The sequence below is a fragment of the Caretta caretta genome, chromosome 20 (assembly GCF_965140235.1).
Source record: "Caretta caretta isolate rCarCar2 chromosome 20, rCarCar1.hap1, whole genome shotgun sequence".
NCBI classification, from domain to species: domain Eukaryota; kingdom Metazoa; phylum Chordata; order Testudines; family Cheloniidae; genus Caretta; species Caretta caretta.
Genome location: NC_134225.1, coordinates 1,199,506 through 1,334,260, shown reverse-complemented (window position 1 = coordinate 1,334,260; position 134,755 = coordinate 1,199,506). Strand labels below are relative to the sequence as shown.

At 64.3% G+C, this 134,755-nt stretch overlaps 4 protein-coding genes across 14 annotated transcripts; 2 read left to right on the top strand and 2 right to left on the bottom strand.

The window, feature by feature from the left end:
* Positions 1-4,234: 4,234 nt before the first annotated feature.
* Positions 4,235-23,945, top strand: NCKAP5L (NCK associated protein 5 like). Of its 4 annotated transcripts, none has more exons than XM_075121465.1 (13): positions 4,235-4,288; positions 11,943-12,013; positions 12,463-12,570; positions 13,179-13,247; positions 13,375-13,413; positions 14,280-14,399; positions 15,183-15,296; positions 16,661-19,299; positions 19,786-19,945; positions 20,055-20,133; positions 20,798-21,109; positions 21,557-21,699; positions 22,124-23,945. In XM_075121465.1, the coding sequence occupies exons 3-13, from the start codon at positions 12,469-12,471 to the stop codon at positions 22,361-22,363; spliced, it is 4,017 nt and encodes a 1,338-aa protein (XP_074977566.1). In that variant the 5' UTR covers positions 4,235-4,288; positions 11,943-12,013; positions 12,463-12,468; the 3' UTR covers positions 22,364-23,945. The 4 variants fall into 4 exon arrangements, with proteins under 4 accessions (XP_074977566.1, XP_074977568.1, XP_074977567.1 ...); XM_075121466.1 differs by lacking the exon at positions 4,235-4,288 and adding an exon at positions 4,300-4,578; XM_048831518.2 differs by lacking the exon at positions 4,235-4,288 and adding an exon at positions 9,420-9,600.
* A 4,788-nt stretch (positions 23,946-28,733) lies between these two features.
* On the bottom strand, positions 28,734-38,982 carry TMBIM6 (transmembrane BAX inhibitor motif containing 6). Of its 2 annotated transcripts, XM_048831596.2 has the most exons (11): positions 38,893-38,982; positions 33,113-33,219; positions 32,655-32,763; positions 32,087-32,207; positions 31,643-31,691; positions 31,463-31,560; positions 31,310-31,389; positions 30,519-30,619; positions 30,344-30,416; positions 29,932-29,966; positions 28,734-28,861 (listed from the first exon to the last, which is right to left on the bottom strand). In XM_048831596.2, exons 2-10 carry the CDS (start codon positions 33,166-33,168, stop codon positions 29,943-29,945), a joined length of 711 nt encoding a protein of 236 aa, XP_048687553.1. In that variant the 5' UTR covers positions 33,169-33,219; positions 38,893-38,982; the 3' UTR covers positions 28,734-28,861; positions 29,932-29,942. The 2 variants fall into 2 exon arrangements, with proteins under 2 accessions (XP_048687553.1, XP_048687551.1); XM_048831594.2 differs by having other exon boundaries at positions 28,734-29,966.
* A 4,785-nt stretch (positions 38,983-43,767) lies between these two features.
* FMNL3 (formin like 3) lies at positions 43,768-93,939 on the top strand. Of its 5 annotated transcripts, XM_075121593.1 has the most exons (27): positions 43,768-43,968; positions 62,890-62,973; positions 63,323-63,403; positions 65,017-65,093; positions 69,955-70,038; positions 71,248-71,400; positions 79,081-79,189; positions 79,748-79,824; positions 80,330-80,423; positions 80,789-80,863; positions 81,130-81,240; positions 81,787-81,936; positions 82,436-82,537; positions 82,951-83,203; positions 83,287-83,355; positions 84,627-84,751; positions 85,589-85,791; positions 86,073-86,307; positions 86,805-86,873; positions 87,947-88,027; positions 88,266-88,395; positions 88,816-88,976; positions 89,830-89,931; positions 91,126-91,215; positions 91,745-91,856; positions 92,169-92,287; positions 93,624-93,736. In XM_075121593.1, exons 1-26 carry the CDS (start codon positions 43,825-43,827, stop codon positions 92,258-92,260), a joined length of 3,063 nt encoding a protein of 1,020 aa, XP_074977694.1. In that variant the 5' UTR covers positions 43,768-43,824; the 3' UTR covers positions 92,261-92,287; positions 93,624-93,736. The 5 variants fall into 5 exon arrangements, with proteins under 5 accessions (XP_074977694.1, XP_048687486.2, XP_074977695.1 ...); XM_048831529.2 differs by lacking the exon at positions 92,169-92,287 and having other exon boundaries at positions 93,624-93,939; XM_075121594.1 differs by lacking the exons at positions 71,248-71,400; positions 92,169-92,287 and having other exon boundaries at positions 93,624-93,939.
* A 2,930-nt stretch (positions 93,940-96,869) lies between these two features.
* PRPF40B (pre-mRNA processing factor 40B) lies at positions 96,870-124,173 on the bottom strand. Of its 3 annotated transcripts, none has more exons than XM_048831530.2 (27): positions 124,118-124,173; positions 122,108-122,188; positions 121,232-121,375; positions 120,511-120,585; positions 120,030-120,057; positions 119,706-119,731; positions 119,388-119,465; positions 118,671-118,781; positions 118,228-118,348; positions 117,353-117,377; positions 116,725-116,889; positions 116,049-116,163; positions 115,688-115,752; positions 115,249-115,413; positions 114,294-114,402; positions 105,017-105,167; positions 103,960-104,093; positions 101,218-101,356; positions 100,398-100,489; positions 99,750-99,866; positions 99,530-99,667; positions 98,918-99,013; positions 98,517-98,597; positions 98,113-98,215; positions 97,919-97,980; positions 97,707-97,811; positions 96,870-97,081 (listed from the first exon to the last, which is right to left on the bottom strand). In XM_048831530.2, the coding sequence occupies exons 1-27, from the start codon at positions 124,118-124,120 to the stop codon at positions 96,989-96,991; spliced, it is 2,622 nt and encodes an 873-aa protein (XP_048687487.2). In that variant the 5' UTR covers positions 124,121-124,173; the 3' UTR covers positions 96,870-96,988. The 3 variants fall into 3 exon arrangements, with proteins under 3 accessions (XP_048687487.2, XP_048687488.2, XP_048687489.1); XM_048831531.2 differs by having other exon boundaries at positions 101,218-101,332; XM_048831532.2 differs by lacking the exons at positions 120,030-120,057; positions 121,232-121,375; positions 122,108-122,188; positions 124,118-124,173 and having other exon boundaries at positions 120,511-120,570.
* Positions 124,174-134,755: the final 10,582 nt, after the last annotated feature.

Genomic DNA, 134,755 nt, shown 5'->3' with positions numbered 1-134,755 from the left:
AGGGCGATCAGCTTAGTACAGGCCCCAGGGCTGTCTTGCGGTTGTGCCCGTGTTGGGTGGTTTGGGTCTTCCGTGTGTCACTGGGGCCAAGCGCTCTGCGGCTCTGGGGGTGTCTCTGGGCTGCAGGGTGTCAGTGTTGTGTTTTGGAGCATGTGGGGGTGGTTTCTGTGTACCCTCCCTGCCCCCCTCCCTGCCGCCTTAGCTCTCAGAGCGCGGCTGTGTGGAATTCGCTGGAGGGAGCTGGCTCCCTGCCCCGCTGCGGCTGCAGGTTGGCACTTGCTGCCCCTTCCCCTCATCCTGCCCTGACGAGGCCTCACCGCCCACTTTGGGCGGAGGGAATAGGGTGTTTTGGGGGCTCAGCTGTTGCTCCTGCTGTGGGCCTCGCACCAGGGGCCAAGCCAGCCCGTCAGTGGGGCTCTATAGTGCCCTGGCATCCTGGGGCTGGACCATTAGCAGGGCTTGCCCCCAGGCTGTTCCCTGCCAGCTCTTCAGACAAGCCCCAGCAGCCAGGCGACTGGGGCTCATTGCACCCGGAGCAGAGTGCAGGCCGTGGTGTGCGCTGTGGAGCATGAGCCTCTGGGTCCTCCCCCAGGATGTGGGGAGCAGGGAGCCAGTCCCCCTACTCCCACCTTGCTACGACCCCGAGCCCCAGCCCTGTGGTGAAGGAGTTTGGAGCTGCTGGCTCCACAGAAGCAAATCTCTGCTCTGTCTCCTGCAGGTGAACCCTGGCCCTTTTGCTCAGCCCACGTCAGGCACTCCCAGGGTACCGAGATGGGTGGATCCGTGGGGCAGCAGCCCTGGGTCGTAGCAGCAACAGGCCTGCAGCCAGGCCTGCTAACACGAAGATGGGACTGCAACGTGTCAGCTGGGGCAAAGCCTAATCTCCCAGCCCAGGGCCCCGTGCCAGCAGGCTCCCAAAGAGGGGGACCAAGGTGTGTCCACACAGCTGCCCGGGGCCAGCACTCTGAGCCACCATCACAACCAGGCCTGCCCCAGGCCGTGTCCTCTCCAGCGACTGGCGGGGCCCCAGGGAGCCCTCGTGAAATGCTCGCTTGTCAAATGCGGGTCCAGCCCCTGGTGCCCCCAGAGCCGGGCTCGTCTCACCTGCTGAACCTGCATTCACGGGGGGCGAGGGCCACTGCAGTGTGTCAAAGGGAGAAGTGAGGTGGGGACTGGCGGGTGCAGCGCGGAGCCTGGGAGCCAGGTTCTGTCTCTGGGAGTGGAGTGGACACCGGGGCTCATGTTGTCAGGTTTCGTCCCCATCCCCCTTCTACCAAGTCCCGGGCGTCAGTGCGAAAAGCCCTGACCTCGCCCGGGCTCTGAGATCTGTCAGAAGCTGAGCTGGCTCTGCCCAGCCCCTGGCTGGGTGACTGTGGAGGAGCCGTGGGGCTGGAAGCCACCCTGTGGCATTGCCAGCCGCTCGTCCTTCCCCGGGAGGGGCGCGTTCTCCTTTGGGAAATGGGTGCAGCTCCCCGCAGCCCCCCAGCTCTCACCCTGCAGGAGCAAAGGCAGCCAGGCTGGGGTCGCCTCTGGGGTGGGGCTGGGCAGCGCCCCCTGTAGGAATATTGCTGGAAGAGTGCGCCCACTGCTGCAGCTCACCGTTCCAGATGGGTGTGGAGACACCGGTGAGGGTTCAGAGAAGAGCTTCGGGAACAATGGAAGGATTAGGAATGTGGCTGGCCGCACTAGGTCAATGTATCGTGCTTCACAGGGGGGACCGGGGAGCAAAGATTTGATCAGGGGCTCCTCAGTCGAGCAGAGGAAGGTCGAACCCGAACCAGTGGCTGGAAGTCGAAGCGAGACACACTGGAAATAAGGTGTGAATGTCTGACATTGAGGGCAATTAACCACTGGGACGATTCACCAGGGGTCGCGGTGGATTCTCCCTCACGGGCGACTTTTAAATCCATGTTGGATGTTTTTCTTCAGGATCTGCTCTAGGACAGGTCTGGCCTGTGCCCTGCACGGGGCCGGGGGGGCTGGTCGATCACAGTGCTCCCTTCTGGCCTTGGGATCTAGGAAGCCTGGGGGCCTGCAGCATCCTGGCGAGCGAGGCCAGCGAAAGGGGGTGCTTTGGAAACAGCTGCACGGCTCCCTAGGGCGCAGCTCAGGTGCTGAGCCCCTTACACAGACGGGGAAGCTGAGGCTCAACAGGGCAACTATATGAGCTCAAGGTCGTGTGCTGAGTCAGCGACGGAGCCGGAAATGGAACCCAGGAGTCCTGGCTCCCAGCCCCTGCTCTAACCCCTGGACCCCCTCCCCACATTGACTGCCCTAGGGGGTTGCCACAGCGCAGTTGCATAGCCCTAGAGAAGCCCTGACCCGGCGTGCCCAGGTCTCTGCCTCTGGCCCCACGGCCCCTCCCTGCCTGCCCCCCGCAAAGCTGGGGGCAGCCTGGGCTCTGCTGATCCCTTTGAGCGGCCGGAAAGGCTCCCGGAGACTCCTCGGCCCTGCTGTTGCTCGCCCGCCCTGGCGTCCGCAGTCCGACCGGCCTCGCGCCTGGAAGGCGGCTGGGGCTGGAAGCGGTTCCCACCTCGCAGCCCCCGAGCGCTTGTGGGGAGTGAGGGGCTCTGGGGTGGGCCTGTGTCGCCCATCTGGCAGGATCACTCAGACCCTCCCCTGCCCTCCATTCTCCGGTCGGGGCCCCTGGGGCTGGCATTGTTCTGTGCGCGGGGGGCAGGCAAGAGCTTGGCTGGGCCTTCCCCTCCAGACAGCACCTCACTTCCCCTCCAGGACCAGCTTTCCGCCCCTGTTTCCTGGGGCTGGGGGAGGGGGCTGGAGGGATCAGGGAGCTCAAGCCAGGCTCCGTCCCCTCTTGCTCCGGGACCCCCACCCCCGGGTGGCCAGGGGCGCTGGGCTCCAGCAGGGATGTCACTGAGCTCTGTGGAGCTCCACCCACGTAACCCGGAGCGGAGCAGGGCCTGGGAGCGCAGTCAGGCTCTCTGAGGGGCCCCAGGGCCATGCCTGGCAGGTCCCAGATACGGGGGTCTGTCCTGACCCGCTCACACGCAACACACGTGGGATTGGTCACTCAGTGCACTGCATGCTGGGAAGAGTAGTCTCTGCAGGCTGCATCTCTCTATTTAAGATGCGGGCAGCTGCATCGTCCATCCCCAGGGGCCCTGCCCCTGCCATACACCTCCCAGTGGGCCTTGCCAGCCTGGGTCCCTCTGGGCTGCTCTCCTCCCCAGCAGCGTGTAGGAGTGACTTGTGCTGGGGGGCGGGGTGTCGCACCAGTTATATAGACAGGGAAACCGAGGCACAGTGTGGGAGCGTGACATGGCCACGGTCACACAGGGAATCAGTGACAGGGTCCGGAATAGAACCCAGGAGTCCTGGCTCCCAGTGCCCAGAGTGATTTCAGCACTGGACGTCCAAGGAAACAGGGCAGCTAAAAGCACCAGGGTAGAGAGTGGGGAGAGCTGGGTAAGGGTCTGTAATGGCAAACCGCCCCTTCCCCTGGGCATTTCTGGGCAGCAAGGAGGGGGCTGCGGGGCAGGGGGAGTGTGGCCCAGTTCTGCCCTTGTGGCAGAAAAAAACCCCTCTGGGAGGGGTCCCTGGATCCCTCTCCTCAGATCTGCTCTGTGGAGACCTGAACCAGGTCCAGCCCCAGCCAAGCCTGAGGCTCCCTCTGGAGCACCCACCTGCCGCGTTGGCCACTGGGTCGCTCCGCAACCCCCTGCCCTCCTGGGGTGAAGGAAGGCCCAGGCCCCCCCTTTCCAGATGTGCTCCCCCTGCCCTCCGGGACGGTGTGTCCTGGTGAGGGGCACAGCATTGGGAGAGGCTCTCCCCATGTTGGGATCGAGCCCCTGGGGGGTGGAGGGGTATTTCGTGGAGCAGCCAGCTCCCGCCTGCACTGTCCCCAGCTTGGCTGCGTGTCCGCGCTGCAGCGAGCCAGCTATAAATAACCCTCAACTTCCCCGGCCCCGACTCCTGGACTATTTTTGCTGCTATTCTTGTGTCTGGTCCTGGCTCCGCTCGGGGAAGGGGGCGGCAGGGTTTGCTTTTGGTTCATCTCCCATCCTGGTGCAGCCTCCAGCAGTTTGATCTCTGCACTCCTTGTCCCCTTCCAGACGCGGTGAGGTGTAGAGCAGAGAAACCTCCCCCAGAACTGTCCTGCCCTCGGCACATCCGGGGCGGGCAGGGCAACATCCACTCCTGCCCCTGGCACTTCTGTGTGGAGCCTCGTTGGACACCAGCGTTCTGCAGCTTCTGCGCTCCAGGGAGGCGTCCGGTCAAGGTCCTGGGTGCTCAGCGCTGGTGACGGTCCTGTGGCACTCTTGGACTGGTAAGAGGAGTCACTGTTTCTTGCTCAGATTCCCTCTTGGGCAGTTCAGTTTGCTTCACAATCAGCTGCATGATTCTTCTTCATTTCCTGTCCTGGTAAATGGCTGCTGTGTTCTGGCCCAGAGGTGGCTGCATTTCACTGGTGGGTGACACAATCCCTGCATCGTTTCTGTACCCAAGCCTGATCCCTGGGGGTGCTGAGCCTCTGCAGTCCCCCTTTCTCCAAGGCAAGTTGTGGGTGGCCAGCGTGAGGAGGAGTGCACGTGTCCTGGGTCACAACTCTGCCTGAGGGTGAGTGTGATGGGGGTGAAAATCCCAGTGAGTGTGCATGAGAAGCCGTCGTGTGAATGTGTGAGAAATGTAACATCACTGTGTGAGCCGTGCGTGGCCTATAGACAGACCAAATTCCTGTTTGTAAAACCTCTGTCCCTGTGAAAACGTCTTGTATAATGGGACGTGTCGGAGCAGACCCGGGCTCCCCTCCGCTCGCACCCCGGGTGTGGCCGCACTTTGGGATTCTGGCTATTGCCATAGGATGAAGGCGGGGGGCTTCAGGGACAGGACAGGGCGCCTGGGTTCTGCTGACTTAATAAGGGACAAGTCACTTCACCGCTCTGAGCCCTGGGATGATGGCCCCCAGTCTAGACAGAAATGAAGTGGCATGGCGATTGGTGGGAGGTCAGATGCACTGGGGGGGGCCAATCTCCTTTGAGCTGTGATGGGAATCTCGGCTCTTGGGCTGCAGTTCCGCCTTGTCTCTGTGCAGCCTCCTCTTCCTCAGGCCTGCTGCTGATAGATCAGCCTGTTATCGGCCCCTGGGGATTTGCCAGGCCTCCCTGCTCGTGGCTGGAGCACATCCATGGCTGGTGTCTGTCACGGCGTCCCTGGGCGATGCTCTGGAGCTGCTCCCTACAAAGCCAGGCAGGACTCTGGGAAAGTCACCTCTCTGGGAGCAGCCTGTCTGCAGGACACACAGCTCACCCGGCTCCACCTTCCTGGGTCTGACCTCGTAGCATTCAGCCTCCTCTGCCCCTCCGTGCGCTTCCCCCAGCGAGTCCGCCCAGGCGGGGTTCTGGGGCAGCCAGAGGGTCCTGCCCCCCAACTCCGCAGTCAGACGGGACTCTCAGCCAGCCAGTAACACAGAAGGTTTATTAGACGACAGGAACATGGTCTAACACAGAGCTTGCAGGTGCAGAGAACAGGACCCCTCAGCTGGGTCCATTTTGGGGGGGCAGTGAGCCAGACAACCCCATCTGCCCTTCACTCCATGTCCCAGCCAGCCCCAAACTGAAACTCCCTCCAGCCCCCCGACCCCGCTTTGTCCCTTTCCCGGGCCAGGAGGTCACCTGATTCCTTTGTTCTCCAACCCTTTAGCTCTCACCTTGCAGGGGGGAAGGGCCAGGCCATCAGTTGCCAGGAAACAGGGTGTCACCATTTATGTATCCTGGCCCTTTGCTCTGCAACAATTACACCACCTGCCTTATCCCACCACCTAGAGACTTAGGAAATGCCTAGGGGAAACTGAGGCACCCCTACAGTGTTCAGAGGAAACATCAAGAACAGTCCCGCTTCGTCACAGTGTCCACCACATCCTGTGGGCCACCTGATGGGTGGAGGAGGCAGCTTCGGGTCACAGGCCAAGCAGGCGTTGGCGGCCGGCAGGAATCCCCAGAGCGCGGCAGGGGCGCGAGGCCTTCCCAGTGGTTAGCCCCAAGGGAGGGGCCATCCTACCCCTTTCAGGATCCAGGGGCTCGGAGCCAAAGGCTGGCAAGGGAGCTGTGGGCAGAGGGAGCTGGGGCAGGAGGTGCCAGCAGGGAACTCTCACCCCTTCTAGCCTGGCAGCTGTTGTTGGATGTGTCTGTGTGCTGGTGCCGGGACAGGGACGGAGGGGAGGCAGCTAGGGGCTGCGGGGGTTGGTGCGACACCCTCCTGCCCCCGGTACAGGTCACGCCCCTGCTGCAACAGCCCCAGTGCTGTACATCACCGTGCTGCTCGGTGCCTCGGTTTCCCCACTTCTCTGGGGGGCTCGGGGAGGTTTGTGACGTCTGTGAGATCATGGGGTGAGCGCGCTGCAGAGGAGAAAAGGCTATAATTGTACACAAAACCGTGAGCTCGCCTGGGTCCAATGAGCCACCGACTCCTTCTGCGGCTCACTCTCCTCGTCCCATGTGAGTGGCTGAGGCTGGCCAAGAGGCACACCCCAGCCGCTCGCTGGAGCCACTTTCTGGGTATGGGAGAGCTGGGGGTGCTGCGGGGGCCCCGAATCAGGCCCTCGCTCACCAGGAGCCTGGCTCTTTCTCTTCCCCGTGCGGGAATCTGGCCTGCCGTGGGGGGTAGGAATATCCTCATCTTAAAGCGGTGACGCAGATCTTACAATAAACCCCGGCTAGAGCGTTCTCGTGGCTCTGCACTGACTGCAGGTACCTAAGCGGGGGGCCGCGGCCCAGGAGGGGCCTGGGTCTCCTGCACCCTGCCCAGCCATTTACATCAGTGCCAGGAGTGACTGAATCGCACTGCAAACTGGACCGGGGCTGTTTGCATAGGACCCCTGGAGACTGCTCTGTTAAAGGGACACCTCTGCTGAGAACAAACCACGTTGTTTCCCTTTGTTTCTAACGACACTGAGCCTAGAGCACAACCAGGGAAGGGGGAAATCCAGATTTCTTGTCCCCATCTGTGCGCTCTGTTCATGCTCTGCATTTCGCCCAGCCTGGAGCATGGAGCCCGTTTCGCTCGGCCTTGGAGTGCATTTCACTGCTGCGCTTTGGGGGGAAGTTGCCGGCTGTAGAAATGATCCCTTCTCGGCTTTCCTTGAACCTCCTTGCGAAAAAATGTTAAATCCAGGGTTCAGTGTGCCGCTCCCCCCGTCCCCCGGTGATCTGCCCTGTTAGCTCGGCATGGGCACACGCAGACATGTCAGCCCAGGTGTGCGGGTTTCGTGTTCCAAGAGACAAGGGACTACTGTTAGGTCGAAGCCGGTGTCTTTCGTTCCTGCCTGGTTCCAAGCCGCGCAGGCCGGGGCTGGGTGGACACGGGAGAAGACGCTGAAGGGTTTCTGGTGTCCACATCTAACACTGCGAGTCATCCTGAAATCTGGGGTCTGAGTCAGATTCTGTCCTCGCTTCCATCTCCAGGGAGGCTGCTCCCGGGCCTGGCGCTGGGATGCTTCTCTCCTTGCCCTTCAGCGGCGTGACCGAGCCTTTCCCATCCGTCCTCCTGCCTTGGTTCCTTCTGACCAGCACCGCGATGCCCTCCCACCTGGGCAAAGCTCCCAGGCAAAGGCTGTAAAGCTGCTGCCTTGGTCTCCGTCAGTCTCAGGCCTGGAAGCTGCCATCTGCTGCTGGCTGGCCAGGGAGTGAGTCGCGCGGTGATGGCTGACATGGGACATCTCCAGCAACATGCGTCAGTCTGTGTGTGTAAGCTCAGGAGCCCGTGTCCATGAGCAGGGCTGTAACAGACCCACATCTCCTGTGGACTGGGGGCACGTGAGGCATGCTGCTCCGTGGGTTACCGGTACCACTACCCGTTGGCCAAGGGCTGTGCATGCCCCTAGTTCACCGGACTGCAGCTGCCCCACTGCCAATGTCCTTAATGCAGACAGGCCTGAGAGTGTAAAGTCCTGGGTGCAGGGCCTCTCACTCACCCTGTGGCTATGGCATGCCCAGCGCAACGGACCCACCTGGCTCTAGGCACTGTGGCAGGGGCGGCCAAACCGTGGCTGGCGAGCTGCACGTGGCTCTTACAGTTAAAGTGTGGCTCGCAGAGCCCCCCTCATTCTCCACCCACCAGATGGGCGGGGGAGCGGGGGAGCTCCAGGTTTCTGCCCTGCGGGAGTCCCAGACCCACACGCAGCTGGCATCTGTCAGGGCCCAGGGCGCGATGCCAGGGCGGAGATTCTGCAGCAGTCTTGTCTCTGGAGCCGCACAAGACATTTGGCCAGGCCAAGCTGAGGGCGTCCCAGCCATGGGCTGGCGCCCTGAGGGGGCAGCTGCGCTGCCCTGTGGCCGCTATCCCACACCCACACAGGGGCTGCTCTTCCTCTCCGTGCCCCGGACACCAGCTCAGTGCTGAAAAGGCCTGGGCACGTGGGACTGTCCCGTAAAAGCCGGGCTGGGCATCAGGCCTAGCCGCGGGGCTCTTTGTCCCCACGCTGGGCCCGGCCAGGGCGCTTCAGCCAGCGAGGCAGGGCACACCACCCGCTGAGGAAGCTGTGGGGGGACCGTGTTGGTCTGGGGCAGAGATCTGCTCCAGGGCTTCATTCTTTCCTCCAGCCGGGGCCCTGCCCCAGCGCTGCCCCGGACTCCCTCCTCCCGCAGCCCCGTGGTGGCACCGCACAGAGCTGCTCTCCGGCTCCTCGTGGCACGCCGGGGCCTGGCAGGTTTCCATTGTCCCATCAGCTTCCGCTCGTGCTGGGCCTGGGGCTCTGCTGGCCCAGCCCAGCCCCCGTGCAGGGGCCTGGGGGGCCTCAGCCCTGGCAGGACATCAGGCCCCTCTGAGGGGTCACGAGCTGGGCACCTGCAATCACTCGACCTGGTGGGAAGTATCGGCCTCCTTTGGGCCCGCACAGCCCCTGGGGAGGTGGGGGGAAGGCTCTGGAGTGTGCCCCGGCCAGGGGGGCAGCTCCTGTCCTCTGCCTCCCCATCTGAGAGCACTTGGCCCTAGGGGGCAGTTTGTGAGGGTCCCCCTTTCTCTGATGATCCAAGAGGGGGCCCTTGGGGAGGTCCCTCCCTGCCATGATCTGTGGGGGTTGGGTGGTGGGGGCAGTTTGTGAGGGTCCCCTCCCCCATGTGCTGGAGGCAGGTCCTGGTTTGTGGGGGTCCCCCTTCCTCCCTGGTGTGAGGAGTTGGTTGGGGGCAGGTGTGTGTCCAGCTTCCTGATGGTCCAAGGATGCTGGGCTGGGGGAGCTTGTTTGGGAGGCTCTTCCCCCCCTCCCCTGGTCCTAGTTGGAGGGTTCCCCTTTCCCCGTGCTCTGGGGGGCGTTCCAGTTTGGGGGTTCCCCTTCCCCCCATGCTCGAGGGCCCCAGTTCTCCTTCCCGCCCAGGCTTGGGGGTCCCCTCCCCAGGCTCGGGGCGGGCGGGGGCCGGGCTCCTCCCCGGTAGCGGCGGGGAAGGCGGAGCCGCAGGCCCGGGGGAGCAGCCGAGGCTGGAGCCGCCTCTTCCCCAACAATAGCGGGGCCGGCCCGGGAGCCGCCGCAGCGGGAGCAGCCGGGGTCGCGGCCGGGGGAGGATGCTGGGGAGCCGGCCCCGCCGCGCTGCGGGGCCCCTCACGGAGCAGCGGCCGCCGGGGGCCGACCCACAGCCCGTCCCGGCCTGGGTGCGTGGGGGGCGGCGGGGCCGGGGGACCGAGGGTGGGGGGTGCCGGGGTGTGTGTGTGTCGCGGGGAGGTTTGGGGAAGATGGGGGGCCTGCCGGGGTGTGGTTTGGGGGAAATGGGGTGTCTGGGGGGACTGTCAGGGTCTCTGGGTTGGGGTGAGGTTTGGGGAAGATGGGGGGGCTGCTGGTGGTGTGTGTTGGGGTGAGATTTGGGGAAGATGGGGGGCTGCTGGGGGTGAGTGTGGTCGGGGTAAGTTTCAGGTGTTGGGGGGAGGTTTGAGGGAGATGGGGGGGCTCCCGGGGTGTGTGTGTTGGGGGAGGTTTTGGGGAGATGGGGAGGCTGCCGGGGTGTGTGTGTGTCGGGGTGAGGTTTGGGGGAGTTGGGGTGTCTGGGGGGCTGCCGGGGTACGTGTATCAGGGTGAGGTTTGGGGAAGATGGGGGGCTGCTGGTGGTGTGTGTTGGGGTGAGGTTTGGGGGAGTTGGGGTGTCTGGGGGGCTGCCGGGGTGTGTGTATCAGGGTGAGGTTTGGGGAAGATGGGGGGCTGCTGGTGGTGTGTGTTGGGGTGAGGTTTGGGGATGTCTGGTTTGTGGCGCCCACTGTTGTAAGCTCTGTGGGTGGGGGAACCTCGTGTTTACATGTTGTGCCCTGCCGAGGCCGGCTGTGGGGGTGACGGGGTTGGGGGCAGCTGGCTTTGGGGGGTTTGCTAGGGTCCCTGGGAGGAGGGGCGCCGTGCCGTGGGGGGTCTGGGGGTCTGGGTGGAAGGGACATTACGGCTGTGTCTAGATGCGGGGGGGATGTCACCCCCCAGGGGAACATCTTTGCTGACGCTTGAAGCCAATGATTCTGCCTTGCACGGGGGCCCCTCGCATGGGGGCCCCTCGCCCTGGTTCTGTGGCCGGGCCCCTCCACTGGGGGGCTGGATTCGTAGCAAGATTGAATTCCCGTTCCAAGCCCCTGCTGCTTTGCTCTCACCCCGAGCCATCGGTGCCACCTGGCCACTTCCCTGCCCGCTCCGGGATGGGGGAGGCAGCCCCAGGCAGCCCTTGTCCCGGGGAGGCTCTAACTGGGCTGGGCCCAGAGCCCGCTGGGCAAACTGGCACCGAAGCCGAGATGCGACCATGCCGCTCTTGGCACAGGCCTGTCCTCAGAGCCTGGAGAGCGGTGACGGGCCGTGTGTGTGCGAGATGGGTCAGCCAATGAAACTGGGGCAACTCCAGGGGCCTTTAGGAGAGGGTGGGGCAGGGGAACAGAGAGGGGCTCTGCAAGACAAGCAGGACCTGTCCCTCCAAGAGCTAGCCCTGCTCTGGAGCCTTTCCTTTGAGATCCTCCAGTCCCTGAACCAGGCCTCGCAACCTCCTGGGAACGAGGCTGCAGTGGGAGGCAGGCAGCTGTTATTAGACACACTGTACACATGGGGAAACTGAGGCACAGTGACGTGACTTACACAGGCGCGTCTGGCAGTGTTGGGAATGGAACGCAGGTATCCTGGCTCCTGTTCCCCCCATGGCTAGATCACCCTGCCTCTGTGACTAGCACGGAAGGCTCTCTGAGGAGGGTTCGCTCCCAGCTCTGTGTGGGCAAGGACCCTTAAAGTGGCTCGGGGAGGCGCTGCCCCTGGCAGGGTGCAGAGGACGGGGTTGGGCGGCAGGGGGAAGGGTAAATGCTACTCAGGTGCCTTCTGCTGCCTGCTCTTGGAGGGGCATTTGGGGGCCTGGCTCTGTGCGGTGTCAGGTCCTGGGGCTGGAGGAGGATGCGGACGGTGGGTCTGGTCCCTTGGCCAGGGGGCTGTTTTCAGGCCGGCCAGGGGGAAAGGCCGTTTGATTGGGGTAAAGGTGCGAGCGCCTCCCCCCAGTGGTGGGATCTCCCCCAGCACCTCACTTTTCCCTGAGTGATCGTTTCCTGGGGTTCTGTCCAGCTCAGGAACTGGGGGGGGGGGGCAGCTGGCCTTGTTTCCAGGCAGCCCAGATACATTTCCCATGGGGAGGGGATAGGTGGACCCTAGCTGCAGGAGGCTATGGGAGCCTCTTGGTCAAGGGTGCTGAGCAGCAGCCCACTCTGGGGTGGAGAGGGCATCGGCTAATGGGTCCTGGCTCCAGAGGCCCTTCAAGGTCCAGTTGGATCTGCAAGGACGTTACTTTGTCAGAGTTTCTTCCCTTGCAGCCTGCCCAGGGCTGGTGTTCTCTCCCACCTTGGGATTTGGGGAGCCTGGGGGGGTTTCCCCACAGCTGCCCCTCCCTGAGTTCCAGGCTCTTTGGTCCGGCCCCGTCGCCCGTCTCGGTGTGGGGTTCTGGAGAGGCAGAGTTGAGGGACCAGTCTGATTGCTGGGTTTTATCCCCTTGCAGGCGAGCAGGCAGAGGTGACAAGGGAAGGCTGGAAGGTGCTGCTGGGTCTGGGGTCGGGCCCCTGGAACGAGGTAAGAAGAGAGAGAACTCCCCCCTCCTTTGCACACGTGTGTGTACACCCTCCTTTGCAGGTGCATGTGTACATACACTCCTTTGCACATGCACACCTGTGCACTCCCTCCTTTGCACGTGTGTGTGTATGCACCCTCCTTTGCCCGCCTGTGCATTCGTTTATCATCCTTTGCAGGAGGCCCCGTGTTCTGGAGAGAATCCTCCAGGCTCCCGCAGCCCAGACTCCCTTCTGGCCTGGGCCAGATGCTGTTCAGGGGAGTCGGCTGGGGTTGGTCCCAGAGGCGAGCCTGGTGCAGGTGCCTGCAGGAGGCTGCACTGAGCAGGCCCATCCTGGGTGCTGAGAGGAGGAGCCGGCAGTGAGGGGGCTGCCCTGCAGTTCCCCCGAAGGGGCCACACCCCTGGGGGGTGCCTGGCCCGACACTCACTGGCCTCTCGCTTTGTGGTGCAGGGCTCCATGTCGGAAGCTGTGGCCGGCCGGGGAGACATGAAGCCAGAAGAGGGTGGCAGTGAGCCGGGAACGAGCCAGGAGCTGCTGCAGAGACTGCGGGAGCTGGAGGTGCGGAGCCCCACCGGGCTGTGTCTCTGGGGCCAGGCATGATCCCTGGGTAGATGCCTGGGGCCGGATGGAGGGTCGCTGCCCCCCCAGGAGCCCTGCATTGCGTCTGGGGATGCCCACCCCAGCAGCGCCCTGCTCCCCAGCACTGGGGAGGGGTGCCCCGGCTGTGAAGGCTGGGTCAGTGCGAGCCGTGTGGCCACCAGGGGGGCAGCAAACGGGAACAGTCAGGGGCTCCCTCCTGCAGGCTCTGAATCCATGTTGCTCAGGGGTTTGTTCCAAGGACAGCGCCCCCCTTCCACTCACAGCCGTGGTCCAAGGCAGCTTCCCAGGCGCTCCCAGAGCCCCACAGCAGAGTGAGCTGGGGCAGAGAGGGGCTAGGGACTTGCCCAACGTCATACAGTGAATCTGTGGCAGAGGAAAAGACCCAGGAGTCCTGGCTCCCAGCCCCCCCTGCTCTAACCCACCAGACCGCACTCCCCGCCCAGAGCAGGGCACAGAACCCAGGAGTCCTGGCACCCAGCTCTGGGGTGGAGTTTCCCCCGCATGGAGTTTCGGGTGGGCGGAGGAGCTGGGCCCCTGACCTGCTGCTCTTTCCTTCTCTGCGCCAGGCGGAGAACTCGGCCCTGGCTCAGGCCAACGAGAACCAGAGGGAGACCTACGAGCGCTGCCTGGACGAGGTAACTTGCCTGCCCTGGAGCCCCCCGCACTGGGCTGCTCGGGGACCCGGGGCAGTGTCTGGGGGTGGGAGAATCATTTGCTGCTCCTGCCCCCCACCTCCTGTCATGTGACTGCTTTGCTTTCCAGGTTGCCAACCACGTGGTCCAGGCTCTGCTCAACCAGAAGGTGAGTGAGTACCGGGGCCCCCCTGCCTGGGGATCAGAGCCCCCCCGGGGCAGCACAGCCAACCTTCTCCCCCCCAGGGTGGGACCTGAGCAGCGGTGGGCGATGGGTGTGGTGCCCTTGTCCAGGGGCCCAGCGCTCTGCCCGCTGCGTGGCCTTGTGTGTTGTACAGGCTGACGCTTCCCTAGCACAATGAACAGCAGCGAGGACAGAACCCAGGAGTCCTGACCCTCCCCCCCCAACCCAACCACTGCACAGCACAGCACTCCCCTCCAGAGCTGGCACTGGAAGCCCAGAGTCCTGACCCCCTCCCCTCCCCTCCAGAGCTGGGACTGGAAGCCCAGAGTCCTGACCCCCTCCCCTCCCCTCCAGAGCTGGCACTGGAAGCCCAGAGTCCTGACCCCCTCCCCTCCCCTCCAGAGCTGGGACTGGAAGCCCGGAGTCCACACTTCAAGCGCGGGGATGCAGCCTAGTTGGCGCTGGAGGCCTCCCCGCCCGTTGCCCACTCTGTGGCGTGTGGGTGACACGGGGCTGCGGGTGGGGACTGGTGACTTGGGAGCCGTTGGCATGCCCTGGGATCCTTGAGCCAGCCCCGCCTGGCATGTGGCCGAGCCCTGGGGTGGGTTGTGAGCCCAGGCCCTTTGCCGTGGCAGGGCTGGGACCCAGGGCCAGCATCGCAGGGTCACGTGGGCAGAGGGAGAGGGCTAGAGGGCGGTTCTGGGGGACCCTGGCAGCCCCCTGCCTGGCTGTGTGGGTGAGGGCTGCACCGAGTGGGGAGGGGAGCCCAGTGCCTGGCTCTGAGTGCAGGCCCGAGCCCCACCCCCTGGGGGCGCTGGCTCAGATGCTCTGCTTTGCCCCGGGGCCGGCAGGACCTGCGCCAGGAGTGCCTCAAGCTGAAGAAGAGGGTCTTTGACCTGGAGCGGCAGAACCAGACCCTGAGCGACCTCTTCCAGCAAAAGCTGCAGCTGACGACCGGCTCGCTGCCCCAGGTCCAGCCTCAGCCCCCCCACCCCCGCCACCCAGTCCAGTCTCGTCCACCCCCATCCCTCCCTGCCAACTGGTCCAGTCTCGCCCCCCTTCTTCCCTGCCACCCGGTCCAGCCTCGTCCACCCCCATCCCTCCCTGCCAACTGGTCCAGTCTCGCCCCCCTCCTTCCCTGCCACCCGGTCCAGCCTCGTCCACCCCCATCCCTCCCTGCCAACTGGTCCAGTCTCGCCCCCCTCCTTCCCTGCCACCCGATCCAACCTTGTCCACCCTCATCCCTCCCTGCCAACTGGTCCAGCCTCAGCCCCCTCGCCTCCCCCCCGCCACCCGGTCCAGCCTCATCCGACCCCCTCCCTCCCTGCCACCTGGTCCAGCCTCATACGACCCCCTCCCTCCCCACCAACTGGTCCAGTCTCGCCCCCATCCTTCCCTGCCACCCAGTCCAGCCTCATCCTCCCCCATCCCTCCCTGCCAACTGGTCCAGTCTCGCCCCGCTCCTTCCCTGCCACCCGGTCCAGCCTTGTCCACCCTCATCCCTCCCTGCCAACTGGTCCAGCCTCAGCCCCCTCGCCTCCCCCCCGCCACCCGGTCCAGCCTCGTCTGCCCCCCTCCCTCCCCGCCACCCAGTCCAGCCTCAGCCCCCCACCCGCCACCTGGTCCAGCCTCAGTCCCCCCCCCCCCCCGGTCCAGCCTCGTACCCCACCCCTTAGGTCTGGGGTCCCCGACTCCCTGCCCTTCTCCTTCCCCTGCGGCGTCTCCGCCCCTCACTGCCTTGCTTTCGTTCCCAGCTGGCCCTGCACCCGGTGCCTGTGCTGTGCAGCCCCCCGGCCAGTCTCCAGTTGGGCTCGGTGGAGAAGCTGGCCCCCTCGCTGCCCCTGGGACGCTGCGCCCTGCCGAGGGAGGTATGTCCCGCGCCCCCTTGGCTCCCCGTCCAGCCAAGCTCCCGGCTGCTCTCAGCCCATAGACCAGGGAGAGGGGCACTGGGGGGCAGCTGCTGTCCTCGCCGGGCCCGAGCCCCCCGGGCAGGGACGTGGGTTCCGTTGCAGGACACTGAGATCAGTGGGGAGCTGCAGGGAGGGCTGCCAGGGGAACGGGCTCCAGCCACGAGCTTGGGTTAGTGGCAGGACGGGCACTGCCTGGGCAGGGCGAGTGGGGCCCCAGACCTAGAGCCCCCTGCAGGAGCAGCCGAGCCCCCCCCTTTTGTTTCCCAGGAGCTGGGCCCAAGCCCAGCAGGGCCCTCGGAGCCAGGACTCCTGTGCCAGACTTTGCCACAGATAACGCTGGGGGATCTCAGGCGGGTCACGCCCCCCTCAGGGCCTCGATTTCCTCACCTGTGCACTGAGGGAGGAGGTGATCCTGGCTGGGCTGCTGAGCTGGGGCCGGGCTGTGGGGGGCCCGTCGGATTGGGGGCTGCTCAAGCCCAGCTTCTGACAGCTCAGTCAGGCCCCTTGTGCCCTGGCGTTAGCAGAAATGGCGGGGGGGTCTCCTGCCCGCCCATGGCCCCGGGAAGATGCAGAGACGGCGGCTTCCCAGGGCAGCGCTTTGGGATGCTCAGTGGCAGCTCCTCCGGATCAGGGACAGGGGTCTGTCTTTGGGTCCCCAATGCCCAGCCCCTCGCCACAGGTGCAGGCTCTCCCCTGCTGCCCCCCACGCCCTGAGAGCAGAACCGGGGCTGGGCGCCCCCACTGCATCGGGCCTGACAGAGCAGCTCTGACTCCCTCGGGGAAGGGTCTCGGAGCGGGGGCTGCTGAGGATGTGGGGAGGGGTGGTCCCATTAACAGGGGAGGGAGCTGGGCATATCGCCCCCTCCCCCGGCAGCATTGCCACGGTACCTGCCATGCTCCTAACCCAGCAGTGCCCAGGCTGCCCCCTGCCAAGTGGGGAAGGGGGGCTGGCCTATGTGGGTCACCCCTGTGAGGATCAAGCTCCCTCCCTGGCTGGCCATCCCCCTTCCCCGACAGCCCAGCCTGCGGGAGGGCGAGCTGGCCCCCTGATCAAAGGGGCTCCCCACCCCCAACAACCTGGGCTCCCACTAGCCACCCTGTCCCCACTGTCTGGCTGAGCCTTGGGACCGAGGGGGGCCCCAGAACCCCATGTTCTAGGCCTGGGCCTGCCCGTTTGCCCCAGGAAGCAGCGAACGGCCACGGTGCCACGTGCTCTGGCCGCACTGCTGTCCGGGCTGGGGGTCTGGATTATCGGGGAGTCCTTGGCATAGCTGGGAGCCAGGCTCTGGACGTCTCACGGCCTCTCCGGCCCCTCTCCCCAGGTGGGGTACGGAGGGCTGCGGACCGGCAGCCCCGGCTTCCAGTCCATGGAGGCGCTGTCTCCGTTCTTCAAGAAGAAAGCCCAGATCCTGGAGGTGCTGCGGAAGCTGGAGGAGACAGACCCCCTGCTGTGCCCCCCACCCTGCCAGCTGGCTCCCTGGAGGGACCCCAGCCACTCCCCTCCCGAGCCCGGCTCCCCCAAATTCCAGCGGGTCCCAGCAGACAGCCGGAGCCAGCCGGAGTCACCGGTGAATGGGGAAGGCCCCCCGGCCGAGCCCCTGGCCACCGCCCACGAGCTGTGGCCGTCCTGCCTGCTGCGAGCACAGCATGGCCTGGAGGAGGCGCTGAAGTGGAAGAGTGAGGAGGGGGGGGGCCTGGAGGCCGAGGGGGGGCGCCCCCAGCTGCTCCCCCCGCTGTGCTGCCGGCAGAAGAGCGAGGGCAGCTCCTCCTCCTCCTCCGACGAGCTGGGGGAGCTGGGGGAGCTGGGCCCCGTGGAGAAGGGCCCCCCGGGTGAGGCCCCGCTGAGCACCCTGGCCGAAACGAAGCTGGACCTAGGCCTGCTGCTGGAGGAGACGGAGTGCTACCTTCAGCACTTCCTGACCGGGGGCTGCCCGCTCAACGGGGAGCCAGCCGCTGCCTACCAGCTGGAGGGGTCCCCAGGGGCGCTGGGCCCCAAGCCGGGGGCGCTGGGCAAGGCCCTGAGCCGGGACATGCTCACCAGCCTCTCGGTCTTGGGCAAGTACGAGCCCATGAAGCCGGCGTCGGGCCTGGCCCAGGGCAGCGCAGACAAGCCAGCTGTCGGCACAGCCGCCGGCAGCCAGGACCTGGGGCCCTTCCCGGAGCCGGCCCTGGGGCACCAGGCCTACATCAGCATCTGCCTCTCCGGAGACGAGCCCCCCGAGAAGAGTGCCAAGGGCTTTGCCCAGGTCTCAGCTCAGGGCAAGCCCAAGCTGCAGCCGGGCCCCCCGTCGCCGGGTGGTGGGGCACTTCCCCTGCCCTCCCCCTCCAAGATGCTGAAGTTCCTGAAGATGCCCGCGCCCGGGGAGAAGCCCCAGGGCCCCAACCCTCTGCGCCTGAGCCCCCAGCTCACCCGCAGCTCCAAGATCCCCTGCCGCAGCAACAACTACGAGGCGTGCCCCTCGCCCGTGCTCAGCCGCAGGGCCTCCCCCGAGGGGCCCGCGGCGCCTGCCTGCCCCCTGCCCCCTGGGGCCAGCGGTCAGGCCTCCCCCAAGGCTGGCAGGCGCCTGGCCCCCGGGACGGCTGAGGCCGCCGTGCACTCCCCGGAGCCCTTCGGCCATGGCTCCCCGAAGGCCCATGACTACGAGAATGTCTCGGAGCTGTCGGTGGGCGGCCTGGCCTCCCTGCTGGAGCGGCCCAAGGGCTCCCGCTCCACCCCGTTGCGAGGCGCCAGGCCAGACGTCCCCCACTGCCCGCCTGAGCTGTGCCCCTACGCCCCTGCCAAGGAGGGCCGGGAGCAGGGCTCTGAGTCCCCGCCGCCTGCCCGCAGGAATGCCGGGGGCGCCGCCGGGCCCAAGAGGCCTGGGAACAGCACTGGGAAGAAGCAGCCGGAGCTGGGACACCTGCCCTTTAAGGAGCGTCTGTCGGCGCTGGGGAAGCTGAAGGGTGCCAAGGCCGGGGAGCGGAAGGAGGCGCCGGGCCCAGAGAAGAACGGCTGCCCCGGGAAGGCCAGGGCACCAGGCCGGCCCTGCGAGGAGGCGCTGGAGATGAGGGCACAGCCCCAGCCAGGCACGGGCGGCAGCCTCAAACTCCAGGAGCAGTGCCATGGTGGGGAGCCCGCCGGGCGGTGCTACTCCTCTGGCTCGGTGGGCTCCCGGCTGGAGGCTGAGACCTGTTCCTCGAAGCACTACGCTGCCAAAGCCCGCCAGCCGGGGGTGCTGTGCCCAGTGGGGACCCCCCTGGGCCCCAGGAACTCCCCCAAAGTTGCTCCGGTGCCCCCCGCCAAGGGCACCAAGAGCCCCCATGGGAGCCCCACCAAGCTGCCCTCCAAATCGCCCACCAAGGCATCGGCCAAGGCTGGGGCTCCCCGCCCGCCTGCCGAAGAGCCAAAGCCCGGTGGCCCCAAGCCGCCCCCCACACCGCCGCCTGGCGCGGGCCGCAAGCCCCCCGACTGTGCCAAGGCTCCGCCCCTGCCTGGCCGAGCTCTGCCCGCGGTCAGCCCCGGGCTGCACTCGGCCATCGAGGAGAAGGTGATGAAGGGCATCGAGGAGAATGTGCTGCGCCGGCGGGGCCAGGACAAGGGGCTGGCGGGCGAGGGGAAGCCGAAGAACTCCAGCGGCATCGCCAGCTGGTTTGGGCTGCGCCGGAGCAAGCTGCCCGCCCTGAGCCGGCGGCCCGAGGGGCTCCCAGCCAAGGGGGAGCGGAAGCAGTGGGGCGGGGGCGGCGAGAGGAAGGTGGCGGCCGGCAAGCTGGAGGCAGAGAGCCTCAACATCTCCAAGCTGATGGAGAAGGCGGAGGACCTGCGCAAGGCGCTGGAGGCGGAGAAGGCCTACATCAACGGGCTGGCGCTGGAGAAGGGCCGGCCCCACGCCTGCGGCATCCTCATGGAGCAGACGCAGAACGAGCTCCAGGTCATGTACCAGGAGGTGACGGCCGAAAACTTCATGCAGCAGCTGCTGAACAGGTACGGTGGGGGGCTCTGCGAGGTAGGGGCAGGGGGAGAGGGAGATGCCAGCAGGCGTGGAAGCAGAAGTTTGTGTGCCCAGGCAGTGGGCTGGGGGCCAGGACTCCTGGGTTCTGTCCCTGGCTCTGGGAGGGGAGTGGGGGTGCAGTGGTTAGAGCAGGGGAGAGTGGGGGTCGTTCCTGGGTCCTGTTCCCATCTCTGGGAGGGGAGTGGGGTCTATTGGGTTAGGGCCGGGGGAGGGGGGATTCCTAGCCTTGGCAGAGACTCCCTGAGGCCTTTCTGTGCCTCTGTGAATGGGGATCACGCCGCAAGCTCAGACGTGCTGAGAGTGAGGGAGGGGAGGGTTTTCATCCGGGGCAGTCGTCCTGAGCCCAGACCAGGGAGAGCTGTGTCCAGCCCATAGGGAGGGGCTCTGCCCCACTGGCTCTGGGGGTCCATCTGTCTGTCCTGTCAGCTCCCCGGCAGCTCACACCCTCATCTCTGCAGGGTGGACGGGAAGGAAGCCTACGAGAACCGGCTGGAGCAGAAGAGGGAGCTCCGGGATTTCCAGAGGGTCTCGCACGACATCAAAGACCCCAGGCTCTTCCGGCCCCCACGGAACGGCATCGTCGGCGATCTGCGGAGCTGCGAGGAGACCCCCAAGAAGGTGGGGAGCGCCCCCAGACCTGGCTATGGCCGGGCTCTGTGCCAGGCAGAGGGGAAGGTAACCCCGGGCGCCGTGTTTATCCGTCTCTCTCATCTCCTTTCCTTTGAAGAGCCCAGACTCGAAGCTCCGGGAGGAAATCCCATCGGACGACAGCCTGGCCGAGTCCGTGAACTCCCAGCACTTCACAGGTGGCCCCACAGGAGGCTCAGTGGCACAAACCCTGGGTTGGGCCTGGCTCGTTATCGGTGCAGACTGTGGCCGAGTGGGTGGTTCGGGAGGCAGGGGGTCTGGTGATTGGGAGTTTGGGGGTCTGGACTCCTGGGTGACGTTCCCAGCCCTGGGTGGGGGTTTGACGTGCCAGTGGTGGGCGGGGCTTGGAGTCAGGTGGCGGCATGGCAGTGGGGGGTGGGAGGGGCTAGGGTCAGGACTCAGTCTGAGACCCTCCTGACCTTGGGTAATTTGCCATGTGTTCCGTGGGGGTGTGGCCTGCCAGTGGTGGGCGGAGCTTGGAACCAGGAGGGGGCGTGGCATGGGGGCAGTGGAGGTTTGGGGGGCAGGAGGGTGTGTGGTAGTGGAGGGTTAGGGCTGGGGCAGAACTCAGCCAGGGACACCCAGCACCACCTTGGGTAACTTGCCGTGTTTTCTGTGGGGGTGTGGCCTGCTGGTGGTGGGTGGGGCTTGGAGTGGAGGGTGGGTGGGGCTAGAGACGGGACTCAGCCTGGGACCTGGGGGGGTGACCTTGGGTAATTTGCCACGTGTTCCGTGGGGGGTGAAGTGCTCTGAGATGGGCTGCGGGGAGGGGCTCCAGGAGGCCCATCTGGGCTGACTCCACCCTGGCCTTGTTGCTCGCAGCGTGTGGCTCCCTGACACGGACCCTGGACAGCGGCATCGGCACCTTCCCTCCCCCCGACTACTGCAGTGGGGCTCCCAGTAAAAACCTCCCCAAGCTGAAACCCAGCCTGGACCCGCTGCCCAGCCTGGCCCCGGGGCAGCCCCCTGGCGGCACCAGAGTCCCCCGCAAGGCCCGCACGCTGGAGAGGGAGGTGCCCAGCGTGGAGGACGTTCTGGTGCCTGGCAAGCACCAAAGCATGCCCGCCTTCCACGGTGTGCTGGCCAGCGCCGAGCCGCCCCCGAGCCTCCGCAGCCACAGAGTCTGCCCCCAAGGTCTGTACCCAGGCGAGCCGCCAGGGCGGGGAGGGGGCTTACGCTGGGCCCAGTGAGAAGGTGGGGAGCACCCCCCATCTTGGCCATGGTGGAGTCCTTGGGGGGCTGGGCTTTGTGCCAGGTGGCAGGGCAGGTAACCTCCCTGTCCGTGTGTCTCCCGTGCCACCTGGGCCGGACACTGTCCATTTTCCCCCTCTACCAGAGGGCTTAATCCCCCTCCCCGCCCTGTGCTGAGCTGCCCGCCAGGGGCCGGGGCACTGGAAGGTGGGTGCTAGGACAGGACTGCAGCGACCCCAACCCTCACCCCAGTCCCTGCTGCCCACGTTTGCAGCCACTGAGCCCTTCGCCTGGGGCTGGGTTGCATCCCAGCTTGACCCCGTGGGGAATGGGGGGTCGCCCTCCAGGGAGCTGTCTGCTAATTCCCCCCCGCCTTCCTCCTGGTGCCAGACCCCTGCATGGAAACCGGCCGAGCGCGGCGAGTCCAGCCGAGCAAGAACTGGACCTTCCCCAACTCCAAGGCTTGCAGCGGCTCCGCGGACCCCTTCCTGTGCACGGCCCAGGACTTGGAGGGGCTGCATGGGCTGGCCGGGGTAAGGAGCCCCCCCGGGGACGGGGCTGGGGTGGGGCCCTGGGAGCGAGCTGCCAATAGCCCAAGGGTTGGTCTGCGTGGGCAGCGCGGTCCTGCCCGTTGGATCCACGGCCTAGCCCCAGGGACACTCTGGTCCCTGCTGCCCGAAACATCGCCACACTGGGGGCTGGTGGTGCTGAGACCCGGCTGCTCTTGGGATGCAGGCGGGCCATGCCGACACGCAGGGACCCCCCAGCCGGCCGGGTGTTCTGCTCCCCATCCCTGAGCGGCGTCTGCCTGGGGGTGGGCACTCATCAGGAAGGTGACAGTTCAGGGATCCCCTCGCCGATTTCAGCTCGCTCCCCCGCCCCCCCCACGCACAGGGCTCAGACCCCTGCCGCACGGATCCCCCCACCCCGCTCTCACGCCCGTGTCTGTCCCTGCAGAACTCTGCACACAGCACCGCCGAGAGGAAAAGAGCCTCCTCGGACGTGCCCCGCCTGCCGCCCCCCTCCTCACAGGGGTTCAGCGCCAGCCGGACGCCCAGTGCCTCTGACGTGGGCGAGGAAGGCAGCACGGAGCTGAGGTCCAGGGACACGGGGCAGGGCCAGGCGGGCCTGGAGAACTCGGAGTCGCTCAGTGACTCTCTGTACGACAGCCTCTCCTCCTGTGGGAGCCAAGGTTAAAGGGGGGCTGATCTCAGGGTGCCCCTGGAGCCCCCCTTCGTGGGGGCGGGATCATCTGGTGCTGGAGCAGGAAGGTGCTGCCTGGGGGCCCCCCTGTGCTTCCCCCGACCCCTCAGGAGCCCGGGGCGCTTGGCACTGGGGCCCTTCAGAGCCCATTGCTGGCACCGGGAGCCGCAGAATCCTGCCACTGTCTCAAACCAAGTCCTCCTCCCCCTCAACAAGGGCCACCACCACATCTTCCACCCCGGACCCCTTTCCAAGCAGGCTGGAGCAGCCACCTCGCCCTGGACGCAGCCCCCAGCCATTGGGCTGCTGGGAGGGGCCGGGCAACAAACAAATCCGCTGGGCCTGGCGCTGCCTGCTGCCTGCCCCAGGCTTATCCCCAGAGGCTGGTGCAGGCGCCTGGCGTCGCAGGGCCGGTCTGCGCTGTCATCTCGGCTCCAGGGACGTCTGCATGGAGCCAGGCTCCCGTGCCGCTGTCCCCACCTCCAAACCCCCTCCCCACGCGGGTCAGGAGTGGGTTCCCTGGGGCGCATGGGGATCGCCTGCCTGGATTGGACCGGGGCCCCTCTAGTACAGTCTTCACCAGGCCCCGGAACCAGCCGCTGCCGAGGAAGGTGTAAGGTGCCCTGCGGTGGGCGATTCTGGAGTACGTTGCCAGTGGGGCGGGGAGGGGTCTCTCCTGTTGGCTAGGGCCTGACCAGTCTGTACAGCAGGGGGTACAGACCCCCTCTCAGGTAGCTGGGTGGTCTCTTGTTCTTAGCTGCATTGAATGTCCAGTCCCCTTTTCACACCTACTTTGCGCCACACCGCAATCTCTTGTGGCAGAGAGTTCCCCAGGCTCGCTATGGGGGAGGGGGAGGTTTGCTTTCCTCTGATGCACCAGCTATGGGCCTGTGCTGGAGGGAAGGTGGGCGCAGCTGAGCGGAGTGAGTTGATGCTGTAGAAACCAGGAGTCCTAAGCCCCTGCAACCCCCTGCCCCCCGCCCCCCGGCTGTAAAGTGGGCTGTGAGTGGCTGGATCGCAGGGGTTTTTAGCTGTCCCGAGTCACGAAGTGGAACCATGTCCCCCTCTCTCAGCAGCTCCCCTGGTTGTGCTCCCCGACCCCTCTGTCGCCTCAGCACCAGGCTGGGGTGCAGGGGGCTCCTTGCAGTGGTTCCCCCCCCCACCTACTAGCCAGCGCTCTTAGCCCAGCCCTGCCTACTCCCCGGCGGAGCCACTCCTCTCTCCACTGGTGCTGGGGGGCAGACCCACGAGCTGACCCCAGCTGGGTCCTGGAGCTGCCGTGGGGCCAGGCCGGGTGCTCCCGCCCCTTGTCTTTTGTGTGTAGGTCAGGGTTGCCCTTGGCTCCTGGTCCCGCTGCCTCCCCTGGCCGCGTGCCCCTCGCCTGGCTCTCTCCATGGTGCTATTGCCATGTACAGACCCCCCCCAGCCCCACTTCCCGTTCTCGCCTTCCAGTCGGGTTTTTTATTCAATGACGCCACCCTCCCACTTTGTTTTATTTATATAAGTTATTGTGAATCCAGCTGTTTATTGTCTGCCTTGGTCTCCCTTCAAACAGCCAATAAAAGGTTAAGAGCTGGCCTGGATTAATGCGTGGTTTCCCATCCCCACCCTACCCACCCGCCAGCGGCTGCGGGGTCAGGAACAGAGCCGCTGGGCAGGAGTCGGTGCCCAGGGCACGGTGCCCACATGCGGTCTCCACAGCCACGTGCCCTCCCGGGTTTCACAAGCCCCGGAGTGGCCCAGGGACACGGGGAGGTCAGTCCCTCCAGACCCCCAGGCCTGCACTCAACCCGGCACCTCGAAGGGTGCAGCCAGCCCAGGCCCGAATGGCAGAGGAGCCTGCTGGGGGCGGGTTTGTCGTCGGTGCACGTGGGGCGCGATGGACTCGGTGTGACTCTTACGGGTCCCCTCTGCCCGCTCCAGACTAGCACCCATGGGGCTGTTGGGAGTCAGGCTGGGTCCTTCCTCTTCAGAGCCGTGGGTGGGTGCCACGGACGCTGACTGGCCACCAGGGGCTGCCCCCCACGCGCAGGGCAGGCTGGAAAGGGGGCGTTGGGCCCCCCTCCTGGGAATCCCAGTCCCTGCCATGCAGACATCGAAGGGATGCTGCCGCGTCAGCGATTCCAACCATGGTACCAGAGCACAGGAAAGAGACGCCTCGAAGGGAGAGGATCTGTCGCCAGCCCAGAGCAAACTGATCGACAGCTGTATGGGGGCACTGCACACCCAGCACTGAAAGGCAGCCACCTCTGAGCGGGGTGCAGCGGCTGTTTGGCAGTGGAGCCAGGTCAGATGCCAGCCAGGCTGCGATGACGGTTGAGTGTGAAAGGGGAGAGCAGGCGTGAGCGGACACCGCTGAGTTGGGTGAAGGATGGAGCCGGTGTGGGCAGGGCAGGCATGCAGAGGGCAGGGGCACAGGGCAGGGCTGGCATGCAGAGGGGCATGCAGCAGAGCTGGCAGGCAGGGGTGCAGGGCAGGGCTGGCATGCAGGGGGCAGGGGTGCAGGGCAGGAGTGCAGGGCAGGTCTGGCATGTGGGGGGCAAGGATGTGGGGCAGGGGTGCAGGGCAGGGCTGGCATGTGGGGGGCAAGGGTGTGGGGCAGGGGTGCAGGGCAGGAGTGCAGGGCAGGGCTGGCATGCAGAGGGCAGGGGCACAGGGCAGGGCTGGCCTGCAGAGGGGCATGGGGCAGGGCAGGCGGGCAGGAGTGCAGGCCAGGGCTGGCATGTGGGGGGCAAGGGTGCGGGGCAGGGGTGCAGGGCAGGAGTTCAGGGCAGGGCTGGCGTGTAGAGGGCAGGGGCACAGGGCAGGGCTGGCATGCAGAGGGGCATTCGGCAGAGCTGGCAGGCAGGGGTGCAGGGCAGGGCTGGCATGTGGGGGGCAGGGGTGCGGGGCAGGGGTGCAGGGCAGGAGTGCAGGGCAGGGCTGGCATGTGGGGGGCAAGGGTGCGGGGCAGGGGTGCAGGGCAGGAGTGCAGAGGGGCATGGGGCAGAGCTGGCAGGCAGGGGGGCAGGGCAGGCATGCGGGGGGCAAGGGTGCAGGGCAGAGGTGCAGGGCAGGGCAGGCATGCAGAGGGCAGGGGCACAGGGCAGGGCTGGTATGCAGAGGGGCATGGGACAGAGCTGGCAGGCAGGGGTGCAGGGCAGGGCTGGCAGGGGGGCGGGGCAGGGGTGCAGGGCAGGGTGCAGGGCAGGGCTGGCATGCAGAGGGCAGGGGCTCAGGGCAGGGCTGGTATGCAGAGGGGCATGGGACAGAGCTGGCAGGCAGGGGTGCAGGGCAGGGCTGGCAGGGGTGCAGGGCAGGGTGCAGGGCAGGGCTGGCATGCAGAGGGCAGGGGCTCAGGGCAGGGCTGGCATGCAGAGGGGCATGGGGCTGGGCTGGCGGGCAGGGGTGCAGGGCAGGGCTGGCATGCGGGGGGCAGGGGCAGGACATGGGCTGGTAGCAGTGGGAGGGCAGAACACTGGTGTCTTTTCCCGAATCAATGGGCCTCTGAGGGGCGCGATTATATAGGGTGTCCTGCAATCTCTAGTTGTCATGGTGACCCTCCAGGTTGCCCTGCCTCACGCTGGCCAGGCCCCTTGCTGCTTGGCTCCCTGGCAGCCTCGAGTGGGGCCGACCCGGCCGCAGGCAGCTCTCGGGGTGTCGGGAGGGAGATGGGGCCCCTCTGCTGCCTCGCAAGATCTGGTCCCCGTCGTGATGTCCCAGCCTGGCGGGACAGCACCCGGCCTCTGCCGGGGGGGGGGGTGCAGGCTGGGTGTGGGGTTTGCAGCAGCAGCAGGTACTCGTGGGGTTTGGGGGCCAGGCAGGGGTGGGGGGGCAGTGCGGGATCTGGGGGGGCAGCCCGCCGTGCAGACGAGGGGGACGGGGCTGGCCGTCACTGCAGCTCACTAGCGTGTGCGTGGGCCGGTGCCCAGAGCCATGAGCCCAGTCCGTGCTTGTGGGGCTTGGCTCCCCCGCTGAGGCAGAGCGGGGAGGGGGGGTTGGATCGGGAGGGGGGCTCGTGCCTGCACCCCGGCCAGGCTCTGTATTCGCGTGGCACCAGGCATAGACCGGGCCCCCCTGCGCTAGGCCCTGAGCAGCCTTTGCCCTAGACCCTGCGTCTGCCCTCTGCCCCACAGCAGCGCACCCTCCCCGGCAGTCACTGGCGTCCCGGGTGAAGACTGGGACTGGGGGGGCCGGGGGGGGCTGTCATGTTATATCCCAGGGAGCTGCTGGCTCAGGGGGGCCGTGGGGCTGGATGGACGGACAGACAGCGCCCCCCCAGCTCAGCCACCCCCGCACTAGGGCTGTGGCGATGGGGTGCTGGGCAAGGGGTTGGGGGGGTGAGGGTCCCAGTGGCCCCCCCCCAGCATCACTGTGGCTCCAGGCACCAACCTGCGGTGCCCCCTTGTGGCCAGCCGCGGGCCAGCGGCGCTGGTTGCAGGGCAGTTGCATCACTCCCCTCCCAGGGCCCCTCCCACCCTGGGGAGGGGGGGGAATTTCTGATGCCCCCCCGCCCCCAAATCCTGATGCGCCCTTGTGGCCTCTCCCCCCAGTCAACTGGAGATGCCCCTTTTCCCCTCTGGAGTCTGTCTCGCAGGGGCAGCTCTGAAGAGCCCCCCTCCCCCCGTGTGGTGGTGGGGGTCTCCCCAGAGGTGGTGGAGCAGGATGGGGGCCCCCACTCGGGGCTGGCTCCCCTCCGGCAGCCAGGCCGGGCTGTGGGCCGCGATGGGGAGGACATGCTTCCCCGAGGGAGGGCTGCCCCCAGCAGCCCCTCGGGCAGTTCCCAGCCTGTGTTGAGGGGACAGGGTGCTCGCTAGGCAGGGTTAGCAACGAGGGAGGCATTTTCTGGCCCCCGTTCTTCCTGGAGTGGGGGGGGGGCTGTGTACTAAGTCCCCCCCCCCATCACCGTTGCCCCAGCAGGGTTCCCTCCCAGAGGCGATGCCACCAGCCCAAGGCAGCCAGGTCCCAACCCCGGTTCGTCGTTCGCTGCAACAGCCAGTTTCCAACCTGCCTGCAAGACCGGTGAGGAGCGCGGGCACCGTAAGGTACGTGCGGGGAGCCCGCCTGGCCCGTGACTGCAGGGGATCTGTGCCCATGGCCAGCCCCCCGGGGCGCAGCAGTGGGGTCTTGCACCAAATGCAGACCCCTGCCATGATGAGGGAGAAGGGAAGCCTGGAGCTCTGGGCTTGGGCCTGGCTGAGCCAGACCCCAATGCCATTTCCCCTCCCCACCTCGAGTCCTGACTGTACTGCACCCTGGCCCTGGCTGCAAGCCGCCTAGAGGGTTAATAAATTGTCTAAAGCGCTTTGTTGGGCAAAGGGCTCTTGGGGGCGGGAGGTGTAAAAAGCAAGCGCCAGGCTCCAGTTTAACTGTCCCTACCTGTAAATGCAGCGTATATGGAGTTAAGTCTTCTCAGCCCTGCTGAAATGCTTCTGGGCGGTTGGAGTCACAGCAGCATGCCATGGGCATGGAGACTATCAGGACAGGTAATATTAGGGGAGCCCAGGGCCACAGCCCCATCCTGGGTGAGCAGGGCCATGGGCTGTAGGTGGTAGCTAGGCCAGGGTGGCTGCTGAATTCTGTCTCCCCTGCCCTTCTCGCCCACACGTGCTCCGCAGGGTACCAGTCCTGTTCACCTGGCACCAGCTGCTGCACGACAGCCTGCGCCAGCCCGAATGCCGTACTCCGGACCACACCCGCCGGCCAGCTCCTGCTGCTGCCCCTCACTTCACCTGACTCTGCTGGTGCTGGGGGGCCAGCCCGGCCCAGTCCTGTGGTGCAGAGCACGTTTGCTTTCCCAGCGGGAAGGGGAAGAGAGACTGACAGGCCTCCAGACACCTGTCTGCCTTGGGATCATCCCCACGCCTGACCCACAGCTGGCTGTAGAGACCAGGCCCAGAGAACATAGAGATGTGGGGGAGGGGGTGTTGGAGCTGGCCCTGGGCCCCCCACTGTGGAAGGGCGACTGGGTTCCCCGTCCCTCGTTGCAGCGGGGCACACAGCACGTGCAGCCCCCTCTGCAGAACAAGCCCCCTGCACTCCCTCATCACCCAATGGCCACGTCCCAGCCGTTATTCCTGAGACTGAACTGCCCCCGTGCAGCCTCCCCCAGGCTGTGCTGAGACCCCGCAGTGGGGGCAGGAGTTCTCCACAGCACGGGGGCCTTTCTGGGGCTGTCACTTCTGCATCTTTCCCTGCCCTAAATATTCCCCTGGCTACTCTGAGGCAGGCTGGCCTTGTGCTCTGGAACATGATGGGTCCAGTTCCCAGCGCTGCGCAGCCTCCCCCACCTGTAACGTGCGGCTGATCAGCTCGCTCTGCCCTGTTGAGACCCTTAGATCTTTGGGTGACTTGACCCCCCACAAAGGAGCAGACAGCTTGGCTGTAAAGGTTAAAGTTTGAGGATTTTTATTTATTTTTTGTACAAAGTAAGACTATGGAGATTTCATATTTCTGAATCAAAACACCTTTGTCTTCACAGTATGAGTTATAGAACGCAGCCAGGGCTGTCAACTGATGAAACAGAAGAGAAAGATAATTACACTCGTTATGGTATTAAAACCTGTTAGATGTCTCTTTAAAAGTAGATTATTTCTTACACTGTGATTCTTGGCACTGGTTCTAGAGGGAGCGAGAGCGCGCGACTCCTTTATCCCGAGCAAGCAGAGGTGGAGTTTGGCCTCAGGGGAGGGGAAAAGGGCCCATCAGCCAGGGAGAAACCTGGAGCTTCAGAAAAACGTCTGGGGTACCTGCTAGGGGAGAGGGTGCCTGGCTGGGGGACGACGCCGCAGCCTTGGGACGGGATGCGGGGAGACTGCCCATTGCAGAGAGGGGCGCGGAGCAGGTCCTGTTACTGACGGAGCCTAGCTGGGGAGCTCCTTGGCCTGCTGCATGGCTGGTCCCACGTGGGGGAGGTGACTAATCTCTCTGCTGGGCCAGGGCCAGTACAAAGCCCCCCCATCCCCCGGAGCTGGAACCAAAGCAGTTCTAGGAGCCGAGTCCACAGTGGCTCTGGACAATGCCGGGCGTGCAGCTCCTGGGAAGAGGGGTGCACTGCGAACCCGGCCAGACACTCTGGCCCTGGCTGCAGCTGAATGAAAGGCCAGGGTGGGCAGGGCTGCTGTAAGATGGAGGTGTCTGGGCTCTTAGGATCTGGGGGTAGGAGACTAAGAACTCCCCGCCATGGCGGCTCTAGGCAGAGCCCTGTACGGCCAGGCTCCTGGCCCCACTCTCGCTACGAGGGGAGAGAAGCCTTTGAAGGACCCAACCCCTGGAAAGATTCAGCCAGTGGAGCTGAGGGGGGGGCGGGGGGGCACGGGGGGGGCAGGAGCTGCGGGGGAAGGGATGCCTGCATGTGGCTGGCCCAGGTCTCCCCAGGAGCAAGCTGCGGGCAGGAAGAGGAAACCAAACTCCAGGAGGAGGAGCTGCTAAACAGCTGGTTTCTAATCAAAATAAGCTCAAACAAGAGAAAACAACCCACAAAATAGGAAAGCGACTGGCTGCCTGTGGCTGGCAGAGCACAGCCCCTTTAATGTGTTGGGGGGCAGGAGATGGGGGGGATGGGGGCTCCACCCAACCGGCACCTGGCGTCGCTTCACTTCTCCTTCTTCTTCTTGTTCTGCAAGAGGAGAGGATGTGTCAGTGGCCCAGCCCGACGCCCAGCTGGCCTGCGGGTGGCTCGAACATTCGACAGCCCCTTCCACGGGGGCAAAGCAGCCTGGGCTCCCGGGGAACACGCCCACCTGGGGCCCATCACACGGGCCCCGGACTCCTCTGCCCTTGCCAAGCCCTGCACGACTCCGCCCGAACTCGTCTCCATGGGCTCCTGCAGGGAGGGGGCCAGGAGCTTGGCCCTGCACAGCAGGCCTGGTGGGTGCTGGCTACTGTCCCCTGCCGAGTCCCGGGCCCAGTCAGTTCCTGGCCCATGTGCTGGGCTGAACTTGGCCAGCGTCCAGGGGGCCTTGCCGCAGGGCCCGCCCCTGGGCAGGGACTCACCTCGTTCATCCCCAGCAGGATCATGAGCTCCCGAAAAATGTTGATGAAATCCAGGAAGAGATCCACACAGTGCCTGCGGGAGAGAGGCAGAGATAGTCAAGGGGGCTCAGCCTGGCGCTGGGCTCTCCACCACGCTGCCCCCCACTCACCAGCTGTAATCCCTGTCCCCACTCACCAGATGTAATCCTTGTCCCCACTCTCTGCCTTCTCGATGATGAGCTGTGTGTCGAAGAGGACGAACCCGCACATGACCATCAGCCCAAGGTACAGGTTAGCCTGGTGTGGAGGAGGGAGAGTCAGGGACAAGCCCCTGAGACCCTTGGGATGCTCCCCTGCCACCCCATGTCTGCTCAGTGCAGTTCCCCGTGAGCAGCAGGGGCTGCCGTTCCTGCCCCAGTTACTCTCCCTCTGACACTGCCCCCCAGTTAAGAGGGGATTCGGGCTCTGGGTGAACCCGAGCCATGGCCCCAGCCAGCACCCAGCAGCCCTGCGTCTGGCTGGGAGGACCCAGGTCTCGCTTGCTTCGGGGATAAGGCAGGGGCAGGAGGCGACGCTGCTGCGTGTATTTCTATTAGGCAGCCCCACAGCTGGCACGAGTTGCCTGAACCAGCTCCAGCCTCGTGATGAGTGCCAGGCAAAGCAGGCTGAAAACACGGCCCAGCAGTGGGAGTGACAAGAGCCCGACCCTGCAAGGGGCCCACCCACCTTTGAGCCCCCACTGAACCTGCTTTCCCAGGATCGGGCCCTGTCTGCCCAGTCAGCAACAGCTGCGCCCAGGCATGGCTCTGGACAGGTTCCGTCGCCACGCGGCCCAGGCAGGATCAGGCCTGCCTCCAGGACCCGCTCTGGCTGCAGCTCCCACAGCCAGGCCCCGAGGCACCCGCCTGGCCCCAGTGTTGATGGCTGCCGTTGCTGATCGTGGTGGGGGGACCCGGCAGGACCCTAACACGTGGGGACGGGCCTCACCGTGAACAGCCAAGTGGACCCCACGAAGACGTTGATCAAAGAGAAGAGCAGCATCAGGAAGAGGCCAGAGAGCAGGAACCCTGCGAGAGAGACAGAGGCGTGAGCCCCCCTGGCCGGGTGGGGGAAGCTGGGGTGCGGGGGGCCGGTTCTTACCCCCCAGGTACAGGAAGCTGCGACGCCTGGCGTAGAGGGCGCTCAGGGAGAAGCAGCTGAAGATCACAGCGGTGCCCAGGAAGGCCGTGGGGATGATGCTGCAGGAAAGGAGAACAGGTGAGAAGAGCTGTGACGGACATGGGCACCCAGCCCAGCCACGCCACGCAGCACAGTGCCCACCTAGGGTTGATGGTGATGCACATTTCCAGGAGAGGACCCAGGTTGGCTCCTGCAAGGACAAAGTGACACACGTCAGTGACAGCAGCCCCGCCCCTGTCCTCCCCCCATCATCGGCAGCCAGAGGCCACCTTGGGCTCAGAGCTTCTTCCCTGAGGCAGGTGAGAAGGGCGCAGGGCTTAGTGCAGGGAACCCCACGCCTGGATACCTGGGTCTGCCACCAACTGTTTACGTGACTTCCCCTCCTCCATGGGCCCAGCGCTGGAGGAAGAGGCCCTGTGCCCTAGAACAAGGGGCAGTTCAGTGACCAACAGGGCCCGAGGGCCAGGACGGTAAGTGCTATGGGCCCAGGCTCCCCAGGGGAGGGGCCGGAAAGGGGAGAAGGGAGCCTTGCAGACCAGGCCCCTTTGCCCAGGAGGTTTAGGGGCAGGCATCCCGCACACATACCAGTCAGGAAGGCAAAGCCAGCCAGTATCCCCAGCCTCTTCTGCTCTGTCTCCCTGCTGTGGGGCGTGGCCATCAGCCAGATCAGCAGTCCCAGGGAGCCCAGGCCCGAGAGTAGGTTGAACTGTTGGACAGACGGACCACGAGAAGTTGGGCCTGGTGTGGGGGCTGAGGGCAGATGCAGCACCAGCCAGGCCCATCACAGGGAGCGCATGGAAAGAGAGGGGGCTGCAGATGCTCCCAGAAGATCAGGCCACGACACGGGACACCCCCATTCTTATACCAGCCCGGGGCTGCTCTACCCACCGACACGGCCGCCCGGGGGTGGGAGAAGATGCAGGGGGTGGCGGGGCATTGCCCTCACGTGCTGGGCATTAGACCGGGGTCTGCAGTACTCCCCGGTCAATGGCTGCTCCTGGCACTGGATGCTGCAGCGAAGGCGTTAGGACCTTGCACGGGTACCCACAGTGCCCGTTTGTCAGCACTCAGTCAGGGGGAAGGAGATGCCCCCCCGTAAGCCCATCCAGTCCCAGCGCGGGGGACTGACATAGCCCCCGAGCACAGCCCTTACCCGGAGCAGATGGGTCACCACATTGATGTAGGCTCCGGTTGCTGCCACAAACATGCAGAGAGCAAAGCTGGCATAGACCCTCTTCAGGTGCTGCTGGGTGGAGGCAGAGCTGTGCGGTAGAAAGGAGCGAGTCAGCGACCACCAGGTCTCAGAGCTGCCCCCCGGGGCCGGCCCACGCCTCCCCGCCTGGGCGCACTCAACTGACAGCCGAGCCAGAGAAGGAACCGCCATTGGCACCGGCTGGAGCAGAAACGCTGTCCTAGTACCACAGCTGAGGATCCCAAAGCACGGCGTCCACGCCCCGGGATGGGGAATCTGAGGCAAAGCGGTTCCGTGGCAGAGCCAGGACCAGAACCCAGGAACCCTGGCTCCCAGACCCCAACCACCAGACCCCACTCCGGCCCATGTATTCTTTGCCCATGCGGACCAGGGCCCGGTGGAGGGAGCCCCACACTCACATGTGGGAAAACTTGAAGAGCGCGTTGAAGTCAATGTTCCGGTTGAACACGTCCATGGCGCTGGCAGGTGGGTGGGATGCACCCTTCGCTTCGGGGAACTGCACTGGCTGGAAGAGACAGGGCAGGGGACGCACGTCAGCGTGGGCCACGGCAGCTCTCTGCACTCAGCCCAGGCCGGCTGCCCAGCTCCCTGAGGTCATTCCGGAGATTCCCCCCAGCTTGGGGGTCTGAGCATCCCACTCTGCCCCAGCTGGCAGGGGACACCCACCCCATCGACCCACCGGCAGGAAGTGACTTGGGAGCGACTAGGCGGCTTGTTGTGCACTGAATAAGGAAAAGAACCATTCTCGGGAGGGAACGTCGGGCCCCCGAGCGGGCACCGCTGTGCTAAGACTGAGTGCCAATGGCATGCCCAGCACTCTCCAGGGGGACCAGACCGTGCCACGTCTGCAGCCATCCGTCATCGCAGGCCAGGACAGAGCAAGCGACACAACCTGGCTCTGAGCTCCTGGACGGGTCAGGTCCTTTCATGGCCCCAGCCCCACAATGCCAGCTGGGAAGAGAGATTTCTGACTCACCGGGGAGCTGCCTGGCAAGGAATCTCCTCCCCCAACCACAGAGAAACGCGGCTTCACTTCGCTCCAGGCTAGCTCCCCCTCGCCCACCCTGCTCTCTCGGCTTGGCTCCGGAGGATAGTTGGGCGAGGAGCTGTGCAGCTGTTGTGCAAACCTCTCTGAAGCGTCTGCCGTCTCCTCCCCCCACCCGGGGCTCTGGGCCCATAGTCTAGATGGTGCAATTATTGCAGGCTGTTGCAGGGCTAGTCACAGGCTCCCCGCGAGCCCAGCTCCCCACGGATTTCCACTTGGCAGGCGAGAGCGGCTGGAAAGTGCCTTTGTTCAAGGCTTCCATTAGTGCCCCTAATGACATCCCAGGAGGGGCTGGTCCCAGACAGGCTGCAGCACTGTGTTCAGCCACCCAGGCAGGGAGGCTCCTTGCTCCCTGGCCCTAGCTGGCTCCCTTCCACATTTGCCTGGTGCTGGAGGCTGCTACAAGCCTCCTGTCCATTAGGGAGTCAAATCCCAGTGAGAGCAGGTCTTTCCTGCTGGGCCGGCTGGGGTTTACTCCAGGAACCCACTGTGCAGAAGCCGGTCCAGCAACTGGCTCAAGTGGCCCGTCTCAGCGGGGGTGGGAGGGGTTGGGGGGCAAGTGCCACAGGACGTGGGATTGGCTTGCAGCATGTTTAACGAGGCGACTGCCCTGAGTAACACATGGAGCAGGAGCCAGTGTCACCAGGACAAGGATCTAGGTCTGGCCACCTCTCTTCCGAGAGGAACCCAGAGGATGCCTGATACTTTGCTGGGGCTGGTCCCCAGGACTGTCGCTCCTACTTGCCAGAAAGCGGGGTGATCCCCTCAGCCCCCCACTTTCCAGCAGGATAACATTACTGAAACCCATCGGCCCTATGTGCATGCACGCAGCCAGAGGAATCGCTTCTCCCGTGGCCTAGAATGCAGCCACCTCTGGAGTGATGCTGCAACTCTGATGTCTCGCAGCAACAGTGGAATGTGGATGGTCAGGGCTCAGGACTCGGCTCCCAAGCTAGAATTAGGGTAGGACACAGCATTTACGCCCCAGCTGCCGTGAGTCAGTGCAAGGTTCCAAACTAGGTCGGCACCTGGTGCGTGTCTGGCAGGCTGAGATGGCGGGTGGATCTCACCCGCCCATTTCTCCCCACGGGCATGGGCAGTATGTTGCAGCACTGGCCCGCTCGGCTGGGGTTTTGTCAGCCTGAGCCCCCTGGCCCCACTGGGGCAGAGGGACCCGGGATTGCAGAGCACCAGAGCCAGCGAGGGCAGCCGTGATCTCTGCCTTTGGGCCCAGGAACTGGGAAAGCGAAAGAGAAAGAAGCAACAGGAAACTCCTCGCCCAGCCGAGCAGGGAGCGGCTGAGCACAGGAACAGCGCCTGACTCCAGCTGCTCCCACACCGCTGGCCCGGGGAGCACTCGATTGCAATGGCGATATCTGAATTCACACTCAGGCGACGTTCTGAAGGATGTTTACTGTAGGACACGGTGTCCAATCGATCGCTAGTGGGGACACCACCCGCCCCCTCCGTCACCAGGGCCCCCAGGGCGAGGTCAGTAACCAGCCTGCCCTGGAGGGAGCTGAACCCAGGCTCATCAATAAATAACCAACCCGGCCACCCCGGCAACCTTTACCCACCGAGTCCTGCCCTTGCAGCACCTGCTCCCAGGAGAGCTGCAGCCACCGCCGAGCTCTACCGCCCGCCTGGACCCCAGCTCGGAGATCCGCCTGCGCTGCCCCGACGCTGGGGACGGGGAGAAACGCCCGGCTGGCCCTGACTGCGCTGGGCAAGGCAGACACCCTCCCGCCGGGCGGCAGGGAAGAACTGCTGGCATAGCCACCCCTGTGACATCGCAGCCTCCCCTGTGACATCGCAGCCCTGCTCGGCCAGCTCACTCCCATTCCCCAGGCACATCAGTCTGCCTCCTGCGGTAGCCGGCCTGCCCGAACAAGCTAGCCAGGCCCTGCCCGAAATCCTGCAGGGGGCAGCGAGCCAAGGCCCCAGTACTCCTCGGCAGTCACAGCACTGGTTCTCCACACAGCCACAAAGGGGGCTGGCCCACATCTTTTCCTTTTACACTCCCCTTCCTGGAGAGCACCCCCATCTCTCCCTCCTCAGCCTTCCCACTGCCTGGGACGTCAGCCCGACTCCAGTTCTTCCAGTGTTCGGTGCCCACGGGCTACGGAGGATTTACATTCTGTGCTGCAACAGCTGGCCGGACCTCAACACCTGGCCCATCGCAGGGCATGTCTGGGTCCCGCCCTCGCTGCTCCCCTGGCTCAGGGTCCACAGAAGCTTTCGCAGCCCCAGGAGCCATGTCTCCTAACCCTACACTCACCTGTCGGACTCCTCTGCTTCCTTCCCCGAGCTGTTCTCTGTATCAGAGTTGGGGAATGGCCTTTAACCTCTGAGTGGGCGCAGGGCTAGTAATGAGATAAACTGCTCCCCACTAATCGCCAGAATCTAGCCCACCCAACTGCACCCCTCCGGGTAGCAACAACAGGCATGGTTTAAAAAGACAGCTTTCCAGGGGCCTGGGAGCCTAGACCCAGCTCTCTACTGCCTCAATCCCAGCTGATCCTGAGAGCCCCTTTCAGACAGTAATGCTTTGGGAGGGGGGTTAAATACCCTTTCAAAGAGGGGGATCTGCTCCCCATTGGTTCTACTGGTTTGCATCTCCCTTGTTAACTAACCAAACAGGAGCCAAAGTTGAGGTGAACATGAGAGCTGCCAGACTGGGTCAGACCAATGGTCCATCTAGCCCACTCCCCTGTCTCCAGAGCTTCAGGGCGGGAGAACAGAACAGGGCAATGGTGGAGTGATCCACTCCAGTCTTCCACAGTTGACTTCTAGTCGTCTGAGGTTTCGGGCTGCCCCAAGCATGGGGTTGCATCCCTGACCCTCTTGGCTAATGGCCATTGATGGATCCATCCTCCATGAATTTATGCAGTTTTTTTTAACTCAGTTATACTTCTGGCCATCACAACATCCCCTGGCAATGAGTTCCACAGGTTAGTTATGCTTCCTTTTCTTTGTATTAAGCCTGCTGCCTATTAATTTAATTGGGTCACCCCTGACTTTTGAACTGTGGGAAGGGTAAATAACAGCACCTGTGATTTTATAGATCACGTCCCCTCATTGTGGGCTCTTCTTTAAGCTAAACAGCTCTAATCTTTTTAGTCTCTCCTAGGATGGAAGCCGTTCCACACCCTGGATCATCTTCGCTGCCCTTCTCGGAGCCTTTTCCAGTTCCACTAGATACTGTCTGAGACTGGACAACCAGAACTGGACAGTGTTCAAGGCATGGGTGCACTGTGGAGTTACACAGTGGCATTATGATATTTGTCTTATTTCTTCTCTCTCTTTCCTAATAGTTGCTAACAAACTGTTCACCTTTTTGACTTGAGCCGCAGTTTACGGAGAATTATCCACAGTGACTCCAAGATCTTGTTCGTGGGTGGCAACAGCTCAATTTAGACCCCATCACTGTATATGTATCTATGGGATTATTGTTTTCCAACGTGCATTACTTTGCACTTTCAATGTTGAATTTCATCTGCTGTTTTGTTGCCCAGTCTTGTGAGTTCTCTCTGTGACTCCTCACAGTGTACTTTGGACTTAACTATCTTGAATAATTTTGTGTTGTCCACAAACTTTGCCACTTCACCGATCACCCCCTTTTCCAGATCATTAATGAATATGTTGAACAGCACAGGTCCCAGGGCAGATCCTTGGGGGACTGTTCACATCTCTCCAGTGTGAAAAATGACCATTTATTCTTACTGTTTGTTTCTTATCTTTCAAGCAGTTACTGACCCATGAGAGGACCTTCCCTCGCATCCCATGGCTACTTAATTTCCTTAAAAGTCTATGGGTGAGGAGCCTTGTCAAAGTCAGTCTGAAAATGCAAATACGCTATTTTGACTGGATCACCCTTATCCACAGGCTTGACAACTCCCTCAAATAACACTGGTAGATTGGTGAGGTGCCATTTGCCTTTACAAAAGCCGTGTTCACCCTTTCCCCCGACAAACTACGGGTCTGACAAAATTCTGCTCGTTACTATGGTATGGCTTCTACCGAATTACCTGGTACAGACGTTAGGCTTAACGGCCTGCAATTGCCAGGATCCCCTCAAGAGCCCTTTTAAATAGGGACGCTCCAGAAGCTACCTTCCGGGCCCCCGGGCCAGAGGCTGATTTCAGCGTTAGGTTACATGCCCAGTTAGTAGTTCTGCCATTTCCTATCTTGGGTGAATCCCACCCGCTCCCAGGGACTTGTGACCGGCTGCTCCGTTGATCACGTTGTTCGGGAGCCGCTCCTGACCCACCAGCGTAGGGCGGCACTTCCGGGTTCTGGCCCAACACCAGCTCCGAGGCGAGTCTCGCAGACCCACGCAAACCCTCGCTTGGCTTTTCGGGCAGGGCCTTGTCGTCCTTGAGTGCACCCGGCGGCCCCGCGGCGGGGCTGGCAGCGGGCCCCACCCCACGCTGAGGGGCGTCTGGGTCTCTAGCCAGGCGCTGCCCCGGGCCAGGGTCTCTGCCCCCGCCCCGAGGCCACGCGCCGTGTCCAGGGCGTCGCATGCAGAGACCCACGAAACGTCCCTCCCGGCCGGGGCTGGCAGGGGAGAGTCAGCGAAGGGGGCGGGTGCCAGGACGCCTGGGTTCTCCGCGGGGGGGGGGGGGGGGCATTCCTCAGTCCCGCGTGGCCTGGGGCAGGCGAGCAAGCCCAAGACCGGAAACAGGGCGGGGGGAGAGGCCGTGCCAGGCTGGTGGGGGGAGGGGATCCAGGCCCCCCCTTCCGGAGATCGCTGGGGGGGCCCTGAGGGGGATCCAGGCCCCCCCTTCCGGAGATCGCTGGGGGGGCCCTGGGGGGGAGGGAATCCAGGCCCCCCCCCTCCGGAGAGCGGTGGGGGGAGGGGATCCAGGCCCCCCCTTCCGGAGATCGCTGGGGGGGCCCTGGGGGGGAGGGGATCCAGGCCCCCCCTTCCGGAGATCGCTGGGGGGGCCCTGGGGGGGAGGGGATCCAGGCCCCCCCTTCCGGAGATCGCTGGGGGGGCCCTGGGGGGGAGGGGATCCAGGCCCCCCCTTCCGGAGAGCGCGGGGGGGGGGCGTGCCATGCTGGGGGGGGAGGGGATCCGGGATCCAGGCCCCCCCTCCGGAGAGCGCGGGGGGGGGGGGGGGCCGCTCTCACCTGCCGCCTCCGTCACCGCCGCGCTCCGCTCCGTACGTGTCCCCGGCCTCGATCTCCTGCTGCCTCCTCCCACCAGGCCACGCCCCCCGCCGCCGATTGGCTCGCCCCGCTCGGGGTCCCGCCTTCCTGCGCAGTTCATTGGGTGCCCCGCCCGGAACTCGCCGCCTCCCATTGGACGACGCTGGGACGTTCGGTCGCCGCCGCTTCCCATTGGCTGTCGGCCGCACCCCAGGCGCCGCCATTGGCCCCTCGAGAACCAAAACAGGCGTCATTGGCGCGCGGCCGTTCGTCATGGCTCCTTCGCCGGGACCAATCATCGCTTCAGGGGCCCCCAGAGGCCGGAGCGGGCGCTGCAGGCTCCGCTCTGGAGCCGCCTGGCGGGGGAGGGGCAGGAGACGGGGGGCGGGGCCCCTATAGGGGGACTCAGCCCCCCCCCCCGTCCGGTGATCCCGGAGCATTGCTGGCTGCCCCCCCCCCCGGGTTCCAGTGCATTGCTGGCTCCCCCCCCCCCGTACAGTGCATTGCTGGCTGCCCCCCCCCGGGTTCCAGTGCATTGCTGGCTGCCCCCCCCCGGTTCCAGTGCATTGCTGGCTGCCCCCCCTCCGGGTTCCAGTGCATTGCTGACTGCCCCCCCCCGTACAGTGCATTGCTGGCTGCCCCCCCCCCGGGTTCCAGTGCATTGCTGGCTGCCCCCCCCCCCGGGTTCCAGTGCATTGCTGGCTGCCCCCCCTCCGGGTTCCAGTGCATTGCTGGCTGCCCCCCCCGTACAGTGCATTGCTGGCTGCCCCCCCCCGGGTTCCAGTGCATTGCTGGCTGCCCCCCCTCCGGGTTCCAGTGCATTGCTGGCTGCCCCCCCCGTACAGTGCATTGCTGGCTGCCCCCCCCGGGTTCCAGTGCATTGCTGGCTGCCCCCCCGTACAGTGCATTGCCGGCTGCCCCCCAGCTATGGCACACACGGTGCAGTGCCAGGTGCACCCTGCAGCACCCTGGAGGAGCGGGCCCAGGTGCCCGGGGGGCTGCAGAGCAGATTTCCGAGCCGGATCATGGTACATTTGGGGCACTCGCCCCAGGCTAGCGTGCACAAGAGCCTGTGGCTTGCAGCACTTGCTTTGGTAGCCCCACTCCTGATTGTTGGGTTACAGTGGATCCTAGAGGCCCCAGCGCTGCCCAGACAGAGCGAGAGGCAGGCCCTGCCCAAAGAGCTCACAGCCGGAAGGGGGGAGTGGTATTATCCCATTTTACAGCTGTGGGAGCAGAGGCCCAGAGAGGTTCATGGCCTGGAAAGCCCCACCTGGAAGGCCAGGCCCAAGGTCCATGGCTGGAATGCAGAGTTCCTGAGTCCCAGCCCGGTGCTTTCCTTAACAACAGGAATGTGGACAAGAGGCGATCAGTGGATATCGGGTACTTTGACTTTCAGAAAGCCTTTGACAAGGTCCCTCACCAAAGGCTCTTAAGTGAAGTGAGCTGTCCTGGGATAAGAGGGAAGGTCCTCTCATGGATCCCTGACTGGTTAAAAGGTAGGAAACAAGGGGTGGGAATAAAAGGGTCAGTTCTCAGAATGGAGAGAGGTAAATAGTGGGGTCCCCCAGGGGTCTGTACGGGGACCAATATTTAACATTCATAAACGAGCTGGAAAAAGGGATAAACAGTGAGGTGGCAAAACTTGCAAATGATCCAAAACTACAAGAGAGTTAAGTCCCAGGCAGACTGTGAAGAGCTACAAGGGGATCTCACAGAACTGGGTGACTGGGCCACAGAATGGCAGAAAATTCTGTGTTACTAAATGCAAAGTGATGCACATTGGAAAACATAATTCCAACTACATATACACAGTGATGGGGTCTAAATTAGCTGTTCCCACTCAAGAACGAGATCTTGGAGTCATCGTGGATAGTTCTCTGAAAACATCCACTCCATGGGCAGTGGCAGGCAGAAAAGCGAACAGAATGTTGGGGATCATTAAGAAAGGGACAGATAATAAGGCAGAAAATAGAAATAGAAAATAGAATATCAGGGTTGGGAAGGGACCCCAGGAGGTCATCTAGTCCAACCCACTGCTCAAAGCAGGACCAATCCCCAACTAAATCATCCCAGCCAGGGCTTTCTCAAGCCTGACCTTAAAAACTTCTAAGGAAGGAGATTCCACCACCTCCCTAGGTAACGCATTCCAGTGTTTCACCACCCTCTTAGTGAAAAAGTTTTTCCTAATATCCAACCTAAACCTCCCCCACTGCAACTTGAGACCATTACTCCTCGTTCTGTCATCTGCCACCCCTGAGAACAGTCTAGATCCATCCTCTTTCGAACCCCCGCTCAGGTAGTTGAAAGCAGCTATCGAATCCCCTCTCATTCTTCTCTTCCGCAGACTAAACAATCCCAGTTCCCTCAGCCTCTCCTCATAAGTCATGTGTTCCAGTCCCCGAATCATTTTTGTTGCCCTCCACTGGATGTTTTCCAATTTTTCCACATCCTTCTTGTAGTGTGGGGCTCAAAACTGGACACAGTACTCCAGATGAGGCCTCACCAATGTCAAATAGAGGGGAACGATCACGTCCCTCAATCTGCTGGCAATGCCCCTACTTACACAGCCCAAAATGCCATTGGCCTTCTTGGCAACAAGGGCACACTGTTGACTCATATCCAGCTTCTTGTCCACTGTAACCGCTAGGTCCTTTTCTGCAGAACTGCTGCCGAGCCCTTCGTTCCCTAGTCTGTAGCGGTGCATGGGATTCTTCCGTCCTAAGTGCAGGACTCTGCACTTGTCCTTGTTGAACCTCATCAGATTTCTTTTGGCCCAATCCTCTAATTTGTCTACGTCCCTCTGTATCCTATCCCTACCCTCCAGCGTATCTACCTCTCCTCCCAGTTTAGTGTCACCTGCAAACTTGCTGAGGGTGCAATCCACACCATCCTCCAGATCATTAATGAAGATATTGAACAAAACTGGCCTGAGGACCGACCCCTGGGGCACTCCACTTGATACCGGCTGCCAACTAGACATGGAGCCATTAATCACTGCCCGTTGAGCCCGACAATCTAGCCAACTTTCTATCCACCTTATAGTCCATTCATCCAGCCCAGACTTCTTTAACTTGCTGGCAAGAATACTGTGGGATATCGAGTCAAAAGCTTTGCTAAAGTCACGGAACAACACGTCCACTGCTTTCCCCTCATCCACAGAGCCATAGTACTCCCAGATCTTGAATGCTGCGTGCAGATGTAGTCACCCCATCTCAAAAAAGATATACTGGAATTGGAAAAGGGCAACAAATGATGAGGGGCATGGAACAGCTTCCCTATGAGAAGAGATTAATAAGAGTGGGACTTTTTAATTTGGAAAAGAGACGACTAAGGGGGGATATGATAGAGGTCTATAAAATCATGACTGGTGTGGAGAACATAAATAAGGAAAAGGAGTACTTGTGGCACCTTAGAGACTAACCAATTTATTTGAGCATGAGCTTTCGTGAGATGAAGTGAGCTGTAGCTCAAGAAAGCTTATGCTCAAATAAATTGGTTAGTCTCTAAGGTGCCACAAGTCCTCCTTTTCTTTTTGCGAATACAGACTAACACGGCTGCTACTCTGAAATAAATAAGTGGTATTTACTCCTTCTTGTAACACAAGAGCTAGGGGTCACCATATGACATTAATAGGCAGCAGGTTTAAAACAAACAAAAGGAAGTATTTTTTTCACACAACGCACATTCAACCTGTGGAACTCCTTGCCAGAGGATGTTGTGAAGGCCAAGACTATAACAGGGTTCAAAAAAGAACTAGATAAATTTATGGAGGCTAGGTCCATCAATGGCTATTAGCCAGGATGGGCAGGGATGATGTCCCTATCCTCTGTTTGCTGGAAGCTGGGAATGTGCTATGGGGATGGATCACCTGCTGATTCCCTGTTCTTTTCATTCCCCCGTGGGCCCCTGGCACTGGCCACTGTTGGAAGACAGGACACTGGGCTGGATGGACCTTGGGTCTGTCCCAGTATAGCTGTTGTGATGTTCAGAGCCCCTCCCCTCCCCACGGTGCTCTGCAGCTCCCCCCGGCCCCAGGTTATGGGGACCGCCTGGCTCCTGCTCCGTCCCGACAACTCTGCGCCCGGTTCCGTGTGTCTCTCCCTGCATGCTCCAGCAGGGGGAGGCCTCTCCCTTCCTAGCGGGCACCCGGGAGCGGAGGGGATCCTCCGGCAGCGGCTGGGTGAAAGGGGCCGGACGCCTGGGTTCTAGTCCCAGCCCGGAGGGGCCTGCGGCCGAGCAGTAGTTGGGGAGAGGGGGCGGACTGGGAGTCAGGACTCTTGGGTTCTATTCCTGGCTCTAACCCCGGGCTGCTGTGTTCCTTGGGACAAGTCATGCTTCTGCTCCCGGGCCCGAGTTTCCCAGGCTGGAGAAAGGGCGGGCTACTCCTCTGATGTTTGCTTGTAAAGCGCTTTGAGATCCCTGGCTGGGAGAAGCCTGATGGGGGAGGGGGTCGCCCCACCTGGGCAGAGAGTGAGATCTAGGGGCGCGCCTATGGAGGGTCTTGGGGCCAGAACGCGGCGGGGAGCAGCCCAGGAGGGGCCGGGGGGCAGCCCAGGAGGGGCCGGGGGGCCAGCGCGTCCGGGTAGGTGGTTAGAGGAGACGACACCTCTGGGAAGGGGCGGGGGGGCAGGGCTGAGCGGTGGAGAGATGTGGGGCGGGTTACAGGGGGCAGCACGTCTGGGTTGGGGGTTTGGGGGCACAGCTGGGCAATAGGGGGCTAGTGGGCGCACATCTGGAGGAGGTGGGGCAAGGGGGGGGAGCACATCTGGGCGTCGCGGGCACATCTGCCCGGGGCGGCGCCGGGCGCGGAGTGGCTGCTGGGGCGCTGGGCGGGGTCGGGGGCGGCGCCGGGGAGGCAGCCGCGGCCGCCGGACGCGAAGGGCTGAGGCTCCCCCGCCGCCCGGGCCGGGGATGGGGAACGTGGAGAGCGCGGACGGGGAGCCGCTGCCCCGGGGCCCGGGCGGAGCCCCCCTGGGGGGGTCCGGGCTGCTGCAGCCGGGGAAGATGCCGATGCCGGAGCCCTGCGAGCTGGAGGAGAGGTTCGCCCTGGTGCTGGTAAGAGCGGGCTCCGGGACCCCTCCCCGGTCCCCGTCCCTGTTCCCCCTCCCCGGACCGCCTCCCACCTCTCCCCCCGGTCCCCGTCCCTGTGCCCCCCCCCGGACCCACCTCTCCCCCCGGACCCCGTCCCTGTGCTCCCCCGGACCCCATTGCACCCCCCGGACCCGCCTCCCACCCCTCCCCCCGGTCCCCCCTGCCCCCCCGAACCCGCCTCCCATCCCTCCCCCCGGACCCCGTCCCATTGCCCCCCCGGACCCGCCTCCCACCTCTCCCCCCGGACCTGGTCCCTGTGCCCCCCCTCCGGACCCGCCTCCCACCTCTCCCCCCGGACCTGGTCCCTGTGCCCCCCCTCCGGACCCGCCTCCCACCTCTCCCCCCGGACCTGGTCCCTGTACCCCCTCCGGACCCGCCTCCCACCTCTCCCCCCGGACCTGGTCCCTGTACCCCCTCCGGACCCGCCTCCCACCCCTCCCCCTGCCCCCCCGAACCCGCCTCCCATCCTTCCCCCCGGACCCCGTCCCATTGCCCCCCCGAACCCGCCTCCCACCTCTCCCCCCGGACTCCGTCCCTGTGCTCCCCCGTACCCCATTGCACCCCCCGGACCCGCCTCCCACCTCTCCCCCCGGTCCCCGTCCCTGTGCCCCCCCCGGACCCGCCTCCCACCTCTCCCCCCGGTCCCCGTCCCTGTGCCCCCCCCCGGACCCGCCTCCCACCTCTCCCCCCGGTCCCCGTCCCTGTGCCCCCCCCGGACCCGCCTCCCACCTCTCCCCCCGGTCCCCGTCCCTGTGCCCCCCCGGTCCCCGTCCCTGTGCCCCCCCCGGACCCGCCTCCCTGTGCCCCCCCCCACTCTCATTCCTGTCCCCGGAGCCCCCAAACCTATCCCTGATCCCCTCCCCCCGGACCTCCGCCCCAGATCTACTGCCCCCAAGCCCCTCCCCCGATCCTGGACCCTCGGACCCCCTTCCCCCCTCCCCCCGTTCTCCTCTTCTCCCAGGTGCCCCTAATTCTTCCCTCCCTTCTCACTACCCCAGCTGGGTCACAGCGTCCTGCCCCACCGGGTGCCCTCCCCCCACGTCTCTAGCTCTCCCCCCCCCCCGACAGCCCCATCCCCCCTTCCGGTCCCTGCTTCCCGATCTAGACACCCCCCCCCAGTGTCTCTGTCTCCCTCCCGCTCGAGCCCTTGAGATCCGCTCCAGACCCCCCCCGTCAGAGTCACCCCCCCATCACTTCTCCTGCACCTCGCCGGGTTACCCCCCCCCCCCCGTCCGCCTCCCACGTGTCCCGGGACCCTCCGCCCAGGGATCCGCCTCTGCCTGGGTATTGTTTGCCGCGGTTTTGCGGGAGAGGCAGGAAAGCGGGGAGCGCCCAGGCTGAGCTCTCCCCCCCCCCCCGCCCTTTAGACGGGGGTGGCACCAAGTAACAACTGAGGGGGGTCAAAGACACTCACCCGGGTTATTTGTGGGGGTGTGTGGAGCATTTGGGGAAACTGATCTTAGCTTTGCAGTTCCGGGGGGGGGGCGCTTCTGGCTTCGGGGGTGGGGGGGGCTCGGTGTGTTGGGGAACTGGGCCCTGCGGTGGGGGGGCGCTCGGGGCGTTGGTGGGGGAGGGGTGTCCAGGATTCCCCCCCCCTGAATATTGGTGCCCCCACATTACTCTCCTAGCTTGTCTTTAATGTGCTGGAGGAGGCATTTGGGGTCTGCTCCTGAGCTGCGCTTGGTGCCGTCAGCCCCTCCCAGGCTCCCCGCGGGGTTGGCGCTCCCAGGGCAGCTCCACTGGCTCCGGCGGCCCCTGGCTGGGACTGGCCTTGGTCGCGGGGCGTGCAGAAGGAGGGGTGCTTCTCCGATCCAAACACCTTGGCCCAGGCCTGTGGCTGCTGGGGGAGAATGGGGCCCTGGCTCTCTCCTGGGTGCTTTGCCATCTGCCAGGGGCGCAGAAGGTGGGTGCAGACAGCGGGTGACGCCCATGGGAGCACAGAAGCGGGCAGTGGCTGTCGCAGGCCGATGGCCAGGAGGAAACGCCTCTTTCCGAACCTCTGGGGCGCTGCGCTCTGTCCGGAGCGTGAGAAATCCGGTGCGAGGTGTGTGTCACCATCTGGGTGTGCGGTGCCGGCCCCGAGCACCTGGCCCTGCGCCCCTGGGAGGCCGTCTGCTCCCTTGAAATGAAGGGCCAGGTCCTGCTCTCGCTGACGGTGGTGCAGTCATCCTGCTTCGCAAGCTAGGGCCTTGCTGGGGTGGGCGTTGCTGGTTTCTCTTCTGGGTAGCCAGGGGCTTTTCCCACTGGGAGAACCCCACTCCCCTCCCCTTGCCGTCTGCGCGCTCCTAGGGCAGAGCCTGGCGCTCGAGGCGTTCCCTGCTCGCCGGCTCCTGCCCCCAGTTTCCAGTTTGCTGCCTGGAGTTTTGGGCTGGGGCTTTTCGACCACAGAAACTACCACGTCGGAAACTCCACTGGCAGGGGCCCTGTGAGCCACAGGAAGCTGGGCCAGCGGCTGCGTGTGACCGTTCCCCGTGGCAAGGCAGTGCTGCCCCAGGGGTTCTGGGTAGCGCCCGGATCCAGCTCCCCCTTGGCCCCAGGGGCCGCCCCAGGGACTTGGGTGCCCAGAGCCCATTGGGCTGTCTCCTTTGACGTCCCTGGCGCCCGCCTGGCTGTGGGCAGCTGGCCGGCCCCAGGCGAGCCGTGTGGTGTGCTTGGGTGGGAGCCGCCTGGTCACAGCTCCGTGCTGGTGGGACAGGGCAGTGCCCTGAGACCGGTCCCGATTGGCCGGGCGGGTAACAAAGACGTGGCGAGGGCTGTAGTTGGGAGGGGCTTCCTCCGGGCTCCTGGGCCCAGACCGGCCTTGGCTTTCCAATACGTCCATGGCAAGCCACGAGCCAGGTGTGGCTTGGGCAGGCGTCCCCCCTGCCTGCATCCCTGGGGGTCTAGCTGCCTCGGCCCCTGGAAGCACTGGCCCCTGCAGGCCAGCCCCATTGTGGGGAAGTGTCACGGAGTGTGGGGGAGTCCAGGCCCTGCACCCCTCTTCCTGGGATCCACTGAGACTCTCAGCCAGCCAGTAAAACAGAAGGTTTATTGGACAACAGGAACACAGTCCACCACAGAGCTTGTGGGTACAACCAGGACCCCTCAATCACGTCCTTCTGGGGGAGCAGGGAGCTTAGACCCCACCCTGGGATTCCCTGTGTTCCTCCCCCCAGCCTCCAAACTACCAACTAAACTCACCCCGCAGGTTCCCTGCTGCAGCCTCTGTTCACATTCCTGGGCAGAGGTGTCACCTCCCCCTCCCCCTCCTGGCTCAGGTGACAGGCTCTCAGGACTCCCATCCCCAGGGCACATTCCCAGGTCAACACTCCCCCCTCCCTGCTGAGTCACATCGTCACAGGAAGCAAAGCCATGCCCGCCCCCTGGCGCACAGGGGCTGCCCCGGTGCCAACTGCAGGTAACGGCCTTTGGGGCCAGGTTCTCTGCGGGTGGAAACTCTCCTAGTCCAGTGACCTCAGTCTATCAGGGGCCTTTTCTGCCCTCACAACTGCAGTATCTGAGCACCTTACAATGTTTGATGGGTATCTCCTCCCATCCCCACAGAGGCAGGGCTGCCTCTGTGATGGGGGTTCAAGCCATCGTCTCTATTCCGGGACATGTCTTGTGCAGAGCCAAGCTGGGGGGCTGTTCTGTGTGTCTGGGGCTGGTTGTGCAGTTCCTGGGACAGGCTGTGCCCTCTGCACCTGCCCCAGACCCCACAGTGCTGGTGGGAGCCGGTCTGTAGGTGTCAGTGGACCGGGAAGGAGAGCAGCGGCAAACTGCGGCAGCCGGTGGACCTGCCAGTTGTCACTGGAAAGGGAGGGATTTTTTAATATAAGGTGGGTGCTGGTAAAAAGCCTGTTTTATAAACAACCCCCTTCCCCTGGGGCGTTAATAATTACAACTCAAGGAACAGAAATCTCATTGATTTTTGTCACTTTTTTGCTGTTTTTAAACATTTTTTTTCTTTTAACTCCGCTCCGCTGGTGCAAATAGACCTCTGTGTTGGTTCCCATCCGTGTAACGTTCATTTGTGCTCTCTCCGTCTCATGCATGAATATAACTGGTAGTGGGGGACGGGGGGGGAGTCTGGGCACCGCACGGGGGCTCAGGACCAGGGTGCAATTCCCAGTTCAGACCCAGACTCCTTTGCTGCAACTCCCTGGTTCTCAGCTCCTCATCTGTAAAATGGGAGAATGGAATTTCCCAGCCTCACAGCAGCGAACCCCGTCACCAGCTGCAAGCTGGTCAGACACTATGCGAGAGAGGAAACTGCAGCAGAGTGTGGGGTGCAAAGGCCGTGGGCGGGGGCTGGCATGTTTTGATCTCAGCGAAGGGCCAGATTCCCATGTGTTGTAAATCCAGGAGTGGTGCCAATTTACATATTATTGCAATTAACCAAAAATACCCCAAGACAGTTTCTGTTAATGGTAAGACACAGTTCCTTCAATAAACCCTGCGGTGTGGGCCCAGACTTGCTGACATTTGTGCCTCTTGCTTTGAAAGCGAATCTGATGCACTGGGCCCAGCTGCTGCCCCGTCTCTTGTTTGAGAATTGGGGCTCGGAGCAGCCAGGACGTCTGGTTGGAGAGTCCAGCTTTCCCCGGCCTGGCCTTTGGCAGGCAGGCGCGTTTCCCACCCAGCAGAGACACCATCGCTCCGAGATGATGTCGCAGCCTGTCTGTCCTCAATCCCTGGGGCACGTTGCGTGCCGTACGTGGGGCAGGAAAAGGGAACGTGTCTCCCCACAGCGGCTGGGTCTGCCCTGTGCTTGTCAGGTGGGAGAGGCCTTTGTGAAGATCAGCGCTTGGAAAGGGCCCATCTGGGAGAAACTTTATTTTGGCAGCAAGGCTTCCATTCTTCCCATCTCTCCGAACCGGAAGCTGACGTCGAGAGGAAACGACAGTCCCAGACTCCCGGCAAAGCCAGGAGTAGCAGGGATAGGCGCAGAGCTCTGCCCCCCCGCCCCCGACGGGAATGCCAGCTTCCAGGGACAGAAAGACAAGTGGTGTCACCCCTGTGGGCTCCGACGGGAGCTTTGTTGGTTCAGGGCTGGTGTTTCAGGAACGTTGCATTAGCGTCTGGTAATGGAGAAACTTCATTCAGGGAAAATACTTTGTTTAGGAAACATATTTCACTGAGCTGTGCTCGCCAGGGAACTTGGGCGAGCCAGTTTGTGCCTTCGTTTCCACATAGGGACAGTCCCTCTGGCACAGCAGGGCTGGGGGTGCCTAAGGACCCATTTGGGAGGGCGCTAGCAGGGCGTTGGATGATCTCCCCCAAACCCAGTATCAGACTCTGCCTCAGTTTCCCCAGTGATCATAGAATTATAGAATCATAGACTCATAGAATATCAGGGTTGGAAGGGACCTCAGGAGGTCATCTAGTCCAATCCCCTGCTCAAAGCAGGACCGATCCCCGACTAAATCATCCCAGCCAGGGCTTTGTCAAGCCTGACCTTAAAAACTTCTAGGGAAGGAGATTCCACCACCTCCCTAGGTAACGCATTCCAGTGTTTCACCACCCTCCTAGTGAAAAAGCTTTTCCTAATATCCAACCTAAACCTCCCCCACTGCAACTTGAGACCATTACTCCTTGTTCTGTCATCTGCTACCACTGAGAACAGTCTAGAGCCATCCTCTTTGGAACCCCCTTTCAGGTAGTTGAAAGCAGCTATCAAATCCCCCCTCATTCTTCTCTTCTGCAGACTAAACAATCCCAGTTCCCTCAGCCTCTCCTCATAAGTCATGTGTTCCAGTCCCCTAATTATTTTTGTTGCCCTCCGCTGGACTCTTTCCAATTTTTCCACATCCTTCTTGTAGTGTGAGGCCCAAAACTGGACACAGTACTCCAGATGAGGCCTCACCAATGTCAAATAGAGGGGAACGATCACGTCCCTCGATCTGCTGGCAATGCCCCTACTTATACATCCCAAAGTGCCTTTGGCCTTCTTGGCAACAAGGGCACACTGTTGACTCATATCCAGCTTCTTGTCCACTGTAACCGCTAGGTCCTTTTCTGCAGAACTGCTGCCGAGCCATTCGGTCCCTAGTCTGTAGCGGTGCATGGGATTCTTCCATCCTAAGTGCAGGACTCTGCATTTGTCCTTGTTGAACCTCATCAATAGCCTCATTTAAAAGAATCCTGTAGTTCCCAGGATTCTCCTTCTTCCCTTTTTTAAAGATGGGCACTACATTAGCCTTTTTCCAGTCATCTGGGACCTCCCCCGATTGCCATGAGTTTTCAAAGATAATGGCCAATGGCTCTGCAATCACAGCCGCCAACTCCTTTAGCACTCTCAGATGCAGCACATCCGGCCCCATGGACTTGTGCATGTCCAGCTTTTCTAAATAGTCCCGAACCACTTCTTTCTCCACAGAGGGCTGGTCACCTTCTCCCCATGCTGTGCTGCCCAGTGCAGTAGTCTGGGAGCTGACCTTGTTCGTGAAGACAGAGGCAAAAAAAGCATTGAGTACATTAGCTTTTTCCACATCCTCTGTCACTCGGTTGTTTCCCCCATTCAGTAAGGGGCCCACACTTTCCTTGACTTTCTTCTTGTTGCTAACATACCTGAAGAAACCCTTCTTGTTACTCTTAACATCTCTTGCTAGCTGCAACTCCAGGTGTGACTTGGCCTTCCTGATTTCACTCCTGCATGCCCGAGCAATATTTTTATACTCATCCCTGGTCATTTGTCCAATCTTCCACTTCCTGTAAGCTTCTTTTTTGTATTTAAGAGCAGCAAGGATTTCACTGATAAGCCAAGCTGGTCGCCTGCCATATTTACTATTCTTTCTACACTTCGGGATGGTTTGTCCCTGTAACCTCAATAAGGATTCTTTAAAATTCAGCCAGCTCCCCAGCTAGGGCAATTGTGCTGCTCCCCCCAGGTGTCCATCACTTCCCCCAGAGGTGCATTAATTTTTCCAGCATAGTTCAGTGTTGACCAAGACAGGTAAAACAGGCCTTGCCACCTGGCCTCTCCAGACCATTTGCCACCAGCACGGCAGGTAGCCTGGCCAGGTCTCTCCTGCTCCAGGAGCTCCTTGGATGTCACCAGCGGGGAGGTCGCTGATTAATCATGGGGGTGGGGGGCTGAGCCCAGCTCTCCTAAAAGGGCCAAGCCCTACCTGTGGCAGAGAGAGCAAAGTATCCTGAAGCCGGGGCTGCTCTGAAGAGGGAGAATGTGTCAGTTGTGTGTCCTGAGGGGTAAATTCCCTGCCTGGGTGACAGTCTGTCCCACAGCTGCAGTGCAGCGAGGGGTGAGCCGGGGTCGCAGCCGAGCGTGGCCATCCACTGGAGCCCAAAGCTTGCTGCTGGAAATGACATGAACTGGGTTTGGCGTGGACCCCGCAGCTCGCCGTGGGCAGCTGCTCAGATCAGCTGCTGCAGCAGTTTATTACCTGGTCCGTCTTCGCTTGCAGGCTGGGCTCTTTGCTCCGCACGTTCGCAGCTCAGGGGGGTAAATCAGAGTCCCTATCCTGCCAGGATAGAGTCCCCATCCCGTATGTTCGGCCGCTGTTCTGTGTCCTGGGTGGATGACTTGACATTTGGCCATATTGGAATGTACATTGTTTGCTTGTGCCCAGTTTACCAAGCAAACCAGATGGCTCTGTCTCGGTGACCCGTCCTCTTCATTATTCACCACCCCTCCCGTTTTTGTGCCATCCACAAATCTGATCTGTGAGGATTTTATGGTTTCTTTGAGCTCATTGATAAAAATGTTAACTAGCGGCGGGCCAAAAGCTGATCCCTGCGGGACCCTCTAGAGACTCACCCCCTTGGGGTTGGTTCCCCTTTGACAATGACATTTAGAGATAGATCAGTTAGCCAGCTTTTTATCCTGGTCATGATTGCCGGGTTGGGTTTGTTCTGTTCTAGCTTTCTAATAAAGATGTGATGTGATGCCAAGTCAAATGTCTTCCAGAAATCAAAGTTTAGTAAAGCAACACTATTGCATTTGTCAGCCAAACTTGTAGCCTCATTTAAAAGAATCGGGTATAAACCATATAAGCCATAAACCCATGTTGACTGGCGTTAATGACGTGATCGTCCTTTAATTCTTTATTAACTCAGCTCCGTATCAGCCGCTCCATTATTTTGCCTGGCATCGATGTCAGGCAGACGGGCTTATAATTACCCAAGTCATCCCATTTACCCTGTTAAAATAAACCTTTCTTCCAGTGTTCTGGGACTTCCCCAGTGTTCCAGGAGTTATTGAAAATGAGCATTAATGATCCAGAGAGCTTTTGGCCAGCTCTTTTAAAATTCTTGGATGCAAGTTTTTTTGGCTCTACTGCTTTGAAAATATTTAGCTTTAGTAGCTGCTGTTTAACATAATCCTGAGTTACTGTGGGAATGGAAAGAGCGTCGTCGTCAGCAGCAGCACTGGATATGACCATGTCCTCTGGCTTTTTCCCCAGTCAGAGAAGAGAGAGATTTGTAGACCTCGTCTGCCTTTTCTGCGTTATTAGTGGCAGTTCTACTATTGCCATCCAGTCATGAACCTGGACCATTGTTAGGATTTCTTTTGTTCCGAATGTACTCCTTATTCTCCTTAACTCAGCCGTCCACAGAGTTCTCCATCTGTCCTTTTGTTTCCCTTATCAATTTTCTATAATTCCTAGCTTCTAATTTATATTCACTGCTATCAACTCCTCCTTTTCCCATGTGTTACGTATTGTGTCGATTTTTTTTTTAATAGCTTCTTTCACTTCCCCTCTAAGCCAGGCTGGTTTTATAATCAGTGTAACTTCTTTCTTGCTCTGTGGTTTTCTGGGCATCTAGCGAAAGGTTCTTAAACAGTTCCCAGTTGTCATTCACATATACAGTCCTTCGCCTGCCATGAGCCGTCTCGCAAAGCACTTTGCACTAAAACTGCCACTGGACTGGTGGTTAGGAGTCAGGATTCTGGGGTTCTGAACCTTAATGTATGACCTTGGGTGAGTCCCTTCCCTGCTCTGTGCCTCAGTTTCCCCACCTGCATAATGGGGAATAATGGTACTCACCTTTGTAAAGCACTTTGAGTTCACTTGATGAAAAGGAAAGGGCAGCCTAAGAGCAGAATTGTTACTAACGTAATCCAGCTGTTACCGATGGCAAAACTTCCCTCTGAAACGTGCTAAAACACGGGTTCTGAGCTTCTGCAAGCAGCTGTCTAGATTGCTCCAGAGCCAGCGGGCTTTGCAAGTAATGAGATGGGGGGCAGTAGCTGAAATGCCTCAGAGTCCATTCCTGGTAAACTCGTCAGCCCCCCGACTCAGCCCCTGGCTTTGCCCAGCCCTGAAATGCAGCCACCTCTGGACCTGTTTCATAGCAACGCTGCACAAGCCATTAGACAGCGTCTAAGTGCCACTTTTAAGCTCCCATCCAAGTCCTTTGTCTGCTCTGCTCTGGCTTAGCTGGAGCTTGGCAGGGTCCCATCATGCGTTGCCGGCTGCCTGCTGGCCTCCCAGCCCAGCTCTCTCCCCTGCCCCTCCCCCTCAATCTGGCGTCCTGTCATTAGCGTCTTGGATCTGCCACCCACTTCCCTGGGCTTGTGGGGGAATGTGTGTAATTAGCGAGGGAATGTAGCAACGGAGGAGCTGCTGTACGGTCATTGTGGATCAGTGGGAATCCATTCCAGGCAGGCTGCAGTCTGGGAGTTGGCTTCGCTTGGCTTCAATGCTGATGAGTTAACTTTGATCCTCAAATGCTTTCCTGTTTGCAGCTCGGCCCGGTGGGGAACAAGCTGGCGTGAAAGGGATGGGCTTTGTTTGTAACTGGCACAAAATTAACCTCCTATTTTGAGGCCCATTGGCACGGCCCCATCCCTCCTGGCTCTAGGCATAGGAGAGCCTCAGTGCAGAAGTGAGCCTTAGACCTGTTGCTCTGGGTCCACCTCTCTGCCAGTGCCCCTCCCCAGCAGCGTGCAAATCACAGAGAGAGAGTGAACTCTCACCGTGGGCACCCTCGCTGCTGGGGGCCTGTCTGCATTAGGGAACCGCACCCCGGCAGCAGGAAAACGCAGGCGCGTGGCGACGGTCACCAGAGCTGGCCTTGCTTGGAACAATGCGCAGCATCGGCCCTGCTGCATCACTGCCCCAGTCCCTGATGCAGCCGGGCGCTTGCTCGGGCCCTTGCGGTGTTCTCACCCACAAGGGCCCGGCTGCCGGAGACTCAGACTCGGTGCATTATCCCTGGGTCCCTCCGGGCTAGGTTTGGGGCGCCCGGGCAAGGGCGGGTGCAGGGGACACTTGTGCCCCCGACTGGATTTGCACCCTGGAGGTTTAAGAAGCAAAACCTTGGTGCTGACTTGGAGTCCTTTAAAGCCCAGACCGGAGCTTTGAGAAAGGAGCTAGGATTTTGGAGGCTGGGATCCGAAATAACCTGTAACCGCGGCGGGAGAGCTCAGTACAGAGCCGCTCGGCTGGCTTCTCGCCTGCAACTTCACTGCCTGCAGTGCTGGCCCCCAGGGCTGATTCCGCTCTTGCGGACCCCGCTGCGGATCCGGGGTCACTCCAAGGAGCTCTGGGCGCTAGCCCGGGGGCAGAATCTGGCCCTGTGTCTCTGGCTCTGCTTTCCAATCGCGGCTTCCACTCCTGGGGAAAAACCGAACCCAACTGCTTTTGGATTGAGGTTTTTTTCAGGGGCGTGGGGGATGGTGGGAGAGGGTAAAGAAACGGCAAAATGCCCCGTGGTACTGGCGTTCTCTGGGAGCACAGAGGCAGGAGATCCCAAGTTTCGCACCGCTCAGCATTCGAGTATTGGGCTTTTCTTCCTCAGACCCGCCTGGCTGCTTTGCCCCTCCAAGCGCCCCCACTCGATGTGGCACCACTTGGGCTAAGGCTGGTGCTTTCCAGATGCTGGGGGCTGCAGGGGAGGTGACTTAGGTGCCTTACCCTAGGGCCTGGTTTTCCGAGGGGCCATGCCCCCTGCAGCTCCTGTTAGTGATAAACGGCTAGTAGCCCCGTGCTGGCTCCGTGGGCCGGACACTGGCTTGGGGCTGGGACTTTCACACGTCCCTAATGGGTGGGTTGTTGCAGGTATTTAGGCCCCTAAAGCAGCCCTAAGAGATGGCATGAGTCATCAAGCAAGTCCAGTGGTTTCTCTGCCCAGGTGCCTAGCCTGGCTCTCGGGACAGGCGGTGAGGGGTGAGGATCCCTGCCTCTCACGGAGTGTTTGTTGTCCTCTCATCTCCCTTCGCCAACTCGTTAGCCGTGTTTCACACTGTAGTCCCGGGATCAGTCCCAGCTAGGGGCAAACGGCCGGGCCCCTGCCTCCCTGATCCAAATGGAGCCCCTGATTCCCCGCTCGGGCCTCGGCCCGGCTCTCAGGAGTGAGAGAGTGGAGGGGGAACCGCCAGCCTAGATGGTGTTAAGGTGAAATCCACCGGGATGCGACCATTGCCAAAGGGGAAAGAATAGAGAGGCGCCTCCGTCTGCTCTGGGGCTTTGAAGCTGGCTGCGGGGAAGTCTGCTGGCTGTTTCCTGTGCTCCCCTGAGAAGTAAACAGCCCCCGAGCAGGACGCAGGCAGGTTTTGGCTTCTTGATGTGACTTAGGGAAGAAGAGCAAAGGGGCCGGGGGATGGATTTAACTCCTGGTCCTGACAGCTAGCTAAGCCCAGCTCCTGGCGTCAGCCCAGCCCAGGGGAAGGAGCAGGGCTGGTTGGCGGGTGGAAAACACTCTCCTGCCTCCTTAGTTGTAGGTTTGCAGAACGCGGATGCTGTCATTTGCGGTTGGGCTTGTTATAAAAATAGGAGTTGACCTGGAACTAGGGAGGGCGGGAGCTGAGCCGAGCACCCGAGCTGGGCCTAGCCAGGCTGGTTCTTCGCAGTTTCAGTGCAGTGCTGTGGGTTGAATGCTTGCCCTTGGGCCAGCAGCTGCTTGGGCGTGTAGCGGAGAGGTCCGGCAGGAGGGCGTGGGCTGGTGACAAAGCGTTTCCAGGATTGTCCAGACCTGAGGAAGGACTTTGACTCTGGCCTGTGCTGTGGGGGTTTGCACTAGTGGGGCGTGCAAAGCTGTGGCTAGGGCACAAGAGAGTGAGTCAGGACGCCTGGGTTCCGTCCCGAGCTCTGCAGCAGCCTCGCAGTAAGAATCTGGAGCCAACTTGAGAGAGAGGCCTATAAAATGCTGCAGGCTGCTCTTGTCAGCCCTATTCACCCCATCCCAGCAGGCGTTATTGGACAGTGGCACATGCATACAGGACAGAAGGGACAGCTTTTCTATGCAAAGGGTAACTAACCTGTGGAACTCCCTGCTGAAGAGTACCCCATGTTTGCGCTAACCGTTAGAACTCCACGTGTTCTTCTTATTGAGATGTCCGTCCGGTCTGCTTCGAACTCTCGGCCTCGGTGACACCCTATCTCAGGGGGTTCCGCAGTCTAGCTCTGTGCTGTGGGAAGATGTTTCCTCAGTCCTGAATTTGCTGCCTTTTGGTGGCGTTGCTGGATGGTGGCTCTGTCTGCAGCACGGCCGGGCAGCAGCCCTGAAAGCTTCTCCCAGGCCATGTGCTCAAGGGACGCAAAAGTGCTGATTTCATATAAGGAACCGCAGGTCATTTGGGATCCTCGGACAAGGCCCTCAGCTCCTTAGTGTCTGAACTCAGCTCATAGGGAGGCCGGACTCCCACTGATCCCCCTGTTCTTCCCAGTCCATACCCCATCAGTTCACGCTAAGTAACCCCACTCCTAGGAGTGCACGCTTATCTAATGTTTGCAGAGAGTTATTGTCATGGAAAACCCCAGCCCCCAGACCACGCAGCCATCACCTGGGCATATTTAGCTGTCTCGTCCTGCACTTACAAGTCATTGTTTTTGCTAGTCTCTGTGCTCCTTCCAGCCCCCGAGTATCTTCCTGGCACTGGCTGTGCCAGGAAACCAGTGAGATCCTTCTGCTGTGCCTCCCCTCCAACGCTGCGTGCACTTAACCCGTGGAACTCCACTCCACAAGACGCGGTTGGAGACCAAGGTCTTAGCAGGGTTTATACAAAGGGATTAGGCGTTTCTCTGGCTAAAGAGACTAGCCAGGGTGATTAAAAATCAGCAAGGGTTTTGGAAGGGATGTGAACTGTCGTGCTTCAGCCTCTAAGCCAGGCTCGAGCTGCGGGGGTCAGCAGGGGCGTTCCTGGGGCCCTTGGCCCCCAGCTGCCTCCTGCGATGTTTCTTGCACTGTCCGAAGCAGCTGGTGCTGGCCGCTGCTGGAAAGCTGGCCAGACCGGGTCCCCTCCCAGCCCCCGGAGGCGGGAATGATCAGCTAGCGGGGCCTGGGGCAGCGAGACCCGTGTTTGATCCGACCTCCCTGCGGTTTCCTGTCCAGGCCTAGGGCAAAGCTGTGCTCCGAGGGGCAGGAGCCACCACGCCTCCATCCCAGGCAGCTTGGCTCCGGCTGCCAGGCCCAAGCCTGAGGGGTGGGGAGGCCCTGAGGAGCCTGGAAGTGGGAGCCGGCTGGGCAGTGTGATAAGTGGCTTTCTCCTTCCTACAGCCCCCTGCTGGGGGGCAAGGCGGGGCTGGAAGCCTGGATTGGCCGAAGGGGGTCTCCTAAACTCTGCCTGGGGATCCTTTTAGCTCCAGAGCATGGATTGAGCTTGGACTGGTGGAGGCTACGGGCTCTGACTAGGAACAGCCTCGTTGCCGGGGAGCCGCTGCCATGCTGGGGCGGGGGCTCTGCACCGAAGCCCAGCGGCAAGGATGATACGGGAGGTGCTGGGCCTCGGGGGGGCGGGGGCACCCAGGTGGGGCTCAGGAGGTCCAGGTCTTCCCCAGCCTTGAGCTGGGAAACCACAAGATGGCCTTAAAAACCAGGCCATTGTAAAGCCGCCAGCAAACGTGGGGTTGGGTAGGGCCGTTAGGGGCCTCGGCTGTCCGCTGTTCTCCGCACCCAGGAGGGACTAGCCCCCAGGCCTGGCTGTCCAGGGAAGTGACACTGGTTTAACTGCAGTTGGTTTCTAAACACTCGGGGAGCTCCGGAGAGCACCCTCTCAAAGCAATATCTGAGTCAAACCACTGGTTTTAGTTCACAGCGTGGCTTCAATGGGGACTGACTCCTGACTCCATCACCTGACTCCTGGAGCTGGGGCTTTCAGGAACACCCCACGCAGCCCAGGAGCAGTGGGGCCATCACGAGAGTCAGGCCCCATCGGGCACATGTCCAGCTGAGCTTTGCCCCCCTCCGCTGCTCTGACCGGCGAGAATCTGTGGGGGTGGGAGGGCTGGGCTTAGTGGGGTCATGCTGCCTCTGCTCCCAGTCATCAGCTCCTGTCACTTGGGCTGTGACCCTGAATGCCGCTCAGCGTCTCCTGGGGCAACGTTTGGGGCCGGGCAGGATCGGGCCCAGAGACAGCATCATGCTGCCGTGGGGGTGGGGGGGCCTCTCTCCCGGGACACCCTGAAAACAGCCAGTTCTGGCTGCTTTGCAAGGGAGCTTGGGGGAGCTGTTTGAGCCAGAACAATGTCCCGTTTCATCTGGCCATGTGTCCTCCCCCATGCCCCCCTGCGGCCGCCCAGCCTCCCCCAGCTCCTCCTCTGGGCTGAGCAAGGCTGCGGGCAGGGGCACGGATGAGGGGGAGGGAATGTGCCTTTGTGTTAAGGGACGACCCATGAGTCATGAGTGAGCTCTGGGGTTGGGAAAACCACCTTTCGTCCTCTGGGCTAGAAATAAAGCCCCCCCCAAACCAGGCCCCCGGGGGGGGGTCAGCTGATGTTTTTAAAGTTCCCTTTTCACCTCTCAGACAGCGGAGTTTTGCACAAGGCGGGTTCTGTCTCCACCGCCGGCACGCTGTCTCTCTGCAGCTGAACACAAGCCAAGATGAGCTCTGTTATTTTTCAGTTGGGTTTCTGCTTCCCCTCCGCCCCGCGCTGCCTCTTTTTTCTGTGACGCGGCGATGCAGGGGGGCGGTGTGGAAAACTCCCCCAGGGCAGCCGCTGTCTGGCAGTGAAAAGGGCAGAAGCCCTGGAGGGGGGCCGGAGGAAGGAGCCTGCCTCACTCTCCTCCTCCCTTTCATGTTTCTCTGTCCACGGGGCGCTCGGGGTGTGATCTTGCAGCTGTGGAAATCAGCGGCAAAACTCCCCTGGCCTGCGTCCAAGCCCTGCGCCCCCGGCTGTCCGGACAGGGTGGGAGGGAACATGGCCCAGGGGTTAAAACGGTGGATTGGGAGTTGGGAGGCTGGGTCTGCCGCAGACTCCTTGTGTGATCTTGGTCCTGTCCCTCTGTGCTGGTCATGCGGGCGGGCGGGGACGGAACAGGCTAGGCAGGGGAGCTCTGGATCCAGCCTGGTCCGGGCTCCTGGCTGGGATGGTCGCCAGCACCAGCCACCTCAGCGGCAGGTGCAGGAAACCCAGATGGGAGCATTTCAGGGGGCGACCAGCAGCTGTTCCCAGCCTGGGTGGCTCATGCTGGGATGCAGGAGGGTTCATTGTTCTTTGCCTCTTTTAATCCTGCCATGTGGCACTGCAATCTCCTGGCTCAGCCTTGGCGTGGGTACGGCCGGAGCGCGAGCATGGAGCCCTGGCATTGCCTGGCACGCGGGGCGGCCAGCGCTCGCAGGTGGGAGTTACGAGGAGGAAGACCAGCCGTGACATGGCAAAGGCCCTGATGGGAATGGTGTGAGGCTGTCCCACGCAGCTTTCCTGGCAGAGGTGGGGGCTGGCTGATAAACAATTCCCGTCAAACCCCTGGAGTGAGAGAAACTGACCCAGTCAGTGGGGGGAAATTGAGTCACGCCTGTCGCTCATAGGAGGGATCTGGACCGTCTCAGGGACTGTCACAGATGGGCTTTGTGGCCAAGATGGGGTGTGGAGTTCTGATCTGTGCTGTTCTGGTTCTCACCCCCCTGCCATCACTGTGGTATCTGGGTCGATGGGCTGGGAAGATGACCTGATCTGAACCCTAGCGGCACCAGCTCTTCAGTGGCCTGAAGTGACCCAGCAGTGTCTTCTGCCAGCCGGGAAGGTGGCTGGTGGCCTTTACGTAGCGCTGTGGCCGTTCAGCGCGGTTCCTAGAGAGACAGCGCCCAATCCCCTCTGGGTTCCCGGGTGTCTGGCGGTGGAAGGGAGAGAGAATCTGGCCCCTGGGCCCCCTGCCCGCTCTAAGGCCACAGCAACGAGCCAGACACCCAGGGCGCGGAGGGAGGACAAAGCAGAGGGGAGGCAGAATTCTCTCTCCACTGTGCAGAGGGCGTGGCGCCGGGCCAGGGCAGCCGTGAACAAGGGGCACCAGTGACTGCCTCCTAGGGCTGGGGCTGGCCCGCTGCCCGGGGGAGGATCTGGCCCCAAAGGCCTCACGATGACACTCCGTATTGCAGGGCCTTGGGGTGGCATTTCCTGCAGGCTTGGATCAAGAGGGGGCCAAATCGGGACCCTCCATAGGAAACCCACAGAGCTGCTTGGCCCCAGAGCCAGCATTGACCCCACTGCTTCCAGGACACAGCTGCTGCCCCTCGCCCCTGTCCTGCGGGTTCCAGGCCCTGAGGCATTGGTCCGTCACCACCTGGCGGATCGGAAGAAACAGGTGCCCAGGTAAAGGGGATGAAGAAGGGAAGAGACCTGAATGCTCCCGGCATCCCGCCTCCCGCCCCCCCCCAAAGGAGGGTTTCCAGGACCTCGGTTAGACGCTGACACTTGTCGTCCAGCATCATGCCCTCCAGGCCTGCGTGGGACTGGGGCTTGGGGTCTCCTGCCTCGAAGGGACAGAAGGCAGAGGGAGCTGAGGATGAAGGGCAGCCAGGCAAACAGCCGTGTCCCAGACACGCTGTGGACTGACTGTCCGAGCGCTCCCAGCCAGGTCCCCCAAGCAATGGCCAGGTGTCAGGCTGAGCGCGGCGTGGGGTGCCAAGCACCTGGCCAGGGCAGACGCTGGTGGGGCCAGTGCTGGGTCCTGGGGCCTTTGCCCTCCCAGGCTGCTGGGCCTAGTTCAGGGGCTGAAACCTCCCCGTCTGCTGTGCTGGGCGAGCGAGCAGGGGTGGAGCAGCCCAGTACCGCCGGCTGGCAGTCCTCGCTGGAGCTGGGAAGTGGTGGGAGCCCCGGCTCCCCTCCTGTGCCCGCACCGCTTGGCTCATCTCTTCCAGCGCAGAGCATCGCAGGAAGTGGCTGAGAGCGGCGCTCCGGCGGGAGCCAGGCTGTGGTTAGCGCAGAGAGGAAGCTGGTGTAGACCGGACGCAATGCGTCTGTGATACGGCGAGATTCGTGCAACAGCAGTCACAGGAAGGAGGACCAACATGGAACGTGTCTGCTCAGCTCCGAGCGCTCCCAGCAGAAGCTGCTCCAGCGTGCAGGCAGCCAGTGCCAGGCCTGTGCCTAGCGAATGGGGAGAGCCTGGGGGGACTAATGGCACGTGGGCAGGAGTGTTTGCGTGTGAACACCCCGGCAGCAAATGCAGGTGCCCTGCTTGCACTAGTGCTCACAGCTGTGACAGTGAGCAACGCGTGAAGACGCCACTGACGATTCGGGTGTCGATGTACCTGGACTCCCACGCATGCCCAGCCCTGGTGCCAGCCCCACCTCTGGGGCGTGGGCAAGGGGCTGGAGAGGTGGGAGAGGAGCGTCGCTCATGTTGAAATGAACCGTTCCAGCAGTGCTGGGATGCCCAGCTGAGATCAGGGCCAGGAGCCAGGCGTTGCCCGGGTGCAGCACGAGAACCAGTCTCTGCCCCGGGCCGCCTACCATCTCAGCAGGCAAGGCCGATGCAGGATGGGAAGGGCCTGAGGTCACAGCCAGGAGTAAAGCTGTCTGGCGCCGGGGAGGCCGGGCTCCTCTGAGGGTACAGCCGTTGGACGGCGGTCGGGCGTGGCCCAGGGATGCCGTGGGCCTCGTGGCCTTGCCAGCGCTGTGGCTGGGAGACACCGAGGCCAGAGCGCCTCGCCCCGGAACGAGAGGATCGTTGTGCGGCCGGAGCCGCCTTGAATTTCCAAGAGGCTGGGATGCAGCCAGAGGCTCTGGGCCGCGGGATCTGGCAGGTAGTCGGCCCTCTGCTCACCACTGGAGCAGCTCGGTGTGCAGGGGGGCAGGACACTGAACCCCCGCGGCAGGCGTGGGCGGCACAAGGGGCAGCGTGAGGGTCAGCGGGTCCTGGTGGGGTCGTGCTCCCATCTCGCCGGCGCGGAGGAGCTGCGTGTGCTGAGTCATGTCTTAGCTCAGCTGTGCAATCCGAGCTGTCCCCCCCACTAGGTTAAAACCCTCGCCCAGTGCGAGGAGCCGGGCCCTGACCTGCTTCCCCTCTGCTCCCTGACCACAATGGATGAGACCTCGCGGGGGTGGGAGGAAGGGAACCTACGTCCCCCCGTTCCCCCCCAGAGCCAGAGAGAGCAGGCCACGCTAGGGGGCAGGGCTCTCGCCCCGGCTCTGCCCCGAAGATGTGGGGTGCGTGACGGGAGGAGAAGGGGACGGGGCCAGATCCTCTGCTGGAGGATATGGGTGAAGTCCCACAAGCGTCTCAGGGGCCCGGAGCTCATTTGCACCCACTGAGGATGTGGTCCCGTCTGAGGGTACCGGAGCAGGACCCGGATATCTGTGCCGGCAGCACAACTTAGCAGCCCGGGACCTTCAGTGGCCCCAGGGGATCAAGACCTCCGGCCTTCTGGATCAGCAGTGGCATGGTGCCCCCCCGTCTCCAGACAGGCCAGGTGCTCAACCCGGCCCTGCTTCATTTAAGTGCCTTCCAGATGGGCTTTGCAGGAGCCAGCCCGGGGCGGGCCGGGGGCTTGGGGGGCATTGGCACCAGCCCAGCGCGCGTTGCCTCTAACCCCTCCCAGTCGGCAGTGTGTCTGGGGCTGCCTCGGTCCCCGCTCAGGCCTGCGGGAGTGAACGGGCCAGCCCTAGCCGTCCGCGCCGGGGCATGTGGCTCGTGCCTGTCCCGCCGACGGGGCGGGAGCGCGTGGCTCAGATCCAGCCACCAGCAGCCCCCCAGGTCGCCTCTCCTCTCTCCTCTCCGCAGAGCTCCATGAACCTCCCGCCTGACAAAGCCCGTCTCCTGCGCCAGTACGACAATGAGAAGAAATGGGACCTGATCTGCGACCAGGTGCCGGGGCCCGGGGCGGGAGCGGGGCCATAACCCCAGCTCTGGGGTCTGCGTGGGCGGAAGGCTGGGGGCAGGGGGCTTACCTGGGACAGCAGCAGTGGGGGCTGCCCGGCCGGGGGCAGGGGAAAGGCCGGGAACAGCGCTGGGGCTGGGTCCGCACGGACGCAGGAGTCGCTCTGTGCTCAGGGCTGGCCACAGAAGCCGTCGGGGTTCTCCGGGGGGAGGTTAATGGGAGCAGCGAGTCAGAGTCCCACGCACCCCTTGCAGTGTTTGCTCCGTCCCCACCGGTGATGCCCGCGACTCCCTCTCCATTCTGACACCCGCAGTCAGGCTCTTTCCTCCCCTCCAGGAGAGGTTCCAGGTGAAGAACCCTCCCCATACCTACATCCAGAAACTGCAGACCTTCCTGGACCCCGGCGTGACTAGGAAGGTAAGGGCTCGCACGGTGGCCGTGAGCTGCGGGGCTCGCACGGCGGCCGTGAGCTGTGGCCATAGAGACTCTCCTGTTACAAATCCAAACCCAGGGATGCTTCGCGGGTGCTGAAGCACTTGTGCAAGAGATGCCTGCTCTGGGGTCCCGGCTCCCAGCTCTGGCTCAGCAGCCACATGGGGTGTTTCTCAGAGCTCCAGGGTTTCCCATCAGCGCAGGCTGAGTGCGAGCTTGTTGTGGCATCATGGGCACGTCGCGCCGACGCTGAGCTCTGACCGCAGCTGTGCTCGTTGGACTCGCCCTGGGCGCCTGGCAAGCACGGAGCGACCCCCGCCCTGGGCAGCGCCTCCTCCAGAACAAACCGTCTGTGGCTACAGAAATAGCCACCCAAACCTTGCGATTACATGGAGAGATGGGACGCTCCGGGAGTCCTGAATTAGATCTTTGGCTCATGCCACCCTGTGTCCTGAATCTCCAAGGAGCTCAGTTTCCAGTGAGAGTGTTGCTGCCTCTCCTGGATTTCCCAAAGCTCCAGCTCCTGGGGTCCTGTGAAGTTGGGGGAATCTCAGCTTTCATTTAAAACACAGGAAGTTTCTAGCTGCTGGGGTTGCAGAGAGAAGCTCAGACACACGAACCAAAAGGCAAATCACAGGAAAAACTCTGGGGTTTGTTGTTTTTAAAAGACACCTTAACATTGATAAGCTGGTCACATGATTATTGGGGCAGGCTTGTGACCCTCGGACACTTGGGGTTGACGATGTGGCATTTAGGGATCAAAAAAGGGGGCCAGCTTGTCAAACCTTGGGCACTGAGTGCTTTGGAAAAATCTCGTAGCCTCTGAGGCCAGAAGGGAGCATCGTGATCAGCTAGTCTGAGCTCCAACATGTCGCAGGCCACAGCACCTCACCCGGCCGTTCCTGTAATAGACCCAGAACCTCTGGCTGAGTTAAGAGACTTCATGTTACAGAGAATCCACCAGTTACACTAGTCTAAACCTGCAAGTGCCCTGTGCCCCACGTAGCCGAGGAAGGTGAAAAACCCTCAGGGTCTCTGCCAATCTGACACAAGGAAAATTACTTCACAGCCCCAAATCTGGTGATTAGTTAGTCCCCAAGCAGGTGGGCAAAACCCACCAGCCAGACCCCTGGGAGAGAATTCTCTGTCGGACTTGGGGCCCGCCCCAGCTAGAGTCCTGTCACTGGCCGTTGGGGATGTTGCTGCGAGCAGTCACAGATCGGCTCTGTGCCGCTGTTGGCAGTCTCATCATCCCATCCCCTCCACCAGTCCTGCCGTGGGGGCTGCTGGGTGGGGTGGGGATGTGACCCTGTCTGTGGGTGGTAAATCCCTGCAAATCTGGCCCGGACAGTCTGGAGAATCTATCCCCACGTAACTAACTGGGCCCCCCTGGTAAAACGGAGCTGCCTGATCTCTAGCTATTCGTCGCAGGCTGTATTGCAAATGCAGAACAGGCCATGCCAGCCCCAGAGAGCCCACGGTGCTGGCTCTGTTGCCGATGGGTCTGGTCAAGGCGGGGAGGTGGCTTCTGCCAGGGGCGGAGGGAGAGCTGGGCCCGGAGCTGGTTGCTGTTCCTAACAGGGGGACTCTGTTGTCAGAAGTTCAGACGGAGGGTGCAGGAATCGACCAAAGTGTTGCGGGAGCTGGAGATCTCCTTGAGGACCAACCACATCGGGTAGGTGCCACCGAGCAGCCGGGCTCAGGCTGGGGCTGGAGCTGGAGCCAGCAGAGCAGTAGGCTTGGCTCTGCTCCGTGCTCCATCCAAGTCCCTCACGCTCCGGATTCAGGCTCTGCATGGCTGGCTCTCCCCTCGTTACAGCTCCAGCATCGTTCCATAGCGGCCAAGACCCTTTTCTCCATGGCCAGGATGCCCCAGGCGGCCTGCTGGGGGATTCTCTGGCCTGGCAGCCCCACGCTCTGCCAGGCGAGATGTGATCCCTGGCGTACGGGATGGCAGCGCTGCCCACCCGCCCCTCCCGCCTGCTACGCCACTCAGTTTGGGGGCCCTCTCAAATGGGGGGCCTGGGGCCAACCGCCCCTTTTGTCTCCCCGCAGGTGGCCCTGACTGTGCCCAAGCCCCGTCTGCGGTGAGGCTTCTTGGCTGTAGAGACCAGCTGCTGCCATCTGTGCTTGGAAGCTCGAGCGTTGCTCCCAACCCAGGGTGTATCTGCAGGGCCTTGCGTCTCGTGTAGACAAGGCCTGGCTCGAGAACCCAGTCCCCCACGCCCACCTGCTGCTACGCAGCTCTGGGGCAAACCGCTCAGCAAATCAATAAGCGTTTCTCCTGGTGCTGGAAGCCGGTGCTGTCGGTTTCCCTCGGAGGGAGGGCAACCATTTGCTGCGCTCGTTGGCAGATGCAGGGGGGCGGGACTAGCGCCAGCCTGGCGTGAGGCGTAGAGCACCGGGCTGGGAGCCAGGGGACCTGGGGTCGGTTGCTGTGTCTGCCACTGGCTGGCTAGGGTAGGGTTTGGGTAATGGTTAGGGATAGGTCACTGTCCTGCTCTGGGCCTCAGTTCCCCCCTCTGTAAAATGGGCAGAATTCTATTTCTCTTTCCTGTGCCAATGGCTCCGATCTCCCGGGTGAAAAGCACTCGATGAGGGTGGTTACAGGGGACGAGGAGGGCGCTGTGGATCCTGGTGGGTTAAGTAGGATACACTGGTGGGAATGCGGCACAGAGTAAGAGGGAAAGGAAAGGAAGGGAAGGGGCTGCGGGGGGCAACCAGAGGCTGAAGCAAAGAACAGGAATAAATATGGAGCCTGGCTGCCCAAGCCAGATGCTCCCCAGCCCTGGTGTGCCAATGGCGAGGGGGTTTGCTGGCTCGTGCCAGGGCTGGGGTGAGTGCAGGGAAGCACAGGGAGCCCTGGGACAGATCCGGGCTCATCGTGTCTGTGGGACCAGAACCAGCTCCCAAAGAGGAGCAGGGCTGGTGGGGTTAGAGGTCAGGGTCCCATGCTGCCTGGTGCTGTGCACACACTCAGCAAGAGACAGACCCTGCTCCCAAAAGCTTTCAGTGTCAGGATGAATGGGGAAACAGGCCCAGGGAGAGGAATAGACTGGCCCAAGGTCCTTCAGCCGGCCCATGGCAGAGCTGGGATTCGAACCCAGGGCTCCCAGCACTGTGCTCTGACCCCATAGTCATAAGCCTGTCCCCTGGCTCTTTGAGGCTCGGTTTGGCCAACACATTGATGTACGTGCCGCAGGGAGGGGTGCAGGCAGTGACCCCGCAGGCTCGTCCGGCCCTGCGGCCTCGCTTCCCTTGGGCCTGGGCGGGCCGGGGTACAACGCTGCCGTCAGGCGTCTTCCCCCCCTCCCCGACCGCGCCCCGTCTGACGCTGCCCCCGCTGCTGTGGCCATGCAGAGCGTTCCCCGGGCCGTGTCTGCACAGCGGACGGCGCGTCCCCACCCGTGCGGGCCCAGCTGCAGCTGGAGGGGAAATACCAGCTGGCACAGGAACTGGGATTGTTCCTGTCCTTGGCCAGGCCTGCGGGTTCGCCGCAGCCAGGCGCTCCTTCCAGCGGATGCTCAGGCCGGAGCTGACATCCTGCACTGGGGAGGGAGGGCCACAGAGTCAGCAGCTCCCTGGCTGGGCGGGGTGGGGGGAGACAGGAAACAGGGGCCACAGGGTGCTGGTGGGACAGTCAGCGTGGGGGTGAGGCCATGGATCCCTCTGAACACCCTGTCCCAGGTCCAGCTGAGCCCCCCGGCCACCCCCAAGCGCTGGGCCATGGGCTTTAAGCCTCAGGAGTCTAGACTGAGCCTAGGCCCTGCCCCTGGCTCGGGGTCCCAAGGCACGTGGCCTCTGTCGAGCACCCTCTCCAGAGAGCTCAGACCCCGCAGTCCAACTGCCCCATCCCCCTCACAGCTTGAACACACCCTCTCCCAGCACTCCTTCACACGGTGCTCTGGGCCCACAGTTAACGCTACAAGGGCACGTGGGAGGTATAACACAGAACACGCACGATCCTGACACCATTGCTCATTACTGAACAGCAAGAGAAATACAAAAATCGAAACAAAAATAATAAATCCTGCCTGCAGTTCCCTGCCTCAGTTTCCCCAGCGCTCCGGAGCCTTCTTTGATCTGGGGTCATAGCCCTCTGGGGGCAGCCAGGGTCCTGCTGCTGCAGCAGCGATGGCTTGTTCTCTTAACCGTGGAGCCTCTTTCTCCAGGTCAGCTCGCTTTGACGTAGGCTGGTCCTTCTGCAGCTAAACCCCCTCCAGCCCCCTCCCAGTGTCCCCATCTCTTCCTCTGTGGCCCTGTGAGTCTCCCCTGAGCCATGCAGCCTCAGGCTTTTAAAGGCATCCGCACCCTGGGGTTTTTGTTCTGCTTTGGGGAGTTTCTGTTGAGGGGTTGGAGAAACCTGGATCTCCTGTGTGGTCAGCTCTGGAGGGTTCATGCCATCAGCCATGGAAACCCCGCTGGATTCCACACAGCCCTTCCACGAGACGGCAATTCGTACGTTGTCCAGTCTCTCCGCTCCCTAGGACTCCCTGCTGCAGTATTTCTTGCCCCTTCCTTGGAAGCAGCGGGTGCTGGCCACTGCCAGAGCTGGGATACCAGGCTAGATGGGCCCCTGCTCTGAGCCCCTCAGTTCCTGTGTCATCCATATAGCAAGGGGGTTGGGTTCACCAGAGGTGCTGGAGTCCCCCACACAGGTGAACCTGGGTCACCATGGGCAGCAGGTGGAGAGCAGGATCCGCCATGGGGGTGGAAGAGAGGGGCCCAGGGGGTGCGGAGGAGGCTGCCTGCCCAGGGGCCAGCACTGGGCCTGCTGAGGCCAGGGGCAGAAGGAAGGTTTGATGCAGAAGGGCGGTCCAGACATTCCCTGCCTCGGCACGCTCACACGTGTGCACAAACGTGCACACACATGGCCTTTCGCGCGCAGACACGTGTGCACGCTCGCACACACACAAGCTGGCACGTGCTACTGCCAGGACATGCGCCCACTCAGGTCCACGTGGGGTCCCCTCCCCAGCCTGCAGCAGCGGCTGGGTTCGTCTGCGCCAGCCCAGGTGCCCTTTAGCCCCCTGAGAGCCCTAAAATAGCAGCCGTGGCCTCAGACAGGAAACGAGCCGGGGGCGGGGCGCTGGAGCGCAGACAGGCAGGAAATGGGCGGGCTCGCCTGCCCCCTCCCCCACAGGGGAAATGGCTCCAAGACAGTGCCGGGGTCTGACTTGGGCCAGATCCCACTGCCCCCAGCACCACGCTTTGGAAAACGTCACTCCCCGCCCCCAATGTCACACGTGTGCGTGCACCCCCCCCAATCACGCGTGTGCGTGCACCCCCCAATCACGTGTGTGCGTGCACCTCCCAATCACACGTGTGCGTGAACCCCCATCACATGTGCCTGCACGCCCCCCAGTGACACACACGTGCACACCCCCCGACTAACACCCAGGCATGTGCCCTGATCGAATAACACGTGTGGATTCACCCGACTAACATGCCCCGCCCCAGCAATGCACAAGCGTGTGCCCCCAGCTGAATAACACGTGTGCCGGCCGTGCCCTGCCCAAAGAGCCCTGCCTGTGCTCCCCGTCAGGTAACGCGCACGCAGATTGCGGGCACGGCCAGGATGTGTGCGCCGGGGCAGGGCTCCCAGCATGCAGCTCCTGGCCCAGGAACCCCTGAGCCAGGGGAGGAGAAATTGGCCTGCGAGCGTTTTTGGGGGCGCAGGGGTGGGGAAGCCACTTTCTAGCGCAACCCAGAGCGGAGCCACAAGCTCTGGCCCTGCCAGATAAGAGCCAGGCGGCTGGGGGTGCCTGGAGGGGCTGCAATCTACAGGCCGCAGCGGGTGCCTGTGACAGGGTGGGCCCAGGGCGGCTTAACCCTGAATTCCTCGGCTCTGCCGGGCTCTCAGCCCGTGAGCGGAAACTGCCCCAGGACAAAGCTAACCAAGGGCCGGCTTTTCACAGGGGCCTCGGCCCCTGCTGCTGCCCGCAGCTGCATCTGAAAATCCCACCGGGCGGGGGCCTAAATCCAGTCGTAGGGTCCCTGCCAGCGTGTGGGCCCCTGGCTGGGGTAGATGGGGAGTGATGGCTGGCGTCGGTGGCGTGTCACCGAGGTATCGCGGAGAATCGGGGCCCGGGGGATGGCTGCGCCTGCGTGGCCAGGTCACGCCGTGCCCCGGGCGGGAAGGAAAAGGGGGCGCGAGACCCTGATTTCTGTTCTCCGCGCTCCACAGCGTACGCAGACCCGCTGACGTCAATGGACCCTCTATTGTCCTGGCAACGCGGTAGCGTCACGGTGTTGATTCCCCCTGGCTCTGGGGTGTGGGTTGGGTGTGATCACTCGGTGCCGGGTGTTGTCAGTGGCCCCCAAGGTCCCTGCCCCAAGGACCTGTCCCTTTTCCAGCCCAGGACTCCTCCCAGCTAGGGTCTCCTGGCCTGGCACGGTGCCGCTGACTTCTCGCCTGGTGGGGGGCTCCGGACCGTGGCTGAAATTCGTCCCGAGGCAGGAGGCCAGCATGGGCGCTAGGCACCGCTGCAGCTCGCGGACCCCTGGGGTGACTCGCTCTCTGCTCCGCTCTGCAGGTGGGTTCGGGAGTTTCTCAATGACGAGAACAAAGGCCTGGACGTCTTGGTGGAGTATCTCTCCTTCGCGCAGTGTGCCGTGATGTAAGTGCCACGCAGTGTGCTGTGATGTAAGTGGGGGCAGCTGTGACTCCTCGCCCCCCTGGGCAGAGCAGGTGAGATCCGGGTTTGCAGGCACCCCGTCGGCTATCGGCCTGTGCCGCCCGGCTCGGTCTGCACAGGCTGGGTCTCTTGAACGGTGCAGCGTGTTCCCAAATAAAGGCCACGTGATCCCAGCTAGCCTGACCACTGGCCCCCATTCTCCCTCGTCTTGGGAACGTGGCAATTCCCCGACTGGCTCAGAGCCCAGGGCCAGCTGGCCCACGTGCTTCAGGGGAAGGTGTGAGACCCCCGCGGCTGGCAGAAATGGGCTAATCTGCCCCCCATGGAGGTGTCATCATGACCCTAAGAGTTAGAGATTGGCCAGGGCCCCAAAGCAGGAAACTGAATCTTGATACGCTCCTGCCCTTAACGACTTCCTGTGGCGGTGAGTTCCACAGTCCAACGGCGCCAGGTGTGAAAGAGCATTTCCTTTTATCTTTTTGCTGCTGCCCCTTTCAGACGTCCTCTTGTGCGTGTGTTCGAGGCAGGGGAGTGGGTGCGCCCACTCTCCCTTCTCCGGGCCCTGGCTCCGGCGGCGAAGGGCAGGCAGAATAGGGCCAAAGTGTCCTGCACCCAGCACCACTTGTTGCTAATACGGGGGTGAGGAGAGTCTCCATTGTCCTTGTGACCCTCTTGCCTCCCACTGTTGGCCATTCCATGCCCTGGCCGTGTGATTTCCCCCGTCATTTTAACATGCAAACCCTGCCGGTGTAAGTTGCCTGCACACGTGTGCCAGGCCGTGGCTGAGCTGGTCTCTCGCTGGGCGGAGAAGAGCGTTCGAACGGCCGGGCTTTCCGTGTCAAGCTCTGCACCGGGCGTACAAGGCCGTGATGTTTGCCGGGCTCCTGACACAGACCCGCCTGCTGCGAGCCTTGGGGGTGGCTGGCTGCTCCGGGGAAGGTGTTTGAAACCAGGAGCCCCTGGAGGAGACCTGAACTTCTGCCCTGGTGCCGAGGCGCTTGCTGCGAGCAGGAGCGCGCTCGAGCTGCTACGTCTGCCCTGCTGCTAACGCGTCAGTGTGCGCTTGCAGCCCTCGCTAGCGTGCGCAAGTCCCATTCCCGCACCCCCAGCTTCGGCAGCCGGGCCGGCCTGGGTGTCCCTGCTCCGCCGCTTGCCATGAAGCCTCTGCGTGTGTGTCCCTCTCCCGCCCAGGTTTGATTGTGAGGGTCTGGAAAGCGGTGAGGACGGCGCGCTAGAAAAGCTGAAATCCTGGAGCAGATCCATCGAGGATCTGCAGCACCCCATAACCCTGTCTGCCCCCTTCGCCACCAGCCTCGCCCGCTCTGGGCGCCCGTCCGCCCTACGGTACGTACCCTCCCCCGCCCTATGCGGTATGTACCCCCCTCTGCCCTACGGCACGTGTACGCCCCTCCCCCCTGCCCTACGGTATGCACCCCTCCCCCAGCCTACGGTGTGTACCCCCTCTGCCCTACAGCACGTGTATGTCCCTGCCCTGCAGTATGCACCCCTCCCTCGCCCTATGGTACATATAAGCCCCTCCCCCCTGCCCTACAGTATGCACCCCTTCCCCAGCCTATAGTGTGTACCCCTCCACCGCCCTGCGGTATGTACCCCTCCCCCCGTCCAACGGTATGTACCCCCACCTCTGCCCTATGGCACATGTAAAGCCCCTCCCCTGCCCTGCGGTATGCACCCTCCCCTTCCCTGCGGTATGTACCCCCACCTCTGCCCTATGGTACGTATACTCCCCTCCCTCCTGCCCTACGGTATGCATCCCTCCCCCTGCCTGTGGTATGTACCCCTTGTCACGGAGTCCCTGGGCGATGCTCTGGAACTGCTCCCCATGAAGCCAGGCAGGACTCTGGGGGAGTCTCCTCTCGGGGAGCAGCCTGTCTGCAGGACACACAGCTCACCCGGCTTCCACCTTCCTGGGTCTGACCCCGGAGCATTCAGCATCCTCTGCCCCTCCGTGCGCTTCCCACAGCGAGTCCGCCCAGGCAGGGTCCTGGGGAAGCCAGAGGGTCCTGCCCCCCAACTTCACAGTCAGACGTGACTCTGTCAGCCAGTAAAACAGAAGGTTTATTAGACGACAGGAACATGGTCTAACACAGAGCTTGTAGGTGTAGAGAACAGGACCCCTCAGCCGGGTCCATTTTGGGGGGCAGTGAGCCAGACAACCACATCTGCCCTTCACTCCTCGTCCCCAGCCAGACCCAACCTGTCACCCCCTCCAGTCCCTCCTCCTCTGGGCTTTGTCCCTTTCCGGGCCAGGAGGTCACCAGATTCCTTTGTTCTCCAACCCTTTAGCTCTCACCTTGCAGGGGGGAAGGGCCCAGGCCATCAGTGTCCAGGAAACAGGGTGTCGGCCATTCTCTGTGTCCAGACCCCTGCACACACCTGCCCTCTAGGGCTCCGCAATGATCATACACCCTTACCCCACCCCCTAGAAACTTAAGAACTGCCTAGGGGACACTGAGGCACCCTCACACTATTCAGAGGAAACATTAAGAACAGTCCCACTTCGTCACATCTCTCCCCCCTTCGAGACCGAACTGAGCGGGGTCACTTTAGCCAGTGACCTGGGGAAGTTCGAACCCACCAACGTTCCCATGGATGCCCCAGCATCTCTCCCATTCCTTGGTAGGAGTTACACCAGGCCCTTCCAGTTTTACGCCCTTCCAGTTTCACGCCCTCCCTTAGGTCAAGGGTGGTCTATAGCACTCGCATGCCGCATGTGGGAAGGTTTATGCGGCCCGTGCCCTTTGGCCACCCCCAAAACCCCAGGGGGTCAAACTGGGATTGGGTCTTCTCCCCACCAAGCTGGCCAAACACAGCCACTTGGTTATAGGACTGTTTAACTTTCTTAACAGCTTTCACTCCATCTGAGACCTTCTCAAAGCTATCCACACTGGATCTTTCAACAGGAAAGTCAGTGGATCCATTCACAGCAGAAAATTTCTGGCTGTTAGGAACTGAAACTGTCTTAATTAAAAGAAAAGGAGGACTTGTGGCACCTTAGAAACTAACCAATTTATCTGAGCATAAGCTTTCCTGATGAAGTGAGCTGTAGCTCACGAAAGCTTATGCTCAAATAAATTGGTTAGTCTCTAAGGTGCCACAAGTCCTCCTTTTCTTTTTGTGAATACAGACTAACAGGGTTGTTACTCTGAAACCTGTCTTGATTAAATCACTTTCACACCCTTCAGTTGCAGTAAACTGCTTGCAAAGACTCCATGAGGATTCCTTTCCCTAGGGGCTTTTCTATGCAACAATTCACCCTTCATAGAAATTCTGCCCTTACCCTCTTTGCCTAGGGCTTGCTCTAGAGGAACACTTTCCTGAGCAACAACAGATTCTTTCTGGGTCTCTCTTACATCCAGAATTACCTCTGGCCCATCCGGCGGATTCATAGAATCATAGAATAATCAAGGTTGGAAGGGACCTCAGGAGGTCACCTAGTCCAACCCCCTGCTCAAAGCAGGACCAATCCCCAATTTTTGCCCCAGATCCCTAAATGGCCCCCTCAAGGACTGAACTCGCAACCCTGGGTTTAGCAGGCCAATGCTCAAACCACTGAGCTATCCCTACACAATCCCCTTTCAGGCAAACTTACAGACTTCCTAGATAAAAGGTCAGAAGCATTCTCCTTCCCTTTACCACACACAAGTTCAGGAATCTTTTCCTTCTTGCTACAAGTTTCCACACCGTCAGTAGGTAACAGAATCACATCATCTTCCTGCTCTCCTTGTGCCCTGGCTAGGATCTCACCCTGATTAGACAGAGTTGCTACACCCTTTCCCAACAACACACTAGCAACAGGCAAAATACAAGCACCAGAATTGTCTGGTCTCTGGGATTTTACATAGACACTAACTGGATGCGACCTAGTTACAGGGCCATTCTCCCGAGCAGGCACAAACTTAGGACCCTTCCCTTCCTGGGCTTTAGCTGAATCCAGAACCAGCTCTGAGACAACTGCACGACCCTCAACCATCACAGGCTGAAAGGTCCCTTCTGTCTGCTCCACAGACAAAGAAGAGCCGGACACACTTTCTCCTTTCCCAGACACCCAGCTTGGCATCTCTTTCCCCTTGTCCCAGCACACAAGGCTGGTCACAGACAACTGCTTGGAGATCGGGGTAGCTCCCTCCACAGGCAGGTCAATATCCCTGACAGACGCAGGCACATTCCCTTCCCTGTCCCAGTTCTCCACCCAGCTAACAGGTAAGGTCCAGGGACACTCATCTTCCACTCTCCTCGCCTTCCCACCCTGCTGACTAGACACAGCCATCAGCTCACAAGACTGCCTTGGCTCATCCAAACTTTCCTTACCAAGCACCTTGCCACTCCCAACAGATCCCCTGCCCTGCCTGTGTCTCCCCCCACTCAGCTGGGGTCTTGTCTCCCCCCTTGCTCAATGTTGCCCTTGTGTCCAAGTGGGGGTAGGCAGCGAGCTCGCTACTTTCCTCACTGCATCAGAGCTAGTGAGCCCCCTCTCTGGTGTGCAAGGGGGCGGGGAGCATCAATTTGTCCCACCCAGCCCCAGGGGTCTAGTTACAGGCAGGTAGCCCAAGCCTAGCAGCTCCTCCCCACTGCCAGCCAGGTCATCTGCATTTTCACTGACCATTTCCCTCTCCGCTGATTGGTTCCCTGGATTCAAATTCAAACCCTTGGCTGGTTTCAGAGTAACAGCCGTGTTAGTCTGTATTCCCAAAAAGAAAAGGAGGACTTGTGGCACCTTAGAGACTAACCAATTTATGCTCAAATAAATTGGTTAGTCTCTAAGGTGCCACAAGTACTCCTTTTCTTTTTGCAAACCCTTGGCCGTTACAGGAGCAGGGCCTGGATCCTGTCCCAAAGAGACACAGTCACCCCACAACAGGGTCTTGCAGCTTATATCCTGGAGAACCCCAATGACCAGCCAGCCCCACCCCTCCTTGGTCTGCACAGGGATCTGGGCCATAGGCAGGGCGAGGGGCTTCGTCCCTGGGACCCTCACCCAGCTCACATAGCCCTTCAGCCTCTGAGGCTGCACCACCCGGGGCCTGACAACCGTTCTCTCTGTCCCAGGATCTCGCCACCCCAGGAATGTCTCCCCATTGACCGTCACCTTTCGCTCCCACTGGGGGTCTGAGGGGCCTGGCCCCAGGAAACTCCACACAGACATATAGGTTGGGGTCAGGAGTGGGAGCCTGTCCACCTCCCCACCCCTCTGGCTGACGGAGTCTGTGGCCTTGGGACCCAGCAAGGGAGCTAGACACCTGGGCTTTTCCGCAGGGTCCCCCTGGTTCAAATAGCCAGCCTGCTCAAAGGCAGTGAGGTGGCATCCACATGCCCCCCCTCCTTAACCAGGGGCAGCAATTTAGTCCCAAGGTTCCCTGCGGAACTGGCCCCCCGGGGTCTATCCCCACTCACCCCTGGGGAGGTCCCCTAGGCCTCTCCGCCCCACCACCGCCAGTTCATGCTGCTGCTGCTTCTGCAGCTCTTTCTCGGGCTCTCGCTGTCTCCCACAGTCCTTTTACTCTCTCGGACTCAGCTCCAATCCCGTCCGTCTCCGATCCCTGGATGGGGAACCCGATCGTGAAGACCCTCGTCTGGTCGGGGACAGGAGTCCTGGGGATGCCTGGCTCCCACTCCAGCTGCTCCCAGATCCAGCTATAGCCCCATTTGGGGTCAGGAATCTGTTCCTTAGAGCGGTCATCCTCCTCCAGCTGCAGGATGAACTGTGCTTTGGTGAACTTTCCAATGCTCAACCCTCTCTTTCTGCACAGGGTTACAATGTCCTTCTTAAGGAGACGGTGACAGGCCATCACTCCGCTGTTCCCAAGTTGTTGTGGACTTACAGGCCTGTGTGCCTTCAGCTCCCCACGGTTTCCAGGGAGAACCCCTAGTGTGCCAGCCCTTCTCGAGATCACCACCTCTTTGCCAGGGTCGGCCGTAGACTCCTCCGCCCCTTGGACTGCTCGCTGCAATCCCCAGGGGAACCCTGTTTACTGCAAAAGTCCTTCTCTCTCCCAGGACCAAGCCGCAGGCTCCTCCACCCCTGAGACTGCTCACTGCAGTCCCCAGGGGGACCCCATTACTGCACAGTCCTTCTCGCTGGTCACACGCTCCCAGGGGTTAACTGCCCCCCGAAACCGCTCCTCTCTGAACCTTCAACACGCCTGGTCCTCGTCAATCCCCCTTCGTTTTACTGCTCCACAGTCACTTACTGCAGGAAGCACTATCTGTGCGGTGCAGTACATCCCACTGCTGCCACCAGTTGGCACGGAGTCCCCGGGCGACGCTCTGGAACTGCTCCCTACAAACTCAGGCAGGACTCTGGGGAAGTCTCTCTGTGAGCAGCCTGTCTGCAGGACACACAGCTCACCCGGCTTCCATCTTCCTGGGTCTGACCTCGGAGCATTCAGCCTCCTCTGCCCCTCCATGCGCTTCCCCCAGCAAGTCCGCCCAGGCAGGGTCCTGGGGCAGCCAGAGGGTCCTGCCCCCCAACTCCGCAGTCAGACGGGACTCTCAGCCAGCCAGTAAAACAGAAGGTTTATTAGACAACAGGAACATGGTCTAACACAGAGCTTGTAGGTGCAGAGAACAGGACCCCTCAGCCGGGTCCATTTTGGGGGGCAGTGAGTCAGACAACCACATCTGCCCTTCACTCCATGTCCCCAGCCAGCCTCAAACTGACTCCCCCTCCAGCACCTCCGCCTCTGGGCTTTGTCCCTGTCCCAGGCCAGGAGGTCACCGAATTCCTTTGTTCTCCAACCCTTTAGCTCTCACCTTGCAGGGGGGAAGGGCCCAGGCCATCAGTGTCCGGGAAACAGGGTGTCGGCCATTCTCTGTGTCCAGACCCCTGCACACACCTGCCCTCTAGGGCTCTGCAATGATCCTACACCCTTATCCCACCCCCTAGAGACTTAAGAACTGCACAGGGGAAACTGAGTCACCCCCACACTATTCAGAGGAAACATTAAGAACAGTCCCGCTTCGTCACACCCCTCCCCTGCCCTATGGTATGTACCCTCCCCCATCCAACAGTATGTACCCCTACCTCTGCCCTATGGTATGTATACGCCCCTCCCCCCTGCCCTACAGTATGCACCCCTCCCCCAGCCTATGGTGTGTAACCCTCCCCCACCCTACAGTATGTACCCCTCCCCTGCCCTATGGTACGTATAAGCCCCTCCCCCGCCCTGTGGTGTGTACCCCCACCTCTGCCCTTTGGTACGTGTACCCCCCCCCGCCCTATGGTACCTACACACATACCCTCTGCGCCCTGTGGTATATCACCCCCTCCCCCAACTCTGCACTATGATACCCCCCTCCCCATGGAATGTACCCACCTGCCTGATACACCCCCCTCTGCTCTGCCCTATTGCACGTGACCCCCCCCCCCCCCCGGGTCCATGCTCCCCCCGCACTCTGCATCTGCCTGCTCTGCTCTACGCTACGCACCATCTGTGCCCCCCCCGCCACCCTCCAAGACATATGCTCCCTTCTTGCTTCCCCGGGGCCAGCCTGTCCCCTTCTCTGCTGCCAGCCCCCGTGTCCTGCCCCGGGGGGTCAGTAACGCACCCTCCTCTCTCTGCTTCCAGGGCCCGTCTCCCTCTCGCTCTGCCTGCCCGTCTCTCTGGCCTGTGCTCTCTCTCTCTGTCCTCTGGCTGTGCCTGCCCCACCTCTCGCTGGGTAAGTACCCGCCGGCTCCAGGCCCCACGGCCTGCAGGACACGACCCCCCTGGGCTGCCCCCATGCTCTGTGCCTTTCCGCTCTGCTCAGCTGCGTGGACGTGGGTGGGGGTGCGCGCACGTGGGTGTGGACATTGCACAGATGGGGGTGTGTGTGTGTGTGTTTGTGTGTAGATGTGTGTAAGTGGAGTGTGCATCCTGGGTCTTCATTCACGTGTGTCGATGTGTGCATGCGTGTGCATCTGGGTGTTTGCACGTGTGGGCATGCACGTCTCTTTCTCTTCTCCCCCTTTCGTTTTTCCACCTACCGGCCCCCTAACTGCCTCTCTCTTGCTCTGCGCCCGCATCCATATTTCTTGCGGGATCCCCCCTGCTCGGCGCGTCTCTGCCTTGCTCCCAGCCCCTCTGGCACCAGCAGACCTCTGTGCTCACCCCCGCCCCCCAATCTGCCCTGCGGCCCCCCAGTGTGTCCGGCCCCTCCACGGACCCTGCACTACCCGTGTGACCAGCAAGTGCCCTTCCTGCTGTCCTGTCCCTCCCCCTCTGTGTGCCTTGCCCTGCCTGCTCCGTGTGGCACCCCACATCGTCCCCGCGGGCTGGGCGCCTCCGATGGGGCTCCGGGAGCTTCCCTTGGCCCTGCTGCCCCCGGAGCCTGGAGATGGCCCCGGTACCACTCAGGGACTGGGGCCTGTTGGCAGGGGGCGTCCCTGTGGGGCAGCGGTGGGGGAACGGGACAGGCGAGGGTGTGGCCTAGTGGACAGGACGTTGCCCTGGGACACAGGACACCTGGGTTCTGTTCCCAGCCCAGCCACCGACCTGCTGCATGACTTGGGCTGGTCCCTTCCCGGCTCTGTGGCTCAGTTTCCCCTCCGCCCCCTGTCCAGACGGTGAGCTCCCTGGGTCTCGGCAGGAGGCTGCCGTGGGACAGAACGGGTGAGGCGCCCGTCCCCTCGGGCTGGTAGGATTGGCTCCTCTGGGACTGCGTCTGAGCAGGGGCTGCCGTGCCGGGCAGCAAGGCGGGGTGGGTGTGGCCGGGATCTGGGGAGGGAGCGGAAGGACACAGACTCCTCCCTGCCCGGCGTGGCCCGTGGGGCTCAGGCTCGCTGGCCGCGTGGGCCCCACCCGGCTGGGGGTTAGAACCAGTGGGGTTGGCGCAGCTGGGGCCAAAAGGAGCGTGCAAAGCGTGCAGGGCTGAGGCCGGCCAGAGGTGCAGCTCCGGGGCTGGGGGAGGCAGGGCAGTGGCTCGGAGACGCTCGGTCGGGTTTCAGCCCCGGCGCCCAGCTCGGAGGTCGCAAGGCAGCCCCTGCCAGGGCTCGCTGACCGCAGCCTGCCCTGTCTCTGCCAGCTGCAGCACCTTGCCCAGCAGGAAGGCATTGAAGAACTCACGGCTGGTGAGCCAGAAGGACGACGTCCACGTCTGCATCATGTGCCTGCGGGCCATCATGAACTACCAGGTACCCGGCGCCTGACGCTTGCCACAGGCTCGGGGGCGATGGGGGGACATGGTGCTTCCTCCTCAATGGCTACCGCCCCTGCCCTCGGGCTGTGTCGAGCCCCTGGACCTGCCCCCAAGAGGAGGGGCAGGAATCCCTGCAGGGGGGCAATGGGGTCACCTCCCCTCCTGACCCCCAGTCACCGCTGCGGTCCTGAAGCAGGCGGGTGCGTAGCCCTCCCAGACTCCAGCACCCTCTCCTGCCTGGCCTGGCTGTTACTGAATTTGGGACTGGGAAGCAGGTAGCACCTGGATTTGAGTTTCCCCTGGTGCAAAAAATGTGAACTCGGGGAATTTTATAGGAGAGAAAAAAATCAACATCTCCAAGCAAGTGGGGTGGGCACGGATGGCTGGTGAGAGCCCACGGGCTGCTCCGGACGAAACCCTGTCCCGAGCTGCTGGGAAGCAAAGGGGCTGTGTTTGTGTGCCGGGGCTGTGTACCCTGCCTGCCCCTGACCCCCGTTCCTGGCCACCCTGCTGTTGCTAACGCCCCGCTCTCTGCTTTTCCCTCCCTCCCCAGTACGGATTCAACCTGGTGATGTCCCATCCCCACGCCGTCAATGAGATCGCGCTCAGCCTGCATAACAAGAACCCCAGGTGAGGCAGAGTGGCAGCAGATCGGGGTCCCCTCCCTGGGTCTCCGCTGGGTCCCCTTCCTGGGCCTGTCTCAGCGAGGAGCTGTGCAGGGCTGGGCCGGGGGAGAGCGCGGGGATTACAGACCGTAGCCGAAAGCTCCTGGGCTCCAATCCAGCCCCGGCTGGTAGCGACAGGCCCTTAGCAGCAGCTGGGTGGCCAGAGTGTGGAATGAGTTCGATGAGTCTCAGTCCAGGCCCCGGGGGACGGTGCCCACAGCAGCTGGCAGACACTGGACTCCCCAACCCCTGCCAGGTCAGGGTGGCGGGGAACCTGGCACCTGCCTGGGCTCTTTGGGACCGTCCCCCAGCCCCCGTCCCCAGCCCGAGGGTCAGCCCAGGCAGACAGAGGCGTCCCCGGCACAGACTCTGCTGCTGTCAGGCCAGCAGGATCGTGGCTGGGCTCTGCCCTGGCAGGGCAGGGCTTGTGCGTGGTGGGTGAGTCACTGAGCCCGTTGGTCGTCCCCTAGGACCAAGGCCCTGGTGCTGGAGCTGCTGGCGGCTGTCTGCCTGGTGAGGGGAGGCCACGAAATCATTCTCGCTGCCTTCGACAACTTCAAAGAGGTGAGCCCGGCCCTGCCACAGGGGGGCGCCATTCCCCGCACACGCCCCACCAGCTCCAGGGGCTGGGATGGGCATTGTGGGGGCAGAGACTGGGGCCAGCTCTTGGCCTGGATGACCCAGCCTGGCTGTCGGGGATGGGCAGCCCCATCTCTAGGGGCGCCCAGGGATGCTCTGTCCAGCCCGTTCCAGCAAACAGCAGCTGCCCCGGGAGCTGCAGGACGGAGGGATCCCAGGGTTAATCAGACAGAAGAGCAGACCATGCCCCGATGCCGGGGGATGGGCACAAGGGCCTAGGGAGAGCTGTGCGCATGCGGGGATGCCATCAGGGTGGGCCAGGCATTAACCCCTCTGTGGGCGCCTTGCAGGTCTGCAAAGAGACACACCGCTTTGAGAAGCTCATGGACTACTTCCGGAACGAGGACAGCAGCATCGATTTCATGGTGAGCAGTCCAGCCCCCACCTGGGGAGAGCGTGGCCAGCGCTGCCCTCCCGGGGGCCTCTAGGAAGTGCCTGGCAGCCGAGTCACTGGAGAATAGCTGCCCATGTCAGGCAGGCCTGGATCCCGGCCCCATGACTCCTGCCCCGAAGGCCGGCCGGCTGGTGCCTGGATCCCAGACCCCGTGACCTCCCCCCACCAAAGGCCGGCCGGCTGGTGTGGGTATCTTGCCCCCGCGTTCCCTGCGGTGACTCCCCCTCTCCCTTGCAGGTGGCCTGCATGCAGTTCATCAACATCGTGGTGCACTCGGTGGAGGACATGAATTTCCGGGTGCACCTGCAGTACGAATTCACCAAGCTGGGCCTGGAGGAGTTCCTGCAGGTAGAGCCGGGGAGCACCGAGACCCCAGATTCTCCTCCGTCAGGTGCATCGCGGTCGCCTCAGGGGCTGCAGCTCAGTGTCAGGGGAGGAGATGGACACGTGGCCAGGCTGCATCAGCCCCTCTGGGGCCCAGCACCGGCTGCTTTAGAGCGAGGCACAATAGGCAGAGGTGGGGGGGATCTGCGCCCCAGGCCTGCCCCTGCCCCCAGTAGTCAGGGATGGGTTAAGCCCTGGGACAGGAGGTTTAATCTCCAGGCAAATGCGGAGAGGAAGGGTCCTTAGGTCCGGAGAGAGGGGAAGTGACTCCCCCGGGCTCATGCAGGGCAGCCGCCCTCCCTCTCCAGCCTCACCGTGCCTCAGTTTCCCTCTCTGGGACATGGGCGTGGGCGACAGCACCAGGGGTGGTGCGAGAGGAAAGCTGCGGCAGGGGTCCATGCCGCTGGGGAGAAGTGGGTGCTCTACGAGGGGCCGGTGCCCCCTGGGAAGGGGAGGCGGGTGGGCGGACGGTGTTCTGCTGCTCTGACGCTGGGTTCCCCTCCCCTGCAGAAGTCGCGGCACACGGAGAGCGAGAAGCTGCAGGTGCAGATCCAGGCCTACCTGGACAACGTCTTCGACGTGGGGGGGCTGCTGGAGGACGCGGAGACCAAGAACGTGGCGCTGGAGAAAGTGGAGGAGCTGGAGGAGCACGTATCCCACGTAGGCGTCTCGGCCCGTCTGCACCAGGGGCTGGGTCTCCACCAGGCCATGCGGGGTCCGGCCCCACCCGGGGCTCTGCACCCCACCAGGCCTCCGTGCCATCTCCCAGCAGGGTGCTGGCTGCACCGAGGGCTCCAACTCCCACGAGCCACCGGAGCGGCGTTCGCATCTGTGGACTGCCTGGGCGGATGGGTCTGGCTGGAACCAGCACCGGGGGTCGGGGCTAGGCTGTGAGGTGCTCTTGGCCCTCACCCTTGAGGGGATTCTGCAGAGGTTCTTCCCTGGGGGTCTGGGAACATCAGACTTCCCCCAGGAGTGTCCCGGGCGCGGGGGGGCAGATTCCCAGGAGTTCTCCTGCCGTGGGGCGGGAGGGGGCGAGGGGGACTCGCTTCTGATTGTGCTGGGGGTGGGGGCTGCGTCCAAACCTGCTGCAGAGCCGGCAGCCGGGTGTACGGCGCCCTGGGCCCCCGGTGACAGCGGCCTCCTGCTCTCTCGGCAGTTGACGGAGAAGCTGCTGGACCTGGAGAACGAGAACGTGATGCGCGTGGCGGAACTGGAGAAGCAGCTGTTGCAGCGAGAGAAAGAGCTGGAGCTGGTCAAGGTGTGGGGCAGGGATCGGGCCAGGGAACCCGCCTGCCCCCCGGCTGAGCGGCTCAGCAATGGGGCCGTGAGCCTTTCGTCTGCCATGAGCCGAGGGTGCTCCCGTCCCTGCCCCGTTCCCAGCATGCCCCTGTCCACCTGTGGACTGGGGAGCCGGGGGTCTCCCTGCCTGGGGGGCTGGCAGGAGCCTGGTTGCTACTGAGCGTGCTCTGCGGGAATATCCCTCGGCGCGGCCCCTTTCCGTAGCCGAGGGCCGCGTTCCCGGCCACGTGCCGAGCTCTGGGAGCTGGGCCCCGGGCTCCGTCCGCTGGGTGCAGCCCGTGGGCCAGCAGCTCAGGCCCGCTCTGGACGTGGGGGCCGGGATCTGGCTCGTGGGGGGGATGCAGCCCTAACCGCCCCCGTCTGCCGGGACAGGAGACCTTCGAGAGCGCGACTCACCAGGTGCACACGCTGCGCAGGATCGTCAAGGAGAAGGAGGAGGCTTTCCGGCGTCACTGTGGCTCCCGCCAGCCCGGGGAGCCGGGGGGTGACCCGCTGCCGCCCCTGGAGGGCAAAGGGGACATCCCCGACTACGACCTCTGCCTCCCGGTCTTGCCTCCTGTGGAGGCAGCCCCCCCGCCCCCGCCTCCCCCGCCCCCTGTGCCCCCGCCGGCCCCTCCACTGCCAGGTAAGCTCGGCCCGTGCCTGGGGATTGGGGCCAGGTGTCCCCCCAAGGAGCCAGCGCCTCAGACTCTCCCTCTCTCCCCACAGACAAGTGCCCCCCTGCGCCCCCACTGCCTGGGGCCTCGTCCTCCGTCATCCTCACCGTGGGGTTGTCAGGTAGGAAGCGTCCCTGTTGGGGCATGGCGCCCGAGGAGTGCTGGCCCTGGGGCCAGTGGGGGGAGGGGTGTCCCGTGGGGCAGGTGGGAGGATCCTCTGTGGGGGGGGGTTCCCAAGGTGCAGGCAGGGAGGGGGTCTCTCATGGGCCGGGGGGGAGAATCCCCCATGGGGTGTTTGGGAGTGTCACGGAGTGTGGGGGAGTCCAGGCCCTGCACCCCTCTTCCTGGGATTCACCGCGACTCTCAGCCAGCCAGTAAAACAGAAGGTTTATTGGACAACAGGAACACAGTCCAAAACAGAGCTTGTGGGTACACCCAGGACCCCTCAGTCGAGTCCTTCTGGGGGAGCAGGGAGCTTAGACCCCAGCCCTGGGGCTGCCTGCGTTCCTCCACCCAGCCCCAAACTGAAACTAAACCCCCCAGCAGGTTCCCTGCTGCAGCCTCCGTCCACATTCCCGGGCAGAGGTGTCACCCCCCCTCCCCCTCCTGGCTCAGGTGACAGGCTCTCAGGTCTCCCCTCCCCAGGGCACATTCCCAGGTCTACACTCCCCCCTCCCTGCTGCGTCACATCGTCACAGGGGGTGTCTCCCATGGGGCAGGCGGGGGGGGGGGAGAATCCCCCGTAGGGTGTGTGGGGGTGTCTCCCGTGGGACAGGGGGGGAGAATCCCCCGCAGGGTGTGTGGGGGTGTCTCCCGTGGGACAGGGGGGGAGAATCCCCCGCAGGGTGCGTGGGGGTGTCTGCTTGGGGCAGGCGGGGGGGGGGGGTCTCCCTGGAACTGCCCCTCATGTCCAAGGCCTGGGCTGTGGTTGCGGGAAAATTTCCCTCCAAATTCCCGCCGCCTCGCCCAGCCGCTGGGTTTGCAGCCTCGGAACCGGTGAGGGCCTTGGGGTGCCCGCCCGGGGCAGAGGGACCTCGAGGACCCCCGGGGCTGCCCCTGCTGCTGCCTGCTCTTGAGGCGCCCCCTGCGTCTGACCCTGGGTCCCCCTCCGCTGCCCCGTTCAGCCGGCGGGCGCCCAGCTCGGCGAGAAGCGGCTTGGCCCGGGGGCGCTGACCCTTGGGGCGGGGGGCTAAGGGGCCCCGGTGTCCTGGGATTTGCCGATTGTGGGCAGGTCCTTCCAGCCCAGGTCTGTGGCTGGCTGCATGGGGCGGCTGGGGACATCGCCCGGGGCCGTGCCCCTCTCTCCGGCCCTCTCTGCCCAGGCTGGGGGGCTCCCTGGGGGCTCGCTGCAAGCGAGGCGGTTTCACGCCCTCCCTGCCCCCTTGTCCCCAGCCATCCGGATAAAGAAGCCCATCAAGACCAAGTTCCGCCTGCCTGTCTTTAACTGGACGGCGCTGAAACCCAACCAGATCAATGGCACCGTCTTCAGCGAGCTGGACGACGAGAGGGTCCTGCAGGTGGGGGCAGGTCCGGGGGCCTCGTCCCGCTGGGAGGGGGAGCGGAGCTCACGGCGCGGGGGCAGCTGCCGGCCTGGGGGCAGTGGTGCGCGGGGGCTGGGGCTGGCTCATTCCCAGTGCGATGTGGGATTCCTAATGGGGTCTGTCCCCCCCTTCTTCCTGTCCTTCCTAGGAAGCCTAGCGGGGGTCCCGTCCGTGGGGCCCCCGGCGATGGCGGCGGGCGGTCCCTAGCGGGGGTCCCGTCCGTGGGGCCCCCGGGGATGGCGGCGGGCGGTCCCTAGCGGGGGTCCCGTCCGTGGGGCCCCCGGCGATGGCGGCGGGCGGTCCCTAGCGGGGGTCCCGTCCGTGGGGCCCCCGGCGATGGCGGCGGGCGGTCCCTAGCGGGGGTCCGGTCCGTGGGGCCCCCGGCGATGGCGGCGGGCGGTCCCTAGCGGGGGTCCCGTCCGTGGGGCCCCCGGCGATGGCGGCGGGCGGTCCCTAGCGGGGGTCCCATCCGTGGGGCCCCCGGGGATGGCGGCGGGCGGTCCCTAGCGGGGGTCCCGTCCGTGGGGCCCCCGGCGATGGCGGCGGGCGGTCCCTAGCGGGGGTCCCGTCCGTGGGGCCCCCGGGGATGGCGGTGGGCGGTCCCTAGCGGGGGTCCCGTCCGTGGGGCCCCCGGCGATGGTGGCGGGCGGTCCCTAGCTGGGGTGCTGCCCCCCATTCTGCAGGGACCCCCAGGGAGCTCCTGGGCGGGGTCCCCCAGCCGAGCGGGCAGCTCGCGCGGCCAGTACCGCAGTGCTGCTCCCGGTTCGGGTGCCCGGCCTGGCACCGGGTGACGCGCTCTCCTCTCCCCGCCAGGACCTGGACCTGGACAAGTTTGAGGAGCTCTTCAAAACCAAAGCTCAGGGCCCTGCCGTGGAGCTGCTCTGCGCCAAGAGCAAGGCCTCGCACAAGGCGGCCAGCAAGGTGACGCTGTTGGAGGCCAACCGGGCCAAGAACCTGGCCATCACGCTGCGCAAGGCGGGCCGCAGCGCCGAGGAGATCTGCAGGGCCATCCACACGTAGGTGCCCCCGGGCGGGGTGGGGCGGGGCAGGGCGGGGCGGGGGGAGCCCCTTGCTTTGTGCCCCCAGCCGGAGCTTGGCCTCTGGGAACACGGGGGGCAGAACCCCCGGCGTCGGGGGCGAGCAGGCCGCGTTGCAGCGGGTACTGGGAGGGTAAATGGCCGCCCGCAGCCGGCTCCGGGAGGGCAGCTCCCCTGCCGGCCTCGGAGCCGCGGCCCCAGGCTGAGGCCCAGCGGGGGCCGGCCCCCCACGCGCTGTGACGGTCCCGCCGGGCCGGCAGGTTTGACCTGCAGACGCTGCCGGTGGACTTCGTGGAGTGCCTGACGCGGGTGCTGCCGACGGAGGCGGAGGTGAAGCTGCTGCGGCAGTACGAGAAGGAGCGCAAGCCGCTGGACGAGCTGGCGGACGAGGACCGGTTCATGCTGCACTTCAGCAAGGTGGAGCGCCTGGCGCAGCGCATGGCCATCATGGCCTTCCTGGGCAACTTCCACGAGAACCTGCAGATGCTGACGCCGGTACGGGCCCCGCCCCGCCCCCGCCCCGGGACCTGGCCGTGGGGCCCAAGGCCTCGCCCCGCCAAGGCGAGGGGTGGGAGGGCCAGGGGCTGGGCTCGTCGGTGACGCCCCTTCGTCTTCAGCTGAGCGACAACCAGGTCCTGGGGGCCGGTTAACCCTCCGCTAGCTCCAGCCCCCTGGGATGCCGCTAAGGGCAAGTGCTCCCGCCCCCCAGCCCGGACCCAAAGACCTGGGGTGGGGGGTGGAGCTGGGCTGAGGCCTTCCAGCCCCCTCCGCACAGATCTCACCCCCCCCGCCCCCCACACCGATCCCCTTGTCCTGTCTCGCCCCGGGCGGGGGCGAGGGGAGGGGCGGACGGATGGACGCACCCCGGGCAGGGGAGGGGAGGGACGGACGGACGCACCCCAGGTGGGGGGGGGACAGGGGACGGGACGTTGCCGGCTAGGCTGTAGGGGACACGGCGTTTGGTGATTTGGTCCCTCTCCTGCCGCCACCAGCAACTCAACGCCGTCATCGCTGCCTCGGCCTCCGTCAAGGCGTCTCAGAAGCTGAAGCACGTGCTGGAGGTGAGTGTGCGCCTGGCCGGCCCTGCTCTGTGCGGCGGGGGGGGGGCTCGGGGGTTTTCCTGGCGCCTGGCTGGCCCTGCTCTGGGGGGGGCTTGGGGGCTTTCCTGGCTCCTGGCCGGCCCTGCTCTGTGTGTGTGTGTGTGGGGGGCGCTCAGGGGTTTTCCTGGCACGTGGCCGGCCCTGCTCTTTGCGGCGGGGGGGGGGCTCGGGGGTTTTCCTGGTGCGTGGCCGGCCCTGCTCTGGGGGGGGCTCGGGGGTTTTCTTGGTGCGTGGCCGGCCCTGCTCTGTGTGTGTGTGTGTGTGGGGGGGGCTCGGGGGTTTTCCTGGCGCATGGCCGGCCCTGCTCTGTGCGGCGGGGGGGGGGGGGGGGGGCTCGGGGGTTTTCCTGGTGCGTGGCCGGCCCTGCTCTGGGGGGGGCTCGGGGGTTTTCTTGGTGCGTGGCCGGCCCTGCTCTGTGTGTGTGTGGGGGGGGGGGGCTCGGGGGTTTTCCTGGCGCATGGCCGGCCCTGCTCTGTGCGGCGGGGGGGGGGGGCTCGGGGGTTTTCCTGGTGCGTGGCCGGCCCTGCTCTGTGCGGCGGGGGGCACTGGGGTGTTCCTGGCGCTGTCCCAGGGCTGCTCAGCCGGTAGAACAGGAAACAGAGGCGTGGCTGCCGGGGAGGGGGGTCCCTGGGGGTTTAGGCATCTCTCTGCAGCCTGACACTGCCTGGCCCCCCAGCTGCTCCTCGTCTGGGGGGATGGCTGGTGGGAGCCCCAAGCAGGTGCTGGGGCTAGAATGTGGGCTGGGTTCGGAGCCACTGGCACTAGGTGGGAGGCCAGCTGGGTGACTGCAGCAGGGGAGGAAGCTGGGGGCTTAGCCCCATTTTACAGATGGGGAGACTGAGGCACAGGGGGCGACTCACTTGGCATGTTGGGAAGAGAACCCGAGTTCTGGCTTCCTGTTCGCAGCTGTGACGCTTGAGGCGGGAGGCCGCCGGGGCTGGGAGGTGGGGAGGGACGCGGGGCTCATACTCGGGGGTGCGGGGGCTGGCGGCTGGTTTTGTGTCTCTGACCCTGCTCGGTGGGTCCCTCTGCAGATCGTCCTGGCCCTCGGCAACTATATGAACAGCTGCAAGCGCGGCTGTGTCTACGGCTTCAAGCTGCAGAGTCTGGACCTGGTAAGGAGCCTTCGGGCCACCCGTGTGTCGAGGCTGCTGGGCCTTGCACACCCGCTTGCACACCCGGGCCCGCGCACGCACGCCGGGGCACGCTGATTTGTGCACGCACCCTCGTGCGCTCACGCTTTGTACACAAGGTGCCCATTCGTGCAGCTACTTTCCACGCGCGTATACGAGGCCCTGGTGCACCCCCTGCCGCAGCCCTGACCCCCCCCTCGCTCTGCTCCCCTCCCCGAAGCTGCTGGACACCAAGTCGACAGACCGGAAGCTGACGCTGCTGCACTTCATCGCGCTGACCGTGCGGGAGAAGTACCCGGACTTGGCCACCTTCTGGCAGGAGCTGCACTTCGTGGAGAAGGCAGCAGCAGGTACAGCAGCGGCCCCTGCCCCCCATAATGGCTGTGGAGCCCCGGGGCTCCGTCCCTGGAGCCAGCCCCCCATGGCTCTCTCCAGCTTGCCCCGCTTCCCGCCGGCCTGGCCCCGGCCCTGGCCGCCCCCACCGGGCCTGGGAATGCTCCAGCGGCTGCAGCTGCCATGGCCCGATCAAGGGGGACGTGTGGCTTTCCCGAGGGCTAAATCGCTCCCTTCCCTCGGCCCTGTCTGAGGCCCCGTCAGAGCTGGGACCTTCGTCCACCTGGGGGGCTGCACCCCACCCTGCTACGGACCCTGGCCCCCGTTAGCTGGACGCCCGGCCCGGGTCAGCAGCATGTACCCGAGAGGGGGGATGGTCCCTTGGCCTGGGCCTCGACCGTCGGGGGTTCCCCCAGCTGACCCCCGCCTCCCCGCAGTGTCCCTGGAGAACGTGCTGCTGGACGTGAAGGAGCTGGGGCGCGGCATGGACCTGATCCGGCGCGAGTGCAGCATTCACGACAACAGCGTCCTGCGCAACTTCCTGGGCGCCAGCGAGGGCCGGCTGGAGAAGCTGCAGAAGGACGCCAGGACGGCGGAGGTGAGGGGCGGGGCGCGGGGGCACCAAGCCTTCGGCATGCTTGCCGGCGGCTGGCCCAACGTGGCAGGGCCGAGCATCCTGCCAGGGTCCCAGTCTCCTCTCCCTTGCAGGGCTGGGATTGTAGCAGGGCAGCCCAGCCATGGGGTTCCCCCTCCGACGCCTCCTCTGGCCCCACAAGAACCCTGCGAGCTGAGGGCCCCAGGCTGAAGTAGCGGTAGTGCGCTCACGTCCAGCGTGTGGCCGGGTGTGCGCCATGCACACGCGCCGTGCACCGGCAGTGCGCTCACGTCCAGCGTGTGGCCGGGTGTGCGCCGTGCACACGCGCCGTGCACCGGCAGTGCGCTCACGTCCAGCGTGTGGCCGGGTGTGCGCCGTGCACACGCGCCGTGCACCGGCAGTGCGCTCACCTCCAGCGTGTGGCCGGGTGTGCGCCGTGCACACGCGCCGTGCACCGGCAGTGCGCTCACCTCCAGCGTGTGGCCGGGTGTGCGCCGTGCACACGCGCCGTGCACCGGCAGTGCGCTCACCTCCAGCGTGTGGCCGGGTGTGCGCCGTGCACACGCGCCGTGCACCGGCAGTGCGCTCACCTCCAGCGTGTGGCCGGGTGTGCGCCGTGCACACGCGCCGTGCACCGGCAGTGCGCTCACATCCAGCATGTGGCCGGGTGTGCGCCGTGCACACGCGCCGTGCACCGGAACTGCGTGCCTGTCCGCATGGGGCCGGGTAGTATTTTGCACGCCGCAGCATTTGAAATTCCCGCCATCTGGCTGCCTAGCGAGGCACCTGAGGGGCGGGGGGGGGGGGGCGCGGGGAGTTTGCTACGATCCAGCATCATCTGCCTCCTGTTTGGCAGGACGCCTACAACATGGTCGTGCGCTACTTTGGCGAGAGCCCCAAGACGATGCCCCCCTCCGTGTTCTTCCCCGTCTTCGTCCGCTTCATCCGCTCCTACAAGGTGAGAGGAGCCCCCCTGTCACGGGGTCCCCGGGCGATGCTCGGGAACTGCTCCCCATGAAGCCAGGCAGGACTCTGGGGGAGTCTCCTCTCTGGGAGCAGCCTGTCTGCAGGACACACAGCTCACCCGGCTCCACCTTCCTGGGTCTGACCTCGGAGCATTCAGCCTCCTCTGCCCCGCCGTGCGCTTCCCACTGCGAGTCCGCCCAGGCGGGGTTCCTGGGGAAGCCAGAGGGTCCTGCCCCCCAACTCCGCAGTCAGACGCGACTCTCAGCCAGCCGGGGAAACAGAAGGTTTATTAGATGACAGGAACATGGTCTAACACGGAGCTTGTAGGTGCAGAGAACAGGACCCCTCAGCTGGGTCCATTTTGGGGGGCAGTGAGCCAGACAACCCCGTCTGCCCTTCACTCCATGTCCCAGTCAGCCCCAAACTTAAACTCCCTCCAGCCCCTCCTCCTCTGGGCTTTGTCCCTTTCCCGGGCCAGGAGGTCACCGGATTCCTTTGTTCTCCAACCCTTTAGCTCTCACCTTGCAGGGGGGAAGGGCCCAGGCCATCAGTTGCCAGGAAACAGGGTGTTGGCCCTTCTCTGTGTCCAGACCCCTGCACACACCTGCCCTCTAGGGCTCTGCAACGATCATACACCCTTACCCCACCACCTAGATACTTAAGAACTGCCTAGGGGAAACTGAGGCACCCCCACACTATTCAGAGGAAACATTAAGAACAGTCCCGCTTCGTCAAACTCCTGCAGAGCTGGCGCCCCCCCCGCCGCAGGAGGCCCCCCCGCTCTGTGTCCTGGGGCTGGGTTCAGCCCGCAGCGGCAGGCCCCTTCCTGCCATTGTCCCGCATGGGAAGCGGCTGCCCAGCCGCTAGGGGCGCGGTCTCGGCACTTCCTGTGAGCGCTCGGGCAGCTTGGATCTTGGCACCTCCCCGGCCACCCCTGCTGCTCCTGGACCCCAGCGCGGCTGCCCTGCCCTGCGGCATCCCGAAGACCCCCCCGCCCTGCCCATCCCGGGCTGCCGCCCCGCCTGTCCCGCTGGGCTGCGGCTGAGCGATTCCTGCCTTCCCTGCTGACCCCTCCCTCCACCTCTTCCCCTCCTGCCCTGATGGACCTGGCATCAGCCGGGCCGCGGTCTGGCGCGCCGACCCAGTCGGTGCCGTTCACACCCCCCCGCCCCCGTTGTGCCGGCAGGACGCGGAGCAGGAGAACGAGCAGCGGAAGAAGCAGGAGGAGGTGTTGCGGGAGAAGATGCTGGCCCAGGAGGCCAAGAAGCTGGAGAAGGTAGGGCGGGGGGTGCTGGTACGGCAGGGGCGGCCCGGAGCTCCCCCCCCCCCGCCCCAATCCCTACGGCATTTCACCTGTTGCCGAGCCCGGCGGCATAGGGACAAAGCCAAAGGCCGCTCCCAGGAAGGGATGTCACAGCTGCGGGGGGGGGTGGGGGGAAATCCGTGAATCGTGCTCTCTCCCATGGGGGGGATGCCGGGACGGGACACGTGCACCCCCGGGTGACGCTGCTCTGTCCTTCTCAGCACTGCTCCCACCCTGCATACCTGGAAGGGTGGGGGGTTGGGCGGGGCAGGATCTGCCCTGCCTGAGGAGGTTATGGGGGGGGATCTGCCTGAAGCAGTGGGGGGATTACAGGTGGGCTCTGCCCCCGGAGGCAGGGGGTACAAGCCAGGCGGGATCTGCCCTGGGGGTGGGTACAGGCCGGGCGGGGGGGAGCGGTGGGGGGAGTACGGGCCAGGCGGGGTCTGCCCGGGGGGGCAGGGGGGGTCTCCCCAGCCCTGCCCCCACCCAGTGCCCGTTGCAGCGGAACAAGTGGCAGGAGCAGGAGCTGATCGCGGAGTTGCGCCGGCGGCAGGCCAAGGAGCACCGGCCCGTCTACGAGGGCAAGGACGGGACCATCGAGGACATCATCACGGGTAGGGGCCCGCCCCCCCGCTCCTCCCCCCCCGGGGCTGGGGGAGCCCCCGAGGCAGCGTGGCCGAGTGGACGGGGCGCTGGGCCCGGACTCAGGACGCCTGGGTCCGGGTCGTGCCCCTCCCGGCGCCGCATCTGTCTGGTTGGCTGGAAGCCGGCTTGGGGCAGAAGCCGTCTCGGCTCGACGCCAGCCAGGGTGGCCCTGCCAGGGGCTTGCTGAGCCTCGGCCCCGGCTGGCAGCTCCCTGGGGTCGTGGGGGCGGGTGGGGTGCGGCCGTGCGGGCTTTGACGCGTGTCTCTGTCAAACGTCTGCAGTGCTGAAGAGCGTCCCCTTCACAGCCCGATCCGCCAAACGGGGCTCTAGGTTCTTCTGCGACCCGTCCCACCACGATGAGTCTAACTGTTAGCCCCGGGCGCTGTAATGCCCTGCGAAGGTATCGCCCCCATGCCCCCCGTGCATGCCCCCGGACGGAGCGCCCCGTCCCCCATGCACTGTCCCCTTCCCACTGCCATGCCCCTGTGCTCACGGGCACCCACCCTGGCGCTGCATGGACCTCCACGTCCTGGCCCCGGCCAGAGCACCCCATCCTACATCCCCCCCTCGCCCGCCACCCCCTCCGAGGGGCACCCACCCTGGCGCTGCATGGACCTCCACACCCCGGCCAGAGCACCCCATCCTGCATCCTCCCCCCTCGCCCACCACACCCCCTGCTCAGGGGCACCCACCCTGGCACTGCATGCCGTCCCCTCCCAGAGCATGTGCCCTCCATGCTAACGCAGTAGAATAGTTTACTAAATCCGCCCCCAAGGGGGCATGGTGCCTGCATGGGGGGTGCGCAGGGTCGAGGCAGCGGTCTCTGCTGGTCGGTGAGGCGCCAGCTTGTTGCCCCAGTGCATGGAGCAGGGTCGGCGGCGCCGTGGGGACCGGCTGTGCTCCAGGAGGACGGTGCGGATACCAACGCTGGCTGTGGGGTCTGGCGGGGTTTGGGGGCGGGGGGATGGGCTGCAGAATCCAGCTCAGTGTCTGCTCCCACCTGGCACTGCCTCCATGGGGAGTGAGTTTGCCGAGTCTCAGCACCTGGCAGCCTGGGCGAGGCCATTCCGGGGACGGGGGTGGAGTCATGCTCTGTGTTGGGGGTGAAACGGGATCGCAGCCCTTAACATGCCAAAGCAAGGAGCCCAAACCCCTAAGCCAGCCCCCCAGGAAACGGCCTCTCCCTCCCCTGGCCTTCGGGGCATCCCCGCTCTGGAACAAGGCATGGTCCTGCCCGTGCCGGAGGCGGGGGGGGGGGACTCCACCCTGCCAGTGGCTTGGCTCTGACGCCCCCTTGTTTCTGCCCCCCCCCATAGCAGCAAGAACGATCTGCCTCTAGCGCCCCAGCCAGGGCAGAGGGTAAGGAACTCCCCCCCCCCGCTTGGCCAGGGCTGCCGGGCGAAGGTCCCTGGCTGCGGCCTGGCTCGGTGCCCCACCCCAGGGTGCTGCTTGCAGCTGCCCAGCCGGGGCTCTGCGCATGAGCCAGGGGCGCCAGGGGGCTGGTTTTCCCCAGGCACGCAAAGCAGGTGTGGGGGCCTCTGCTGGGGGGCCACTGGTCTCACTAGCCAGGAGCAAACATGCCCCAAGGGGCCGCTGCTGCAGGCTGGAAGGGGTGGGTGGCTGCAGTGTCACTCCCCAGAGCTGGGCGCCTCGCAGGAGCAGCTTCTGCATGGGTGCCCTGGCCTGCCCATGGCCCCTACTCCCCCCTCCTAACGCCCGCTCTCTCCCCCGACCAGACCTTCACTCCCAGCCGCTCAGACGGGCCAACGCCGCCAGCCGGAGCCTGGACCCCAGGGGCCTCTGTCCTGCCCCTCCCGCCCCCTGCCCCGACTCCGCACTGAAGGACCAAAGGGACCTTGGGCGAGGCTGGCTCTGTGCCTTGGGAAGTGCCTTAGAACGACAGTATTAGCGAGGGCAAGGAAGCTCCACTTCGGCACGGTGGGGGCCGGCGTCCGCACCGGCACCGTTGGAAGGACACTGGCAGATGCAGCAACCCCTGGCGCTCGGGTTCCAGCGGTCGTGACCCTGGGTGTGGGCCCCCCTGTGGCCCGAGTCTGGGGGGGCAGGGCTAGACCGAGCCCCACCGGGTCTCGAGCCAGCGCAGCCGCTGCAGGGAGGCTGTGGCCCAGGTACCAGCCAGCCCCCTCCCTGCCTTGTTCCCAGCCGCTCGGAAACGCTCCAGCCCATGGCAGCGTCGGCGGCAGCTGGCCCCGCATGGCTGCCCCGGCCTTCTCCAGGCACAACGCCCTCTGGAAAGCCAAGGCCTGACCGCCGGCCTCACCTGGGGCTACACCAGAACCAGGCTCGGGGCCCCTTGCACTTCCCCTGGGGCAATTTCCCATCGCTGGCCCTGTGCAACACATGGAGGGCACCAGGGCTGGGTACGGCTGACACGGGCCATGTGCTGTGTCCGGGGCCAGGAACCAATGCGACACAGGGCCTTTCCTAAACCCGAAAGCCGGCCAACCCGGCTGGCCGTGTCCTCCAAGGGCAGACGTGTCCCAGCTGGGGTGGAGGCCAGGATCCTGCAGGGAGTTGGGTACCACCTTCCACTGCAATTGGGGCCTGAATGAGCCTCACCCCCACTGCTGGCGTAACACCATCCAAGCTAGGGCCTGAGCCTTCAGTGGCCTCAGAGGTTCCCCCAAGCCGGCCTCCCTGGTGACGCCGTGATGCCTCCTCCTTGCCACGCCCCAAGGCCTGTCCTAAAGGTGGGATGGGGCCTGGCGTGACCTGCTCCCACTCTCAGCCAGGGCCTGCCCTGACGAACAGTGGTGTTCTCCAGACCAAATACTAAGCGCAGTGGGTCCTGACGTGCCCTGCACATGGCCTTTGCTCCAGCTCACTGGGGTCTGCTGGGCCTGGGCAAACGCTGACCCCCCCCACCCCCAGGAGAGTCTCGTGGGGGGAACTGCCACACCCCGGCGCACAGCCAGTGCAGGGGGGAGGGCTGGCTGCAGGGCCCCTTGCACTTTGGTGGGTCACGTCAGTGAAATGCCCCAGTGGGCCCCGGTCCAGCCACTTGACCAAACACTATCAGTTGAGCATTCGGGGTGTCAGTGATTTTGGGAGGGGAACATGTCCCTGCAGGTTCAGCTCCAGCTTGGGGGGGGGGGTGTAAACACGCTGGCAACAATGGTAGTGGGCCTTGGAGCACGTGCTGCGGCAGCCACTAAACCAAAGACGCTCCCCCCACTGTCACAGCTGTGCCCGGCCTGGAATTGCACCCAATCCGCGTGTTAGCCCTCCTCTGCCGCCAGGGGTATGGGAGGCCGTCCCGAAGCCCCTGCGGGAGCTGCCCAGAGAATCAGCCCCTTCCCACCCTGGGCCCGGTTATTTTTCAGAGCAGACCAGCACTTTACCCCCCGCCCTCCCTGGGCATTCAGCTCCTGCCCCGACGCCTGGGGCTGCATGAACACTATTGGAACGAAAGGGACCAAGGCCCAGGCGGTGGCTGCAGCGGGGCCGCTGCCCACCCCACGGCACCCACGTAGCTGCCCGATTGTTTACAGCGTCGCTGTTGTTGCTCTGTAGCTAGCTGTGACTTTTTGTACATGTGAAATATACTGACTGTTTATGCAGCCTGCTGTACCCCATTCCTAACGCCTGGAGAGACCACGGATCCGCCCGGCCTGGCCAACCAGGGCTGAGCCTGGCCCCAGGCTTGGGGCCCATGCGGGTTATACCTAGATGCGCTCAGCCTGCATTGATGCTGGGGAAGCTTCCCCAGCACCCCCACCCTCCCCTCGCGCCGTGTGGGGGTGCAGCTGGGAGGCCAGGTGCTGCAGCCGCCAGGACTGGCCCGGCTCCCCCACACTCATGGGCGAAACCAGCCATGAGGGAGGCAGGGCAGGCTGGTCCCCCCAGTGCACAGGTGGGGCCCAAGGCCGAGCCGTGACTCACCCCATGAGCCAAGCCCTTGTGCACACGCAGGGGCAGCCAAGGCTAGCTGGGCGGGCATCCATTGCTGCTGTGGCCCAGCTGCCCTCCCTGTTTGGGGCAAGAGAAAGGGCGTGTTTGGGGTTTTCTGTACTAAGTGCCCTCCTCTGTGCTCGGTGTGGGCCCCACGGGGGGCTGGCACAAGCCCCAGGGCTGGAGCCCACTGGAGCCTGCGTCCTGTCTCCTCTTGGGTGTCTGCTCCCTGCAAGGAGGTTTGATCTCCCAGCGTGGGCCTCATTTCCCAGCTCCTTGGGCTCCCGATGGCCTGGGGCCCAGCAGGCAGCCCCTACAGCTCTGGGCTCACAGCGATCCTGTGGGCACCTGCATGCCCACCCCAGCACCGACAGGCTGAGCCTGCCAGCTGCTCTCCGCTGCGGGAGGCTTCGTGTCAACCCCCAACCCCAGGGAGCTCTGCAATGGGGCAAGCTGGTGCCAGGGGCTGACAGAGCAGAGGGGGTGCAGCACCTTGTGATGAGGCCCTGGGGCACGAGGTGGGGCAGGGGGGCAGGGAGCTGCAGCCCGTTCCCCGGCACATGACAGAACCCACCCCCGTCAGCTCCTCAGGGGCTGGGCCACGCCGGGCTGGCCAAGCGCAATGCAGCAGGAGACGGCCGCGGCCAGGCCACGTTTATAAATATTATTTAAAAAACCCTTTAATTCCCAGAGTACAAGCGGCCCAAAGGGGCTACGCCCCCCAGCAACACCACTGAACCCGGCTGCCGGCCCGGGGGTCCCGGCCACACAGCAGCACGCGCCCCCGTGGGAGTCCCGGGCGCCCACCATCCTTGGCGCCAGGGGCATCCATGGAACCCCGGCCGAGGCGCGAGAGCCAGCTCCGAGCCGCCTTCACCCTCTGCAGCCCAGGGCCCCGCCCTCCGAAGCGCAGCTGTCCCGGGGCCGGTCCTCTGAGCGCCATGGGGCTGGCCAAGCGGAGGGGGTCACGGCAGCGCCAGGTCCTCGGGCGCGGGGGGATCCACAGGGACGGGGGGAAGGAGTCCTGGGCGCAGCGGGGGCCCCCCCCCCCGCTCTCTCAGACGCCCCCAGTCCTGGGGAAGAGCGGCAGCCCCTCGCCCGCCCCAAGCTGTCCAGAGCCTCGGCCCAGGCTGGGCAGGGGGCGGCGGGGGCCCCAGGGGCCCCAGCTCAGCAAGTCCCGCAGACCTGGCTACGGATCGTTGTCCAGCTGCTGCAGCAGCGTCCGACGCCGCTTCTCCAGCTCGCCCTCGCTCGGCTCGCTGTCCGACGTGTCCCAGACGCTCTGCGTGGGGGCGGGGAGAGATCAGGGGGCAGCCTGCCTGCCCCGCAGCCGGCGTCCCTGCCCCCCCTGCCTGCCCCGCAGCTGGCGTCCCTGCCCCCCTGCCTGCCCCACAGCCGGCGTCCCGTCCCTGCCTGCCCCACAGCCGGCGTCCCTGCCCCGCAGCCGGCGTCCCGTCCCTGCCTGCCCCACAACCTGCCCCACAGCCAGCGTCCCTGCCCCCCTGCCTGCCCCACAGCCGGCGTCCCGTCCCTGCCTGCCCCACAACCTGCCCCACAGCCGGCGTCCCGTCCCTGCCTGCCCCACAGCCGGCGTCCCTTCCCCCTACCTGCCCCGCAACCTGCGCAACAGCCAGCATCCTGCCCCCTACCTGCCCCACAGCTGGCGTCCCTGCCCCCTGCCTGCCCCACAACCTGCCCCACAGCTGGTGTCCCTGCCCCCTACCTGCCCCACAGCCGGCATCCTGCCCCCCTGCCTGCCCCACAGCCGGCGTCCCTGACCCCTACCTGCCCTGCAGCCGCCATCCTGGCCCCCATCTGCCTCTAGACCCTCTTACCCCGACCCGTCATCTGATGCTGTCCCCTGCCCCCCAAAGCCAGCACTTCCACCTCCCCTGCCCCCCACTTACCTTCTCCCTCTTGAAGCTGCGCTGGGGGGAGCGCCGTTGCCCCTCCGGCTCCTTCCCCTTCCCGCCTTTCTCCTTCCCTCGCTCGCTCTCGCTCTGGGGGCTGTTCTGTAACACAGGGCAGGGGCTCAGGGTGGGGGGCGAAGCAGAGACTGGCTGGGCCGTGGGGGGCAGGGGGATTCCACCAGCGCCCTCCCCGCCCGCGCTGCTCTCACCGATTTGTGCCTCTTCTTCTTGCTTTTCTTCTTCTGCTTTCTGGACTTGCGGGAGCTGAGATCTGTGGGCAGAGGGGGCGTCAGGCAGGCGCGGCCAAGGGGCACCAGAGCGCGGGGCCCAGCCGTGCCCGGGTGCCACGGGGCAGGGCACGGGCCCAGTCCCTCCCCCTGCCCAGGGCAGCCCCAGCTCCCACCTGAGTCGGGGGAGGAGGAGAGCTCCGAGCCGGACTCCGAGTGATTCCGCTTCTTCCTCTTCTGGGCCCGCTGCTGATGGGGCTCCAGCTCCGACTCTGAGCCCTGGTGGGGAGGGGAGGGGAGGGGGGTTAACATGACCCAGGCTGGCCCCCCTCACCCCAACCAACCCCTCTGAGCAGGGCCCCAGGGCCCCCCAGGCCCTAAATCCCCTGCTCTCCCCCACCCATCCACCAGCACCAATGGGCATCCACACCTCTCAGGGCTCCAGGCCCAGCTCCTCCCTGGGGATATCTGGGCTGCAGCCCTGGCACCCCTCCCTCTCCCTCAGGGCTGGCTCTGGGTGACCCCAGGCCTTGCCCTGCTTCCAGCTGCCCGGCCCCCCCGTCCTGGCCCCAGGTCTCACCGACTGCGAGCGCTTCCGATGGTGCTTCCTGACTCTCTTGGTGTGTTTCTTGGCCTTGGCATGGTAGTGCTGGCACTCGTTCTGTGGGGCACAGACCCACAGCCTGTCAGCTCCCAGCCCCACAGGCCCCGCCCGGCATGGCCCCATGGGGCAGGGGTCACTCAGGGCACAGCGAGGTGGAAAGGAGACAGCGGGTAGCCCAAGAGCTGCCATCCCTTCCACATGGGACCCAGAGCCCCCTGGGGCACAGCCCCACCCCCTCCACACAGGGCCCCAGAGCCCCTCCCCCTGTCCCGGGCCACAGCCCCACCCCCTCCACACGGCCCCGGACTCTTTTGCCAGCCAGAGCATGGCCCTGTAGCCCCGCACCCAGCTGGGGCCAGGCCCTGCCCCCTCCTCACCTCCACCACCTGGAGGAACTCCCTGAAGAGCCGGATCCGCTCCGACTCCAGCGTGATCTGCTCGAAGGCCAGGTCACTGACGAAGCGCTCCCGCACCTGCCGAGACAGGGAGCTGGGGGACAGCCCGGGCCCTCCCCTGTGGCAAAGCACACGGCACGGCCACCCCCTGCCCCACGGCACGGCCACCCCCCTGCCCACGGCACAGCCTCAAGGCACGGCCACCCCCTGCCCTGGGGGCCAGACCACACAGCATGGCGGGGGCTCCAGGCTGTCACCGGGCTCTTTGGTGACTCCTTCAATCTCTAACCTCAGCCATGGAGCCAAAGAATTGGCACGAAGCTCCCTGTGTCCACTGGGGGGGGAGGAGGAGCCATGCACAGTAGATGGGGACAGCTCACACCAGCACTGCCCTGCAGGACAGCCTGGGGGGGGTGACAGCAGGGTGAGGGGCTCTGTCTGGGAGGGTGATGCCGGGGTGAGGAGGGGCTAGAGCCAGGGAGTGACGCCGGGGTGAGGGGCTGGAGCTAGGGGGCGACGCCGGGGTGAGGGGCTGGCCTGGCGAGTGATGTTGCCCGGGGTCCAGGCGATGGAGGGGATCGGGTCCCCCCATACCTCGTCCCAGGAGGAGCCGGGCTCCAGGGGTGGGGCCGCCTGCTTCAGCATGCTCTTGAAGGCTGCTTCCCGGCGGCGCAGCTTGCGCACTTCCTCCTTCTCCCGCTCCCGCTCCCGCGCCTCAGCCTTCTCCAGCAGCTGTGGGGCAGACACCAAGGGGTTAATGCCACAGGGTGGGGGCCAGGCCCAGCTCAGCCCCACCCCGCCCCGCCCCACATACGCTGTTAAAGGTGAGCTTGATGTTGCCTGCGTCCAGCGTGGCTGCCCTCTTGTCAAAGCTGATCACGTGGGCGAAGTCCTCGAAGGTCGTGTTCACCTCCACGCCGAAGCCGCGATCCTGCCAGGACAGAGGCAGGGGTCACCCATGTCCCATCCCCGTCCCCAGGGCCAGCAGTGGCTGTGCCCAGAACAGGGCTGTGCCCAGAACAGAACAGAACAGGGGGAGTCCCCGTCCCCCTGCACATACAGTGTGGTACATAGAGTTTGCTTCTCCCTAGCCCTGAAATGCAGCCATCTCTGGGGTGGGGCATGGCAGCTGTTTAGGACGGGATGCAAAGAACAGGTCCACATCCTCTGCAAAGCATGGGAGTTTTAGAGAGACGATGAAATGAGCAGAGCTGGACTGTGGCCCGGATGCCTGGGTTAGCTCTCCCCAACCTATGGCTGGGGGCACTGGCTTCACACTTCAGCCGCAAGGTGTAACGCACCTGCAGAGAGGACAGGAGCCTGGCAGGCTGGGCACGTGAGGCCGGGCAGAGGGGCCGTGCCAGTCCAAGGCCCCCTCCACACAGCAGGACAATCAGGGGCTGGGGAAGCTGGTCAGACAGGACCCCACACCCCACGGGCAGAGGCAGCTGCATGCCCTCACCTTTAAGATGTCCTTGATGATCTTCTTCTCGTCATGGAAACGAGCCTTGAGATCCTCCACGTAGAATTTAAACAAGTCCAGGGGGGTGGAGCCTGAGCAGAGGGGGCGGCATTACAGGCCCTGCCAGGACACCCAGCATGGCACCAGGATGGGGGGGCTGCCGGGCTCCAGAGAAGCCCCCAGCACACTATGCTCCTTAATTAACATCCCGCCTCAGGCAGGCAGGTCATTGCACAGGGCAGTCACATCACGAGTGGGCAACAGAACCCAGGACTCCTGGTTCCCAGCCCCTGCTCTAACCACTAGACACGACTCCCCTCCCAGAGCAGGGCACAGAACCCAGGAGTCCTGGCTCCCAGCCCCCCCTCTTACAGCTAGTCTATTTTCCAGTCCCCTCACTAAGCACTTGATGCGGCCTCACTGAACACTGTCAAATGAGGCCCGGGCAGCTCACTAAGCCCCAGCAGGGCCGTGCAGGAAGGGGACCCGGCCGGGCGGGGATTGGAACCCAGGGACGCCTGGTGCTCAGACCCCTCAGCTCTGCTTCGGCATCACAGCCTCTGCCCCTCGGGCGAGTCCCTTCTCTGCTCTGCGCTTTCCCGGCTGTCATGGGGGGGAGGGGCAACGCTACCCATCCCCCAGGAACCCACCCCACTGGGCCCCCCCGGCTCTACCCGGGAGCAGGAGCTCCACCTCTTTTGGGCTCCTGCTGCAGTCACGGCTGGTCCTTTAACACGCGCCCCCCGGGGCTCCGGGCCAGGCTCCGGCTCTCCCCCATGGTCCCTCGCCCCCCGCCCCCCGCGGCCACACCGCTCCTTACCGGGCTGGCCCAGCATGTTGGCAAAGCGGGTGTCGGCACTGAGCGCCGGGTACAGCTCCATCCAGGTGGACATGGAGTGCAGCTGCCCCTTGTCATGCAGCTCATCCAGAAAGGCCTGGGCAAGAAGCAGCCTGTTATTCTACGATAGAGCGAGAGAGAACTTGGAGATCAGCCCCTCCCCCGAGCACACCTGAGCCCCGCCCCCCGTGGCCCCTCCAAACAGTAGGGGGAGCGGCATGGATCACACGACCCCTCTGCACTGTGAAACAGAAAATCAGGACTGTCAGAGTGGGTCAGACCCAAGGTCCATCTAGCCCAGTCTCCTGTGTGCAGACAGCGGCCAGTGCCAGGGGCCCCCGAGGGAATGAACAGAACAGGGAATCACCAAGTGATCCATCCCCGTCGCCCATTCCCAGCTCTGGCAGACGGAGGCCACCATCCCTGCCCAGCCTGGCTAATAGCCATTGATGGACCTAGCCTCCATGAACTTATCTAGGTCTTTTTAGAACCCTGTTGACTGCGTTTTGTGAAGAGATACTTCCTTTGGTTCGTTTTAAACCTGCTGCCTATTAATGTCATATGGTTACCCCCAGTTCTCGTGTAATGAGTAGGAGTAAATACCACTTTACTCCCCGCTAGTCATGGTTTTATAGACCTCTAGCATATCCCCACTTAGTTGTCTCTTTTCCAAGCTGAAAAGTCGCAGTCTTATTAATCTCTCCTCATATGGCAGCCCTATTCATACCTCTAATCATTTTTGCTGCCCTTTTCGGAACCTCTTCCAATTCCAGTTCTCTCTGTGGAGAGCCAGGCCATGGAGAGAGAGAGCACCGCCCGTCTGCCCCGCCATGGAGAGAGAGAGAGCACCGGGCCACGGCCCGTCTGCCCCGCCATGGAGAGAGAACGAGCACCGGGCCACGGCCCGTCTGCCCCGCCATGGAGAGAGAACGAGCACCGGGCCACGGCCCGTCTGCCCCGCCATGGAGAGAGAACGAGCACCGGGCCACGGCCCGTCTGCCCCGCCATGGAGAGAGAACGAGCACCGGGCCACGGCCCGTCTGCCCCGCCATGGAGAGAGAACGAGCACCGGGCCACGGCCCGTCTGCCCCGCCATGGAGAGAGAACGAGCACCGGGCCACGGCCCGTCTTCCCCGCCATGGAGAGAGAACGAGCACCGGGCCACGGCCCGTCTGCCCCGCCATGGAGAGAGAACGAGCACCGGGCCACGGCCCGTCTGCCCCGCCATGGAGAGAGAACGAGCACCGGGCCACGGCCCAGTCACGCCATCACCCGTGATCGTGGCCCAAACGCAGAGCCAACTGCAGCATCAGCTGGTGACAAGCTGGGTGGCTTTGCCGTAGGAAAGGGTCTTAAGTAGCTGCTGCCCCCTGCTGGCCACTCCCTGGATGGCCAGTCCAGGGCGCCCAGGCTGGGGTACCAGCTGGATCCTCCCAGACGCTCTCCTGCAGAGAAGGTTGCTCTGCCCGAAGGGGGATTTTAGCTGCCCGCGGCAGGGGGTTCCTGGCGGATGGTTATCTGTGGGCAGCAGGGCTGGGTCACGGAAGGAATGTGGCGAACGAGGACAGGAGTAGAGAGGGAGGCTGGGACTCAGGAGACCTGGGTTCTAGTCCTGCTCTGTCTCCGGCTGCCTTGGGGACCTCGGGCGAGGTGCTGGGTGGGCTCCAAGCGCTGCAGACGGGCCTCTGTCGTGCTGCCGTGCAGACACTTGCCACAGCCAGGGCAGAGGGGGCTGGCGCCATCGTAAATCTGCCCCCTCGCGAGGCGGTAACTAGGTCGAGGGACGAGTTCTCCAGCTGGCCTAGCACTGCCTGCCCCAGGGGGTCAGTCGGCCTTACTAAGTCTCTCAGGGCAGGCATTTTCCACTGCCCTGAGCCATGCAGCTAGGTCGTACTACGCTGTACGTACAGACCTGAAGGGTAGACGGGTCTGGGCTACAAAGCTCCTGGAGCCCCTCCCTGGGGCCCTGCTCTGACCCTGCTGCCCGCACGCAGGCGGCCAGGTGCTCTGCGCACTGCAGGGTGCCCCCTGGCGGCCACCTGGGGAACAAGCTCTAAGGGCCCCTTAGACCTTGCCTTAGTGCCCCGGGAGCTGGGTCAATGTTGTTCACTCGGGCACAGGGAGGGGAAGGGACTGATCCGCCTCCAGCTGCAGCCACAGTCCCAAACTCCCTCTGACTTCCAAGCTTCAGCACTGAGCCCTGAGCAACCCACCCAGCCTGGGGTGGAGCCAGGAATAGAACCCAGGCGCCCTGGCTCCCTGCAGCACAGAACAGTCGCATTCTGCTCTCCTGTCCAGGCTCCTGACCCCATGGCCCTCGCAGACAGAGCCAGGTGGCGGGGAAGGAGGACGGGAAGGGGAGACGCTGCCCAAACCAGAACTGCTGGAACAAGTACAGGAGGAGGCATTCCAGTAACCAGGGGCCAACCACCGAGCTCTTTAAACCCTGCTGATGTGCAATGACCTGTCCTGCTCTGGACATGGAAGGGGTTCGGCTAATAGTGACCAGACACCGAGCTCTCTCCAGATACGCCCTCCTCCCAGCCCAGCACCCGGTCCCCCTGCCAGGCCATCCGTGCTTCTGCCGAGTCCTTGATGTCCCCCAAAGTGGCAGGCAGCCTCCAGCTACACCTACAGGCCGCCTTGCTCTGCTGAGCCCAGGCCCAGAGCCCTCACCCACCGCTAGGGCATCCCCACCTCTTCCAGACCTCAGGGCACAGATACCTGGAAGGCTTCTCTGTTCTTGCGGTGCTGGCGTCTCTCACGCAGCCTTGTCTTCTCCTTTTCCTCCTCCTCCTCCTTCTCCAGCGTGCGGATGTGCTCCTCGAAGCAGATCAGTGCATCCTCCTTGTCCATGTCTGCAAGAGGCGCAGGGGGGTTGAGCGGGGAGAGATGGCACCAGGTCGGGTAGGGCAGGAAGGAGCTGGGCTAGCATGGGACCATGGAGGGGGAGTTGGTGGGATACAATAACAACCCTTTGTCCCTCGTCTAGAGGGATGTCCCATGGTTACAGAGCAGGGGCTGGGAGCAAGGCCTCTGGTTCTACCCCTGGCTCTGAAAGGGGAGGGGGACCCAGTGGGTTAGGGTGGGGTGCTGGGGCCAGGATTCCTGGGTTCTACCCCTGGCCCAAGAAGGAGAGGGGCCCACTGAGTTACAACAGGCAGGTCTGGTGGCCAAGACTCCTGGGGTCTACCCCAGCTCTGGGTGGGCAATGAAGTCTGGTGGGTTAGAGCGGGAAGGCTGGGCACCAGGACTCCTGGGTTATACTGCTGGCTTTGGAAGGGGAGGGGGTCCAGGGGGTTAGAGTAGGAGAGACCCAGGACACCTGAGTTCTACCCAGGCTCTGGGTGGGCAGTGAGGTCTGGTGGGTTAGAGCAAAGGGCGGAGGAGGCTGGGCACCAGGACTCCTGGGTTCTATCAGTGTTGCTGAGAGGGGGGCAGATGGTGTAATGGTTAGACAATGGGGTGCAGAAGTCTTGACTCTCAATCCCCTTGGAATGTACCATCTTGGGGAGACAGGACGGGTCCTTCGAAAACATCTATTGAAAGGGGCCCCTGAGACTAGAGAGATATGTGCAACCAGAAGGCACCTTCCTGGGAGAAAGGGTGTGGCTGGCCTGTACCATTTTTGGGGCAGGGAGCAATGGCTGGCCTGTACCATTTATCTTGAGGTGGGGGGAGTAAATGGCTGGCCTGTACCATTTATCTTGGGGTGGGGTGGGGGTATGGCTGGCCTGTACCATTTAACTTGGGGCGGGGGGAGGCATGGGGATGCCCTCACTCTGCAGGTCCTGGTCCTCGGCGAAGGTGGGGTTGTCCATCAGGTACTGCTGGGCCTCGGACCAGGTGGTCTGGAAGCTGACGTTGCTCATGCTGTCCAGGATGTTCTTCAGGGCCTGGATGTTCCGCTTCCGCAGCTGCTTGGCGTGTTCCTGCGCGGAGGAGACGGGCCGCGTCAGACGCCCCCGTCGCAGGGACCCAGCCTGGGACACGCGGCCTCCCGCCCGCCCGCTGCAAGGGCCCCGCACGGCCTCCCGCCCGCCCGCCCGCTGCAAGGGCCCTGCACGGCCTCCCTCCCGCCCGCCCGCTGCAAGGGCCCCGCACGGCCTCCCTCCCGCCCGCCCGCTGCAAGGGCCCCGCACGGCCTCCCGCCCGCCCGCCCGCTGCAAGGGCCCCGCACGGCCTCCCGCCCGCCCGCCCGCCCGCTGCAAGGGCCCGGCACGGCCAGCCTCCCGCCCGCTGCAAGGGCACCGCATGACCGGCCTCCCTCCCGCCCGCCCGCCCGCTGCAAGGGCCCCACACAGCCTCCCGCCCGCCCGCCCGCCCGCTGCAAGGGCCCCACACGGCCGGCCTCCCGCCCGCCCACTGCAAGGGCCCCACATGGCCGGCCTCCCGCCCGCCCGCTGCAAGGGCCCCACACGGCCTTCCGCCTGCCCGCCCGCTGCAAGGGCCCCACACGGCCGGCCTCCCACCCGCCCGCTGCAAGGGCCCCACACGGCCTCCCGCCCGCCCGCCCGCTGCAAGGGCCCCGCACGGCGCCCGCCCGCTGCAAGGGCCCCGCAGGGCCAGCCTCCCACCCGCTGCATGGGCACCGCATGGCCTCCCTCCCGCCCGCCCACTGCAAGGGCCCCACACGGCCTCCCGCCCGCCCGCCCGCTACAAGGGCCCCGCACGGCCTCCCGCCCGCCCGCCCGCTGCAAGGGCCCCGCACGGCCTCCCGCCCGCCCGCTGCAAGGGGCCCATACGGCCTCCCGCCCGCCCGCCCGCTGCAAGGGCCCCGCACGGCCTCCCGCCCACCCGCCCACTGCAAGGGCCCCGCACGGCCTCCCGCCCGCCCGCCCGCTGCAAGGGCCCTATACGGCCTCCCGCCCACCCGCCCGCCCGCTGCAAGGGCCCCATACGGCCTCCCGCCCGCCCGCCCGTCCGCCCGCTGCAAGGGCCCCATACGGCCTCCCGCCCGCCCGCCCGCCCGCTGCAAGGGCCCTGCACGGCCTCCCTCCCGCCCGCCCGCCAGCTGCAAGGGCCCCGCACGGCCTCCCGCCCGCCCGCCCGCCAGCTGCAAGGGCCCCGCACGGCCTCCCGCCCGCCCGCCCGCCCGCTGCAAGGGCCCCATACGGCCTCCCGCCCGCCCGCTGCAAGGGCCCCATACGGCCTCCCGCCCGCCCGCTGCAAGGGCCCCATACGGCCTCCCGCCCGCCCGCTGCAAGGGCACCGCATGACCGGCCTCCCTCCCGCCCGCCCGCTGCAAGGGCCCCACACGGCCTCCCGCCCGCCCGCCCGCTGCAAGGGCCCCACACGGCCGGCCTCCCGCCCGCCCGCTGCAAGGGCCCCGCACGGCCTCCCTCCCGCCCGCCCGCTACAAGGGCCCCACACGGCCTCCCGCCCGCCCGCCCGCTACAAGGGCCCCACACGGCCTCCCGCCCGCCCGCTGCAAGGGCCCCGCACGGCCTCCCGCCCGCCCGCCCGCTGCAAGGGCCCCGCACGGCCTCCCGCCCGCCCGCCCGCTGCAAGGGCCCCATACGGCCGCCCGCCCGCCCGCCCGCTGCAAGGGCCCCATACGGCCTCCCGCCCGCCCGCCCGCCCGCTGCAAGGGCCCCGCACGGCCAGCCTCCCGCCCGCTGCAAGGGCACCGCATGGCCAGCCTCCCTCCCGCCCGCCCGCTGCAAGGGCCCCACACGGCCTCCCGCCCGCCCGCCCGCTGCAAGGGCCCCGCACGGCCTCCCTCCCTCCCGCCCGCCCGCTACAAGGGCCCCACACGGCCTCCCGCCCGCCCGCCCGCTGCAAGGGCCCCACACGGCCTCCCGCCCGCCCGCTGCAAGGGCCCCGCACGGCCTCCCGCCCGCCCGCCCGCTGCAAGGGCCCCGCACGGCCTCCCGCCCGCCCGCCTGCTGCAAGGGCCCCATACGGCCTCCCGCCCGCCCGCCCGCCCGCTGCAAGGGCCCCATACGGCCTCCCGCCCGCCCGCCCGCCCGCCCGCTGCAAGGGCACCATACGGCCTCCCGCCCGCCCGCCCGCTGCAAGGGCCCCGCACGGCCAGCCTCCCGCCCGCTGCAAGGGCACCGCATGGCCAGCCTCCCTCCCGCCCGCCCGCTGCAAGGGCCCCACACGGCCTCCCGCCCGCCCGCTGCAAGGGCCCCGCACGGCCAGCCTCCAGCCCGCTGCAAGGGCACTGCATGGCCAGCCTCCCTCCCGCCCGCCCGCTACAAGGGCCCCACACGGCCTCCCGCCCGCCCGCCCGCCCGCTGCAAGGGCCCCACACGGCCAGCCTCCCGCCCGCCCGCCCGCTGCAAGGGCCCCGCACGGCCAGCCTCCCGCCCGCTGCAAGGGCCCCGCACGGCCTCCCGCCCGCCCGCTGCAAGGGCCCCATACGGCCTCCCGCCCGCCCGCCCGCCCGCTGCAAGGGCCCCATACGGCCTCCCGCCCGCCCGCCCGCTGCAAGGGCCCCATACGGCCTCCCGCCCGCTCGCCCGCTGCAAGGGCCCCGCACGGCCGGCCTCCTGCCCGCTGCAAGGGCCCCGCACGGCCAGCCTCCCGCCTGCTGCAAGGGCACCGCATGGCCGGCCTCCCTCCCGCCCGCCCGCTGCAAGGGCCCCACACGGCCTCCCGCCCGCCCGCTGCAAGGGCCCCACACGGCCGGCCTCCCGCCCGCCCGCTGCAAGGGCCCCACACGGCCTCCCGCCCGCCCACCCGCTGCAAGGGCCCCGCACGGCCTCCCGCCCGCCCGCCCGCTGCAAGGGCCCCGCACGGCCAGCCTCCCGCCCGCTGCAAGGGCACCGCATGGCCGGCCTCCCTCCCGCCCGCCCGCTACAAGGGCCCCACACGGCCTCCCGCCCGCGCGCCCGCTGCAAGGGCCACACACGGCCTCCCGCCCGCCCGCCCGCTGCAAGGGCCCCGCACGGCCTCCCTCCCGCCCGCCCGCTGCAAGGGCCCCGCCCGGCCGGCCTCCCGCCCGTCCGCCCGCTACAAGGGCCCCACACGGCCTCCCGCCCGCCCGCCCGCTGCAAGGGCCCCACACGGCCAGCCTCCCGCCCGCCCGCCCGCTGCAAGGGCCCCGCACGGCCTCCCGCCCGCCCGCCCGCTGCAAGGGCCCCGCACGGCCTCCCGCCCGCCCGCCCGCTGCAAGGGCCCCATACGGCCTCCCGCCCCGCCCGCCCGCCCGCTGCAAGGGCCCCGCACGGCCTCCCGCCCGCCCGCCCACTGCAAGGGCCCCGCACGGCCTCCCGCCCGCCCGCCCGCTGCAAGGGCCCTATACGGCCTCCCGCCCACCCGCCCGCCCGCTGCAAGGGCCCCATACGGCCTCCCGCCCGCCCGCCCGTCCGCCCGCTGCAAGGGCCCCATACGGCCTCCCGCCCGCCCGCCCGCCCGCTGTAAGGGCCCCGCACGGCCTCCCTCCCGCCCGCCCGCCCGCTGCAAGGGCCCCGCACGGCCTCCCGCCCGCCCGCTGCAAGGGCCCCATACGGCTTCCCGCCCGCCCGCTGCAAGGGCCCCATACGGCCTCCCGCCCGCCCGCTGCAAGGGCCCCATACGGCCTCCCGCCCGCCCGCTGCAAGGGCCCCATACGGCCTCCCGCCCGCCCGCTGCAAGGGCACCGCATGACCGGCCTCCCTCCCGCCCGCCCGCTGCAAGGGCCCCACACGGCCTCCCGCCCGCCCGCCCGCTGCAAGGGCCCCACACGGCCGGCCTCCCGCCCGCCCGCTGCAAGGGCCCCACACGGCCTCCCGCCCGCCCACCCGCTGCAAGGGCCCCGCACGGCCTCCCTCCCGCCCGCCCGCTACAAGGGCCCCACACGGCCTCCCGCCCGCCCGCCCGCTGCAAGGGCCCCACACGGCCTCCCGCCCGCCCGCTGCAAGGGCCCGCACGGTCTCCCGCCCGCCCGCCCGCTACAAGGGCCCCACACGGCCAGCCTCCCGCCCGCTGCAAGGGCACCGCATGGCCAGCCTCCCTCCCGCCCGCCCGCTGCAAGGGCCCCACACGGCCTCCCGCCCGCTGCAAGGGCCCCACACGGCCTCCCGCCCGCCCGCTGCAAGGGCCCCGCACGGCCAGCCTCCCGCCCGCTGCAAGGGCACTGCATGGCTGGCCTCCCTCCCGCCCGCCCGCTACAAGGGCCCCACATGGCCTCCGCCCGCCCGCCCGCTGCAAGGGCCCCGCACGGCCAGCCTCCCGCCCGCTGCAAGGGCCCCGCACGGCCTCCCGCCCGCCCGCTGCAAGGGCCCCATACGGCCTCCCGCCCGCCCGCCCGCCCGCTGCAAGGGCCCCATACGGCCTCCCGCCCGCCCGCCCGCCCGCTGCAAGGGCCCCATACGGCCTCCCGCCCGCTCGCCCGCTGCAAGGGCCCCGCACGGCCGGCCTCCTGCCCGCTGCAAGGGCCCCGCACGGCCAGCCTCCCGCCCGCTGCAAGGGCACCGCATGGCCGGCCTCCCTCCCGCCCGCCCGCAGCAAGGGCCCCACATGGCCTCCCGCCCGCCCGCTGCAAGGGCCCCACACGGCCGGCCTCCCGCCCGCCCGCTGCAAGGGCCCCACACGGCCTCCCACCCGCCCACCCGCTGCAAGGGCCCCGCACGGCCTCCCGCCCGCCCGCCCGCTGCAAGGGCCCCGCACGGCCAGCCTCCCGCCCGCTGCAAGGGCACCGCATGGCCGGCCTCCCTCCCGCCCGCCCGCTGCAAGGGCCCCACACGGCCTCCCGCCCGCGCGCCCGCTGCAAGGGCCACACACGGCCTCCCGCCCGCCCGCCCGCTGCAAGGGCCCCGCACGGCCAGCCTCCCGCCCGCCCGCTGCAAGGGCCCCGCACGGCCTCCCGCCCGCCCGCCCGCTGCAAGGGCCCCGCACGGCCAGCCTCCCGCCCGCCCGCCCGCTGCAAGGGCCCCGCACGGCCAGCCTCCCGCCCGCCCGCCCGCTGCAAGGGCCCCGCACGGCCAGCCTCCCGCCCGCCCGCTGCAAGGGCCCCGCACGGCCTCCCGCCCGCCCGCCCGCTGCAAGGGCCCCGCACGGCCTCCCTCCCGCCCGCCCGCTGCAAGGGCCCCGCCCGGCCGGCCTCCCGCCCGCCCGCTACAAGGGCCCCACACGGCCTCCCGCCCGCCCGCCCGCCCGCTGCAAGGGCCCCACACGGCCAGCCTCCCGCCCGCCCGCCCGCTGCAAGGGCCCCGCACGGCCAGCCTCCCGCCCGCCCGCCCGCTGCAAGGGCCCCGCACGGCCGGCCTCCCGCCCGCCCGCCCGCTGCAAGGGCCCCGCACGGCCAGCCTCCCGCCCGCCCGCCCGCTGCAAGGGCCCCACACGGCCGGCCACCCGCCCGCCCGCTGCAAGGGCCCCACACGGCCTCCCGCCCGCCCGCCCGCCCGCTGCAAGGGCCCCGCACGGCCGGCCTCCCGCCCGCCCGCCCGCTGCAAGGGCCCCACACGGCCAGCCTCCCGCCCGCTGCAAGGGCCCCGCACGGCCTCCCGCCCGCCCGCTGCAAGGGCCCCATACGGCCTCCCGCCCGCCCGCCCGCCCGCTGCAAGGGCCCCATACGGCCTCCCGCCCGCTGCAAGGGCCCCGCACGGCCGGCCTCCTGCCCGCTGCAAGGGCCCCGCACGGCCAGCCTCCCGCCCGCTGCAAGGGCACCGCATGGCCGGCCTCCCTCCCGCCCGCCCGCTGCAAGGGCCCCACACGGCCTCCCGCCCGCCCGCCAGCTGCAAGGGCCCCGCACGGCCGGCCTCCCGCCCGCCCGCTGCAAGGGCCCCGCACGGCCGGCCTCCCTCCCGCTGCACGGGCCCCGCACGGCCGGCCTCCCGCCCGCTGCACGGGCCCCGCACGGCCGGCCTCCCGCCCGCTGCACGGGCCCCGCACGGCCGGCCTCCCGCCCGCTGCACGGGCCCCGCACGGCCGGCCTCCCGCCCGCTGCAAGGGCCCCGCACGGCCGGCCTCCCGCCCGCTGCAAGGGCCCCGCACGGCCGGCCTCCCGCCCGCTGCAAGGGCACCGCACGGCCGGCCTCCCGCCCGCTGCAAGGGCACCGCATGGCCGGCCTCCCTCCCACCCGCCCGCTGCAAGGGCCCCACACGGCCTCCCGCCCGCCCGCTGCAAGGGCCCCGCACGGCCTCCCTCCCGCCCGCCCGCTGCAAGGGCCCCGCACGGCCTCCCGCCCGCCCGCCCGCTGCAAGGGCCCCGCACGGCCTCCCGCCCGCCCGCCCGCTGCAAGGGCCCCGCACGGCCTCCCTCCCGCCCGCTGCAAGGGCCCCGCACGGCCTCCCGCCCGCCCTCTGCAAGGGCCCCATACGGCTTCCCGCCCGCCCGCTGCAAGGGCCCCGCACGGTCTCCCGCCCGCCCGCCCGCTGCAAGGGCCCCATACGGCCTCCCGCCCGCCCGCTGCAAGGGCCCCATACGGCCTCCCGCCCGCCCGCCCGCCCGCTGCAAGGGCACCGCATGACCGGCCTCCCTCCCGCCCGCCCGCTGCAAGGGCCCCATACGGCCTCCCGCCCGCCCGCTGCAAGGGCCCCATACGGCCTCCCGCCCGCCCGCCCGCTGCAAGGGCACCGCATGACCGGCCTCCCTCCCGCCCGCCCGCTGCAAGGGCCCCACACGGCCGGCCTCCCGCCCGCCCGCTGCAAGGGCCCCACATGGCCTCCCGCCCGCCCGCTGCAAGGGCCCCGCACGGCCAGCCTCCCTCCCGCCCGCCTGCTACAAGTGCCCCGCACGGCCTCCCGCCCGCCCGCCCGCTGCAAGGGCCCCACACGGCCTCCCGCCCACCCGCTTCAAGGGCCCCGCACGGCCTCCCGCCCGCCCGCCCGCTGCAAGGGCCCCGCACGGCCTCCCGCCCGCCCGCTGCAAGGGCCCCATACGGCCGCCCGCCCGCTGCAAGGGCCCCATACGGCCTCCCGCCCGCCCGCTGCAAGGGCCCCATACGGCCTCCCGCCCGCTGCAAGGGCCCCGCACGGCCAGCCTCCCGCCCGCTGCAAGGGCACCGCACGGCCTCCCTCCCGCCCGCCCGCTGCAAGGGCACCGCATGGCCACCCTCCTTCCTGCTGCAAGGGCCCCACACGGCCTCCCGCCCGCCCGCTGCAAGGGCCCCGCACGGCCTCCCGCCCGCCCGCTGCAAGGGCCCCGCACGGCCTCCCGCCCGCCCGCTGCAAGGGCCCCGCACGGCTTCCCTTCCGCTACAACGGCCCCACCGGCCTCCCCCGCAGCAGCAGCTACAGCAGTGCAAGCCAATAGCGCCGGTGGCCATGGCCCCCTCCCCCAGTGGGCGACGCTCCCCCTGAGCCGGGCTGGGTCAGCCAGCAGCACTGCTCTCATCATCCAGGCCCGCGGCAGGCCGGGCCCTGGGGGGCCACAAGGTGCTGAAAATGCGATTACAGCCGAAAGCAAAGGAAATCTCACTCCCCCTCCAGTGCGCTGTCCCCTTCGAAGCAGGACCCGCCCCCCCATCCATCGCACAGGCTGAGCGCCAGCAGCACCCGCAGCTCCACAGTAAATGTAGGGGGTGGGGAACGTTTTGACGTCGAATAAGGGGTTCTTGACCTGAAGAGACTGAGAAACGCTGGCCAGCTGCATAAGCCGGGCCAGAGAATCACGCCCTAGGACCCCTCATCCAGCCCAGAGCTAGGGGCTGAGCCACAACATCCCATTTACAGACTCCCGAGTGACCCCCCACGCCTGGGTGAGTTGTTCAATGGTTAATCCCCCAGCCTGTCAAAAAATTGTTCCCTGTTTCTAGTCTGCCCCAGCCCCTGGGTCTTGTTCTGCCTTTGAAGGAGCCCAGAGCTCTCAGACAGCTCCCCACGTGCGTTCCTACAGAGAGCAAGTCACTGCTTAGCCGTCTCTGGGATACACTAAGCTGACTGAGGGTCTTGGCTCTCTCACTGTCAGGCAAGTTTTCCACATCTCTTCTTGTGACTCTTCTCTGAGCCCTTCCCCATTTGTCAGCCCCCGCTGGGAAGCGCGGACACAGTATCCAGTCTCACCAGTGCTGCATAGAGAGGTGACACCATCTCCCTTCGTCTTCTTGCTCAGACATCCACCCATCGCTTCGCCCTCTCAGCCACAGCATGCTCCTGCTCAGCTGCTGCCCACACGGACCCTGTCCCTTTGGGAGTCACGGCTTGCCAGGAGGCAGTGCCCTGTCCTCCCTCCCGGCTCCTAGAGATGTGACCTTTGGCTGTGCCAAACCACTGGACATGCCCAGGTTACAACGCAGCCAATTACTCAGTTGAATCACTATGTCCTTCTCCGCCCACTCGGCCGTCAGCTGTGAACGTTTCCTGTATAGATTTTATACACTCTCCCAGATGGCTGACAAAGCCACTGCAAATGGCTTGGCTCGTGGGGGGATGATGAGGATTCCGTTTACACTGGTGCCCGGGGATCGAGTCGCAAGCCAGATTAGACGCCAATCAGTATGTGCCACATGGGTTTTGTTCAGCATTCGTTTTTAATCAGGATGGAGCGTGATGGCCGGGCGCGCAGCACCAATGCCAGGCAGGGTCACATGGGCCCCGACACTGTTATGGGACAGTCTGGTCTCTGTGCTGACGCCAGGCAGGGGTCACACCAGCCCTGACACCGGCCTGGGACAGCCTGGGCTCCATGCCGACGCCAGGCAGGGTCACACCGGCCTGTCACCGGCCTGGGACAGCGTGGGCTCCGTGCCAACGCCAGGCAGGGTCACACCGGCCTGTCACTGTTCTGGAGCATGACAGCCGAGTGCTCTGCACTGACGCCAGGCAGGGTCACACCGGCCCTGACACTGGCCTGGGACAGCCTGGGCTCCATGCCGACGCCAGGCAGGGTCACACCGGGCCTGACACCGGCCTGGGACAGCCTGGGCTCCATGCCGACGCCAGGCAGGGTCACACCGGCCCTGACACCGGCCTGGGACAGCGTGGGCTCCATGCTGACACCAGGCAGGGTCACACCGGCCCGTCACCGTTCTGGAGTGTGACAGCCGAGTGCTCTGTGCTGACACCGGGCAGGGTCACACCGGCCTGTCACCGTTCTGGAGCGTGACAGCCGAGTGCTCTGCGCTGACGCCAGGCAGGGTCACACCGGCCCATCACTGCCCTGTGCCATAGCTGGGACCCGCCGTTACCTTCTCCTTCTTGGCCAGGAAGAAGAGCACGTCATCGTAGATCTCCTTGCGGTCGCGCTCGGGGACCACAGCCCAAACCTCCTGCTCCCCGAACATCTGCTCAGCTTTCCTGGGAAGGGAACGGCCAGGGTGGGTAGTTACTGGGCCTGGCTCTCACTGCGCACCCAGGCCCGGTGAGGACACACAGTGAAACGCTTTTCCCCATGGGGACAGAGCCAGAGCGCAACCAGCGGGGCAGGGCGTGGCCCAGCTCCTGCGGCTTCAGGGGCAGAGGCGACGGAGACGCCTGGAAGGACTGACGCAGTTGGTGATTTCTGACGTTAGCAGGGGCTCCTCCAGCTGCTTTGAAACTGCCCTTCTGGGCTGGGGAGATGCCCCAGGGCTTCCCCACCACCCCGAAGATTGCTTCCCTCAGTCATCTCCGGAACAGCTTCCCTGGCGAGAGCCCAGCCCTGCTGGGCCCCCCCAGCCGGTGACACTCACCTCCCCCATGCCTTCTAACTGGGGACCCCGGAACCTGCTCTCAGCCCCACTCCCTCCCTCCCCGCCCGCGTGCTAGCCACAGACCCTGCAGAACAGCCCACAGCGGACTCGCACATGTCAACTGCCAGGGAAGGGTGGTCTGTGGCTAAAGCAAGGACTCCTGGATTCTCTCCCCGGCAGCACGAGGGGAGTGGGGTCTAGTGGGTTAGAGCAGGGGGGCTGGGAACCAGGACTCCTGGGTTCTTTCCCTGGCTTGGCGAGGGGAGGCACACAGGGGTTGGTTGGATCGTGAATATTAATAGCTGTCTGTGTGCGTGCTCCCCTAACCTTCCACCTGCTCTGGGATCCTCCATCCAGCATCCCAAGGCCAGGTCCCATAAACACAGGGGTCCCCCTCAACAGGCCGTTCTCCCCGCACAGCCTCCCAGCCGCCCTGCCCGGCCCCTCTCCCCCCCCCGGCGCCCGCCCACACCTGTAGTGGGTAATGGAGCTCATCCGCTCGTGCTGCTCCAGGAAACGCTGCAGCTCCTCCTTGGCCTCCTTGGCCCTCAGCCGAGCCTCCTCCTTCTCCTCCTTCTCCCGCTGGGCCTTGTAGGCATTGAACGCCTGCTTCTTCTCGCTCAGCTTGGGCAGGGCACTGGGCACACACCGGACGGGCTGGGCTGGGTTAGAGGCCCTCACTGGCTGCTGTGGAGGGGCCAGCATCGAGGGCAGAAACGGGGGTGCTGTGGGGAGTGGGCGCTGGCTGGGGAGGGGGCTCCTGGGTACTACAGTCCCGGCCTCTCCCAGGGGGCGCTGTGGGGAGCGGGGTGGGAGCGCTGGCTGGGGCGGGTACTCCCTGCAGGGGACTGCATTTCTCTAAGCACCCAGCGTGGAAGGGGGGTGGTGCCGGTGGTGGGGCTGGTTCCTACCTGTACCGTGGATCGTCCACAATCATCTTCATGGCCAGCTCCCACGACGTGTTGGAGGGGACGCCCTGACACCAAACGCTGGGACTCAGCTGGGACCATGCCAGCCCCAGCCCCCCGCAAACAGGCCCCCGGCCCTGGCCAGCCCCAGCCCCCCGCAAACAGGCCCCCGGCCCTGGCCAGCCCCAGCCCCCCGCAAACAGGCCCCTGGCCCTGTCCAGCCCCAGCCCCCCACAAACAGGCCCCTGGCCCTGTCCAGCCCCAGCCCCCCAGAAACAGGCCCCTGGCCCTGTCCAGCCCCAGCCCCCCACAAACAGGCCCCCTGCCCTGGCCAGCCCCCCGCCCTGGCTCCCTGCTCTGGTACCTTGTCCTTCAGCAGCTCCTTAAAGGCCAGCTTGGCCTCATCCTTAGTGCTCCAGCTGCAGGCGCACCTCTCCCTGGCCCCCCCATCCTCCTCCTCCCGCCGGCTGGGGTCACCACTGTGCCGGGGACACAAACACACTGGGGTCACGGCATGAAACACTGGGGGCCATACACCAGGGAGCCACAGGCAGAGTGGAAGAGGGGCACAGGCAGGGCTGGAGGGGGGCATCCCGCTTGGCTCAGCAACACTCAGGGGGTGGAGGAGGGAGGGCTATGGGGCATGAGGTCAGGATAGAGAAACAGGGTCCTGGTGGGGGGGTGTGGATCTGGGCAGAATTGCCCTCAGGGGAAGGGCCAGGGGCCCCGTCGCTCCCCGACGGGGGGATCCCGGGGGAAGGCCCGGGGGCCCCGTCGCTCCCCGACAGGATCATCTCTCCCAGCCTGCGTCTGTTGTCTCCGTTCCACACTCTGGAGCAGGGCCTGACACCACGGGGCCCAGCTCCTGCCCAGGGTATCCCCGGCGAGCTGGGTGTGCCCGGCGCTCAGGTGGGCCTGCGCACGGTTACCAGCCCTGCTGGTGCCAACTGGCTCCTGTGCGCAGTGTCCGAGGAGAGCAAACGCCCCCGATATGTAGGGGGGGTCCCTGCTTGTAGCCCCCCAGCCTAGGTCGCCGTCACCTGCTGGTCACTTCCTCCTGCTGCAGGGCCACTTCCTCTGGGCCTTCGGCCACACTCCCCAGCACAGACGTCTCCTGCTCCTCTCCACCCGGGGCCTCCGTGTCCGTCGTGGCGGCTGAGGACAGGCTGGGGCTAGAGGCGCCTGACGGCGTCTCCTGATGCTTCCTGGAAGAGCAGAGAAGGCCGGAGCCTGGGTCTAGCGAGACACAGAGGCCCACGCAGGGTCCTGAGGGCCAGTCCCCTGGGCTCATGGCTCAGTGGGGCCCAACACCCATGAGGGGCAGGGTGGCCCCTGTAGGCTCCATGCCAGGGGTGTGGTCTCTGCTCTGCCCTCCCCACATCACCCCAGCAAGGGAGGTACCTGCCCTCAAAACCCATGGCCTTCTGGAGGGTACCCCCCTCTCTGGCCCTAGGGGGCCCCATTTCTGAGTGCACCCCCAGCCCCCGTTCCTGAGGGCCCTGCTCCTCTGGCCCCTAGGGGGTGTTCCTGAGGGCTCTTGCCCCCAAGGGTCCCCGTTCCTGAGGGCCCTGGCCCCCTCTGGCCCCCGGGGGTGCCGGCGCCCTGCTCTTACCGCCCTGGGTCAGAGCTAATGGGTCCAAGCCCCAGGGGCAGACGCCAGCCACTCACCCAGCCTCCTCCTCCTCGATGAGCGCTGCAAGGAGGGAAACAAAGAGCCCGGCCGTTACTCGGTGCCCGGTGGGTGGCGCCCGGTGGCCAACATGGGGACGTGTCACTGTGAGGAGCTCTGCCTCTGTGCCCGGCGGGTGCAGAGAGTTAAAGCTGCTCCCGGGACAAAGCAGGCCTGAGGTCTGGGGCACGTGGCTGGTCCGACTGGCCAGCTAAGGATTAGTTGCAACCGACCTGCCTTGACACAGGATCTGTCCAGGCACCGGGAGCCCCAGGGGCTGAGCCTAATGCCAGGAGCTTGGCAGGGCCGTGGCGGCTCAGCAGGGCGAGTGCCTGAGAGGTGCCGGAGGCTGGGCCAAGCGCTGGGCTCCGAGACACAGGCTCCCCCAGGACCAAGAGACAGGAGCAGAGTGAGAATGGCAGATCCACAGCAGCCAGCTGGTGGAGCCTGGCACTGGCCAGCCTCAACTTCAGCTTCTCCTCTGCCTCCCCGTGCCACACCCAGGACACGGGGGCTATGCCCTGCTGGCTAACAACCCCCTGTTCTGAATGGGTCCCCAAGATCTCAGAGCAGGAGTCTAGTGAGATGGGACTCCTGGGCAGAGCTCAGGGGAGGCGCGGGAGGGCTGGAGCCTGGAAGCCCAGGCGCAGACGCCTGCCCTCGTGGCAGGGATGATCACTGGGGGGTCTGGGACCACTCACAGGCTGGGGCACAGAGACCCAGGGGGCACTGGCTGCACCCCCAGCCCGGCCCACATGGGGATTACCCTGCAGCCCAGACAGGAGCATCAGCCTGGGGCACGGGGGAGTCTGCCTATGCTCCCAAGGGTGTGGTTGCCCTGGTCCCCAGCTCCCTGGGCTCCCACCCCCTTTACCCTCCAGCTCGTCCAGGTCCCGGGGCTTGGTCCAGCGCGACTCCTTGCTCTGGGAGTTGTAGTAGTAAGACTTGCCCGTGTCCGACTTGTACTCCCTCCAGGGACACTGGGACAGCAGCAGCTGCGGAGGGAGAGAGCAGGGCACCTTGAGCCACAGGGCCGATGCCAATGGAGGGCTATGGGGAGGAAACTGACCAGTGGTTCTAATGGATGCAGGACTCCTGGGTTCTATGCCAGCCCGGGGAGGGGAGCAGGCCACTGGCTCACAAGAGCTGAGGTCTAAATCCTCATGTTATAGTCTGTCCCCCTAATCTACTCCTGGCCACACAGGCACATTTCCAGCTGCTCTCTAGCACTGCTGTGCAGCTGTCACTCAGCTGCTGCGCCCCACCCCAGAGGTGGCTGCATCTCAGGGCTGGGTGAAGGGCTCTGAAGGAACTCACCTCTGCTTTGGACTTCAGCGCGTCTGGCTTCTCCCAGGTGGACTGCTTGGAGTTGTGGTTGTAGAAGTAAACGCGCCCATCAGGGGCCCTGTGCTCACTCCATGGGGGCTTCTGGGCACCACAAGCAAGAGCAGGGTCAGGTCCAACCAGCCCCGACCCCCAGTCCTCCTCCCAGCTGCCCTCCCAAGGCCACACAGCTCAGCAGGGACCCTGCCCCCCAGGGCCGTGCAGGGCCCCTGCCCCGGCCTCCTCCCTGTACAGCACTGGGCCTGATCCTGCTCCCACCGCAACCAGCAGCAAAACTCCAGATGACGCCAGTCGGGTCAGGATTGGGCCTGCCGAGCCACGCTCCGGGGTGGTGGAAATGCTGGGGTAACTCACCCCACTGGAGCAAGGGGCGGGGGGCGACACGCCGCGACCTGCGGCGCGCAGTGGGGTGTGGCGCCCCCTGGTGGCAGGATCAGGCCCTTGGTAGATGGACGGGGCTTGTTTGGCTTTTCCTGGCTGTTGTCTCCAGTTCCTCCCGCAGGGGTTAAACTGGGATCTGGCTGGGAGCACACACACCAGGGGCACCGGAACGGGGGGGAGGAGGGCAGGAGGCCAGGGCCCCCACTGTTAGGGTGCTTCTGCCGCTTTTGACACACACCCCAGCCACGAGGGCCGCGTCACTGGCCAGCGACCCCCCCAGAGCCACCGGGAAGGGACGGGACACAGTACCTTGCGGGGGACATCCTGCGCGGGGGAGCCACTGCCCATCAGGCTCTGCTGGACGGGGGGCACCATGGGATTCGGGAGCTAATGGGCACAAGAGTGACAAGAATCAGCTCCGGAGCTCTGCGAGTGCCCCTCAATCCTGACCACAGCCCCCTGCTAGCCCAGCCCTGAGCTCCCCCCAGCTCTGCCGGTGCCCCTGAATCCTGACCCGCAGCCCCCTGCTATTCACGGGGGTTAAGAGGCTGGTATGAATGCTCCTTAGGGATGGGGGGAGCCTGTACGGCAGCGTGGCTGAGCATTGATGCGGGGGAGGCTACTCACCGTGGGAGCTGGCTGGGCCGGAGTAGCTGGAAAACAAGAACTGTATGTTACTGGGATGGTTGGGAGTGGGGGGGCTGTCAGGTGCTGCTGTCAGAGTGGGGGTTACAGATCCCTAAGAGAGACTAGCAGGGCTGGGCACCCTGCATCATGCACAGGATCAGGCCCCCCTCAGGATCGGGCATGACTCCCAGGTGCTCCCCTGGGATGCAGAAATATTTCACCCTCCTCCCTGAGCCTCCAGACAGCTCCCCCCTCCCCTGCTAGGATGGACCGGCCATCAGCTCCCCCATGGACCACCCCCCTGCGATGGACCCTGGGACTCACCGCCAATTGGGTCTGTCCCAGGAGCCGCCTGCCAAAAGAGAAATGGGGCCGTGAGCCTGGGGGCTGTGGCTCGGACCCAACCCATCACCAGACTCCCCCACCCAGGGCCCCCTGAATCCCTCTGCAAACGACCCCAGGGAGCTCAGAGCCAGCCCCGCCTGCGACGGGGAAACTGAGTCATGAGGCCAGCCACTGAGTGATCCAATGCTGCAGTGAGCAAGTCAGTAGCAGAACTGGAAAAAGAACCCAGGAGTCCTGGCCCCCCCGCCCTCACACGAGGGTGGCATTTCATTTTAATGCTGAGCTCTTTTCTGGAAACAAGTATTGGCAGTGGGGCCCCCGTGGAGAGGGGCAGGACCCGGGCATTGAGACCCCTCTACGTTCCACCCTCAAGTCAGCCCGGGCAGCCTCTGCCGCTGGGCCTGTCTGGAGAGCCTGGGCATGGCTGGCTGGAAAAGGGGAAGGTTCCAGGGATGCTCACCACTCCAGGAACAGGACCAGCTGGCACCCCCGGCATCAGCATCCCTGGCATCATGGGAGGCACCATGGGTGGCATCTAGGGGACAGAAAAGTGGCATGGCAACCTGGCACATCAGCCGGCAGGCACGGGGCCAATGGAGCTGGGGAAATGGCCGGACCCTCTGGCTCAGAACCCCACCCTGTGATCCCCACCAGTGTCAATGGAACACCGGCAGCGTGGCTCCGATCACAGGATCGGGGCCACAGGGACATGGGGCCACAGAACCTACATCCACATGGGGCTTTTCCCAACATCTTTATCATCGAGGTTTAACAGGAAACTTTTGGCTGCAGAGAGCCCCTGGCCCAGCCAGCCCTCGCCAGAGCCCGGCCCCCTCCCCCGAGTTACACTGCTCAGCCACTTTCCCCACTTCCCCCAGCCTGGGAGAGGGACTGACCTGCAGCCGTAGGCCCATGAGACCAGTGCTGGGATAGAACCCAGGAGTCCTGGCTCCCAGCCTCCCCCGCTCTACCCCAGCAGACCCCGTTTCCCTCCCAGAGCTGGGAATAGAACCTAGGAGTCCTGGCTCCCAATCCCCCCTCCCCCCAACCAACTGGCCCCTGCTTCCCAGACGATGAGTCCCACGTGTGCGATGCCATGGTCCTGCACTGACATTCCACCTGGAGCGGAGGCTCCAGGGGGGCCCTGGGCTCAGACAGAGAGATGAAGGGAGTGCCTTTACCTGTCCTATGGGTGGGGGCCCTGCCATGGGGGGGAGCAGAGGCGGCATCATGCCGGGGGGCATGGGGGGCATCGCTGGCGGTCTCTGCCCGATAGGAGGGAGTCCCATGGGGGGGAAAGGAGGGGGGATTCCAGGAGGAGGCATCTAGGAACAAGAAGAGACACAGGCTGCATGTTGCTGCTCAGCCCGGCCCCAGGGCAGCCCCCTGCTGAAGGGACTGGCCCTGGCCAGCCAGGGACCCCCCCCCACTCTGCGCGGCCCCCACAGCAGCCACTGGCATAGCTCACTCAGGGTGCCTCCGTGTCACCACCGCAGCACGTCCGCGCGGGGGCTTCGCACCCCGGCAGCTCCCCTCGCCCGCGAAGGCAGCACGAGCTGCCCCGTCTGAGCTAACGCAGAGCAACGAGTGTGCACACTCACGCACGCACGCACACACACGTGTGCACCCCCATACCCGCATGCGCCCCCACCCCCACCCACATGTTCGTGCACACGCACACACACACACGTGCGCACCCCCATACCCGCATGCGCCCCCACCCCCACCCACGTGTTCGTGCACACGCACACACACACACACGTGTGCACCCCCATACCCGCATGCGCCCCCACCCCCACCCACATGTTCGTACACACACACACACACGTGTGCACCCCCATACCCGCATGCGCCCCCACCCCCACCCCACGCAAACACAGCCAGCGTACCCCCACCCCACGTACCCCCACCCCACGCGCACACAGCCAGCGTACTGCACTTTGCACAGTCATCCCACACGGCCAGGCCAGCCGTTCCTTCCCCCTTTGCGCTGCGCTCTGGGACGGGTGGGTCATGCTGGTTTGGCGACTAAGCGGCGCCAGGCACAGGTAACTTACAAAGGGTGGAGGCATCATCGGGGGGGCAGCGGGATACGGGGCCGGCTGCCCTGCAGGGCCGCTGCTGGAGTCCTGAGCCGACTGTCAACAGCAAGAGAGAACAGTAAATGCAGGAAACAGCTGGTAAGAAAGGATGGTCTTGTGCTGAGAGCAGGAGAGGCTGGGAGTCAGGACTCCTGGGTTCCATGCCCAGCCCTGCCTGGAGTGCTGTGCAGTATCTTACATAGGGGGTCCTCATGCAGACACTAAATCGTATCTTATTTTAACTAAAATAGACACCAGAAAACAAGTGAAGCAAAGGACAGGGAAGCACAGACTAAAGAGAAGCTGCATCTTCCCTGAGATGGATTGACAGAGGCTGTGTATGGGGATGGATGGATAGACAGACAGGAGATGAATATGGGGATGGATAGATAGATAAAGGTTGCATAGGGGATGGATGGATGGATGGAGGGTGCCTATGGGGATGGATGGAGGGTGCATATGTGATAGATGGGTAGATAATGTGTATGGGGATAGATGCATAGAGGGTGCAAATGGGGATGGATGGATAGAGGGTGCATATGGAATAGACAGTGTGTATGGGGATGGATGGATGGATGGACAGGGGGTGTGTATGGGGATTAGTAGATGGATTGATGGAGTATGTGTACGGGGATGGATGGATGCAGGGTGTGTATGGGTTAGATGGATAGTGTGTATGGGGATGGATGGCTGGATGGAGGGAGGGAGGGAAGAAGCGTATGGGGATAGGCAGATGGCTAGATAGAGTGTGCGTATGGGGATGGATAGAGGGTGCGTATGGAACAGATAGTGTGTATGGGGCCGGATGGAGGGTGCGTATGGAATAGATGGACAGAAGGTGTGTATGGGATAGATGGATGGAGGATGCATATGGGGACGGATCAATCTTTATGTTCAGAACACCGCGCTCCCCAGCAGAATGCAGAGCCCGGTCCGCAGCTCCCTGGGCTGAGGATGATCCAGGCCAGTAGCAATGCTGACGGACCCTGTGTGTAACGAGTTGGGTGTCTCAGCTCTCACTGGGCAGGTGTCATATCATGACCCCTCTCCCCTTGGCCACAAATGGCTGCTCACCCACCTGCTGTGGGCTGCCCCACTGGAGAGGCCCAGGGATGAGTGGGCTGCTCCTTCTGGGCATGGGTGGGGGAGCCTGGGGCCAGGCTGAGGGCTGTTGGATGGGGCCTGGCGGGGGACCCCGGGGCAGGCTGAGGCCCGGTGGGGCGGGGGACCCCGGGGCAGGCTGAGGCCCGGTGGGGCGGGGCCTGGCAGGTGGGGCTGGCTGTCCATGATTCATTTGGAGGACATTGGCTGCCCTTTGCCCAGCGCCGGGCACGGCCCCGTGCTGCCAGCCCCTGCAGCACATATGCCCCCGCCAGGGGTCACTGGCTGGGTGGGGGAGGGGGCCTGGAGACGTGTGTGTGGAGGGGGCGGGGGGGTCTGTATCAAGGCAGGGGGATAACCCTGCCCCCCCTTTTACCTCCCCGCCCCCCAGCCTGGCAGGCACAGACCCAGGGGCAGCGTGTGGGGCCCACTGCTCCTGCGCAGGGAGAAGCCCCAGTCCCGGGGCACCCCCCAGCTGCCAGCCCCGGGAGGGCTCAGCCTCTGCGTGGGGGGGTGGCTGTGCTGGAGAGGAGCTGAGCCCATGCGGGGGGGGGAGTACCGGGGGGGGGGCTCGGGCGGGGCGGGGCGGGGCAGTTGCCGGGGAGGGGGGGCTCGGGTGGGGGGGCATTTCCCAGGGGTGGGGCCGGGCGGGAGGGTCAGTGCTGGGGGCGGGGAGGGCTCGGGACGGGGCAGTTCCCGCGGGGGGGGCGTCGGGCAGGGCGGGGGGGGCAGTGCTGGGGGCGGGGCAGTTCCCGCGGGGGGGGCTCGGGCCGGGCGGGGGGGGCAGTGCTGGGGGCGGGGCAGTTCCCGCGGGGGGGGCTCGGGCCGGGCGGGGGGGTCGTTCCCGGGGGGGCGGGGGGGCCGGGGCACAAAGCGGGACGTTACCATGCCGGAGCCGCTGTCAGCTGGGCCCGCGCGCCCACCCGGCAGTAAGCGGCGCTGCCATTGGCGGGCCGGGCGGGGCCACGGCGGCACCCCTTCGCTGCCGGGCCGGCCTGCGGGCCCCCGGCCCGGACTCCTGGGTTCTGTGCCCAGCTGGGGGGGGCAGTAGGGGTTGGTGGTTGGGAGCCCGGACTCCTGGGTTCTGTGCCCAGCTGGGGGGGCAGTAGGGGCTAGTGGTTAGAGCGGGGGGGGGGAGCTGGGAGCCCGGACTCCTGGGTTCTGTGCCCAGCTGTGGGGGGGCAGTAGGGGTTGGTGATTAGAGCGGGGGGGGGTTGGGAGCCCGGACTCCTGGGTTCTGTGCCCAGCTGTGGGGGGGGAGCGGGGGCTGGTGGTTAGAGCGGGGGGGGGGGGGTTGGGAGCCCGGACTCCTGGGTTCTGTGCCCAGCTGGGGGGGCAGTAGGGGCTAGTGGTTAGAGCGGGGGGGGGCTGGGAGCCCGGACTCCTGGGTTCTGTTCCCAGCTGGGGGGCAGTGGGGGCTAGTGGTTAGCGCTGGGAGCCCGGACTCCTGGGTTCTGTTCCCTGTTGTGGCCCTGACCCGGTGCCTGTCCTTGGGCAGATTCCCATCCTTCCCTCCTGTGCGCCTCACTGTCTCCAGCGCCCCCCAGGCCTGTGCCAGCTGGATCCCACCGGCTCCTGGCCCCGCAGCGCTGGGACTCCACGGGCCCCTCCACCGCCCTGGGGCCACCGGGGCTTTTCAGAGCCCCCCGAGCTGCAGAGCCCTTCACGCCCCCTCCCTGCGGGCAGCCGAGAAACCCAGCGCGTTTAAGGCCCCAAACTGCCAGCAACAAAGGTGGCACCTGAATCCTCTTCGGACAGAGCCAGGGCCAGGGACCGGGGGGGAGGGGGGGACTCGGTCCGGGCGGGGGGGAGCAGTTCCCGGGGGGGCCAGGGACCGGGCAGGCTGGAGACAGTGAGGCGAGAGGGGTCGCCTCTTGCAGACAAAAGCCCCTGGACGTTCCCCGCCCCTCAGCTCCTTCCCCAGTGCTCCCACCCACCCTTGCGGGCCCTTTAGCTGCCCCCTGTGGATCCGATGCCCATCGGACTCTGCCCACTTGGCACAGCCCGTGCCCCCCAGCCCGTCTCCCCCCGGAGCTCTGTGCCTCTGACCCAACCTGCTGCCCCACGGCTGCCGAGCACCGAAGACACATGATGAGGGGCCACTTGATGAAGCGCAGGCTCGGCTCCCAGGCCCTGCAGCGGGCACAGAATGGGCCGCGCTTGTGAAAGTCACAGGAAAGGGAACGAACCCACCCCCAGGACTATAAAGCTTCTGGGTGACACCAGGACCAAACCTCCCCTCAGCGCTTCCTCTGGCCCAAATTAAGGTTCTAAAATAGACACCCAGCGCCCGATTCTCCTCCCATTCCTACCCCTCAGCCTCCACTGCAATGAGACCAGCGTACGGCCCGGCGTACTTCCCACCACGTTTAGGAGACTAGCCCCAAGCCCACCCTCCTCAGCCCCAAATCCCTAGAACAGCGAAGGCCCCAGATAGCCAGCTCAGGACCCGATCCTACAGCTGATTCAATGCAACTATTCAGAGTAGTCCCTGTGTGAAGATAGACAAAAAGAGGGTGTCACGGGGTCCCCGGGTGATGCTCGGGAACTGCTCCCCAAGAAGCCAGGCAGGACTCTGGGGCAGTCGCCTTTCTGTGAGCAGCCTGTCTTCAGGACACGAAGCTCACACAGCTTCCCCCTTCCTGGGTTTGACCTCGGAGCATTCAGCATCCTCTGCCCCTCCGTGCGCTTCCCCCAGCGAGTCCGCTCAGGCAGGGTTCCTGGGAAAGCCAGAGGGTCCTGCCCCCCAACTTTGTAGTCAGACGTGACTCTCAACCAGCCAGTAAAACAGAGGTTTATTAGATGACAGGAACATGGTCTAACACAGAGCTTGTAGGTGCAGAGAACAGGACCCCTCAGCTGGGTCCATTTTGGGGGGCAGTGAGCCAGACAACCCCGTCTGCACTTCATGTCCCAGCCAGCCCCAAACTGAAACTCCCTCCAGCCCCTGCTCCTCTGGGCTTTGTCCCTTTCCCGGGCCAGGAGGTCACCTGATTCCTTTGTTCTCCAACCCTTCAGCTCTCACCTTGCAGGGGGGAAGGGCCCAGGCCATCAGTTGCCAGGAAACAGGGTGTCGGACCTTCTCTTTGTCCAGACCCCTGCACACACCTGCCCTCTAGGGCTCTGCAACGATCATACGCCCTTACCCCACCCCATAGAGACTTAAGAACTGCCTAGGGGAAACTGAGGCACCCCCACAGTATTCAGAGGAAACATTAAGAACAGTCCCACTTCGTCACATCGGGGGTGTCTGGGGATGGATAGATTGAGGGTGTAGGGGACAGACAGACAGAGGGGATGTATGAGGATGGATGGATGGATAGATAGGGGGTGTAGGGGACAGACAGAGGGGATGTGTGGGGATGGATAGATAGATAGATGAGGTGTATGGGGATGGATGGATGGATAGATAGGGGGTGTAGGGGACAGACAGACAAAGGGGATGTATGAGGATGGACGGATGGATAGATAGGGGGTGTAGGGGACAGACAGAGAGAGGGGATGTGTGGGGATGGACGGATGGATAGATAGATGATGTGTAGGAGAGAGAGAGCTGGGGTGTAGGAGAGAGAGCCAGCCAGGGGTATATGAGGATGGACAGATTCTCCCCACTCTGTGGGTGTGTAAATTAGGGGGCAGCCAGCTCACTGTCATAAAAGCCTTCACAGAATTGGTAGGGCTAGAGCAGAGGTCTGGGAGTCAGGACTCCTGGGTTCTCTTCCTTTCTCTGCCACTAAGTGGCTGCCTGACCTTAGGCAAGTGTCTGCATCTCCACTCCCCCATCTGGGAAATGGGGCTAGCAGAACTTCCCCACCATTACCTGGTCTGAGGCCTTGTGCTCCATCCCCATGTGACGAAGCGGGACTCTTCTTAATGTTTCCTCTGAATACTGGAGGGGTGCCTCAGTTTCCCCTAGGCAGTTCTTAAGTCTCTAGGATAAGGTGGGATAAGGGGGTGTAATTGTTGCAGAGCACAGGGCCAGGGTACATAAATGGCCGACACTCTGTCTCCTGGCAACTGATGGCCTGGGCCCTTCCCCCCTGCAAGCTGAGAGCTAAAGGGCTGGAGAACAAAGGAATCCGGTGACTTCCTGGCCCGGGAAAGGGACAAAGCCCAGAGGAGGAGGGGCTGGAGGGGGAGTCAGTTTGAGGCTGGCTGGGGACATGGAGTGAAGGGCAGACGTGGTTGTCTGGCTCACTGCCCCCCAAAATGGACCCAGCTGAGGGGTCCTGTTCTCTGCACCTACAAGCTCTGTGTTAGACCATGTTCCTGTTGTCTAATAAACCTTCTGTTTTACTGGCTGACTGAGAGTCACGTCTGACTGCGAAGTTGGGGGGCAGGACCCTCTGGCTGCCCCAGGACCGTGCCTGGGTGGACTCGCTGTGGGAAGCACACGGAGGGGCGGAGGATGCTGAATGCTCCGAGGTCAGACCCAGGAAGGTGGAAGCCGGTGAGCTGTGTGTCCTGCAGACAGGCTGCTCACAGAGAGGAGACTCCCCCAGAGTCCTACCTGGCTTCATGGGGAGCGGTTCCCGAGCATCGCCCAGGGACCCCGTGACACCCCGCAACCAGACTGGCCACTGAGCCTCCCGACTTCCGTGGGGGGCAGGCACTAGCCCTAGGTGCCCTAGACCAGCACCACGGCTTGCATCCCGCCCCACCCTTCGCAGGCTCGCCAAGCACTTTGTAGCCACTCCCAGCGTGGTGGGGAACAGAGAGACACTGCAACCTTCCCACAGCAAGCCAGGGCGAGCATCATGGAGCTATGCTGGTGGCACACCAGCTGAGGAACTGGCCCATAAGATCATAAGAGCTGCCAGACTGGGTCAGACCAAAGGTCCGTCAAGCCCAGTATCCTGTCTACCGACAGTGGTCAATGCCAGGTGCCCCAAAGGGAATAAACAGACAGATTATCATCAAGCGGTCCATGCCCTGTCATCCAATCCCAGCTTCTGGCAAACAGAGGCTAGGGACACCATCCTGGCTAATAGCCATTGATGGACCTAGCCTCCATGAATCCATCTAGCTCCCTTTTGACCCCATTATAGTATTGGCCTTCACAACACCCTCTGGCAAGGAGTTCCAGAAGTTAACAGTGCATTGCGTGAAAAAATACTTTCTTTTAAATAATCATAAATAATACTTTGTTTAAAACCTGCTACCTATTAATTTCATTTGGTGGCCCCTTGTTCTTGTATTATGAGAAGGAGTAAATAACACTTCCTTATTTACTTTCTCTATACCACTCACGGTTTTATAGACCTCTATCATATACCCCCTTAGTTATCTTTTTTCCAGGCTGAAAAGTCCCACTCTTATTAATCTCTCCTCATACGGAAGCCGTTCTATACCCCTCATCATTTTTGTTGCCCTTTTCTGAACCTTTTCCAATTCCAGTATATCTTCTTTGAGATGGGGCGACAACATTTGCACGCAGTATTCAAGATGTGGGCGTACCATGGATTTATATAGAGGCAATACAAAATTTTCTGTCTTATTATCTATCGCTTTTTTGACTGCCACTGCACATTGAGGGGATGTTTTCAGAGAACTATCCACAGTGACTCCACGATCTCTTTCTTGAGTGGTAACAGCTAATTTAGACCCCATTGTGTATGTGTAGTTGGGATTATGTTTTCCAAGGTGCGTTACTTTGCATTTTTCAACATTAAGAGATGCTGCCTGCCAGGGTGGGGGTGGCTTCGTCCCTGTGGTACGTGTGGATACAGGGAGGAGGCTGCGGGGGCGGGGGGGATTACCGCAGTGTGTGCAGAAATGAAGGGCCCTGCCCTCCAGCGCACTCACACGCATCCAGGTCACTGTGACCCAGCGGGGCTGCCCGGCTCCCTCAGGGCACAGAGCTGGAGCATCCCGCACAGCCCACCCCGCACCGAGTTCTAACCCTGGGCGCTGCCCCCTTGCACAAATCAGGTCTGGTGACTTCGTGGTACTGAGGCCAAGGGGGCCAATATCGCCACATCGCTGCGTGCAAAGAAATACGTCAGGCCTGCTCCTGCTCCTATGACTGGCCCACTGGAGTCGCTGGGACAGAGTCCTGGTGGGAGGGGCGTGGCCAGAAGGGGGCGCACTCACACGAACGCCTTCTCCTCTGGGAAAGGCCTAACCGTGGGGCTCAGCTGGGGCCAGAGTCTGTCTCTGCAGCGATGGCATCGATCCACGGTGAGTCCTTGGGAGTCAATGAGTTACTACAGCATTACACTGGCATCTCTTGAGACAATCTGGTCCTGACCCCACTGCAGTGGGGTGACTCTGGATTTCCCCCAGGGGAGCTGAGAGCAGAATCCGTCTCTTTCTCTCCTCACCTGGGCTGGATCCAGCCAATGCAAATGCACGGCCTGGCTGGCCGCCCCGCACTCGGTGTCTGGTGGGTTTCAGAGCCGGGAGCAGCGCCCAGGAGCCCTGACGCACATGCAGAGAAAGCTCCCTGCATGCATCAGAATCCAGCTTCTCTGCAGCCCCCTTCCTGGCACTGGCTTTGTGGGTCACAGCCCCTAAGACGGGTTTTGACAGGCAGGCATTAAAACGGCAGAGGATTATTTTCCAGCAGGACCACTTGCCTTTCCATGTGATCACATTTAGAGCCTCTCTCAGCCTCTGCTTTCAGACTTCGCCATCAGGCATTTAGGAATGGGACTGGGGCAGATTGTGACCTTGGTTCCCCCTGCGGTGCTGGCCTCTTGTTGCTGGTTTCAAACCCAGTGAGGGGACCAGCCGGCTGTGACCGTCCAGTGCAGGAAGCTACGCTTCCAAATCAGACCTACTGGGCCCGATCCTGACCTGCCTTTCATCAGAGTCAGCCGGGAGTAAAGCGATGACCCCACAGTGGCATGGTGCCCGCTGCACTGCACCAGGATTGCTCCGCCGGCCCGGGCCTGCCGGTGGCTCTGGGGCAGGTGTGGCGGCTGGTTAACACCTGCAGAGCAACACCCTGCGCAGTTTGGGACAGGAAGCGGACAGTGTCACGGAGTCCCCGGGCGATGCTCGGGAACTGCTCCCCATGAAGCCAGGCAGGACTCTGGGGGAGTCTCCTCTCTGGGAGCAGCCTGTCTGCAGGACACACAGCTCACCCAGCTTCCATCTTCCTGGGTCTGACCTCGGAGCATTCAGCCTCCTCTGCCCCTCCGTGCGCTTCCCCCAGCGAGTCCGCCCAGGCGGGGTCCTGGGGCAGCCAGAGGGTCCTGCACCCCAACTTCGCAGTCAGACGTGACTCTCAGCCAGCCAGTAAAACAGAAGGTTTATTAGACAACAGGAACATGGTCTAACACAGAGCTTGCAGGTGCAGAGAACAGGACCCCTCAGCTGGGTCCATTTTGGGGGGCAGTGAGCCAGACAACCACGTCTGCCCTTCACTCCATGTCCCAGCCAGCCCCAAACTGAAAACCCCCTCCAGCCCCTCCTCCTCTGGGCTTTGTCCCTTTCCCGGGCCAGGAGATCACCGGATTCCTTTGTTCTCCAACTCTTTAGATCTCACCTTGCAGGGGGGAAGGGCCCAGGCCATCAGTTGCCAGGAAACAGGGTGTCGGCCCTTCTCTGTGTCCAGACCCCTGCACACACCTGCCCTCTAGGGCTCTGCAATGATCATACACCCTTACCCCACCCCCTAGAGACTTAAGAACTGCACAGGGGAAACTGAGGCACCCCCACACTATTCAGAGGAAGCATTAAGAACAGTCCCACTTCGTCACAGACGGAGCCTCAGGAACAGACTGTAACAGGCTCGAGCCGGAGCTGGGCCAAGACACCCACAACCTCCTGCCTTGGGACCTGTCCTGGCTTTGATTCTGATTAGGTGTCACCTGAGAGACAGGTGCACAGCGCCCCCTACAGGAGAGTGTGGCCTAATGATCCATCAGCTCATTTCCCGCTGCTCCCTGCAGGTCCCTCCATCCAAGGACAGCCCTGGCCCTGGCCCCAGGAGGCTGTGGAAGCCACCAGGATGCGAGGGGCTATGAGCAGGTGGCTACAGAATGACCAAACAAGGCAGATGGGGCCAGAGCCTGCTGAGACCCTACAACTGGACTTTAGTCAGCCCCATCCGGAGCCGTGCAGGGAGTGGGAACCAACAGCCCAGGCTCGCATCCTCAGCTGCTGTAAATCAGTGCAGTGCTGTGGGTGTTCATGGAATGACAGCCGACTGACACAGCCAGGGGTCTGGCCCCACTGACTCCAATGATGCTACAGCCGACTGACACAGCCAGGGGTCTGGCCCCATTGACTCCAGTGAAGCTACAGCCGACTGACACAGCCAGGGGTCTGGCCCCATTGACTCCAGTGAAGCTACAGCCGACTGACACAGCCAGGGGTCTGGCCCCATTGACTCCAATGACGCTACAGCTGACTGACACAGCCAGGGGTCTGACCCCATTGACTCCAATGAAGCTACAGCCGACTGACACAGCCAGGGGTCTGGCCCCATTGACTCCAATGAAGCTACAGGCGACTGACACAGCCAGGAGTCTGGCCCCATTGACTCCAATGAAGCTACAGGCGACTGACACAGCCAGGGGTCTGGCCCCCCCACATGTGCACCTACCAGGTTATGGGGGGGTCAGCAGCAGAACCATGGTGTCCAGGAACAGCTGACGGCTGCACCTAGGCCCCAGCCTGCGTCCAGGGAGGGCCCTCTGCTCTCCCTGCGCCGTCAGGACTTGGCTACAGCAAGGGCTTGTTCCCTCCCTAACGCACCGCCATCGCAGGATTTAACACAAGGAGCAGATAAAACAGGCGAGGAAATGGGTGTCTGCTCCCGGGCTGGCTGTGCATGGGGGGAGGAAATCCCCAGCCACGAGGGCTGCTAGGTCGTGGGGCCATCGCTGGGCCCCCTACACTGAGCAGTCACTAGGGGGCCCAATCCTGGTCCCCTCAAATGCAGCAGAAGGCTTTCCCCTTGCCCCACACTGGGAGAGGGGAGTCCGAGAGTCCTGGCCTGTCTGCCGAGACCAGCAGCGAGGTGTGAGGGCAACGTAGTGTGAGAACTGGGCTAAGACCCAGCAACTCGCTTCACCCATGGCCCCTTCCTCCTCAGAACAGCTCACAACCATCAGCAAACTAACCCCACTAGCCCCGAGGGGGAGCCGCAGCTGTGGGGGTGGGATGCATGGGGGAGAAGGGGAGCAGTATTGCTCTGGGCTCCCCAAGAGCCCCGTGAGCCCCCACAGTCAGGTCCCTCTAATTCCTTGTCTGAGCAGCGCCCCCCAGAGAGTGACCAGCGCGGCCAGGCTGCACACCCCCCTTCCCACATGGGCAGAGCTCAGCTCCCCAGGACCCTTCCACGCTGCTGCTAGCCACGGCTCCAGGGGACCCAGCATCCCTCCCCAGACCAGGGATCATGGCCAGAGCGGAGCCACAGGGCAGGGCAGGATTTACCCCTGCTGGCTCCATGGCAGGTTAGTAGGGATGGTGCCGCCTAGGTACGGCTGGGGCATGGCCTGGAGAGGGACATGATACTCTCTGCTCTTCGGTCTCCCTTTGGGGCACAGCCCAGGCTGCCGCCAGCTGAGTGAGCAGCTTAGCAGCAAGGGCTGGACACAGGAGTTGCTGGCTGAGGTGCTCTGGCCCGTGTGGTGCAGGAGTGAGAAAAATGTATCGGACAGATCCCTGCTGGTGTAAACTGGCATGGCTCCATTGAGCTCAGCCAGGCCACCGGCTCAGGCCCCCTGGGTTGTTGGCACACAGCCCGCCCTGCTGCATGCTGGAACAATCCACCCCACAACTTGCCCCAGAAGCATCTGGTCTGCGCTGGCCAAAGGACTGTCCCACCCCGGCTCTGCGGGGCTTAACGCCCGAGCCGGGGATGTGTGTGGCTCTCAGTGCTGGGCAGGGCCCTGTCTGACGCCCTGCAAGGGAAAACGCGGCAGGCCGTGGTCAAGGTCACCTGCTAATGGCTGGGGCCGCTGATTGCCCAGCACAGAACGGACCTTCTCCACAGAGCACAATCCCAGTGCGGAGGGAGAGAGAGCAGGAGCCATGAGCAGCAGCTGGTGCTGTGCTTGACGACCCCTGGCGCTCCCACAGCTCTGCTCCTTCAAGGATTATGTTGGATCATATTAAAGAAGTTCTGTATTAAAATCACAAATGAGTTTGAGTCCCCATAGTTTAAATTCCAGGGTATTACTAATTAAGAGGTCTCTTGGTTTTTGGTACTGTTTCTCTCCCACAATGTGTGAAACTTGCAAGCTGCTAATTGTGTTAGTACATTCTAAGACAGAGTCTGTTCTCAAAGCAATTCACACAGAGAGAGACTCAAAGCAATACTCTGTAACAACAGAAACAGCATCCAGAGACTCCCCGCCCTTTTGTTGTATTCATCTCGCTTTGTTAACAATTGTGATTAAAATAGAGATAGAGGATGTATGTGGATGGATGCTTGGTGTGGATAATAACTGAATGATCAGGGAGGTGCCAGCCTAAGAATCCGGTGTCCATTGGCAGACTGGAATCCACCCAACAGCCTCAAGGATGGGAGACCCAAAGAACAAGATAACATCTGGCAGCACGGAGCCGTCAGGAATGTGCCATCCGCTGATTGATTCAGCAACAGCATGATGAAGCAATTCCATAGACTGGCTGTCACGGAGTCCCCGGGCGATGCTCTGGAACTGCTCCCCATGAAGCCAGTCAGGACTCTGGGGCAGTCGCCTTTCTGTGAGCAGCCTGTCTTCAGGACACACAGCTCACACAGCTTCCACCTTCCTGGGTCTGACCTTGGAGCATTCAGCATCCTCTGCCCCTCCGTGTGCTTCCCACAGCGAGTCCACTCAGGCGGGGTCCTGGGGAAGCTAGAGGGTCCTGCACCCCAACTTCGCAGTCAGACGTGACTCTCAGCCAGCCAGTAAAACAGAGGTTTATTAAACAACAGGAACATGGTCTAACACAGAGCTTGTAGGTGCAGAGAACAGGACCCCTCAGCTGGGTCCATTTTGGGGGGCAGTGAGCCAGACAACCATGTCTGCCCTTCACTCCATGTCCCAGCCAGCCCCAAACTGAAACTCCCTCCAGCCCCTCCTCCTCTGGGCTTTGTTCCTTTCCTGGGCCAGGTGGTCACCTGATTCCTTTGTTCTCCAACCCTTCAGCTTTCACCTTGCAGGGGGGGGAAGGGCCCAGGCCATCAGTTGCCAGGAAACAGGGTGTCAGCCATTCTGTGTCCAGACCCCTACACACACCTGCCCTCTAGGGCTCTGCAATGATCATACACCCTTACCCCACCACCTAGATACTTAAGAACTGCATAGGGGAAACTGAGGCACCCCCACAATATTCGGAGGAAACATTGAGAACAGTCCCACTTCATCACACTGGCCTAGGAAGAAATTCCTATAAAAATGGACTCTAGAAAGTGAGAACTTTGGGGTCTGATTCTGCAAACCAACTTCCAGGAGCATCAGATGAGCATCTGACGAGGCCCTGCTCCCTCCTCATGTCCAGGCCACCTGGCCAGTGGCTTGGCATGAGCAACTCTAAGGCTGGTAACTATGATAACAACCTTGCAGAACGTGTGTGTGA

What these genes read in the sequence shown, in the direction of transcription:
- NCKAP5L (XM_075121465.1), top strand. Translation starts at nt 12,469, where the DNA reads ATGTCGGAAGCTGTGGCCGGCCGGGGAGACATGAAGCCAGAAGAGGGT. An exon ending in ACGAGCGCTGCCTGGACGAG is followed by an intron (nt 13,248 to 13,374) that starts GTAACTTGCCTG and finishes TTTGCTTTCCAG; the next exon opens with GTTGCCAACCACGTGGTCCA. An exon ending in AGGCTCTGCTCAACCAGAAG is followed by an intron (nt 13,414 to 14,279) that starts GTGAGTGAGTAC and finishes CGGGGCCGGCAG; the next exon opens with GACCTGCGCCAGGAGTGCCT.
- PRPF40B (XM_048831530.2), bottom strand. An exon ending in CGATGATGCCTCCACCCTTT is followed by an intron (nt 121,376 to 122,107) that starts GTAAGTTACCTG and finishes TCTTGTTCCTAG; the next exon opens with ATGCCTCCTCCTGGAATCCC. An exon ending in GGACCTGGACGAGCTGGAGG is followed by an intron (nt 117,378 to 118,227) that starts GTAAAGGGGGTG and finishes CCCTCCTTGCAG; the next exon opens with CGCTCATCGAGGAGGAGGAG.
- FMNL3 (XM_048831529.2), top strand. Translation starts at nt 43,825, where the DNA reads ATGGGGAACGTGGAGAGCGCGGACGGGGAGCCGCTGCCCCGGGGCCCG. An exon ending in ATCTGCAGGGCCATCCACAC is followed by an intron (nt 85,792 to 86,072) that starts GTAGGTGCCCCC and finishes CCGGGCCGGCAG; the next exon opens with GTTTGACCTGCAGACGCTGC. An exon ending in AGGCCAAGAAGCTGGAGAAG is followed by an intron (nt 91,216 to 91,744) that starts GTAGGGCGGGGG and finishes TGCCCGTTGCAG; the next exon opens with CGGAACAAGTGGCAGGAGCA.
- TMBIM6 (XM_048831594.2), bottom strand. Translation starts at nt 33,168, where the DNA reads ATGGACGTGTTCAACCGGAACATTGACTTCAACGCGCTCTTCAAGTTT. An exon ending in TGCATCACCATCAACCCTAG is followed by an intron (nt 31,561 to 31,642) that starts GTGGGCACTGTG and finishes CCTTTCCTGCAG; the next exon opens with CATCATCCCCACGGCCTTCC. An exon ending in GGGGACAAGGATTACATCTG is followed by an intron (nt 30,417 to 30,518) that starts GTGAGTGGGGAC and finishes TCTCTCCCGCAG; the next exon opens with GCACTGTGTGGATCTCTTCC.